We start from the raw sequence: 144179 nt of genomic DNA on the forward strand, positions 1-144179 counted from the left end.
ACGCCTGAACTGAACTAAAGGAGATCAGTTCCAGAATCTCTGCAGCGGCGCCAGATGGTCAACGAAAAACGGCACACGTGCTAGTCTCACAGAAAATGGCATACGCTGGCGATATTCGAACAGTTTCAACATGAGGCGAATCGCACATTGCTTCTATCAAGATACCTATTCAAATAACGTCCACTGAGTGTGCAGTTCTCCTCGCTGCAGTGTAACCCACATCATGTTTTTGTCATTTTATATAGAGATATTTGCTGAAGTACTAACCGCAACTTGTATTCGGCGCTCTAGTTAAGGGCAAGGCAATAAAAAAGCAATTGTGCAGAAATTTTGAGACACACTGGAGCAAACCAGTCTTTCAACACAACACGCTTATTTCAACAGACAGTTTAGTATGAGTAAAGCTGCAAGTTAAAACTAAACGAATAGTTGTATTACGTAACTTTCAGTGTACGCTCAATTATTTTACAACGAAAAAGCCCGCGTATTTTAGGGCATCCAGCTGTTATGAAAGGTACACCCCACAATTAGTCTTCAGGTCTGCTGCACGAAATTCAGTTCTAAAGCTGATCATAATGAACCATAAGACAAATACTAAATAACAAAACTGAATGCAAGAACCACAAATGCCGTGATAGAAGGATGCGAGTGTGGAGAGAGGGGACCGCGGAGATCATAGAAGTCTTGATTTCAGTTGAAGAAAGTGCACTTTTTCTCGGAGTTCATGCCAGAGCCTTCGGGGCAATTGAAGGCTTTGGCGAATGGCGCAAAGTTGGCCATCGCCTTATTGCAGTTCCCACCGTAGAGATTATCGGCGTCTGTTTTTGCGCAGCTTAACAGGCAGGCGGTGATGAAGAACGTCTTTTCTTCGGTCAGTTCCTGCAAAGACGGACCACACAACGAATAGAAAATAGATTGAGTTTTAACGTGACGACTCTGAAGATTACAAGAAAAATTTGTTTATTCATAACAACTGTATTGCATAAATCATACAAGAGGAGGTCCCATAGCACAAAGCTGTATCGAGACCTCCTGCTGTATCGGGATGTCCTGTATTTATATTGGTGGCTTAATTTTTAACGATTCATTTTTTTCTTCCTTATTTTGAGTTCCAATCAGCTTGATTATATGACGTAAAATTTTGTTCGTTGAGCAGCGCCCTGTAATCGCGGCACGGTTTGACATAGTCAAGGGCTTAGGTGGTAGCAGACCTATATAGGTGGACTCTGTAAAAAGAAAAATAAACCCCACAAACAGGCAGCCTTGCGCAGTCAAGCTGTCATCTAAAACGACTGACAAATATCACAGAAATCGGCATGTTAAATATTTTCAGATAAATAATGTTATAGGTTTATGTGTACAAATATAAAGCCAAGTCTTACTCCCTGTACAAAAGAGTAAGTCTCAATGAGAAAAATCGTTTGAGACTATCCGGAACTCGACGCGACAAATTGTTGGGGTATGGTTTCCGCTAAATAAATCCACATATTCACGGTTTCGAGGCCGAAAAATCGGCGATGCGAATCTAAGACATACTTCACACATTCATACATTAGCAATTTTGTTCTTTAGAACGTAAATGGGCGCGTTTCTCTTCGGATCGATCACATTTCACCGCAGCATATTCTCAACAGTCGGCATCAGCCTATAGCGTTCCCTTTATGCACAATCATCTGCTCTCATGTTCCTGCTCCACATTTGCTTCATTTTAAGCTACCCTCCTGACTCTCTACCAGTAACGAGTCGTTCATTTTTCAGTAACGCGCTCTGTTGGGCCCCATGTCGAAATCCTTCAACTACCAGTCACTGCTTTCCTAGTTTCTTCGTTGTTATAAATGAGTAGCTGGCATCACACCAGTCGGCGCCGTATCTCGTCGACCTCACTTCAATTCGGGGATGTTGGCGCGTTCCTCTTCAATGCGATCATATTTAAACGTAGCATATTACTCAACAGCTGGCGCCATCTTTGAGTAACCACTCCAGCGTACTTTGTCTGCGCAATCCTCCACTCTCATCTTCGTGTAAAACGTTTCCTTCATTTGACGCTTCTTTTTCTTCCTCTCCACAGGCGACGTGTCGTACCTCTTTCATTCACGCCCTCATGCCGTGCCCACTGATCCTCCCTTCTTTCGATGCAACTACCCTTAAACCTTCTACGTTCTTCAGCCTTCGTCATAACCTCCTTCTTGCAAGGTAGCCAGCGGTAATTTGGCTGCTTTCCTTTCCGTGGCATCCACCTTCTTGATGCGCAATGTTCCTTTCTCGCCATATTAATCAGCCAACCGTTGCCTTAAATATGGGACGGGTTTCAATTTCTCTGCTCTGCCACCTAGTAGACATCAATCAATGCAGATAGCGCTGCGTTCTGTGACTTTCTGCCACAGAAATACCAGTAACAAATGCTGCAACGCATAAGAATTACATGCGTTATCGTGATGAAAGCATACTCTAATAATTATCCGCACTGGAAAAGCCTGTGCAACGCTACCCTAGGCCGCTCAGGCAGAGAATGACACTGGCATGCGTGTATATGTGTACAAAATTACAGACATGGCTATGGCAGATGGACACCGATAGTTCTACGGAGAGTGTAACGTAACAAGACAGCATTACACGCCAACAGCTGTAAACATGGGCAGATAAAATGGAATGGAAGGATAAGATGATAATTTACTTATCGGGAAAAATGGAACCTTAGTCAAATTCCACTCCTATTCTGCAGAAGCGTATTGACACTGCTTACTTAAAAGGCCATTATATCTACGTCGGGCGACCCCTTGACACGCGCAACACTACGCCTAGTCCGCAGTGGGATGGATTCAGAATAGAGTGCATTTCAGCGTGATAACTGATCGCTAAAAAGCTTCGCGTTAAATGTAGTCAATCACAGGTAGACGCCTCCACTAAAGTGATTTTGTATATGCCATGAGGAATTGTCTCTCACCGGTAACGAAGTGAACGCTGAAAGGTAGTCGGTGAAAACTGCGGTGGGATTGAGGGGAAAGTTCAACACAGTTGACCCTTTAGTGCCTTTCAATTGATGAGACGCTGTTGTAAAGACATATTTCCGTCTTTCACCTTTCACATTACCCTCGTCGTACCCAGCACTGCTGGAGGAGGAGGTAAACTTTATTTAAAGAAGAGGTCGTAGGCGCGGGGTGGGTTGACGTTCCCGTCCCCGCGGTGGGCTCCTCTTCTAGGCCGGACGCCAGGTGGCCGACCGACGATGTCGTCCGGAGACCTCTTCAGCCCGCTCCGTGACTCGGAGTTGAACCTCCGGGTCGGACCTGAGCAGCGCGGCCTCCCACTGGGATTGGGTAGAGAGCTGCAGACTCTGTGATGGCTTGTCTTGATTACATGAGTATAGGATGTGTGGTGTGTCTGCCTTTTGATGTCCACAGAGAGAACAGACAGGGCTGAACTGCTCTGGAAACCATATGGAGTACATGTACGGATTAAAGAAAGTGTCCGTTTGAAGCTGCCGCCAGGTGACTTGTGTTTTACTTAGAGATCGATGTGGTTCTGGGAAGATTTTTCTTTCTTTCTTGAAGTGGGTAGTAATTTCTTTGTAGGTTGTCATCCGCTCCCTGGCCGACCTGAGCTAAGGGCAGCGCACCTCCCGGTTAACTACGAATCCTCGGGCAAATTGGTGCGCTGCCTCGTTCCCAGGATGGTCCGAATGGGCAGGGACCCAGATCAATGTGATAAGGCGGGTATGGGAGATTTTGTGTAAGATTTTGATGGCTGCGGAGTGGGCCCTTCCTTTTGCAAAATTTCGAATTGCGGTTTTAGAGTCGCTAAGGATGTATTTGGCAGTGGTGGAGGTAATGGCTAAAGCTATGGCAGCCTTTTCGGCCTCCTCCGGAAATTTTGTTTTATTGATTGTCGCCGATGCGAGGGGAGAACCTCGATGATCGACAACTGCCAGGGAGAAGGCATCTCTGTCCGCATGTTCTGCCACGTCCACGTGCGCTATGTCTTTCTGTACTGAAAATCTTTCGTGTAATTTTTGTGCTCTAGCCCTTCTTCTGTCCGTATCATATTCTGGATGCATGTTTTTAGGCAGAGGACGGACTAATAATTGCTCGCGCACATGTCTTAGAATCGGCAAAGTGTGGGCCCGGGTCCCTTCATATTGTATTCCTGCTTTTTTTAGGATGAAACGTCCCGTTTCAGTGCTTGATAATCGTTCGTATTGTGCGGTGAGGTGTGCGTCCATCATTTCCGCTAAGGTATTATGAATTCCTAACTTTAGTAGTGTTTCATTTGGGGTATTGCGAGGGAGGTTAAGCGTAATTTTATAGGACTGCCTAATTAGTGAATCCAGGTCGTCTCTTTCTCTAACTGTGAGGGTGACGTATGGTGTAGAGTAGATAACTCTGCTAAGAACGAAGGCTTCTACTAGTTTCCTGGTCTCAGCTTCTTTAACTCCTCCTCGCTTATTCGCGATTCGTCTGAGGAGGAGGGAAATTTGGTTGACGGTGTTTTTCAGTTTCTTAATTAGTGTGTCGTTTTTTTTGGTTTGACTGTATGAGCATTCCCAAGAATCTTGGTGTTTCCACTTCTTGGATGGCTGCACCTTCCGCGTAGATTTTGATCGCAGGCACTTTATTCTTTCTTTGACGCTTTGGGTGTAGAATGAGTAATTCAGATTTCTGGGGGGAACACGCGAGTCGCGCGGCTTGCGCCTCCTCTACGACTACGTCTACCGCTTGTTGTAGCGTATCTTGTATCGTGCCAATACTCCCCTTGGTGGTCCAAAGGGTGATATCGTCCGCGTACAGAGAGTGTTCTAGGTCTGGGATTCTTGCGAGTTCGTGTGCCATTTTGATTAGGGTTATATTGAATAAAAAGGGGGAGAGGACCGATCCTTGCGGAGTTCCTCTATCTTCTAAAGTGAAGGTGTCGGATTTGATAGTGCCAATTTGAATTTTAGCCGTCCTATCGGAGAGAACGTCCTTGATGTAGTTAAACGTTCTTGCGCCTACATTCAGCAGTGAAAGAGATTCTAGTATTGCTTTGTGTTTAACATTATCAAAGCTTTGGTTAAATCTAGGGCTAGGATTGCCCTGGTACTCCTTTCTTGCTCATGAGATAGGACTTCGTTTGCTAGTCTTAGCATCGTATCTTGTGTTGATAAATATGGTCTAAAGCCGACCATAGTGTTTGGATATAAATTCTCTTTTTGCATGCAGGACTGGAGTCTGTCTAGTATGACGTGCTCTATCAGTTTTCCAATGCAAGAAGTAAGCGAAATAGGTGTGAGGTTTTCAAGCGCGAGCTTTTTGCCAGGTTTTGGGATGAATTTAACGGTGGCATGTTTCCAAGACGCTGGGAGTTTTCCCTCCCTCCAACACTCGTTCGCAAAGTCCGCGAGGGCTGTGATAGAAGCGTCGTCTAGATTTCTGAGTGTCTTATTGTTAATGCCGTCCTCTCCTGGGGCGGATGTTGTACGTACCTTAAAGAGGGCTGCTCTTATTTCCGCCATTGTTATGTCAGCATCCAGGATGATGTTAGGCTCTCCGTTATAATCGGGCAGGGACTTCGTCTCACGGGTTGTGCAGAAGTATTTCTGCTGTAGTGTGTCTATAATATCTTGATCCGTGCCTGGGTCTATGTTTAAAATTTTGGTGATTTCCTTTTGAGTGGTAGCTTTGTTGGATTCCGGATCAAGGAGATGCCGCAGAAGATTCCACGTCTCCCTCGTGCCTAGATTGCCATTCACATTTTCACAGATATGGTTCCACTGCTGTCTCGCTAGTTCTGTGGTGTGGTGTTGAATTAATTTCGTGAGTGTGACAATCCTGTTTCTAAGCTTTTTGTTATATTTTTGCTTATGCCATCTTTTTTCTAGGCTCTGCCTTGCCTCCCACATGTGCGTAAGTCGGCTGTCAACCGTATTTACGCCTAAGTCATGTACTAGTTCCTTAGTGGCCTTTTCCACATCCGATAGGAGGGTCTGTGTCCAGTGTTCTAAGTCTGATTGGTTCGTTATTTTGGTCGCGGATAGTCCTAAGTTTGTCCCAGTCAGTGATTTTGTTTTTTCTGGGTTGGGGTTTGAGATTGGCAATGGTGATTTTAGACATTATGATATAATGGTCACTTCCCAGATTTTGTCTGGTGTTGCTCCAGCTTAAGTCTGGGAGATTTTTGCCCATCGTTAGGTCCGGGCACGTGTCCCTGGTCACGCGTTGCCTATCCTAGTAGGTTGCATGGGGTCCGTGTATTGGGTGAGCCTTCTTTGCTGGATAAAATCCATTAGGGCCGTTCCTTTCCTGGATATGGTTGCGTGTCCCCATTTCACGTGTTGAGGGTTGAAGTCGCCCACAATTAGGGTTGGGTTTTGGCCTGCGATTTTTAGGGTTTTGAGTATAGCGACTTTCGCTGGTCCAGCCGGTGCCCTGGGGTGGCTGTATGCGTTTAGTACGAACAGAGAAGAGGAGTTTCTTCTGCTAGGCAGAATTTCAATTAATATACAATCCAGCTCTACGTTTTCAATCTCGTGGTTAACCACGGTAAGATTTCTATGTACCAAAGTAGTGGTTAAAGGCTGTTCCTTGATGTGACATGGCAGAACCGTCCGGTACCCTGGCAGTTTTAGTCGAGACATTCTGGGTTCTTGAATCGCTATAACGTCAGGTTTTTCGGATTGCGATTGAACGTGTAACTGCTAATTTGTTTTTGTTTTTTTGTTGCGCATAGACCTGCAGTTCCACTTCCAAATTGTTACGGTTTTAGGAGTGGCCATTTTGCTGGGATAGATCGATTGGCGCCCCTTGAGCTGAAGGGGGAAGCCGGTGTAAAATTTCCTGTAAAACGGTGTCAATTACTCCGAACTTGTGATTTACATCCTGTATGTGTTGTTCGAGTCCTTGTGTTAAATTATCAACTCTTTGGGTTAGACTATCGAGTTTCTGGCTGTGCTCCTCCACTTTTTGTTCGAGTTTTGGGACTCTAGCCTCCACTGAGGTATTTCTTACATCAGCTGCTACTGCTCGTTTTTTGCGAGGTGTTTCTTCCTTGCTAACTACGCTCACTGGAGTTTCGACTGAGGCGGTCACAGTAGTTTCCATTTCTGTGACTTCGGGCAATGGGAGTGGTTTCGGAGGTGGGTCCTTAGATATGGCGGGTGCTTTTAGCTTACTATTTTCCTCCTCCAAGTGTTTGATTCGATTCGTGAGAATTTGAATGTGGTGGAGTGCCTGATCTAGTTTAGACTGTAATGTCTGCAGCTCCATCCCCTTCCCATGAGAGGCCACTCCTGCCCAGCTCACCTGTTTCGGCCCGGGGCTCTGAATCAGGCTGGTAGTGCTGACGCCTCCTCCATTGCTGCTGCTTCCGTTGCGTCCGCTGCTGCTGCTCCGTCCGCTACGGCTGCTGCTGCGTCGGCTGTCCAAGGACGAGAAGGAGCTCGAGCGGTCCTTCGTTTCGGTAGATGTTGAGTCGTCACATGTCCGTGATTTGGGTCTTGATTGGTGCTCCGACTTTTTCGTTTGGTCTCGTTGAAATCGCTTCTTGCAGCTGTTATCGCCTGTGCGGTGCCCTCCTCCGCAGATAATGCAGACCGAGTCGCAGACTTCTTCTTTCAGGTGTTGGTTGCCGCAGTACGGGCACCGTTGTTGCGGTGGCTCCGGACATACGTCTCTTCTGTGGCCGACTCTTCTGCAGTTTGTGCACGCCTCTACTTTAGGAATGAAGGGGTAAACTGGGTACAGGACTCCGAAGTAGACGATGCTATCTGGGAGTTCGTCCGCGTCGAAGTGAAGCAGGAGGGACTTTGATGTTCTTCCCATGGTGCGTGCTTGAACAATATCAGGGTTTCTTTTTTGGAATTCGGTCATCATTTCTTGGTGCGTTTCGCCATCGTAAGCCCTATAGATAATGCCCTGCAGGGCCTTGTCCGGAGGGGCGATGTACGACGTCATAACAATGTCTTTGCCTTCTATTTTGATTTGCTTGACTGCGACGTAGCGTAGTGCGTTTGCCTGCACCGGCGTCGATATGGTGATCACATTTTTTGCAGAGTTGGTTCTAAATTGGTAGTTTTCGGCCGCGGATGCGGTGATGCCGCTCGCTGTTGTGATCGATTGTCTAATAGATTTGTCGGTGTAACGCGTGATGTCTACGCCACCCGTTGGTCTGTAGATGATTTTATAGTCCTTCTCCGGGAGTCGGGGTAGCGGTTTCTTGGGGATGTAGTGGAGGGAGAGGTTTCGCCTTTGGTTTCTCGGACTGCTCATTTTTCTTCTGAGGTGTTAATGACTCAGCTTTGGGGTTCTTGGTACGGTAAGAAACAATTGTCTTCCAATCTGGTGTTTCGAATTCGGCTGGGGAAGCGTTCGTCCCAACTACGGCGTACTCCATGACTGCCGCCGTGGCGTTCGGGTAAGCAAGGGCGCCGGAGCGACGCTGTATTTAGACAGTCGGAGCTCGGTCTCCCGAGCTCCGAGTTGCGTAAATAAGGTCTTGAAAGGTGCCTTGTACACTCACGGTTCTTGTCCGTGTGTCGCAGTCGACGTATCAGGGTGTTTTCCTTGTAGCAGGTGCTCGAAACGCGGAGCCCACACGAAGCACATGCGCCTCGCCAGCACTGCTGTTGCACTTTCCTTTGTAGGATTCGTGCTTCCCGCAGTTTCCTTCTGCGCGGCCGCCGCTTAATCTACGTGGTGTTCTATTCGGTTTATGTTTTCCTGCCTCATGTGACGTATAGACCAACACCGATCTGTGACGTAAGCACGATGCAGTGGCGCTTCTGTCGCCAGGATGGGCCGAATGGGGGTGAAAATTAGTGTTAGCGCCCATAGCAATACATGGAGCTGAAAGATTTCAAAGCAGTTTTCTCATTTCACAAGGCACATGTGATGTCGTTATTTAGCACAGAGCAACCATGAACATCTTAGAACAGATCGTAAAAGTATGAAATCTCATTACCGAGGCGAATATCTTTAAAACACCGCGAAACGTATGGGGGTGCATGTTGAGAGGGCGACCCATAGAAATACATGTAAACACAACTTACCGGAACCTTTTGCTTGGTTCGGCAGCATTGAACCCTTCTCATTTTTTGGTGAAAATCTTTTACGACGCCCTGACGTCATGTTGCACGGCACACTACCATCTCTTGCAAGTAATGCCAGTGGGACGACTGGCGGGATCGTTCACAGCACGATAAACTGACCGCGCACAGTTGCAGACGACCATTCACCACCGGCGTTGTTGCTAGCAGACGCTCCGGAGCTGGAGGCGGCCGCGGTGGGTATCGCCAGCTGTGCTGTCGTCTGCTGCAATGCACGAATCTCGTTCGGTCTGTATTTTCGTATGGCGGTTTAGAACTACTTTTAAGTGTAATTCTGTCTAGGACGTATCACTGGAGGGACAGTATTATCAAGCTTATTCACCCTATGAGGCACATATCAGACTGCAATCAAAACTGCGTCATTCGCTACACTCAGCTTGCCTTTTGGCGGTGTCTGGATTCATACCACAGGTTATTCGGGGAGTTTTAAAAGTAGACTGCCTCAGTAATGACGCACCATACTTTTGTCACACACTTCCTCAATGCGCTGGTCAACGTTTACCGACCGGCCACAACTTGTGATACTGTGCGAAATGAGAAAAAGGTTCCTGTAAGTTGTGTTTACATGTATTTCTACGGGTCGCCCTCCCAACTCGCAACCCAACCTGTTTCGCGGTGTTTTAAAAATACTTAGCCTCGGCAATGAGGTTTCATATTCTGAGGATCTGTTCTAGAATGTTCATAGTTGCTTTGTACCGAATAACGACATCACAAGTGCGCCATGAAATGCGAAAACTGCTTTGGATTATTTTGATTCCATGTATTCCTATAGACGTTAACCCTATCTTTCACCCCCAGTTGGCTGCGGCGTCTCGAGCGCCCCTTTGTTTGTAAACACGGTGTTGGTCTATAGGTGTCCGGACGATTTGTTTCTGTCGTTCGGCCGCATCTCACACCGCCAGCTCCCCGAGGAGCACAGCCGAGCTTTGCAATTTTGCCGCTGACATCCTGTTGTACATATTTGCATTGACTTCACGTTGTGAACTTTTTATATATTGTGCCCATCTTTCCTTTTTTTATTCTTTTATGCGTCTAGCTAGTGTTCGTCTCTTTTTTGTGTGACTCTTTTCTAGATCATTTTGGCGGTAAATGAAGCGTAGTTTGTTGCGTGGGGGTCGCATTCCGTCTTACATGCTTGAGGACCTGTGGCGCGCTTTCGCTTGTGGATAGTAAGGCAATTCACGGGAGGAGGATGAGGGATCCGGGCATCTTGTCGTTGGCTTCTACGCGGCCGCTGCCTGGTTCCTGTGGAGCTCTTTTCTATCCCTATCTCCTGCCTCAGTAGGCGCAGAGGTATCCTAGTACCTGACTGTATTTGGGCCACAGATCCGTCCAGGCGTCCCAAACCATTTCTCATTGGTGCCTTTGGGCCGAGCGCGAACCCTCCGACACATCGCAACTGTATGCTACTGTTCCTGCAATGACTGATAAGAGTGTATTGTGTTGGTCACCCCCTCTCTAGCAAACAGGCCACCCTTTGGTCCCCGTGAAAACGATCTCAGCATGTCATAGTGTGCTTACGGCGCATATTCCTGATTACTTCCTGCGCGCCGCAGAATCTTGCTCCTCGCAACCCAGGCCGCAACTGCCGCGGCTGCCTCCTCCGCCCGGCGGCTGACGCCGTCTCCGAGCCGAGGAGCCCTTCCGGAGAATATGGCCGCTCTGCAAGCTCAGCGAGGCTACGATCCCGAGACTATTGCCTGGTCCACGGTCCCGGTTGCCCCAACCGAAGAGCTTCCGCCGGGATCAGCTCTCCGGCATGAAAATCTGTTCAAGCTCGTGGAACGCCGCTCCCAGCGACGAGCCAAGATAGCGTCCTCCGCCGCGTCAGCGAAGTCCGCTCTCTCAAATCAGCCAAATGGCGTCCAGCGCGCGGATGCGTCCCAAGGCGGTTCAGCTCATAAGCCGACACCGAAGTGGAAACCCAGACCACTTCCAAGATTCCATACGGATGACTATCAAGTCGTCCTCAAACCCAGCACACCAGTGGCCCTCCGGGATTTGTATCAATGTGGTCAGTTGGGAGATTTCAAGGCCCTACTGGGTGCGTCGGCAGCAGCTACTCTCACTCTGCTTCCTTCATGGGAACAAAATCTCGTTGTCACGGGCACCCCGGTTGCCGACGTGGCAGATCGCCTCATTGGCGAATTTCAACTTGCCTCTCCGAAAGGCTCCATTGCCATGCGGGGCCATCTTCAGCAAACCGACAAGTTTCTAAAGGTGTCATCACCGTAACGAGCTGCAAGACCACTGCGTCCCTGCAACAAAAAACTCAATGGCGAGCCGGAGAGATCGTCGACATCCGAAAGTACAGCACCTCCAACGCGGCCCAGCTCACCTTCGCCGGGAAGACTGTGCCTCGGTATGTGCATTACAACTCAAAAATTGCCCTGGTCCGGGCATACAAAAGAACAATTCCTGCATGTGTGAAGTGCGGCACAGTTGGACAACGGGCGGACACATGTCTCAACCCGAATGGTGAAAACTGAGGCCTATGTGGCCAAAAAGTGCCGGCAGTGGAGGGGGTGCTGGCTCCTCATGACTGTCAGCCGAAATGGGCAACATGTGGGGTGCCCCAACCAATTCTGAGTGTGCGAGGAAATTCCGCTCGCCCTCTACAGCCAAGCGCTCGGGGCCTCCAGCAACACGGCATTCTGACGGGAAGCCAAAACACTCCGGTGGCACAACCAAAGACATCTTAAAACGTCATACCAACATCCCAGTGAAAAAGCAGCAAGAGTCCCCTGACGGAGGTGGCGCCAAGGGGCAGACGCCTCCGTCACCACCGAATGGGGGAAAAGGCCACAAAGCCCATACTAACGAGACGGATGGCACAGCTGACGCTTGGGCCCGTGCCGTGAAAAATGACAAACAGGTGAGTGGCATGGGTGGGGTTGCCTCCTCTCCTCCCCCTCCCTCCCATTGTCACGTCGATATCGAGCTCTAAAAACAGATGGCAGCCATCCGGGCCCAAAATGAGGTGCTGCTTACCAAAATTCAAGCTTTAGAAAGCAGATTGGCTTCTAATCCTCCCTGCCCTCCTAGCCCGGAGAACATGGAGAGCGAGCCGGTGGCATCATCACCAGCCTTCGCGGCGGTCCTCGCTGAGATGGAGGCCCGCCTGACTATGAAACTGACTTCAATGATCAGTGCAGCAATGGAGCAGGTCCTGACCAAGGTCATGGAGACTGTTCCGGCTATGATTTCAAAACATGTCGGTGAAAATGCCCGCCTTCTGCGACGATAGGGACCCCTTCGGGTTGTGTCCTCTCGACTCCTCAAAACAAGCCGTCGAGTCATAGACTAGGACACCGAGGAAGCTGCCCCTCAGCCCGGGGACCGAGATCCATGCCCAGCCTTTGGGCTCTGGCTCTGAGGTAGTCGCTCCCTCCAAATTTATATTTAAACCTAATGATGGCGGGGCCCCCTAAAAGTAGGCGCTTTCCACCTTCAAGCTCGGCTTCCCTATTTACAATAACACAGAGGAACTGCAGAGGTTTCCGTGCTCGCTGTAAGCAGGCCAACTTCCGTCTTTACCTCGCGACTTTTGAATGCGTACCAGCCGTGGTAGCCCTCCAAGAGTCATGGATGGGCGCCGCACTCACAAGCTATACGACATTCCAACAAGACCGCTCGACTTGTGTTTGTGTCCACAAAAATTATACAGCTAATCTTGTCGACCTCGACCTCCAAATTGTATATTCCTACGTGATGGTTACTCTCCTCCCTCTCCGCAAGCAGGACCCACCACTTCACATTCTCAATGTATACTGTCCTCCTAAATTGCAACACATTTCTTTTCCAGACCTCTTCAGCCGAGCGCTGAGAGTCGCGGGTCGAGACCCCATCCTGATTGTAGGCGACTTTAACGCCCCCAGTCGGCTTTGGGGTTACCACCGTGAAGAAAAGCGAGGGCGCAGGTTGGCGGAGCTTTCGTCCACGCTGGGCCTCACTCTTCACACTGACCCAGTCCACCCAACCCGACTTGGTGACTCAGTAACAAGGGACACCTGTCCGGACCTCACCTTTACTTATAACATCCAACATGCAGACTTGGTCAACACCGAGGAAACCCTCGGAAGCGACCACTGCATTATCAATACCACAATCAGATCTCCTCCACTCTCTAAACCCTCAACACAAACCCGTCTCCCAGATTGGACGAAATTCAGGCAACATTTCGACAACACAACATCCATTACAGAGCAAGGGTACACCTCATGGTCCCAGCATTTGGTTTCACACCTTCGCTCCACCCAAACCCAGATTCAGCTTTCAGAGGTGGTATCGGATGTGGACAACCACCTACTCCACCTGTGGAAAGCTCGGCACTCCCTCGTCCGCCGATGGCATCGGCAGAAAAATAACAGCAACCTTAAAGCTCGAATTGCCGAGCTCACCCAGCGAGCGGCTGAGTACGCGGCCCAGCTCGCCGACTCTAACTGGGTGGATAGGTGCAACACGGCAGCGCGTCAAATGTCCAGCCGAAACACATGGTGCCTCTTTCGCGCCCTCATTGATCCAACTCAGACCCTTAGAGAAACACAAAAACATCTTCAGCGTGTAATCCACACCTTCTCTGGTAATGCTACACAACTCGTGCACAAACTCAGGGACCGATATTTGTGCAACATACAGGACACCCGTGGGCAGGCGTACTCTTATGCAGGCTCTGAGAACGCTGAGCTTGATCAGCCGTTTAAGCTCCATGACTTACGGGCAGCCCTGGGCAAAATGAAACGTGGTACTGCACCTGGCCGGGACAAAATCACTGTTAAATTACTAGCTAACCTTCCCGACTCAGCTTATACAACTTTATTGGACTACACCAATGCAATATGGCGAGGAGATACGCCACTCCCCATTGATTGGAAAACCGCTGTGGTCACATTCATACCAAAGGCTGGCAAAGCAATAAACACGGACAACCTTCGCCCCATCTCTCTTACCTCTTGTGTGGGCAAACTTATGGAGACGATGGTGCGGGACCGGTTGTCTGAGTGCCTTGAGATACAACATGTCTTCGCGGACACCATGTACGGATTTCGCCAACACAGATCCGCACAGGATGTCTTGCTTCAACTACATCGGGAAGTCCTTGACCCCCTCGAGTGCCCTCATAACGACAGGGTCGTACTCGCCTTGAATCTTAAGGGGGCTTTCGACAATGTAACGCAGGATATTATTCTCATTCATTTAAGTCAAACCAACTGTGGCCACCGTGCCTTCCAATATATCCGCCAATTCCTCACAGACCGCCACTCTTACATCCGCATGCCGGATAACGAACACGGCCCCTTCCCCCTAGCTACCAGGGGAACGCCGCAAGGCGCAGTGCTTTCTCCCTTGCTATTCAATTTGGCCATGATGCGCCTGCCGGCCCAGCTGGGTGCTGTTGAGGGCATGCAGCATGCTCTGTACGCCGACGACATCACCCTGTGGGCCACACAGGGCTCACTTGGAGACATTGAGGCCAGCCTGCAGCAGGCGGCGACTATAGTAGACCGCTATGCTAGCCGCTGCGGCCTTCAATGCTCCCCACAGAAATCGGAATTTGTGCACATCCGCCCCTCTCCCAAATGCACTACTAAAATTCAACTTACTCTTCAATCAGGTCCAATTCCAGAAACACAAGAAGTTCGAGTACTGGGACTCTTCATTCACCAACACCGCAAGCCAGAGACCACATTGGCTAAACTCCGCAAGGTGGGGGACCAGGTGGGCCGCATGGTCTGCCGGGTTTCCAATAAACGCGGGGGTTACGAAGCAAGGATGTCTTGCGGCTGGCAAACGCCTTCGTAACCAGTCGAATCCTGTATTCGACTCCATATCTCCACCTGCGGAAGCAAGGTGAGGATGCCCTCGAGGTCATTCTCCGCAAACTCATTAAGCGGGCCCTCAATATTCCGGTGAATACCTCAAACCAGCGCCTCATGGCGCTGGGAATGGTGAACACCTTCAGGGAATTGAGGGGAGCGCACCTCACAAATCAAAATACGCGTTTATCGCAGAGCAGTCGGGCCGCCGCCTTCTTGCCCGGCTCCACATCAAACATACGACACTTATGGAAAAACGGGCACGCATTCCAGCGCCGTGGAGATGCGCCCTCCGCGTACGCCCTCTTCCCGCCAAAATGGCACGCGAAGACCATGATGGCAGACGCCTGGCGGGGGCGCAAGCCCTGGCACGCCATTATGGTTCTAAACCCAGCGTTTTTTATGTGGACGCCTCTGGCCCGCACCATGGGGGGGGGGGGGGGGTGGTACACGGCCGCAGTCATCCACGAGGCGAAAACAGTCAACGGTCTTAGCTTCAGGGCCCGCAACATAACTCATGTGGAGGAGGTCGCCATAGCATTTGCTGCTTCCCACTCTCACTCGAAATATATAATTTCCGACTCGCGAGGGGCCTGTCGGTACGTCGAACAGGGCCGGACCCCTTATCTAGCCTGCCGAATACTTCAACGTAGCTCCTACATTGGTGACCCAGCTACCAGATATATTATTTGGGCTCCTGCTCAACAGTTGCTGGCTGGAACCGAGGCTGCCGACGCCGCCGCCCGCGCCCTCTCTCTCCGGGAAGTTTCCTCCTCCTCCCCCTCCGACCAGGACGCTGATCCTAATCCGGCTTATACATTCAAAGATATCGTAAATTACTACCAATCTAGCCACAGCCTTTACCCCCGCCCATGTAAAGGCCTTTCAAAGGCGGATGAGCGGCTCTTACTCCGTCTCTATACCAACACACTGCTGTGCCCGGCAGCTCTAAAACACTTCGACCCTGCTTTCTCTGGCAGCTGCCCGCACTGTGGGGTGGAGTCTTTGGACATCTACCACATGGTGTGGGCCTGCCTCCCAAATCCGGCTACCCCCCTCACCCCACCCAACCCGGGAGGACTGGGAGGTGACCCTGCTCGGCTCCACCGACCTGAAGGCCCAAAGGGCCTTAGTAGGGCGAGCCCAAGCGGCGGCAGACGCCAGGTCCCGAACTAGGGACCTCCACCTAGTGTTTGTGAGGGTTGGCCCCTTCAGGGTCAGCTCATGCATAACCTCCTGTATTTGTATCCTATATAAATGTTTTCTACCACCACCGGGAAGCGGTGACTGTTTGTGTGTGTCGCTAAAAGGTGGTGTTCAATAAAGGTCTTTTAGCGAACTTGGATAATTGTTTTACTGCAACAAATTGCTCTTCCCCCTGCAGAGCTTGAGCGCATTGCGGTGTTTCAGCGTGCTCGTGGTGACAGTTTATCGGGCCTCGGCTCGCGCGATACTCGAACCCGCGGTAGTTGGTGGCCTGCGCCCTATTAGAGATCGTTGAAAGCATGGTCTGGGAAGCCACGGTGTGTTGAGGGGTTGGAAGGCAGGCGTTGGTTGAAGGCAACGCTTCGCTGAGTATTTCTTATAATAGTTTCACATCCGAAGTGGGAAGATTTATTTTCGGCGAGAGGTGTAATCAACGGCAGACGGTGTAAGATTCGTGTTCCGTAGAGCGAAGCGGACGCTTCAATGCTCCTTTGAGAGGTAAGCCCAACGTCTGGAATTGCGCCGCTGAATGGAGCCAGGCCGGGTGCACGGTTTGATTGCGGCCTCTGTTGAAACACTTATAGTGAGCAGCGCCTTCGTGTTTTCATCGAACCAGTTCGACGTGCGAAAGTGGGGAAAGGCGCCTGCGCATGTGCCGGATGGTGAGGCACCGAATGAAGCGGAGTTAAGCAGCGTAGCGGTAGGCCTAACGTTCTCAAATTGTGCCTACACGGCAAGCTAGGCAAACACTATGAATTCCCTATGGCCACTATTGAAATGAATACGAGTACGACGGGGCCTTCGCGTCACCCTCCAACAGTTTCCGCTTGCTACTGGGAATGAAAAGCCTGCGCGAGTTTTCCACATAAGTGGAAGTCGTGAACTTAGTGCTAGCTTTTGCTTCGCTCTGACTCAACGCCGTTAAGTGCGCACCGATACAAGTTCTTGTGTTGCTTCATCGCACCCCTAAGCTAAGGAATAATTTTGCCTTGATTTGCTTGCCCTCAACGGTATGCTTCAAACCATGACTTGTGTCCGTCTGGGCGGAAGTTGTCATCCTAAGTGTTTTTGCTTGCATCTGTTTAGGCAGAAAATGTCACCGTAAGTATTATTGCGTGTTCCTTCTTAATCGCGTCGAGCAGGCAGTCAAGAGCGCTTGAGAGTGCGGCAGAAAAAAGATAATAAAGAAAAGCAGCAGGCATACTGTTTTAAGGATTCATTGCTTCGGTCATTCGTATGATCATATGCCTGCGTTCTAACGAGCATCTTTAGTGCATTCTTAGTGAAGTATCTAAGTTAAATTTAGCTCAGCCCAGCTTGCGCCCTCTGTGCTATTCTTCTTATGCGTCCGTACTGACGTTTGCTCTGGTCAGTGGAGATAGCTTTTAGACATTTTTATTCAATTAAGCAATCTGAAGTGTAATTTTCTATTTTGTTTCAGTGCATATATATAACATCTTTGTAATTCGCAACCTCGCCGGACGGCCTGACTGTGTGTGTGTGCATGCACAATCTAGAACTTATTGATTTTAAGTGATCCCTTTTTTAAGGCCGCAGTTCCCGGCAAAAAATGTTTTCTTCCGTGCGAATCAGCCAAAGAGCATTTTGTCTCGCCGGACATTTCTGAAGCGTATTCTTGTGGCTTTCAAGCAAAAACTGCCATGCACACGGTGCTGAAATATTCAATTATCTTTTTTTCACCATAGCTTTTGGCTCACTATTCCGTGTGGCAAATTATTTTTCGGGATTAGACTTCCTTGTCGTGAATGACAATCGTTATGTCGTAGTTTTCCGTGTCTAAAATCAGTACAGAAGATTTTTAGTTACTTTGCGTGTGGGTTTTGAAAGTGAATATGTTTTGACAAGAGAAAGTTCTGTACTAACATCAGAAATATCTGTAATTACGAAAGAAATGTACTCCATAACTAAAGAGTGGAGACAAGTACGACTGAAAGAACTTTAGACCTATAAAAAAAGTAACACAAAACTGCAGACAATTAGGACTCACGTCGGAAAAACCGAATATTCTATCATATTTTTACACAGTTCTGAAGTTTTTTGGATTGTGTTTTTTCAAACAAAATTGCATTTTTGCGACCCACCGTCTTCGCGCTCGTCCTTTTTCCGTGCTGACTCATTGTGTTTGGGCGTTCGGCATTGTTTATGTGCTCTGAAATACAAGTTCACAATGCCGAGCATAATATTGTTGAATGCGTTTTAGCTATCAAACTTTTGTTAAACCCTACCCAAAAAGATTATGAAGCCATCCATACATTTTTTTACCTCATTCCACTGGTACATTTTTTCATGAAACTAGTCAACCCATCCACTTTCTGGGCAGAATGCGTAGGAAAGATTCGAATGTCGGAGAATGCTGCCAGAAAATTTTCCAAAATTTCACGTTTGCGGGGGCATTCAGCATCTTGGTATTCAGTTTCTGTATTCTACATATTTTTGGCTTGCTATGAATACTTCTTGGAATCGAAGACAAATCTGTCGTTCTGTGCCCAGAAACTTCATGCTGAGCACGGACCTGTAACTATTGTGAGTGGTAGTGTTTCTTTTCCATCTTCTTTTGAAGCAGTGTTTAAATAAAAGCGCTTTTTAAGGTTACTTCCTCAGTTTCTGGTATGGTGTGTGTCTTCAGGCTTTCAGTACGAACGGTAGAGCTGTGGCGAAAGCCGTGACAACGGCAGCCATAGTCATTGCCAGGTTCGACTGAAGTTTTTAATTACAAAGAGCAAATACTGCCGCCACGCCTCTCATTTTGTTTCCACTGGACACGGTGATACGTTGCGCGTGGCTGCGACATGTGTGTATTGTGGCATCACTATATATTATTGCCGGTATTCAGAAGGATGTAAAGGCAGCAATCCGACGCGCCTTTTTTTTACGTTTTCGCCTATTTTTTCAGCCCTACTTTTTAAATGTGTAGGTACAATATGCCAAGCAAATATACCACACCTTCTAGGGCCTTTTACGCTTACAGACTGCCACCAAATGGCACAGTTCCGCCTACATTTGAGCAACACAGCGAGAACGTCAAACGTAATACTCATCGGACCGCTGCTCTCAGGACGTCACTGAGGCGAGATTCCTGCGCCGTGTCCATGCACAAAGCCGCTACCGTACACAGCGTATCCATTACTCGACAGAAACAAACCGTTGCACGCAGTGGCAGTGCGCACTCATAATTATGAAATTGAATCCAGCCTTATAGAATTGGTAAAGGCTGCCGTAAAAATATCTCATATTAATCGCAAATGAACGTTTTTTTGCCGTAACCATCCGCTCTCTATACCAACCTTAATTGCTCCGCATATCAGCTCCCGGTACATTCCATAACTGCACATTTTTTGGGAGAGTGCAAGTCTACCCCAAATGAACTGCCGCAGCCACCAGCATATGCTCCGTTTTTTGGGGGGGATGAAAATTTATCTAAGATTTTGCATTCTAAATCGAACTTCGTTTATGGAGTACGCTTGAGGACAAGCCATTTACTCCGGTTTGGATACATTCGTGTTTAGCTTGAAAGAATTATTCGAAATGCATTCTGGACATTATTTACCGTATTTGCCTGTTCTGTGGGAAGCATTGTATTGCACAGACAGAATCATGCGTCAACAATAGGACAAGAAAGCATAGATAAGCAGTAATTGGGAAGACAGTAAGGAAACCTTCGCTACGTTACCGCAAACTCGAAGGGATGCTGCTGCGTTTACAATTTCTCGACTACGATAAAACGGCTGCTTTGTATTCAATTCCTTTCAACAATAATTTTGTAATGGTACAAAAATAAGGCAGCGGAGAAGGATAATATAGTTGGAGGAACACGGTAGATTGTTCTGCTTTTCGATCACGCATTGCTTTATAAAAGAACTCAGCTGCCTTTCAAAATATACAGATACTGAAAAAAAACAAACTTAAGCTGAATATGGAGACCTGTAAGGCTTGAGCCATCAAGAGTTCTCGTGGGTAGTGTGCCAGCATATCATCTGTTTCCTACCAAAAAAAGGACTTTCTCTGCATAGCAGTGGGCCGATGACATGAAAAAGGGTGTGCACGAATTGAAAACAATGATCAATTTGTCACTATAGCATCATTCTGTTTTATGTCAACCTTCAGTGAAGTTTCTCTGCTACCGTTTAAAGAGATGCTTGAAGAATGAACACCGTAGCTAAGAAATGATGAGGTAGAGCCTCAATTGAGTAGCCTTCGAAAACTTCGTTTTTTTACTGAGAAACAAGTAACATTCATCCGCCGAATATATGTACTCACCACTTGTGCATTTAGCGCGTCTTTGCATATTAGTGCCATCTGGAAACCTGATATATTATTCGAACGTGCAAGCAGAATATTCCTTTAGGTGGCATTTCGGTGAATCCCTACTTCCATACCTCCGATAGCTGGGTGTCGTTCTCGTCGTGGTCCCGCTTGAAAGCTGCGTATGCCACCTCCATGGCAGGGACTTCAGGGAGGACGCTGGCACCGGCGGTGGGCAAACAGCCATGAACACGTGCCGTGAAGCGAGGCTTCACCGTCTCGCTGAGCCAAGATGACACGATTTTTCCTTGAGGGTCAACCTGTCAGCAAAAAGCTGCCTTTGAGTACATCAGCAGTATATAGCTGCAAACTGAAATGAAGTTTCAAAACCGGCATGTTCTCATTCCAACCTCAAGTGACTGATCTCAAGAAGAAACGAGAATTTGATCTCTTACATATTGCATGCTATAACACCCATACTTTGCTCTGATGCAAGGGTTCACTAGCACACAATGCCCAGCACGTGCATTTTACGCCTTTTTCTTGGTCCTGAGTTGCGAATAGCAGCAGGCAAAGTCTAAATGTGTGCCTCAGCATCGCTTCCATTTCCTTATCTCTGATGTACCGATTTCTCGAAACAGCCCCGTTGAAGTGGAATAGGAGTTAGGGGTCTCGACTGCTGTGTTCAATGGTACGGGTTTAAATCCCGGCAACGGCGGCCGCTTTTCAGAAGAGGGGAAACGCCAGATGCCCAAGTGCTGTGTGATGCAAGTTCACGTAAAAGAACCCCAAGTGGTAAAAATTTCCGGAGATCTCTACTGCGGCGTCTCTCGTCGCCTGAGTCGCTTGGGTCGTACAATCCCCTTAACCAAAGCAAATCAATGTCTCGTACATATATTAGCATCATCAGGAGCTGCAGCCCGGATATGCCCACTACAGGGCAACCGTGTCTCCTAGTGGCAAACTGCGATCCAGATTTTTCTCTACTGCTGGAGTCTCCTAGTGGCCTATACGGCACTCGGTCAGTAGGATGACTGCGGCTACCGCCGCTACAAGTGCGGAAAGCAGCTAAATTGTCGCCACCTCGAAGGGAACCTGCTCAGTATCTTATTTGTCACTACGATAAAAAGGCTGGTTACTCGATTCCGTGCGAAAATAATTTCGTATCAGTAATAACAAATCCGACACATCAATATTCATGCAAATGAACAAACAGCAGATTCTTCTGCTTCTTGTTTGTGCGTTTTAGCATCACATTTCGCAGTGTAGCTGTGCTTTTGTTTCTTTTTTTTTCAATAATTTAGGCAATGACAGGTATTCAAGTGAAGTCATGGGCACCGTTATGTTGTGCAGAGCGCAGCTTCTCCAGTGCAGGCCAGAGCATATAACGGTAAGCCAATTTGGTGTACCAGCAGCTTTTGGCCGGTTTCGGGCACCACTAAATGGCCGGCACTGTGGTGTAGGTGAATACCTTCTATCTGAAGCGAGAACGTGGTCTGAATGTAGCGTGTTTGATATGCGCGAGAACCTCAGCTTCGCGCTCGAGCATCAGTCCTCTTAGCATCGCTCGCGCTCCAGCGTAGGGCATTGAAAAATGCATATTTTCAGTGAACACAAAAAGTGAAGGTTAACGCACCTGCACTCTACCAGAACTGTTGCGACCAGCTAGATGGCGAACCTACAATCAATTCGTATGCGATGCTCAGTAATTTGTATTTTCTGGGAAGTTAGAAGAGGGACGTAATACAATAATGGACATACGTTGCCAATCGTCCCTAAAATAAACTATCGCAACTCGCCCAGTGAGCGCCCCCAAGTTTTTAGGTCGGCGCAAAGTAAGTTATACCCCAGTCAAAGCGTGCAAGTTAAACTGCCCTTTGGGGGAGTGCACATTGCAGCTCGTAAGACACTTTACACTATGCAGTGTTAAACGGGAAAGCGGAGTGCATTCTCATTAGCACTCGTTGGTACGGAACTGGCCACTCAAAAACCATATTTGAAAAAAAGAAATTGGAACCTCCAAGCGTCAAATTCAGAGTTCTTTTTAAAATAGTAAAACACACAAACATGCTTACAATTAGACACCGGGCCATGATTCGGAGACTCCTCACCAACAAACACCATGAACAACCCAACGTTACTAAACTTTGGTTCTAGTAACTTTGTAACAATCACCGACCCCTAACTGAAAATTACGTGGCAGTGGAGCACCACGATTAATTTGGAAGTTGCGTACACGGTTACATCATATTTTTGTTATGAGATACACCAAACGTCGCTATTATAAAACAATCCCTAAATTAAAATATGTAACAACACGTAAAAGGAACTTGTATACATATCTTATTACGTAATACATTTGTGACGAAGAAATTCCTGACGGCAAGGCTACGCAGACAACCATTAAAGTCAGTTTTGCGAAAGCACTCCGACCTGAGTGCCCACTTTGGCAAGCGCTCTTATGTTACGCCGTTTAGCAGCGGTAGAGTACACTTTTCGTAAGTGGCACTTAGAGTAAGTGCACTTTAATCTACTCGCTTGACAGGGGTATTAGCCATGCTTACAAGGACGCCACAGGTGAAGTAATTATTTGCTGATTGCTTTGAATAAAATACATATTCGACTCAGAAGCACTGAAAGGGCTTTTTGTTTTCTTAACTTACGTAGGCGTTTCAGCTTCGATGCATGCGCAAAGCTGAAACAATTAGTGTAATCAATGTTCCCACCCACACAGGTATGAACCTCTGCCGATCAGATATATTTTCTCAGTTGCATCTAAAACAACTTGCCTGTTGCAAATATCGCTCTAGTATGCGACAGCTGTATCGCGATAAACAATTATCTTAATTGGAGTACGCTGGTAATTGAGCGTTGGCAGTGTTTATCACCTTTTTCTTGGTCGCTAAGTTCTTTAGGTGGATTCACGGCCGCAGCGGGGATGGGGCGACATAGGGAAATTGGGAGGGGGAGGAAGGATGCGTACATGTACATTAATCGTCACCCTCATCACACGTTTTGGAAATTATGCCTCAAACGTGGCACTGGTTCTTTTCGAATTCATCGGGGCTGACTGAAACAACAATCAGTGGAATTCATTCTTAGCTGTTACGGATTCAGAACGCGAGCTGGGATTAATTATATAAATGGTGTCGCTACTTTACTCCAGGCTCTTTTTGTATATCGCCTAGGCCTTCTGCCTGTGATTGCTTTCAATGTCGTCAAAGCGAGCTTTTTAGATCCATTATCCGCTGTGGATCTTGCTGTTATCCCTTTCAAAGAATATACACAAGACAATTATGCCTATGGAATCCTAGTCGTGCGTGGTTGTAAACAGGCATTGCTCGAAACGTTAAGGCAGATTTTCGTTTCTGTATACATGTTTTTCGTTGGTTGGCCCTCACACGTAGTGCATTACATCATTTTCTATCTGAAATACAATTCCAAATGAGAAATGTTCTGCAGCTGAAGCTCCTTGAGCCATCACAGATATTCAAAAATGACTCTGATCAGTTCTGCACACGTTTTTAACGCATAGTACGCGAAATGCGCGAAAATCCATTTGCAAATCCAGTAGCGACGCTTCATGACAGCTAGACGTACTAGCTTGAATTTCTTAGTGTAATTAAGTAATTTGCTGTACAGACACACCACTGTTCTCAAGGGTGCCAAAGCAAATAAAAAATAGTGGGGGATACTTAAGCTCCGCCTTAAGGGGATGACGCTGTACAGTAGGCTAGCAACCTACATATCAAGCCGCGTTTTAACCAACTTGTACAAAAGCGCCTGTGCGACCTAAGGTAACGTGAAAGAAAGGGTCCGGCCAGGCTGATTTTGATATCACCCTCACATATGAAAGAAGAGGCCTTAGTTGGCACATCCTGCCAAACATAACGACAGGCAACCCTACGTCCAGTCACAGCTCAGCCATGCCAGCTGCCAGCTACGCCTGTAAGCGTCATGCACCGAATTTTCAGTAAACGGGGCCTTTAACGCTGTGGTGGTAAATGAAACACTGACAACATCTTCACTTTTACACCTGCGTGTAGTGACGTCATGCAGGCGTAAAGCAGCAAAAGAGCGGCTCTCAGCCCATTTGGCCGAGAGATTCGGCGGTGAAGTTGCGCGAGATGCAAATTTACGAGAAGCGATCTGGCCAAGAAAAACTGTTTGGATGCAGGCACCTGAAATGCATGAACGTTTGAAACAACCTGCATGTCCGCTTCGAAAAAACGATCCTTAAGAAATTGGTTGTCAGCTACTCTTTAGTGAAATAAGTCCTACAGTATGTTTTTTTTTTAAACCTGCATCGCGAAAGCTTTTACTGGCTATAATAAATGTGAATGTGCTCATGGCAAACAACAGCCATTGAAGCGAATTTGCGACAATAAATTGGCTACAAAAAATTCTTCATAAAAAAACTTTTCCTGAGAACATTATGGCTATTATGCTGCTATAGCGAACAGTCAAATGTTTCCAGAAAAGCAACTCCCGCCGTCGAAAACAGTCACATGAATTCGCGGCACATTCCGACAAACCGATGCCTGAGTCACGCAGACATTGCTGAAATCCTGTCGCCAAATATCTAATCTATTGACGATTCATGGCCACCGCATTGTCCCTAAACGTGACCAAGGGTAGAGTAAAATACTCAAAATGGATAATCAGTATCGAACTCCTTGGCTACTTTGACTATCCTGTCCATATTCGTCACGACGTAGCCCCCCCTTGTCACATAGCGTATACATCTGATTTTTGCCTATGCCCCAATCCTTCTTCAACGCTTTAAGGCTTCCCTCGTTTTTTACAACATGCTCAATTTTCTCCATGTTATGCTTCCTTATATCGGCCACTTTGCGCTTATTGATCAGCTTTGATATCTCGGTCAATTCTATCTCGTCTGTTGGATTGGAAGCCTTCATACTCTGGCATTTCTTAATCAAATCTTTCGTCTCCTTAGACAGCTTACCGGTATACTCCCTATCCTACCGCCTACTTCCAGAGTGCACTCAGTAATGAAATCTCTGAAATTATTGTTCATTGCTTCTAAGGCAATGTCGCCATCCTCGGTTAGAGCTGAATATCTATTCTGTAAGCGAGATCCTGAACTACTTTGCCCTCCCCCTCACCGCTAAAACGTTGACGGATTTCTTTCTTACTAATCTGTTGCGTTTCTTCTTCAGATTTAGGCTGATTCGGGACCTCTCTATCCTGTGGTCACTGCATCGCACTTTCCCGATTACCTTACATCTTGCAATATGGCGGGGGTTGAACACAAAATGAAGTCAATTTCATTTTTAGTCTCCCCGTTAGGACTTTTAAATGTCCATTTCCGGTTCTTCCGTTCGCTGATGAAGGTATTCATGATTCTTAAGTTATTATGCTCTGCAAATGTCAACTCCCCCCTGCTATTCCTAGAACCAGTGCCCATAGTCACCTGCCTGCTTTTTCTCTAACTTGGCATTGAGGTCACCCATCAGTACAGTATACTGCGTTTTTACTTTTTGCAGTGCCAATTCTACATCTTCGTAGAAGCTTTCAACTGCCTGGTGAGGCCTTCGCACTGCAGTGGGTATAGTCAGGCTGATAATGGATAATGAATCTGATGAATATAACCCCAAGGGAGGTGCGCGAAATACAGGCAATAGCTACTCAAACAGAAAACAGAGTATATACATGAGCGACGGGCCGAACAAATGAAGCACGATTAGTATTGCTACTAAAAAGGTCTTGACACGCTTAAATCCACTTGCTTTCATTGCTGAAACGTACGTTGACCCAACTAAAGACATAATTCGAAGACAAGACGTAGGTCGCAAGTTTTCCTGCATTGCTTGCTTCACCAACCTCGCGGCCAGTGGCACCCCCCTGCCTCTGTGCACCACATAATGGTTACATAAATCATAATCAGGCTTGTCATCCTCGGCCAAACCGATCAGGCGCATAATTTTAGTTCATTTTTACCGAATGGCTTCAGTACTGCTCAAAAGCTTATATTTTTTCTTTCTGTTAGGTACTTTCAGAACGCAAAAAAAAATATGAATTTGAAAGCTACGAAATGCCGCTTCGCGCTGCTTGCCTCCTAAGCCGCGGATGCAGCCGCACATATCAGCATTTCAGCATAGCCGTTAAATGCCGCCTCCTACACAAAATGGCAGCTCCCGCGATAAAGTGGTGTATCGGCGTACACCATCTCTGCACGCCTCCAGGCGTGCAATCCTAGGGTTGCGTTCGACGCCATTGGTGGCCCCTCCTGCATCACGCATGGGATGGCGCTCCGTAGGACCTCCCGTAGGAATAGATGTACGGAAAATCCCTAAACGAATCTCTATTATTTTGTAGTTCAAATACGAGGTTGTCTATTTGTGATGAAAAGGTAAGCATACTCTTAAAAAGGTGGCAAGTATATGTAATACCTGATTTCAAATGCGATTTATTTTTAACCAAGGCGACAGGTTCCCGCGGTAGTCACCAGGCGGGCCGAACCGGAGGGCAGCGCGACCCATAGAGATACGCATGAAAACCAAATTTAAGAACAATTTTTCTTCTTCCATCGTAGTCACGCATGCAGCGTTTCTTCACAGTTGGCATACGCTTTGAAGAACACTCTTAAAAAGTATGCAGCAACATAAGAACGAAGAAGAGAAGCGGGCCTAATACAGAAACTTGAGGAACTCCACTGCTTGCAGGATAAACGAAGGAAGTCTGTGCATTGACACTGACAAAGCAGGAGCGATCAAGGAAGTAGTTACGTAGGAGGGCTACGACTGAAACTTCGACGCCAGAGAGTAGAAGGTTTTCAAGAAGTATTGAGTGAGCAGCATCGTCGAAACCTTTCCTCATAATACAGTAAACAGTGTCAACCTGACTTCTCTGAAGGACAGCTGCAGAAACATACGTCATAAATGTCACTAGGTTGGTTAAAGTAGAGCGACCCGATATGAAGCCATGTTGATTCGGTATGATGACATGTTTGATATGGAAGGAAATTACATTTTGCAAAGGTAATTCGAACAGCTTACAGGTGCACGTAGAAGAGAAATCGGACGATAATTAGAAATTTGAGATTTGTTTCCTGACTTGAAAACAGGAATCACGCGTGCTATTTTCCAAACGCAAGGAAAGGCAGCATTTTTCAAACGATTATTGAATATAGCAGCCAGTACTGGTACAAAGATACAACTAAAGGCTTTTATTATGGCGGCTGGAATGCCATCAGGTCTAGGAGACAAAGGTGGTCTCAGACGCTTAAGATTCGCAGTTATTACCTTCTCGTCATAGAGAACGGAATTAGATGGTGCACCAGATGGGAGGCATACCGAATCGCAGTGGGAAGCTGTGTATACGGAGGAAAAATGTTGGGCAAAACTGTCGGCAACATCCCAATTTTCCGACCCCTGAGAATCAACTAAGTTGATACTGGAATACGATTTAATGGAACGCTTGCGAACGTACCGCCAGAACTGACTAGGACGATTTCTGGAACTGCTTTCTAAAGACTCAAGATAAGAGTCGTGGTCCCGCTTGTATAAGCGTTTGCAAAGAGAACGCAAGCGGCGAGACTCATCTGCCCAATTGTCAAACCCGGGGCATTTCGCTTTACGATGGGCCCGTTCCTTAAGTTTTAACGCCGTTCTCAGTTCTCTGGAAAGCCAGAAAGGAAACTTCCTACGAGTAGGAGTATGCAGAGGTATGTACTGACGCATACCATCAAGAACAATTTGAGTGAAGCGACTGACTTGTCCGTTGGCATCACCAATGTCATTTAAAAAGGACCAGTCGTCATAAGAGAAGAAATTGAAGAGACCGATATAGTCACCACGTGCATACCCGAAACGGGGCGAATTCCCCACCTAATTTTAATTAGTAGAGGGTGAGGCAGAGGCAGAAGTAGTTACAAGAAGTGAAGGGTGAAATTTGTCACATTGAGTGAGCAGTATGTCGGAACTCGAGACTCGAACACTTTCTAAATTCGATAGACAGATATCGAGAATATTACAACAGCAGTTTTCAATGAAATTGTGTTGCTGCAAAGATTTAAAGGCTACAAAATCAAGTAGCATGCTACATTTACTAAATATATCATGATTATTGTGAGAAGAACTAAATGAGTTCCAGGTGATCCCTGGAGTATAAATCGCCTAAAAGGAGAAGTTTGTGTTTGCTATGACGAGTTATAACATATTCGATTGAGAGCAGAACATCATCATAGGCTGGAGAAGGAAGACTCGGAGGAATGTAGAAAGCTGCAAGTAAAAGTTTTTCATGTCGATTTAAAGTGACCTCAAGCCACACACATTCTTCAACAGTTTTCAGATCGGAACGTCAAACACACTGCAGAGAACTGTCAATAGCAATCAGCACTATCCCTCCTCTTCATTGGGGTCCTGTTTCAGGGCAGTCGTTTCTAAAAACAGTAATTATTAGAAAAGAAATCACTGGAAGGGATATTGCTTGAGAGCCAGGTTTTTTCTAACTACAACAGTGGTGTAACAACTGGCCAAAACGCTGGAAAAGAATTCAGATCCCTTAGTCCGGAGACCTCGGGCGTTTTGATAACAGATGTCAAAATCAGGTGCCACTGCAATTTAGCTTCAGTTCGGAGGAATGCAGCATGTGTTCATGAAGCTTCCCACGAAAGTCCTTGTAAATGCAGCCCATCGGCCACATCAAAGACTCGACAAGCTTACTGTAGGATTCTTCATCAACTTCAATATGGAAGGACGAGTAGGAGTCGTACCTTGTTTTCAGTTGCCGGCAGGAAGTTGGGGTAACATTCATTAACTTTAGAAGTTTAGTAAGGTCTACCGATGTTGCTTCGGGACTGAGCTTTGAGACGAAAATAGTGTTCGGACGCTTCTTTTGATAATTGGCAACGTTAAGGATGGATGAACTCTCTTCGCCAGTGACGGCTGGAATTCGGTGCTTCTTCATCGCATTAGGTGGGTTAACCGCAGGGGGGGAGCAGAGCCAGAAGATGGACAGGCAACATCGCCGGGAGTCATCCCTCGATGAAGAGCGGTGGAGTAGTCCAGACACGGCTGCTCGTCACGGGTAGGAAACGACGAGAGGACGCTCAGGACGCTCACACTGCAGCGCGGCGCGCCGCACAAGCTCCTGGCGTAGGCTGCGAACCTCGGCACGTAGAGCCGGCACATCGGCTTGTTGTACGAAGGCCCGCAAGTTCTCCGCACGAAGGCGCTCAATCTCCTCCCGCAGCTAGGCAATCTGATCGGTCAGAAAAGAGATTCCCTCAACTGCGTTGAGAAGGAGAGCCCGTAGCGAGGCAAACTCACCGCCATGTTCGCCGGTCGCGGTTGAAGGGGGAAAACCGGTCGGGGGTCTGGACAGAAGCGGGGCGATGGGAGAAAGGAACGTAGCTGCCGGCGCACCACCGTCGCCAAGCCTAGCCCCGCCAGCCGACGACGACGATGCACACAAATTGCACACGGATGGCCAAGAGCCGGACTTCAAGAGTTGCAGCTCATCATCCGCCCAAGTGACGCACTTTGTGTGAATACGTTTCGCACAGTCGGCACAGCGTAAAAACTGCTTCTTGTCAAAGGACGGGCGAGAGCACAGCGCACATGCGTCCTTACTAGGCGCCATCTTAGAAAAACCTAGGTAAAAAATTTGGAGGACGCTTAAGCTTCGCCTTCGACAGTGGAACGCGACAGCGTTATTGCACCTCGTTCGCACCGCCAACCATTCGCTCGGTATGCTCTTGAGTCACACAAAGACATAGTTTTCATACTCAACACTTCTAAGTGCACTGCACAACTTTTTTCTATAATCAGCTCGGCACACATCGCATGGGACGCTTTCCCAGAGAAGCGCTACGGCGCAGCGATCACGTCAGAGGCGTCCGGCATCAGACGCTGCACCTAGCAATCGCGCTGTGAGCTGAAAAAGGAGCCGCGTCGCCTAAACACCACTGTTCGAGTGACGCACGCTGGATGTTGGAAGGGGAGAGAGCGAGAAAACTTATTAAACGCAAGGGTATTGGGGCGTCCTCGCACCGGTACCCGCGCGGCCCGAAGGGGAGAAGCGGGTGAGCGAAGATAGTGATTAAAGAAGGGAACGACGCTTGATTCTACAACCCGTGAGGGTGCACGGCGAAACGTCAGGGGCGAGTGGCGCGCCACGTGTCGGGGCAGCGCCTCACACTGCGAGGAGGGGTTTCTCTGTGTTTGCCGCAAGATGGCTCTGCATGTGCGCAGAGCGCAGAGGAAATGTAGCGAAAACATACTTCGCTACTCGTGTAACTGCGACTTCTGTAAGTAACATGCCCAATTACCGATATACACCGCAGTATAACGTTCTACGGCACGTTTCTAAGGCAACACCGCATTCACTAGAAGCGCTTTTGTACCGCTTTCAAGCATCGAACTCGAGGCTGAGTGCTGTAGTTTGAAGCCTTCAGCACTCAGCCAAGAGTTCGATGTTTGAAAGCGGTACAAAAGCGCTTGACGTTGCGGTTTTCTGCGTTGACTATGAGAGCATTTTGAGAACTGTGGATATTGTGAAGCGTTTCTGTGCTGCCAGCGGAAGTGCTGTCAATTGGGCTAAGTGCCTTGGATTTTGGCATGGTACTTGGCCAGAGACCCCTGGTACTTTCGCCAACATGCAATAGCTTAGTGCACCCGCGAAGTACTTAGGCACTCCGTTAGAGTTTTACCGCGACAGTGAGCCCTACTGGCGGAATCAAGTTGGGGAAATGCGTGATAGGACGGAGAGGTTGAAAGGTTGGGACTTGTCCATGTTCGCACGCAGCACTGTGTGCAATGTGTTTTTGTTAGCAAATTGTGGTATGTGTTAAGTGTTCTGCACTGCTCGCGCGCTAATGTGCAGAAGTTTCCCCGCATATTCGCTGTCTTTGTGTGGGGGTCGTTATGGGAGAGGACAAGCCGTACAAACCTCTTCCGTAGTGTTGGTAATGGAGGCCTTGGCTTGTCGCATTTATATCTGCGACAGCTAGTTAATCGTTTCTGCTTCCTTCGAGACGTGAGGGACCCTTTTTTACGCACTGTGTTACAGATCAGATTAAGCAAACTCCTACCCGATTTTGTTGTTTCTACCGAATACGTAACAGCACGTGTTGTTGGTTTTCTCAAGGAGGTCGTAGCGGCCTGTAATTTCTTAAGTGCGCGATTCTCACGCGATTATTTAGCTGTAGTAAAGCGCAAAAAGTTGTACAAGGACCTTGCAGACGTAGGTTTTCCTGTACCACTGTATCGCACCATCTACAGTGCCAATCCCGGTAGCGACGTTTTCAAGAGCGTAAAGAGAATGCATGTGGCTCCAGGCGCAAAGTCCTTTTTCTTTAGGCTCCACACCGGAACCTTAGAGGTAAAAACCTGGATTGAGGAAAAAGAACTGTACGTTAAATGGGGTGTGCATTGATTTTTATGCAGAAAGCCCGAAACTGTCGAGCACGTCTTCTTGGAGTGTTTAGGGGGCGTGTTCTTTTGGGACATACTGCAAAGAACACGGAAAAAAGACCTGCCACTAGTCCCCCGAGGAATTCGTTTCCTAGCTGTGGAAAATAATGAAGGCGTCCCTTTCGACGCAGTAATGCTGATGGGATTGCACTGTATATGGAAAGCCTGCATGGCAGCGCGACACGCCGACATTGATGCAAGGCCGGCACGCCAGTACTTCTGCGAATCCGTTGCGGCGTTCGTGGCAACCCACAAGAATGTGTACCCGGTGCCAGAAAGGGTATCGAGAATTGAGCCCCTTATGCACATGAAGTTTTCAGCCCCTTTACATCAGTCAAGGTTTGGCTGGAAGTTTTAGCCCATACCGACGCTATGTACATTCTTCTCAAGTGTTCTTTCACTTTTGTTGTGTAGCGATGTATGTCTAAGCAGGCAATAAAAAAAAAACTCGTGGCTGAGTGGTAGCGTCTCCGTCTCACACTCCGGAGACCCTGGTTCGATTCCCACCCAGCCCATCATGGAAGTTGCTTTTTATTTATGAAGTGCATGCCGGGATTTATCGCTCACTGCCAGCGCCGCCGACGACACCGGCTTTTCTGCGACACGAGCTCCTTAACGCTGTCGCGTTAAAAGTTATGTGAAACACAACTTACAAACAGGAGGACGCAAGAGACTGGCTAGTTAGTTGAGCGCATGGCCGAAATGCTGGACTGACATAGAACTCACTGGTACATTTGTTGGAGGCTGCTCCCCTTTCGCGCCTCTCACGCTGGAGCCGCACCCTCGCTTCGCCATCCGTTATTCGCGTGTTTCACGACCCATAGAGGACACCGCCACTGTGAAATGGTGTGGCGTTTCCTGACCCTAAGTGGCTGGAACGGTAGGCAAACGTCGTCTGCGGCGGAGGCTAGCCAGCCACCGAATTTTTATCTGTTGTAGGCCGTCATTGCATCCGCCACCACTTAGATGGTGGACGACGTCTGTTGTTGCGGCGTCCCTTCCCTTTCCTTCTGTCCGCAAGAGGCAGCGTACGTGGCTCAGCTACAGAGCCAGTAGCAGGCCCGTGCATTTCCTTTTCCTTTTTCTTACAGCCACAACAACACCGTGCAATATGGCGGAAAACTGGATAATCGCGGTTGCCTTACAGCTTTCATGCATGCATTCTTCAAAGGCTTTCTGGCTTGGTATCGAATGCCTGTGCGTTTCGTTGTTTTTTTTTTTAACTTGCGGTACATATCGAAGGCGATGATAATAATAATGCGCCCCGCTACATAACGAAACCGAAATTACTTGTTGAACATAAATTTGAAGCAAAAGCCGGATACACAACATATCGCCGCGTAGGTAATAGCAGTCGAGCAGTAGAAGCAGCTCACTCCAACTTTGATGTTTTATTTATTGAATATTGCATTTATATGTAGGGCTCATCTTTTATGGGCAGCGGATTTTTTTTTCACCACGTCAACCTTATTTAAGAGGGGGAAATAGCTGCTAACACACAAGCGTAGCACGCAATGTTAGTGAGCTTCAACTGACGATCGAAATTCGCAGACCCCCTCCCCTCACTGTGGGATGTGAGGTTCACCGCATCTTTGGCACATAAGTTTCAATCGACAGATTGCCATCCAAATACACAACGAAACTCAGGTTGGAGTCCGCGGCACTGATTAGAGTCCAATGTCAACCTCAGAAATCAATTTTCGTTCAAAAAGAATTTATCATTTTTGTGCGCACTTCCGGCAACCAGCTCTATGAAAGCAAGCTAATGTAAAACATTTTAAAACGCTTTATATAACTTCTAAACACACCAACATGTTGTTTTCGTGAACGCTAAAACTAATTAGGAATTCGCTGGTTAACGCTGTTTTCGCCGCGCACCCCGCGGATGTCCGATCTCCATGAAATTCGCTTTTTTATAATTGCTAACCACTCCAATATTTGAGAAAGGTGAACAAGCGCTACCATCTCGTCGAGCTTGAACCTCCTAATAAACATACGAGACATGATATTGTGAAAAAAAAAATAATGTTAATACTGCGGTGCGTGAAAAGGAGATGTTCCTTAGATGATAGTATATCTACACGCTGTGCAATGGCTTCTACGATTTACGTAAAAAAGGAACAGTCAAGCGTTTGTCATTTTCGCTAGACCTTATATCAATCTCTAAGGAAAGTTTGCTTATACACACTCTCTCTTAAAACAATCACTTTTTAAATTAAACAATTCATGTCTTTCATATTAAACGTTGCGTTTGCTTAAATAAGATTAAAATAAAAAAAGATGCATAAAGCCTCGAGGTTAATACAACTGCTCAATTCTCCCCATTCGTAAAACATGCACTCAGTCAAATTCGACGCTTCGCTAAGGATTTGCGCAATATATGAGTATTCTCACCCTATGAATTCACTCTCTTTTTCCGCATCAAGCTTTGTCTCGCTCAAGAAGTTACTCTAATGATAACCTGGCTGGTATATCAATAGGAAAATGCTTCACAAGCACTATACATAACTAGAGAACAGAACGCCGAAAGTTGTCGTCGCTCGCCGCCACTACAGTCGATCATCACGGAGACAGGGACACATTTCCCCTCGTGGCTGCGCGTAGGTCAATGAAACACGCCCAAGGCCACAAGCCAGACCGTAACCCCTGGCCCAACTGGTTCTACCACCCATTCGCATACCATCCTGTGTTCTGGTGGACTCCGCCAGTGTGACCCCAGCTTCAGTGGCGCAGATGACCAGGGCGTGAACGAGTGGCTGTCCCCATGGAAACGCGTAAACGTCTACAACAAGCGGGTTTATGCCAGCAAGCTAAGCAAGCTCTCATTTTACCTGCATGATGACTAATTTATGATTCCGAAACCACGAAACCGATCTGCAGACCCGGTCGGCCTTCAATACGAGCTTTTTGGAATGTGGTTGGGGGCCCCACAGTGCGCAAACTGCGGCTCGAACAGCGCCTCCGAATCCGCGCTCATCGCCCTGACAAAACATTCACCGCTTACATAGGGACGTCTTGGACATCTACAAGTGCGTCAACCATTCCATGCTCGAAGCTGAAAATATTAGACACATCCTGATGGGCATATCCGACGATGCCTGTCAAATGTTGCTGGCCCGAAACCCGCAAACTGCCGTCGACGTTATTCGGCTGCGCCAGAGTCACGATGTCCTCAAGAAGCCAGGGGCTGCTACTCAACGTTTTATCGTGCACGATGGGTTACTTCCGCCTCTGACAGTGTGCGATCTCAATTTGAACCGGCTTTCCTTCTTCCCGGGATCGAGGCCTTTATACGCGAGGATGTGGCTCGTCAACTATCGCTCGTCCCTTCTGCCGAAATCGCACTATCGCTCGATCCCGCACTTCAACGCACAATCCAGGAGAAAGTCGCAAAAGATTTGTCGCCAAGCTGTGGTCTTCCGCCTGGAACCTCTTCGCTAAAGTACGCCCCAGTTGGCGCCAGAAACCGCGCCCTGACACCTATGCTGCGCCGTTGCAACAACCTCCCCCCGCCCTTATCTGCCCCCTTGGCGCCTGCGTATAAATCCTTGGAGGACCTATTACAACCGCCTAATTTACTACTGTCGCTTTCCTGGCCACGTCTTCGTGTTTTGCCGCCATCGCGTGCAATCGTACCACGATCGTCCCAGCCTGTACAGCCCAACTATTTACCTCATCCGCCAGCTGTCTCCGCCGGCACCTCTTTCATCCTGACCGCTCCTCTCGCCTATCGCCGTCTCCCCACTGTTGTTCCCTGTCGCCGCCGAGCCGTCGCTTTCCTGCTCGCCCGGAGGAAAACTCAGGCAATAACTGCCTTTTCCTCGAATTTTGCAAGTCCTCCGTCTTCTACGGCCAGCGTTAGAGACGTGTTAGTCGATGGCATCGCCACACTCGCGCTTGTGAACACTTGAACTGCTGTATGTGTTACAATGCAGACCTTTGCCGTCGACATTGTAAATTTATGACACCTGTTTCGAAATGTTTCATGCCGACTGTCAGCTCATATCGCATTCAACCATTCGCGGCGTGCATAGACGGAATAGTCATACAGGACGTTTTGTACGTCGCCGATTGCCTTGTGCTATCATGCTGTTCTCACGATCTGATTCTGGGTTGCGACTTTCTCACACTTCATCAAGCGATCATTATTTATGCATGTGCCAGTACCGAATTGCCTCCGCTTACACCTGAAGCCTCGTCGCAAGTCGAATCCACGACGCTAAGATAATAGTTGCTGAAGATGCTGACATCCCTGCCTGCTGTATGGCCCGCATGCCCGTTTCCTGCGCCTGCTTTTCTGAATCGACACTTCTTTTCGCTCTCACTAATGCCGCTAATTGTCGCCGTTCCTTGCTACTTCATTTCGCCCTTCTAACCTGCCGCGGCGGCTACAGCGCACTGTACGTCTCCAACCGTTTTCCCTAACCAAACACAGCGAAGCGCTCAAAATCACAAAGGACGAGGAGGGGACAGTACAATAGCGAACTTTCAACAAATGTTTACTGCGGTTGCAGAGCGTATATATATACACTTCAGAATCACAAAAAGAAAGAAGGAAAAACATCTACACGTGCCGCCTAAGCTAAGAAATCCAGCTCAGTTTTTGATAGAGCCACCGACGGTTTGCGGACGCATTCATCCCCTGATCCTGCTATCTGCGATGCTTCCACAATCTCCCTAGTTAGGCTGGTACGATGGCGATACAAAGCAATAGTTTTGTCGAACAAAGGCTAGCTAGGTGTCTCGCTGTCACACTTTTTGCAATGCGCAGCGAACTGTCCGTCTATGGCAATATTGCCGACCTTTTTAGAGTGTTCTTGCAGCCGAACGTTCAGACATCTTCCAGTTTGGCCGATGTAGTGTCTACCACACGAAAGCGGGATCCTGTACACAACATCCTTCTGACAAGATACCAAGGGATCCCTATGTCTAATATTGCATGCTGGTTTTTGCGAGCGTGTGGGACAACTTAATCTACAGAGGCTCATCAGCTTCTTTGGTTGCCGAAAACAAAACTTTCACTCCAGATCGCTGCCCAACTTTCTTCAGATTGTGCGAAACACCATGCACGTACGGTATGACAGCTACCTTCTCTTTAACCTGTCTTTCTTTTCTATTTTCTGCTGTCTGCTCGTTACTCAGGCTCGCCTCTGATTTCCGTTTGCGATTCAGGGCCTCCGCTACAGAAGCTATCACATGCCTGGGGTAACCTGCCGCCTCCAATCGAGCCACCTGTGAGCTAAGACTCTCATCAACGGTGTGTTGGCATGACTTTCTAATAGCACTCGACACGAAGGACAGCACAATATTCATCTTGACCAGCTTAGAATGCGACGAACTATACGGTAGGGGAGACTTGTTGGCCCTTGGCTCATACACCCAACACGCGTGATCTTTAAAATACAATCGCAAATCCAAAAACCTAATGCTGTTCTGCTCGGGTAATGCGGTGGTGAATGTGAGTGGTTTAAACATGCATGAAAAGATGCTAAAATCCGCGAGACAATAGGGTCTCCGAGAGCAATAAACTCTTCCGAATGACTGCTGTCAAACGGGTCAATAAAAACAGAAGTATCCAACAAAATCAAAAAATCATCAGCATAACGAAACACTTTTACAATCTTAAGATCATCAAGGCACTCAAAAAGAGCCTTGTCACAACGAGCCAAAAATAATTCACTTAAAATCGCTGCGATACAAGAACCAATGCAAACACCCTGCTTTTGCAGGTAAATGTTTTTGTCAAAGGTAACAAAAGTAGACGTCAGGAAACAAGATAAAAACTCTAAAAAACCACTCACACTTACACCACAGTCGTTCTTTAAGTCTACCGCGCCGTACTCGTCAATTACTGCCTCGACGCAGGACAACAGACCATCGTGTGGCAATAAATAGAACAAATCTTTTATATCCACTGAAAAAGCGGTTAGAGCGTTGTTGTCGCATGACCTAAGGTGATCTATTAATACAGCAGAGTCCCTCGGGCAAACGGGTCGTCCACGTCAAGCCTTTTAAGGCTCATTTGCAAGAAGTCAGCAATGCACTTCTGCCACGTATCCGATTCGGACACGATCACGCGAAAAGTGTTTCGTTATGTTGATGATTTTTTTATTTTGTTGGATACTTTTGTTTTATTGACCCGTTTGACAGCGGTCATTTGGAAGAGTTTATTGCTCTCAGAGACCCTATTGTCTCGCGGATTTTAGCGTCTTTTCATGCATGTTTTAAACCACTCACATTCACCACCGAATTTCCCGAGGAGAACAGCATTAGGTTTTTGTATTTGCGATTGTATTTTAAAGATCACGCGTGTTGGATGTATGAGCCAAGGGCCAACAAGCCTCCCCTACCGTATAGTTTGTCGCATTCTAAGCTGGTCAAGAGGAATATCGTGCTGTCCTTCTTGTCGAGTGCTATTAAAAATCATGCCAGCACACCGTTGATGAGTGTCTTAGCTCACAGGTGGCTAGATTGGAGGCGGCAGGTTACCCCAGGCACGTGATAGTTTCTGTAGCGGAGGCCCTGAATCGCAAACGGAAATCAGAGGCGAGCCCGAGTAACGAGCAGACAGCAGAAAATAGAAAAGAAATTCATGATAGGAGGTAGCTGTCATACCGTACGTGCATGGTGTCTCGCACAATCTGAAGAAAGTTGGGCAGCGATCCGGAGTTAGTTTTGTTTTCGGCACCAAAGAAGCCGATGAGCCTCTGTAGGTTAAGTTGTCCCGCACGTTCGCAAAAACCAGCATGCAATATTAGACATAGGCATCCCTTGGTATCTTGCCAGAAGGATGTTGTGTACAAGATCCCGCTTTCGTGTGGTAGACACTACATCGGCCAAACTGGAAGGTGTCTGAACGTTCGGCTGCAAGAGCACTCTAAAAAGGTCGGCAATATTGTCATAGACGGACAGTTAGCTGCGCATTGCAAAAAGTGTGACAGCGAGACACCTTGCCAGCCTTTGTTCGACAAAACTATTGCTTGGTATCGCCACCGTACCAGCCTAACTAGGGAGATTGTGGAAGCATCGCAGATAGCACGATCAGGGGATGAGTGCGTCAGCAAACCGTCGGTGGCTCTATCAAAAACTGAGCTGGATTTCTTAGCTTAGGCGGCACGTGTAGATGTTTTTCCTTCTTTCTTTTTGTGATTTTGAAGTGTATATATATATGCTCCGCAACCGCAATAAACATTTGTTGAAAGTGGGCTATTGTCCTGTCCCCTCCTCGTCCTTTGTGCTTTTGAGCACTTCGCTGTGTTTGAAGATGAACCAACACGCCCAAACATTTTCCCTTCTGACGTTTTCCCTAACCGTCAACGCTTCTCCGTGGTAATGTATTGGCTATAGAGTCCCTTGATCACGCTATGACATATTGACGTCTCAGTTGACCCAGGCTCAATTCCATCGATTTGCCTGCTTCTGCACACAGCAAATACTCTACTTCAGCTTTCTCTCATTCTTTGAAGGAATCCTTTTAACAGACAAACGCCACCAACACGTCAACTTGCTCCTGCGTTTCTGTTCTTCATTCCACTTTCCCTAGACATCTTGTGGAACGCTGACCCTGCGGCGAAATCCAGCCTTCACAAGCTCTTGGGCCTATCCAGTTCTTCTCGTGAGGAAGAAAGATTGGTCTATCCGGTTCAATGGTAATTACCGTCGACTAAACATGGTTAAGCGCAAAGATACGCACCAATTCCACGTTTTGGTGGTACACTCAACTGCCTGCAAGGTGCCGGACTGTTTTCCTCTCTGGACCTGTGCTCGGGCTTCTGGCGGGTGCCCATGGGTACTGACGATTGACATAAAACCGCTTTTTTGACCCCTGACGGCCTATATCAATTTAACGTCGTGCCATGTGGGTTGTGGAACGCGCCGGCCGCCTGCAAGCGCATGATGGACAAAATTCTAAGCGGACTCAAGTGGCACGACTCTCTATGTTACCTGACAATGTTCTGTTTCCAGATATCGCGTTCCACGTGGACCACCTTGAGAGTGTCTTTGACAGACGCCGGCCTCAAAATAAGTTTGAAAAAGTGCTGCTTCGCGGCTCTGCAGCTTCCTATATAGGGACACATTCTTAAAGATGGCGTTCGTACAGACCCTACGAAACTCCGCGCAGTAGCCGAGTTTCCGCGCCCAGCTTCACTAAAAGAGCTCCGTAGTTTTATCCGGCTGTGCTGTTGTTTTTGTCCCTTCGTCAGCAATTTGCTTCAATCTCGCCGCTGACTGAGCTCCTTGCCGGTGACATCATTATTCTGTATTTGATGTCCGACTGTAATGAGGCTTCATCGGCGCTTCGGCACCGTCTAGTGTCGCATCCTAGTTTCCACCCTTTTGATCGCGGGGCCTCCTACAGAGCTCCATACTGATTTCAGTGATGAGGGTCTCGGCGCTGTTCTTGCTCATCGAAAGACCACTTTCATGAATACGTTATGTTTATCCCAGCCATACATTAACAAAGTCAGAACAAAATTCTGTGACAAAAAAGAGTGCTTGGTGATCATTTGGGTCATCGAGAAGTTCTGCCTTTAGCTATAGGTCATCCCTTCTCTGTCGTCACAGATCTCCTTGCACTCTGCTGCTTGTCTACCCTTAAAAACTCTCCCGGCCGTCTTGCTCGTTGGGCGCTCCGTTTGCAAGAACGACATTCACGTTACCTACCGGTCTGACCGTAAGCATTCGATGCTGATGCCCAGTTGAGGCCTTAACTCTATCCTGTGACTCTGACTCGACAGCCTTCATAACGATGACTCATCTTCGCTGGAGATCGCTGGAATGTCTAATGAACAAAGGCAGGACTCCTGGATTGCTTCCCTTCGCACTCATCTACCTATATATGCGCCCCGCCCTCGGACTCTTCGCTGGCAAGCCCTTCATTTTCCCATCTGCGACGACATGTTATACCGCCGAAATTGCCTTCCCAATGAACGGAAGTGACTCCTTGCGATTCCTCCCCACCTACGTTCGAATACACGTGCCGCATTTCAGGCCGACCCCGAGTGTGCCCACTCCGGAGTGTTGAAGATTACACCCGTTTTTGTCTCCGCTATTACTGGTGGGGTAGTACCATTTTGTCCGTTATTATATCCGTGCATGCCACGAGTGCTAACGTCGCAAACACCCTCCACGCCGATCCATCGCTCCTATGCAGCCCTTGCCCTGTCACAGCCGGTCATTCAATCGTGCGGAACGACTCAATCTTTACGGGCCACTGCCAATAATCTATCCTGTAATGGTTGGGTCATCGTGGATATCGATCGCTTTACCCGCTATGCAGAAACATCTTCCTTACATTTCGCGTCGGCGTAAGGCTTTGCGTCTTTCATCTTGATCTAGTTCTCCGCCACGGTTCGCCAAACGAGCTGCGGAGTGATCGTGGCCGCGTTTTTCTCTCCAAGACCGTCCAAGCGCTCTTTCAGCAATGCCGCATTGTTGACCGTTCTACTTCGGCCTACTACCCGCAAAACAAATGGCATGACGGAACATTTTAACCTCCCCTTGAGTGATATGGTGGCCATGTATGTCAGGTCTGACAAACTAAACGGAGACCCGATTCTCCCATTCGTCACGTGCGCTTACAATACTGCAACACCAAATACGACCGATTTCTCCCCCTTTTCCTTCTTTACGCCCGTGAACCCACCTCTACTGTGGACGCGGTCCTCACTCATCACCCCGATAGCTTCGAATGGGTCACGCAACCTAAAGCCTTCACCCATGGACAAGAATGATGGCAGCTTGCCCGAACATTCACATCTCAGAACCAGAGATCAGTCCATTCGCGCATCGACATGTCCAGATCCACCCTATACCCCACAATGCCTCGCGTGCTTTGGGTTTCTGCTACCGCCTCTCTCCCAATCTCGCTTTCAGATACCACGGTGCGTAGCATGTTATTTCCAGACATCTCCACTGAACTACATTGTAGAACTGCTTGCGTCTGCGAGGGATATGCGTCGCCGCGGGCGTGAAACAGTGCGAAACACAGCACGTTAACCGCATCGAGCCGTGTTAGGACCCGCACGTTGTGTCCACGCCATGAGTCGGCAGGATTTATCATTTGACAGCAAGAGCTACAATGGCAGCAAAGGTGCAGTTTCGCTGTGGCGGTAGCAGCGCCGTGGTCGCACCGCTCTTTGCGCCGTTGCATAGCAACCGTTGCATCGCCATCTAGCATGAAGTCAGAGGATGGCAGCGAGCATCGTCATCTGCCATAACTTCATAGAGAGAAGCCGCGCGCCGGGCCATCTGGTGCTCACAGGGAAGGAAGGGCGCAATATCTGTCCCACTTTTGTCTGTGGACACCTGACTGCGCTGTAATGGAAGGGAGTAAGGTGTGAGATAAAGCAGAAAGAGAAAGAGATGAGCCGTAGTGGTGGGTTACGGAGTAATTTAGACCACCTGGAGATCTTTACCGTGGTGCCGTTTCGAGTGGGATCAGGCCATATCGGGTCTAAAATCCGCATACACAATTCGAAAAAACACGGAGCCGAGATGAAACGCGTCAGCTCGCTCTCAAGGAGCAGTCGGGGAGCCGATGTGAGTTAAATTGGTTCACAGGAACCAATTTAACTCACATCGGCTCCCCGACTGCTCCTTGAGAGCGAGCTGACGCGTTTCATCTCGGCTCCGTGTTTTTTCGAATTGTGTATGCGGATTTTAGACCCGATATGGCCTGATCCCACTCGAAACGGCACCTGTTTGTAACAATTTTCTTTTCGCTCGCTGTTCGATTCGAAGCTTTCAAGGACCAGGTGTTTCTGACGGGATAAGCCTAATCGACGCTCTCAGGGCCCACCGCGACCACGCCTGCTCCCGGGCCACAGCCGGGCGGCGCTGCCGCCACAGCGCATCCGGAAAATGTGACCTTCAAAATTTTACACCCGGCGACCTTCACTCCGGGCCAACCACCGACTACGACCCCACAGTCAAGCCAAGTTACAAGGCGTTCCGATTATCCGCCCTTACCGGCGGGGCACGAGCAGATGGACGTTGCGCCGTACTTCGCATCCAGCCGAAACCTGACTCCGACGCCACAAACGCCACATGTTACACCGACTACAACCCCACAGTCAAGCCAAGCTCTTACCGGCGGGGCATGAGCAGATGGACGCGGCGCCGTATTTTGCATCCAGCCGAACACTGACTCCGACGCCACAAACGCCACAGGCTACAGGGAGCTTTGATTACCCGCGATTGCCGACGGTGCACGAGGAAATGGATGCCGCAGCTATGACTGTCTCAGCAAGCCCTCCTGCTCAAGTTAAGACAGCTACAGAATGCAGCATGACTTCAACGTATTGCAAGCGTCAAGTGTCCCCGCAGCGCCTGCACATAGAACGGGTGAGTCGCCCTCATTTCACTGCTCTGATCAGGCCACTTAACAAAATGCTTGGCACAAACATCCCGAAACAGGCTATTACCAACGCAATAGAGCAAAGTGCTCCGTCTCAGTATTTTTCGGATATGACCATTCTCCGCTTTGATTCTGCTGCTAACTGCATCCGCATAACTGTCAGGGACGCTGAGCATTTCAAGAAGCTGTGTACATTGACCCGTTTAATTGCGCGAACGCGGGATTCTCCAAGCGTTCGATGTGGACACGTCCCCACTGAAGCAGCCTGCGGCTGGCAGCACGCGAGGTGTGATCCGAATTAGAGAAGGCCTCACGATGGACTATATCATGGCACACCTGCGCTGCGAGACAGCTGAAATCACAGACATACGCATGCTCGGCAAGACAAATTTGCTACTTCTGACCTTCGCATCAGACACATTACTTCCTCGGCTAGTATTCGACTATGAGATTACACGAGTCCGTGAATATCGCCCGCGCCCAGTCGCATATTATACCTGTCACCGAATCGGCCATGTAGCCAAATACTGATCGTTTCCCGCCGTTTGTAGGGGTTGCGGTAAGAACCCGCACCCTGAGGACCCCGGCTACCAGCAGTTTCCTCATTGCGTAGCCTGCGGCGCTTCCACGCAGGTCACCCCGAGTACCCAGTGCCCGGCTCGAACTTATGCAAAGCATGTCGACAAATCGGCACCTAAGGAGTCGGATGATCCGAATACACATGAGGTGACATCCTCACATACTGTCTCCAAACATGTATCATATGCTGAAAAGATCTCTTCTCCAGGTTTAGCCGGGGTCATTGAGAGCCTCAGAGCAGAAATATCCTAACTACGCCGCAAAAATCAGCGTCTCCGGGAGATGATAACCAAGGACAAGATAACAGAGGACACCCGACCTCGTTCCCAGACTCCGCAACGCAGTCGCTCACAGAAAGGCAGCAAAAGCCGTTCTCCTACCCGCCGGCCGCAACCGGTCACAGCGTCTGATTCCGCCTATACCCACATCCTGGGGCTAATCCAAAAGGAACGCGTCCAAGAGGCACAGAAGTTTCGCGTCGCCCGTCCATTGTCACGCACCATTACCTTTTCGAATTCCTTTTTTCCCCGCGCAGCTGCAGACTGGAACGGCCTTCCAGGTGACAGCGCTGTAATCACCTGCTTATCAAAGTTCTTTGAAAGTGTAAAACAATATGTACAATAACTATGTTTTTATGTTTCCCACCCCTTATGTAATATCCCTTTCTGGGGCCTTTAAGGAAATAAAATTAAATAAAATGAAATGAAGGAATCTCTGCGAAAGGAAGTTAATGCAACTCTTAGTGTTGCCCTCACTTCTATGCAGAGCCATCTGCAGACTATGTTTGGGGAGTTCCAACTTACCACACTCACAGACGATAGTAAGCGCCGTAAATCTGTACGCCTTTCATGAGTACATTGGCTCATGGGATTCAATGGAACTGCAGAAGCTTCAATCAGAACGGTCCTACACTTCGTACAAATGCCTCAGCGCCATCCTCTTTTCTTACTCCTTCAAGAAACGCGCGGTCCTTGTGAAGTTCCTCGTTACTGCACTTACCAGACACCTACTATCCAACATAAAAACGGCCGTTCAGAAGGACAGGCGGCCGTCTTAATCTGGAACGATTGTCCTTCCACTCAGCTCTCGCTTCCGTCCCTTTGCTCTCCCACTCGTGAGAATGTTGCAGTAAAAATCTTCCCCCATGGCCAAAAACGTTTCGTCGTGGCATCAGCCTATTTCCGACCAGGTAACGTCATGGCAGAACCCGGTACCTGGCTCCCTGACCTTGAAAACGCAGCACACCCTTATCTTATTCTTATCGGCGCAGCACACCCTTATCTCAACGCACATTACGCAGCATGTAGCTCACCTCAGCCTACTCAACGTGGTAAACCCTTATATGACGCCCTTGATCAAACTCTACTTACCCTGTGCAACGACCCTAACGCGCCGACCCGTATCGGTCTCCATCCCTGTCAAGCGGACACTACACTGGACCTTACATTCTCATCACCGCGTCTTCTTCGGCGCTAAGTCCCTTCTAATTCTTGGGGTAGTGATCACCTGCCCATCTTGCTCACTCTCAATCGTAAATGTCTTAGCGTTTGGACAACACGTTCGTTTTTCAACTGAGACAAGTTTCGTGCTAATACTATGACCCCCTTCTCGGATATTGACTCCTTTCTGTCTGTACTCCGAGATGCCCGCACTCAATCTCTCGAATATATCCCCTGTGACGATTTCACAGTTGGCATGGATGCTCACCTGGCTAATCTTTGGCGTCGCGCGGATCACCTCACGCAACGTTTTCGGACACGCGAAAAACTTCACAAAGATCTCGTGCCTCTTCGACGACAATTCAAGCATATCCGGGCATACCAGTTTCACCTGTAAAGTGAGGCTTGGCACTCTACATGCGACCGTCTTGGACAAGTACCGGGCCTGTCACAACATTGGCGCATCTTTCGTGGCCTAAATGGCAGGGCACGCAGAGCCGCACCTCTCGCCGATCTCCTTCTCAATGGCAACCCGGCTGATGTTGAAGATGAAGTTATACGCACCTTTTTCCCACACGCCAGCCTAACGCCTCCACCAGCAGTTTCCATTTTCCCAGTTAGAAACCCTGATCCAGACCTGGATCGCCCATTCTCAAAGGGAGAACTGCAAGCATCCCTCGGAAGAGGCCGAGCTCGCGCCACACCCGGGCATGACCGAGTAGTTGGCAGGAGCTTCACAATCTCGACTCGGCAGCCCAGGACGCGCCCCACCGGGGTGGTGCAGTGGTAAGACGCCCGACTACTGTGCCGCAGTTCCCGGGTTCGAACCCGACCGCGGTGGCTGCGTTTCTATGGAGGCGAAACGAAGTGGCGTCCGTGTGCTGTGCGATGTCAGCGCACGTTAAAGATCCCCAGGTGGTCGAAATTACTCCGTAGCCCTCCACTACGGCTCCCCTTTCTCTCTTTCCACTTTCACTCCCACCTTCCTCCCTTCCCTTACGGCGCGGTACGGGTGTCCACAGAGCAAGTGTGACAGTTACTGCGCCTTTCCCTTCCTGTGAACCAATTTAATTTAGCCCAGGACGCCCTTCTCGACATTATTAATTCTTACTGGGAGACCGGAACGGTACCGGATAATCTCAAGCTTTCTCGCCGCAGGGGGCACCTGTTAAAGCAGGTGTTTGTGTGTTTTGTGCGACACCACGGACCCCGAGCACCCACGCTTAGCCGTGCGTGGCATCGTCCTGTCTGGGGAAAAGGGGATCCTGGTGGTTGAGCCGATGCCGAGTGTTTGGACCTTTAAGGCCCCTCGGCGGAGGCAACACACCACTTTGGCCCACGCTTCCCATAGACGGCACCTCCGGGCTGACCCACCCGGGGGAAATCGGCAGTCGCCTTTTCCTGTTCTCCCCTCCATCTTTCACTTTCCTGTTTTCTTTCTTAGAACTGTCCTGTCCTCTCTTACCTTCTTCATTTCTTCCTACTTCCAGGCGGCGAGGGTTAACCTTGTGTGGCTAGCTACCCTGAGTTACGCCATATTGAGTTATAGTTACGGTGTACAGCTGGCGTGGGCAGGAATTGACAATTTCTGTCCCGTCCCCTCGTTGGGCTCCATGGTGGGTGGCTGGCACTGCAGCCGAACAATACAATTTTTTATGGCATCTAAACTCCTTAACCCCGATCGCCCTCCTTCTAAAAGGGGGCGCACCGAGACCACCATGTTCTTCTCAAAGAACATAAACAACTTTCCTCGTTTCCACGTGGTCCACAGTGACCACGAGGAAATCACTGCACGACTTGTGTCCCCATTTGTTGTTTCCCGAACGTTGACTGAGGCCATTGGCCAGGGCTATAAGATAAAGAAACTTGGAAACGGTGACCTGTTACTAGAATTAATGTACAATCATCAGTATCAGAAGCTAAGTGCAGTCGAATCATTTGGAGAAATACCGGTACAGATTAGCCCGCACCGATCACTAAACACTGCCGGAGGAGTCATCTCTGATGATGACCTTAGGTACGTGAGTGAACAAGAACTTCTTGAAGGCCTGAAGGAACAAAATGTCACAGATGTTTACCGGATAAAGATCAGACGAGATAACAAAGAGATAGAAACAAAGCACATTGTACTCACCTTTGCTGCAAGCACTCTCCCAGAATCTGTCGAAGTAGGCTACACAAAGATAAAACTGAGGCCCTACATCCCTAACCCACGCCGTTGCTTCAAATGTCAGAAATATGGCCATGGCTCTCAGAGTTGCCGTGGCCAACTCACATGTGCAAAGTGTGCCTCGCACGAACACCCTACAGATAACTGTGAAGAACAGCTGCTTCTCTGCTCAAACTGCGAAGGTAACCACCCAGCTTATTCACGCTCATGCCCATACTGGAAAAAAGAAAAAGAAATAATTACATTGAAAGTCACCGAAAACATATCTTACGGAGAGGCACGAAAGCGGCTTTCTCTTCCTCAAAAGCCACACTACTCCGTTGTGACGCAGCAGGGCGCGGCATCACAGCGGTCGTCGGCACCTGCCCAGGAAGCACACAGTTCTTCCAGGGAAGCGCCACCTGCGCCCTCGGTGGAGTCGGCTAGCGCTACTCCACCACCACCCGCAAAGCTGGCTGTGCGGACCCCCAGGTCAGCCGGCCCAAAGGCCTCGACCCATGAGTCGAGGCCTAAAACTGACAATCCTGTGCTTTCAGCACAGTCGTCCACCGCATCTGAAGATGCGATGGACACAACTTCTTCACCCCAGCTGCCTAGGCGGCAAAGCTCACTGGAGCGAAAAAGAAAGGAAAAAGTCCCAATAACAGGTCCCAAGGACCTACAAACCTAAATTTAAACTTGTCCCTTAAATAACTTTTAATTATGGCGCTCCTCATTTATTGGAACTGCCGAGGACTCTTTAAAAATTTAGATGATATATATGAAATTCTTCCGGACTATCAACCAAACATACTTTGTCTGCAAGAAACCCATTTAAAACCAGCAGACTCAAATTTCCTTAAGCAATATAATGTATTCAGGAACGACAGGCAAGGCAGCTCTCACTCCTCTGGTGGCGTTGCCATTGTAACACAAAAATCAATCCCCTCTCGAAACATCTCACTCAACACAGACTTAGAGGCAGTGGCAATCAGAAGCTTAGTTTATGGCAAAATAACAACCGTATGTTCCCTGTATATTGCTCCAACTTATAAGCTAAGTAGCGAAAGTTTTGAAAAACTGATTGATCAACTTCCGGAACCTTGGTTGCTGGTCGGAGACTTTAATGCTCACCACCCATTATGGGGATGTACAAGAACGGACTCCCGAGGCGTTCTTATCGAAAAATTCTTATTGTCCTCGGGATCATGCTTACTAAACACGAAACAGCCAACTTACTACAATATAGCTTATAACTCTTACACATCCATAGATCTAGCCATTGGCTCCTCGATGTTCCTGGCAGCTACAGAGTGGACTGTCATTAACAATCTATACGGAAGTGACCATTTTCCGATGTTAATAAAATATACTGGGAACGGAAATGAAAATGCGTCGAATCCCAGAAAATTCAAAGAAAATGCAGCCAACTGGAAGATGTTCAGGGAACACTCATCATTGGCCAGTTCATTAGTTACTGACTTAGGCGTTGATGAAACTCAACGCTTAATCACGCTGCACATCATAGAGGCAGCAGAAAATTACATTCCACAGACGTCAAGTAAGCCACGAAATAAACGAAGACCCTGGTGGAATGCAGAATGTAAGACTGCTCGTGAAACTCAAAACAGGGCATGGTCGAAACTACGCCGATACCCCACAGCTGAAAACCTAATAGCCTTTAAGCGTGCAAAGGCAAATGGCAGGCGTATTTGACGCATCTCCAAGCGAGAAAGCTGGTCATCATTCCTTTCTTCAGTGAACTCCTATTCTGACGCACACAAAGTTCACAACAGGATAAGAGCACTTAAAGGATATAGCACAGTCCCAACGCCCCTTGTCAACACCAGTGGTGACTCCCTTGAACATCAAGCAGACACACTAGGGCAACACTTTGAATACATATTCAGCTCAGCACACTATACAGATTCCTTTTTGCGGCACAAGGCAAGAGAGGAGAGGAAGCACATACATGATAAAAGGCCATCCTCAGGAGGATACAATAGCCCATTCACCATGCAGGAGCTGAAGATTGCACTAGACACATGTGGTAACACAGCACCAGGTCCTGACAGGATCACATATGGAATGCTCAGGCATCTGCATGTGAACACTGTTGAAACCCTACTCTACCTGTATAATAAAGTATGGGCCACAGGACGCTTTCCTAAAGCATGGAAGGAAGCGATCATCATCCCAATATTAAAACCCGGAAAAGAACCCACACTTGCTGCTACTTATCGGCCTATCGCACTAACCAGCTGTCTATGCAAGCTTTTTGAGAAAATGGTAAATCGTCGCCTTCTCCATTTCCTTGAATACAATGGTCTTCTTTATCAAAACCAAGCTGGTTTTAGAGCTGGGCGATCAACAGCTGATCAGCTCATTGCCTTTGAGTCTTATGCAAGGGATGCTTTTGTACATAAACAACATTGTTTATCTGTCTTTCTCGATCTTGAAAAAGCATATGATACCACTTGGCGCTATGGTATCATCCGCGACCTCTTTTCTCTTGGCATCACAGGAAACATGTTGAGCACAATTCGAAGTTACTTGTCTGAACGGACCTTCAAAGTTCGTGTTGGCAATGCATATTCAAAGCAGTACATTCAAGAAAATGGTGTCCCTCAAGATGGTGTTCTCAGTTGCAGACTTTTTGTAGTCAAAATGAACTCTTTAAAAAGCGTGCTGCCAAAAACTATTTCTTGTTCTGCATATGTTGATGACGTCCAGATAAGCTTCAAATCTTGCAACTTGGCCATCTGTGAACGACACATTCAGCTAGGTGTAAACAAATTGTCCAGGTGGGCTGATGACAATGGGTTTAAATTTAACTCTGGAAAGAGTGGTTGTGTACTTTTCTCTAAGCAGCGTGGCATCAGGCCTGACCCCAACATTACACTGAATGGCCAGAGCCTTGCCTTTCAAAAAGAACATAAATTTCTTGGCGTAGTTGTTGACGAAAAACTTTCCTTCATTCCCCACATAAAACAGTTGCGACTGAAGTGTCTCAAAGCGATGAATTTGCTAAAAATTCTCTCTCACCGGTCATGGGGCACAGACCGCGACTGCCTTCTGAACCTTCTGAATAGTGTAGTTCTATCACGCATTGACTATTGCTCGATGGTTTATGGGTCAGCATCATCCTCTGCGCTACAATTGCTCGATCCCGTGCACCACCTCGGCCTTCGCCTCGCTACGGGCGCTTTCCGAACTAGCCCAATTGCTAGCCTCTATGTCGAGGCGAACCGATGGTCACTGCAACGAAGGAGACAATTTACTTCTCTAACTTATGCTACGAAGGTACTATGCCAACTGGACCATCCATGTCGTCGGCTCCTGCTTGACAAAACTGGCACAGCACTTTTCTAAAAAAAACCATCTCTAACACCACCATATCCAATCAGAGTTGCCACGCACATTGAATATCTGAATGTTTCAGTTACCAGTCTTCATACAACTTCCATAAAAGACCTAGCTGCTCCTTGGGAAATGCACGGTGTTAATTGCGACCTGTCATTTCTTGAAGTGGGCAAACATGCATCCCCTATTGCCATACAGCAGCACTTCATGTCACTTCAGGAGACGTACACTTGTGATGAATATTACACTGATGCTTCGAAGTCTGCTCAAGTCTCCTGTGCAGCACATGGACCACAGTTTTCACAGTCAAAAACCCTGAACAGACATACTAGTATATTTACCGCTGAATGCCATGGTATCCTTTTAGCTGTGAGACACATTATAGAAAATAAAGTAAAGACGTCGATCATCTACACAGACTCCCTCAGTGTTTTAACGTCCCTATTCTTTTGGAAATGGCAAAATAAGAACCCAGTACTGAACTCTCTTTATAACACCCTTATGTTTGCCCATGAACAAGAAATTAAAATTACACTGTGTTGGGTGCCAGGCCTCCGTTGTTTACCTGGTGATGAGGCAGCTGATAGGCTAGCTGCTTCAGCTGCCCTTCGAAATGACACAGACATTGATAAGATACCTTATCATGACCTCAAACCACACATAAAAAACATGATTCGACAACAACGGCAAGAGGAATGGGACGCAGCATCAGAAAATAAACTACACACAATAAAGGCAAAAATAGGCAGGTACACCACAGAAAAACAAGACAGATTTAAAGAAGTAGCCCTGTGCAGGCTGAGAATTGGCCACACATACATAACCCATACATATCTTTTAACCAACTCTCCTGCACCACACTGCTCGAGATGTGGTGATCGACTCACTATCATTCATGTTTTAATCATATGTGCACAACTGGAACCAGAAAGAAGACGTCATTTTTCCTCCTTGTTCACTCATCAAACACCTGCACACCCATCCATTTTTATTGGCGACAACCCAATGTTTCCTTTAAAACAGGTGCTGAAATTTTTATCACAAGTAGGCTTTTTACATGAAATTTCTTATCGACGTGGGTCTCAGCCCACTCCTCCTTGAGAGGACGGATGAGATCTTTTAATACATCTACTTATACATTGCGCATCCATTATATATCACAAATGAATTTTAGGCCCTATACACCATTGTTTTTAGCGATATTACAGAGCGAATACATTTTTAGGCCCTATACATCAGTTTTTTATCCCGTCATGAAAAATCACAACTATTCCATTATATAAACTTGAGTGCACTGTTAACCTTGAGTTTGGCGCTCTTTGGCCTGAGTCGCCCTTGCGCCATTAAAATCCATCATCATCATCATCATCATAATCTCAAGATTTCTCTTATTCTTCCTTTCCCTAAACCTGGCAAAAGCCTTCGACATCCTAGTAATTTGCGTCCAATCGCCCTGACTTCACATCTCTGTAAACTCATCGAGCGTCTGCTGCATACCCGAATTAGTCACAACATTGAATAGGGCAGTCCTGGATTTCATCCAGCTCAAGCCGGCTTCCGCCCTAACCACGAAACGCATGACTGCCTTTGGCGTTTGCGAAGAGTTCTGAATAGAGCTAATCGTATAGCGCTATCTGACTATCTCCTGGCTGTCGATATACGCAAAGCCTTTGACAATGTTCGCCATGAGGTTATCCTGGAGGAACTCGCCAAACGATTTCCTAGTAATCGTGTCTAAATCTGGATCCACAATATTTGACGTCTAGACCCATTCAGCTACATGGCAAAGCTTTGGGATGGGTGCCGAGAACCTATTACTTGGATAGGGGTGTACCTCAGGGCTCCATTCTCGGACCCATATCGCTCAACTTGGCCATGACACGCGTCGCCGAGAATCTGGAAATCAGCACAAGCGCAAGATTCGCTATATATGCCGATGATATTACCGTCTTGTCTGAGGCAGCAGATTACGCAGACAAATATTCTATGCAGACTGAATTTCAGGCGGCCCTTCTTTGTCTTGAAGATACACTAACCAAAATTGGCCTCGAGCTCGCACCACATAAAACAGAATTGATTAGTATCGACGGAAAGCATAAAACCAACCCAGTATGCAGATCCATCTACACATCAGAGGCAACACCATCACCTCCTCAAATGGTCAAATCCGCATTCATGGCCTGCCCATCTCAAGGTGCAACAGTCTCCAGAAATGGGTTCATCAGCTACAACGCCTTTGGCCAGCACTGCTACACACTATTCGTCGTCGGTCCAACCGGCACGATGGTGCACGGCAACATGCCTGCCGTGCGATGGCCCGAGCAGCGGCGGTCGGAAAAAGCCTCTATGGCACAACCGTCCTCCAACTGTCGAAGACTGTCTTCGCTAAGGTCGAACGCCTTCATCGCGCAACACCACGCACTATTACCGGCCTACCTAAGCACACTCCTATAGCCGAACTTGAGCGTTTGGCCGCTCTTCCACCGCTCACTACCATCGTTGCCAAGTCACAGACGCGTCATCGAATATGTCTAGAGAACACTGTCCAAGGGCGTCGCCTGCTGGCCTGGGATGTACAGCGCAACGACAAACCACCAGCCCTATATGCATCTCTTCCCCCTTGGGAGATGCCAGTAGTAACACGCCTCCACCGCCGACCTATACACCGCGATTTTGTCATTCCCCGAGAGCTCCTGGCTGCCCATCACCGACAATAGCGAATCCCTGATACGACTGACATATACTCCGACGCATCGATTAGAAGCGAGTTTGCATAAATGGGCTGGGTATGCGTTGACAACACTTCCCTTTCAGGCGCTTATGCCTGCCACCTACCTCAAGGTACCCCTCTTCATGCTGAACTCCTCGCGATTTGGGGAGCCTTGTCAGGAGTGCCTTGCACCGGAACTGCTTCAATACGTATTCTTACTGATTCCTATGAAGCTTACAAGGAAATCGCTACTCCGGGTTCACAAGATGCAACAGGTACAGCGATATAGCGTCTCCTTAAACGCCACCAACTCGCGACCAGAACTGTCGCCATTCACTGGATCCCAGGTCACTCGGACGAATCAGGGGGCAATGCGGCGGCACACGCCGCGGCTTCCTTGGCAAGTGGGATGTCCACATTTACTTCCCCGCCCCCTTGATTAATCCTTACTCGACCTCGGGCGGGCAACTCAACCCTTCTCTTGCCCTTAAGCACTATACTCGGGACCAGTCTTCGTAGCCTCCGTCAGCATCGCATGCAGGTGGCCACACCAGACCCACCTTTTACAAGAAAAACCCACCTCACCCGAAGTCAAGAAGTCTTTTTGAACACGCTCATTGCCCATTCGGCTTACACGTCACGTCTTATGGCCCGCTGGCGTCAGTATACAGAGAAAATGATTACGTGCCCCTACTGCACGACTCTAACTCGCGGCAGCATATCTCATCTACTCTGGGATTGGCCTGCCTTTACTACTGGACGCTCCGAGAACAAACCCTACCGCCTGAACTACCGGTCCCTTCTAGAAACTGATGCTAACACAAAGGTGATATTTGCGAAGTATGGCTCGCGTAGTGGCCTGATTAGAGCAATGTGATTGGAGTGATGATCTAAACAATGAACATTCTGTCTACTCCCATTTATCCCCATCCATGGCCATGAGCCTTCACATTCAATAATTCAATAAAGGACATTCAATCAATCAATCACTCACATTGCACAGCAAACGGATGTCTCTCCGTTTCGCCTCCATCGAAACGCAGCCGCCGCTAGAGGCCGAATAGCACCAGCTTAGATTGAATGAGCATAAGAAGGAGAAGAGAGCAGCGGAGACACCCGAACGGTGCGAGGAACGCCTTGCCAAATGATGCCAGACCGCCGAGCGTAATAGACGGAGTATAGCCGCCGAGATGGGCCTATGGAAGAGTTCAGTCAACGGGAAGCAACAGAGGGGGACTGGAAGGCACGTCGTTTGACTGATCAGTCCATTCGAGTTACTGAAAGCGACCTGCACATTTGAAGAAGACTTTGTGAACAATTCATTTGGGCACATGTGTAATGTGTGCGACAGACTGTGGCACCAAATGAACTTGACACCAGTGATACAATGTATGAGACAGCCTTTGGAGACTGCCGAATCGAAATTTTGTATAGAGAAAATCCATTTTTTTCACTCTCATCATCATATACCCACTGCAGGACGAAGGCCTCTCCCATATTTGTCAAATTAGCTGCATCCCCTTGACCCCTGTGAACACCTTGACCTCATCCACCCACCTAACTTTCTGCTGCTCCCTGCTACGCTTTCCTTCGATTGGAATCCAGTTCGTTGCCCTAAGCGACCATCGGCTATCCTCTCTTCGCACTACATGTTCTGCCCATGCCCGTTACTACATGATTTCCCCCAGAATATCAGTAACTTGAGTTATTTCTCTGACCCGATCTGCAGGCTTCATACCTCTTAATTTTATTCCAACCATTTTTCGTTCCGCCCCCCTCTGCGTTGTCCTCAACGTAAGTAGAACCCTCTTGGTCCCTCTTGGTTAGCCGCCATGTTTCGGCCCCATAGGTGAGTACAGGTAAGATGCAACTGTTGTATACTTCCCTCTTTAGTGATACCACCCCGCCGGGGTGGCGCAGTGGTTACGGCGCTCGACTACTGTTCCCAGGGACGCGGGATTGAATTCCGGCCTCCGCGGCAGCTTTTCGTTGCAGGCGAAGAGCAAGGCGCCCGTGTGCTGTTCGATGTCAGTGCACGTTAAAGAATCCCAGGTGGTCAAAATTTTCGGGGACCTCCACTACGGCGTCTCTCATAGCCTGAGTTGCTTTGGGAGGTTAAGCCCCACAAACCAACCATCTTTAGCGATACCGGTAAGCTGCTAGTCATAATCTGAGAGTGCTTGCCAAATGCGCTCCTTCCCAATCTTACCTTTTCATGGTCCGGATCGGCGGTTACTACCTGTCCTAAGTAGACATATTCGCCTACTACTTCCAGTGCTTTGCTACCTAACGTAAACTGCTGTTTCGTCCCGAGGGTGTTGAACAATACCTTAGTCTTCTGAATATTGATTTTCAAGCCTACCTTTCTACTTTTCCTGTCTAGGTCATCAATCATTACTTGCAGCTCTTCCCCCGAGTTACTGAGCAAGGCAACATCATCAGCAAATCGCAGATTACTGAGGTATTCTCCATCTACCGTTATTCCTAACTGCTCGCATTCCCACTCTCTGAATACTTCCTCTAAGCACTTCCCACTCTCACTCCCACCTTTCTCCCTTCTGTTACGGCGCGGTTCAGGTGTCCATGATACAAGTTGGACACATACTGAGTCTTTACTTCCTGTGAACCAATTTATGTATAGATAAAATTGAAACAGCTGCATGCTACTTCACAGATCACCGTGCAGCCTTTGTCTCTGTCAAGCAAAGTTAATAAAGAGTATACCCAACGTCTCTCATTCCTAAACATAGATTACCATAAGCTCAGCAAGGGAAACGTATACCACTCGATACGTATATCTTGGCATAGCATAACTAAGCCACTGTCAAACTGTTTCTCCGGTAATTGCAGTGTGAAGCACCAACGCACTGTGACTTGCAGAAGTTGTGGAAGAAGGCGAGCCTAGGCAAAACAAAAGTTAGAGGGTATCTTAGATGTCTCTTAAGAATGGCGAAAGCCTACCATTCCTCTTCTAACATTTGCTTCTCATCGCTTGCCTCTCATCGATGTTATTGCAGTGCTACATATAGTTATAAGCGGTTTATAGGAAAGTAAAGGGGCGGTTTATATCTTACACTTTCTCCGGCAAACTGTCGCGTGGCGTTCTTTGGCGCGCGTTGTAGTGTGGCTTTGCAGATGGAAGAATGCTAGATAAGAACACATTTCGCGGAACCTCGCGGAATATAACATATCTAGCGCACAACTCTCGCGCGCGGGATTTCGTCACATCAACCTAGAAAGACTTTCGCCTTAAAAGTTGTGCGGTGTGAGAAAGATGAACAAAGAAGAGGGCGCAAGAGACTTGCTAGTTAGTTTAGAGGTTCGGCCTGGACGCTGGACTGACATAAAACTCGCTCTTACATTAAGAGTAATAATACGTAATGTGGTCGACCTCAAGGAATAACAAGAAACTTCATTCATATGTCTGAACAGATGAGCATTTATATTAAATCACAAAATGCATTTCAACTCGCTCAATCGTTTTTTTCTGATGCAGCCTTTCAACCAGCTATACCGCGCATGTATGAAGTTTACCTGCAAGCCCTGTACGTCAAAAGCCTTCATCAACTCCTTGGCATAGTAGTATCCCAAGCCGCCGTGCAACATCGCCTTGGTGCCGTCATTGTAGTAAAGAGGCGGCGCCAGGGTTCCCAGAGAAAGCGCCAGCTGGTTCAACACGTGCTCGTACTGGACGTACGGCTCCGTGATGCTATTGCGGATACGCAACTCTTCCAAGCCAGCGTCTGAGCCAAGACGAGCTCGTGACAAGCGCCTGGTTTCGATCCAGTGATGCGCGAATGACGGCGCTTTCTCGGGGAAGTTAGCGTACGCCTTTTCGAGCATCTCCGCCTTGAGAAACTCCTGGGCTGGCCACAGCACCCTACGCATATTCCTTAGCTTCTCGGCAGCGACATGCTGAGTCTGATTGTCCAGCCACAATGCAGCGAGACTCTTCTCCGTGGCCATCTGCTAAGAGTCGGAGTATATAGAGAGTATGGTTCCATAGTATGCACACAACAGGTGAAACAGTCGTTTACAAGAGCGCCTTAGGTAACCAGTGTGCTGTCGGCATCAAAGGCGTAGTTAGGCCTAAAATGAGTGCATTATCATTCATGCATCCTCAGAGCACACCGGGAAACTTTTGTAGCTACAGCTCTTAATCGCACTAAACGGGCGTATGATATGTAAGGCAATATGTTGGTTTGATTTCTTTTGTTGGGATTAACTTCCCGAAGCTCCTGAGGCTATGAGAGACGCCGTATTGAAGGACTCCGGAAATTTAGACCACCTGGGGTTTTTTAACGTGCACTGACATCGCACAGAACACGGGCGCCTTGCTTTTCGCCTCCATCAAAAAGTGGCCGTCGAGGCCGGGATTCGATCCCGCGTCTTTGGGCACAGTAGTCGAGCGCCGGCGCCACCAGGGCGGGGTGTAAGGCAATATGTGAGGAGGGTTGATGGAGAATATCTCAGAAATCTACGCCTCGGTGATGACACCGTCTGCTAAGTAACTCAGAGAAACAGTTGCGACTAGGGAATTCAGGGAATTCAGGAACAGCACTTTAAAAGAGGTAGCGAACGGCTAGACGTGGTAGGCGAATATGGCTATATATAACAGGCAGTAACCGCAGATCCGAACCATGAAAGAGAAGTTACCAAAGGAATAAGATTGGACCGGAGTACATTTGGAAGGTACAGGCCCATTATGACTATCAGCTAACCCGTATTACTCAAGAGTAAAGTATGTAACAGTTAAATCTTAACGGTACTCATCTATGAGGCTAAGATGCGGAGGCTAACAAAAAAAGGTTTTATTTAAGTTAAGAACAACGCCGAGAATTATGGTACGAAAAATGAAACGTGTAACGTTAAGAGATCGGAAGGGTGCAGGCTTAGTAACAGAAATGACTCAATTTAATGATATTCCAGTCGTAATCAAGAGGAAAATATTGGGCAATGGTAGGACATGTAGTGCCAATAGAGAATAATCGATGGTCGACTAAAGTAACCATTTGGATTTCAATCGAAGGAGAGCGTCAGGGGGTGGCAGAAAATTCGTGAGTAGATGAGCAAAAAGTTCGAAGGTGTTAAGTGTGTGCAGATTGCACTGGACCTGGTTAATTGTAGGAAAATGTGTGAGACCTTCGCTTTGCAGTGGCTATAGTCCGGTGATAATGATGTAAGAATTGGCTGGTAGGGACGCTCCCCCTTACAATTCACGTCAATCGAGTTTTTATTTGTGCATAGGAAACGTGTTATCTTCGCACTGCGTAAAGGCAATGTACAGTCTTTGTAAAAAGTGTAGAGCCCGACGGGTCTGCTTCTGAGCCCCTTTGTGCGGCTTGTAAAGCATTTCTGATGTTCCTAATCCCATGATGATAAGATTTTTTGTCCTTTCTTCTCCAGTGGGAACGGCCTCCGCTAAATCAGCGCCACTATACGGCTCAAAAGCAGACCCCCCGGGCTCTATACTTATGACAAAGGCTGTACCTACGTAGTTCTGCTAAACTCTGTGAAAGTTCCGTCGAGTTATGGCTACGCCTTCTTGAAAACTTCGAGTAGTATCGACAATTTGTCTACTTGACCACTCTGTGCTTCTGGTTGGTATCAGTCGTCTAAACAAACTCAAGATCATGCAACAGGAGCGAATATGTTTACTTTTTCAGACTAGGCAGCTAAGCTGGAGCTGTCTCATTTTTATTGTGGAGAGAAGGGCCACTGCATATACACATCTACATCGACGAATCGGAAGACACCCTTGTTGAATCGTTATAAAAATAATAGTTCACAGTCATCATCATCATCATCATCATCAGTTTAAAAATACCCAGTGCAAGGCGAAGGTCTCTCCCATATTTCTCCAATTAACCCGGTTCTCTGCTAGCGGCATTCACTTGACCCCTGTGGGCTTCTTAACCTCATCCGCCCACCTAATTTTCTGCCACCCCCTGTTCACTTTTCCTTCCCTTGGAGTCCGATTTGTTGCCCTAAGCGACCATCGGTTATCCTCTCTTAGCACTACATGTCCTGCCCATGCCCATTTCTTCTTGAGTTCCACTAGAATGTCAGTAACTGTAGCAATTTCTCTCACCCACTCTGTACACTTCCTAACCTTTAATGTTACCCCTACCATTTTTCGCTCCACATCCCTCTGCGTTCTCCTCAACTTAAATAGAACCCTCTTGGTTAGCCTCCACGTTTCAGCCCCTTAGGTGAGTACAGGTAAGATGCCACTGTTGTATACTTTCCTCTTGAGCGACAACGGCAAGCTGCTAGTCATAATCTGCCAGTGCTTGTCAAATGCGCTCCATCCCAACTTATTATTCTTGTTATTTCCTTTTCATGGTGTGGATCTGCGGTTACTACCTGTCCTAAGAAGACATATTCGCCTACTACTTCGAGTGCTTCGCTACCTAACGTAAACTGCTGTGCCTTCCCAAGGCTGTTGAACATTACCTTAGTCTTCTGCATATTGATTTTCAAGCCTTTCTTTCTACTTTTCCTTTCTAGGTCAGCAATCATTATTTGTAGTTCATCTCCTGACTGACTTAGCAAGACAATGTCATCAGCAATTCGCAGATTACTGAGGTATTCTCCATCTACCCTTATCTCTAACTGCTCCCATTCTAAGTGTCTGAATACTGCATCTAAGCAAGCAGGCGTTAGCAGTACATTCTGAATATTTTTCCAGAGATTGATTATCAGGCTAATGGCTGTGGAGACTGCAGCCATAAAATTAGGAGACGCCTGCTTCTGGGAAAGAGAGCCTGGCCAGCCTTGACCGCCTAGTAAAGAGCAGAAACATTACACTGCCAACCAAGTTCCGTATAACTCATGCTATGGGCTTTCCAGTTGTGATGTATCGATGGGAGGGTTGGACTGTGAAGAAGGCTGACCGCCGAAGAATTGACGCGTTTGAATTGTGGTGCTGGCGAAGACTCTTGAGAGTTCCTTGGACGGCCAGATGATCAAATCAGTCGATATTAACCATAAACCCTAACTGCTCATTGGAGGTTCAAATTCTAAAGTTAAAACTCAGCTACTTCGGTCATCTGATGAGAAGAGAGGAGTCGCTGGAGAAAGATTTGATTTTGGGAAAGGTTGCAGGTCGCCGGAGAAGGGGTAGGCATCGAACGCAATGGTTAGATGGCATCCTCCAGGCGCTGCAGATGAAGTTATGTGATGTTAGGAAGATAGTGAGAGACCGGAAAGCCTGCTGTGATATGGTCCATAGGGTCACGAAGAGTCGGACATGACTGAACGACTGAAATGAACTGAACTGTCCTCGAAAACCTAGAATTGTTCATTTTTCACTAAATATTAGTGGAAATATTGCCATTCGTGTGCAGTTATCCTTATAAATACCTTGCAATAATTAGCGATCAGCTGGACTATGGAAAGCAACGTATGTAACTCATTTGTTCACCTACACTCATTTGTTCAGCTACCCAAGCGCGTTCCTGATAAACATTATCTCGGGCACTAAGACGGTTACTTGATAAGAGCATCATGCAATTCCTCCTCGGCTGCCTCTAGCGCTACTCAATTAACCTTGGCGTTCACAGACCACGTCAGAACGTGGTTACTTCCCATTAGTCAATATCTGTACCACTTACCCCTGGTGCCCTTTAGAACAGTTCGCATACCTCAAGAACACCAGTGAGCTGATTCTCGATGCGGCGGTGTTCTTCTTCCGGAAACAGTGCTACTGCCGCGGCGGAGGCCACCAGGAGGGTGTAACTGAACTCGACCTGGCGGGAGCAGAAGGGCAGCCGCTCTTGTTTCGCTAGCGCGTTGCTTCCGTGGAAGATGAGCAGGCCAGCGCTTGGGATGGCTACAGGTGCGTACGCGAACAGGAACAGCCAAGCGAGGTGGTGGAGCACGGCGCGGTTGCCTGTAGTGCTGAAAATCACGCGCAGACTGTCCCACAGAGCCACGTCGCTGAAAAGCACCAAGTCCTGCATGGTGAACGGCTGGTCGGTTCCTAGCGTGGTGTTAAATACGTACTCAACGTACGTCGCACTAGAGGCCGACCAGAGGCCGACAAATTCTCTTAGTGAATACACCGCGGGAACAGGGGGCTTTCGCGAGGACGCGCGGACCAAGTGGGCGAATGCGTATTGGAGGGTCTTGTAGGCTTCTTCTATTCCTTTAGGAGAGGGCAAACGAGTCGTGTAATTAGCAAAAAGTTTGAAAACGTTGGTGTAAACTTTTTGAAAGTTTATCTTTGGTATTTGTTTAAAGAGATCCTTCCAATACAGCATCCGGTCGCTGTGAGTAAAGAGAACACGGCACTTCTGACCATTGTTCTCGGCTGCTGGGAGGAGCTTCAGCGAGAACCAGAGGTACACTTGCCAGTTGAACGCAAGGTCGAATAGCACATTGAGAGGCCGCCGTTTAGGTTCTTGGTTCTCGGGCCACAAAAGGCCATGCTCATGCATAAAGCCGTTGAGGACGTCGACTTGAGAGCCCGTTTGCGTCATGCAGCTATCCAACATGGCTGCCGCTTTTCTTGCCACAGGCAACTGGGCGCCGCTCTTGTGCAGCGTATCGGGCAGCTTGCTGAGCCACACCACGACCATCTCCTCGAGAGCCGAGCTTGATAGCTCAGAGAGGTCATCGCGGGGCATCCAGCGGCCGCAGACGTACGCAGCGAAGTCGTGGCATGGGTCCACGCTCCTGTCCAGCTGGCTTTCAATGAGGTCCCTGCCATAACCGCCATAGACATATTAGCTATTATATCAAGGAGCTTACAGAAATTTTCAGAAAAACATTCATATTCACAGAGCGAGTCAATGTGAGAGACATTCAACGTCACTTGAAGCGCGACACTGTGCATTGAACGGTGTGAATATTACGATAAAAGCGGTGTATTTTGGTCACTCATCGTTTAAGACTTATTTCTACGTTTGCATTTATGGGGCTTAACGTAACAAAGAGACTGTGACAATGAATAAAGGCACAGGGGCTTTAGGGAGTATTATTAGTGCACTGTCATGGCATTATATAGGAGCGCCATGCATAATATAGGAATTAAACCCCCCTCTTGAGGTCGGGTTGGTGGAAAACCTTGATAACAGCTCTCATTCGGTAACACGACGTTGCGAGGAAACGCTCAGACAAAAAGAAAGACGTGCAATCTTACCGCTATTTCAAGCAGAACAGAGCGAGCACGATTAAAAACTCGGGGTGAAACCTATAAATGAGAATTATGGCTGCATCTTTCAAATTAATAGAAGGCACGCAATTTAGATTGGTTACCGATGTGCATTGCCGACAGCCTACCAGCGACGAGCACTGCGGCACCTACAAGCTGCTAACCATTAAACACAACAAACAGTAATAATTAAGTCGCTCGTTCTGACCGAACTGCAAGTATATATATACATGTACGATGGACGACGACATTTAACTACTGACCCTATAATTTAGTCCAACATATCTTAATGGCCAATGCATGCAGTAGCAGGTAAACGCAATAACACATTCGTTACTGTGCCGCTGTGATTGTGCCCAAGGAATAGGCGCAAGCGTTTCACGCCGCGGGGCTGTCATATAATATTTTTGCGCCTCAAAACGCAACATTATGGTGGATTATTGCACCACGTTTATGTTTCCCATTCGACCCATTTCACTCGACTCCGAAACTTTTAAAATAAACCAAGGTTTTAAAACTATCTTGCATGATGTGTTTTGGGGGAACTGAATGGGACTGCACAAGATGCAGATCGCACACTAAGAGAACTATCCTTGTGAAAGCGTGTCTTATCTTTGTGCCAAGGCGGTTTTGATTTGTGTCTTAGATTTGTGCCATCGCTCCTCGGATTGCACGTGGTGGCCGGAAACGGACAGACTTGCGACTGCGGGAGCTTCCGAAAGCGTCAAATAGATGAGTTCTTTCTTCTGTTAACTTTATTAGTTTTCAGCTAGTTAGGTTAGGGCAGCTTAAGGAATATGCACCTACATATACTTATGATGACCAGGCAGTTGAAAGCTTCTACGAAGATACAGAATCGGCAATGCGAAAAGTAAAGACGCAGTATACTGTACTAATGGTCGACTTCAATGCCAAGGTAGGGAAAAAGCAGGCAGGAGACAAGGCAATAGGTGACTATGGCATTGGTTCTAGGAAGAGCAGGGGGGAGTTACTAGTTGAGTTTGCAGAGCGCAATAACTTACGAATTATGAATACCTTCTTCAGCAAACGGAAGAACCGTAAATGGACATGGAAAAGTCCGAACGGGGAGACTAAAAATGAAATCGACTTCATAATGTGTTCAACCGCCGCCATTACGCAAGATGTAGAGGTAATCGGGAAAGTGCGATGCAGTGACCACAGGATGATGAGGTCCCGAATTAGCCTAAATCTGAAGAAGGGACGCAACATATTAGTAAGAAAGAAACCCATCAACGAATTAGCGGTGAGGGGGAGGGCAGTAGAGTTCAGGATCCCGCTACAGAATAGGTATTCAGCTCTAACCGAGGATGGCGACATTACCCTAGAAGCAAGAAACAATTTCAGAGATATCATTACTGAGTGCGCGGTAGAAGTAAGCGGTAGGACAGTTAGAGAGGATACCGGTAAGCTGTCTAAGGAGACGAAAGATTTGATTAAGAAACGCCAGAGAATGAAAGCTTCCAATCCAACAGACCGGATCGAATTGGCCGAGATATCAAAGCTAATCAATAAGCGCAAGGTGGCCGATATAAGGAAGTATAACATGGAGAAAATTGAGCATGCTGGAAAGAACGGGGCAAGCCTAAAAGCGGTAAAGAAGAAATTGGGCATAGGCAAAGACCAGATGTATGCGATAAGGGACAAGGCGGGCAACGTCATCAAGAATATGGATAAGATAGTCAAAGTAGCCGAGGAGTTCTATACAAATCGATACAGTAGCCAAAGTTGTCAGGACCGTAATGAGATTGGCGGTAGGGAAAACATTCAGACGTTCCACCAGTGACGAAAGACGAGGTCAAGAAAGCATTAGAAACTATGAAAAAGGGGAAATCAGCGGGAGAGGATCAGATAACTACGGATTTCCTGATGGACGGGGGGGATATCGTGTTAGAAAAACTGGCCACCTTGTATACGCAGTGCCTGGTGTCATCGACGGTACCGGAACCATGGAGGAATGCAAACATTATATTCATTCATAAGAAAGGGGACTCTAAAAAACTTAAAAATTACAGACCAATCAGCTTACTGTCTGTTACGTATAAGGTGTTTACTAAGGTAATCGCTAATAGAATCAGGACAATCTTAGACATCAATCAAGCAAAGGATCAAGCAGGGTTTCGGAAACGACACTCTACTATCGATCATATCCATACCATCAATCAGGTGATAGAAAAACGCTCGGAATATAACCAGCCCTTATACATAGAATTCATTGGTTACGAAAAAGCATTTGACTCAGTTGAAACCTGGGCGGTGATGCAGGCATTGCGAAATCGGGGGGTAGACGAGCCGCACGTGAAAGTGCTGTAAGATATATACAGTGCCTGCACAGCAACCATAGTTCTGCATAAAGAAAGTAACAAAATTTCCATAAAGAAAGGTGTTAGGCAAGGAGACACACTCTCCCCAGTACTATTCACAGCTTGCTTAGAGGAAGTATTCAGAGACTTGGAATGGGAGCAGTTAGGAACAAGGGTAGATGGAGAATACCTCAGTAAGCTGCGATTTGCTGATGACATTGCCTTGCTAAGCAACTCGTGAGATGAACTACAAATAATGATTGATGACCTAGACAGGAAAAGTAGAAAGGTAGGCTTGAAAATCAGTATGCAGAAGACTAAGGTAATGTTCAACAGCCTCGGGAAGGAACAGCAGTTTACATTAGGTAGCGAAATACTGGAAGTAGTAGGCGAATATGTCTACTTAGGACAGGTAGTAACCGCAGATCCGGACCATGAAAAGGAAATAACAAGAAGAATAAGATTGGGATGAAGCGCATTTCGCAAGCACTCGCAGATTATGACTAGCAGCTTACCGGTATCGCTCAAGAGGAAAGTATACAACAGTTGCATCTTGACTGTACTCACCTATGGCGCTGAAACGTGCAGGCTAACCAAGAGAGTTCTACTTAAGTTGAGGACAACCCAGAGGGCTATGGAACGAAAAATGGTAGGGGTAACATTAAGAGATAGGAAGCGTGCAGAGTGGGTCAGACAAATAACTTAAGTTACCGACATTCTAGTGGAAATTAAGAAGAAGAAATGGACCTGGGCAGGACATCTAGTGCGAAGAGAGGATAACCAATGGTCGCTTAGGGTAACAAACTGGATTCCAAGGGAAGGAAAGCGTAGCAGGGGGCGGCAGAAATTTAGGTGGGCGGATGTGATTAAGAAGTTCGCAGGGGTCAAGTGGATGCAGCTAGCACAGAACCGGGTCAGTGAACTTTGTTTATCAAGAGCTGCCACCTGTCGCGAATGTCATTCGTGCTACCCTGGCACTGTGAAAAGGAACTGTGCATGTAGATCGTGTTCTTGTGTACAGAAAGTAGCGGCCTTTTGTAATTGTTCGGTTTGGCTGGGCAAAAAAGCCCAGCAATCTTCTTATGGTAGGGCGTGTAAGGCCGCGGTGGCCCTTTCGTTTTGGCGCGTGCGCCACAGAAAACGGCGGTGGAATGTTCTACAAGCTCCGAGAACGTGACGCGGCCGATTACGTAATCTCGGCCACTGCGCTGCGCCTCCTCGCCCTCGTCGTCATGCGCAGATGCACGCGTGCATTCCCCCGCATGGTCCCGGCCCTCCTCCTCGCTTCAAGCGTGAGGGCCGCGCGTGCTGACCATGTTCGAGTAAATTCAAGACATCTCCAAAGGGCCGATGGGGGGAGGCATAGCTTTGGCAACGCCAAGCTGTTTTCCGTTCCTCCTCCGTGCCTAGAAGCTTCTGCGCTGATTATTTAAGAGCGCGCCGCGCAGCCATCGACGGTTCTGGTTCTGGTTCTGAGTTTGGTTTGATTCCCGCTCGGAGAAGACAGCGTAGCAGGCAGGCCCCGACTGAGAAGTCGTAAAAATAGTGATGCGCTCAGTTTGCAGTTAGTCTTTCGTCCAGTCTCTTTCGTAAAGTGCGATGTCTCACTGCCTCGTGTGAATAAGTTTTCTGTACCCTCTGCTTCGTGTTCTTGTTATATAAAGTTAATTTTCGTTTTGTTACTGCAAGTTCGTCTTCCTACGTCTCATTGTGTGTTTGTGTGTGAACTACACGTCGCCTGATGAATCGAGGAGCACCTTGAAGAGGTGCGGAAGATTTGAAGAGATAAGAAGAACCTGACGTTCACTGGCCCCGTCTCAGCCGTTAGGCTCTGTCTATTACGCTCGGCAGACTTGGCAAGCCATTCCTCTTTCTGTGGGTGTCCCCGCTGCTCTCAACGCCTTCTTCCTCTCATTTTCAATGTGCTGCTGCTATGCGCCGCTTTTTACTCTCTACCGGCGTCTGCGTTTCGATGGAGGTAAAACGGAGCAATGTGAGTTGTTGTGGCTGTAGGAAGAAGGAGAAAAAGTGCAAGGGCCTGCTAGTGGCTCTGTAGCTGAGCCACCTCCGCTGCCTCGTGCAGACAGAAGAGAAAATAAAGAAAGAAAAGGAAGAGGCAGCGAAAGACGCGCGCCGCAACAACAGCCGTTGTCCACCACCGAAGCGGTGGTGGGTGCAATGACGGCCTACAGCAGATAAAAATTCGGTAGCAGGCAAGCACCCACAGCAAGCGGCGGTGACCTACCTGTCCCAGCCCCATCAGGGAAGTGCCTGCCAGGTGATGTCAGTGCACGTAAAGGTCTCTGGGTGGTTTAAATTACTCCGTAGCCCCCACTACGGCTCCTCTTTCTCTTTTTCCACTTTCTCCCCCAACTTCGTTTCCTGCCATTACAACGAGGGTCAGGTGTCTACAGAGCGTGACAGATACTGTGACTTTCCTTTCCTATGAAACTGTTTATTATTATTATTATTATTATTATTATTATTATTATCATCATCATCATTATTATTGTGATCTGCATCTTGGCATCGCCGCTTAGCAGGGCGTTCTGCTGTTTGTGTTCACGTTGTCCTAACTCTTATTATTGCTGCTTTGCTTTTATTATTGCTCAGTTTGCAGTTAGTCTTTCGTCCAGTCTCTTTCTTAAAGTGTGATGTCTCACTGCCTCGTGAGAATAGGTTTTCTGTACCCTGTGCTTCGTGTTCTTGTTATATAAAGTCAATTTTCGTTTTGTTACTGCAAGTTCATCGTCCTACGTCCCATTGTGTGTTTGTGTGTGAACTACACGTCGCCTGTCGAATCGAGGAGCACCTTGGAGAGGTGCACCCCTCTTCTCAAAGACGACACGAGTGGTCACCTACTTATACAACTATATGACGTCACAACACCTGTGGCGCTCCTCGTAGAGAGACCGGGAGTGAGGCCGCCGCTTCATGTGCGCCGCAGCGCCGCCGCCCCTCGCCAACGGCTCTAGTTGGCCGCCCAGCTCTTCGGCGTGACGTCACAACAACTGTGGCGCTCCTCGTGGAGTTAGGCCGCCGCTTCATGTGCACCGCCGCCCTTCGCGAACGGCTCAAGTTGGTCACCAGCTCTTCGGCATGACGTCACAGCTGTGGCGCTCCTCGTGGAGAGACCGGGAGTTAGGCCGCCGCTTCATGTGCACAGCCGCCCCTCGCGGACGGCTCAAGTTGGTCGCCCAGCTCTTCGGCGTGACGTCACACGGGGTTACGCAAAAGGTCATTGCATGTGCACCGCCGCGCTATGTGAAAGGCTGAAAAGAGATCTTGGTATTGCTTTCGCAATAAACATTGGCCGACACACCTGGGAGGCAACAATTACGGACATTTCAGTGAGGGCCACGTGGCTGGACAGGTACCGGCATGGACAGCGAAGGCAAAGTAGTTCACGCGGGGACGGAACAACATACCTATTCAGAAGTGGCTTCTAAGAAGTCGGGAAATAAGAAAACAGTAAGGAACAATGAAATTGCCAGAGAGAAGGACACAGATAACCCGAAGCAGGAGCCAACAGTGTAGAGGCAGAGAGAGAATGCCCGGGTGCTTACCGCCGAGATTCCAACATGAGCATTTGGAGAAGAGTTATCATGGGACGTGAAAAGGGTGATACGCGAGTATTAGTCCGAACCTACCTACGGAGGACAATGAACGCAGTGCTGCAAGGGAACATGAATAGGCAGTCGATACATATCGCAGGGCCTAATATGGTGATAGTAGCAGCGAGCTGAACGATGGCCTCAATAGTGACGCTGCTGGAGGGGTGGAAAGTTTAGCTCAGGGAATTGACGATAACAGGGCTATAGCACGGCAAGCGCAGATTATTATGTACACAGTACCGGAGGTGCTAGGAACGAACAGAAAGCATAAAAAGGACGCGGTGACAGTTATCATCACATAAAAATGTTATGCCTTGAGAATTGCTTCGAAGTGATTGAAGTAAACAGGTAAGTGGTGGTGGTGGTAGTGGTTATTTATATTATATACAAATGGAACGAAAAGATGTTTGCCAGCTCCGGTATCTGCTACCTGATATCTGAAGCACCTGAACTGGGGCGGCGGACACTCATCTCAGGGATATGGAAGATCCACTATTTACTGAAGGCTACGCCTGAGAAGGGTGCAACAGAAAGAGTACAGAGAAAAAGGGGGGGGGGGGGGTGACTAGGTATGTTGATGCACCAAGGAACAAATTGGCAAAGAGAAAAATTATCTTTCAAAGAACATGTCTGGGTATTAGGAGCAATTGCCGGCATAATTATACGGCTTGGGTTAGTTTATTTAGGTATATGAGACCAATGCAGGCGAGAAAATATGGAACTCGATAATTGTCTCAGTGATGTCATGAGCCAGTTTGAAGCTGGGGCAGATATCATTGTACAGGGGGCATGAACGCCCAAAAGGACGATGTGGATCGATACACGGATTGTAATGGGAAGCTAATGCTAGATTTCTGCGAGCGACACAACCTAGTTACTGCAAATATAGAAACAAAATGTGAGGGACAAATCATGTGGGAAACCTTGAGGAGGCAGACGACCACTGACAGCTGCCTATGTCCCAGGGAATTTCTAACAAGCTCGCAAGGATGGAAATTGACAAAAAAAGGAAGTGTAGTCTTGGAAGAGATCATAAACGTATCAGTCTGCAGATAGGGTCCTTGGTGAAAAGAGAAAAGGTACTTAAACAAAAAGTAAACGCAAAATAAACGACGATCAAATATCGCGATTAGGAGCAGGCATAGAGGAAGCAATAGCGAAACACCCCATTGAAGATTGGGAATCTGATCATGTATGTACAACTACTTATAAAGAGGTTAGGGCAGCAAACCGCTGGAATGGAAAGAAGAAGTCACGGGGTTGATGGAATAAGGAAATCAGGGAAGCCATTGAACGACGGGCAGCTGTAAGGGAACACCGAGAGGCAAAGGAAGCACAGGTATCTCATGAGAAAATAGACCAAAAGTGGGAATCCTATCGACCAAAGAAATTGGATTTACAAGCCCTGGACCAAAATAAAATAAAGCAGTCCAGCGATTGCTGGGTGGTTAAAATCTACGATGCGACTAAAGGCAGACTAAGAAAAATCTGGAACCATATAAGCTGGCTAGTTTAAAAGAATCAAAGAAAGCAGGGACGGGCTTAATACGACGAGGGAAATTGTTTAAAGGGAGACAACGCTGTGGACTACATTACATCAGTAATAGCCGAGTCATTTAGCAGCGACGATATGGTAATCTCCGCATATTAGGGAGCAACACCATATAGCCGGATATAAAGGAGCTTAGAACTGACCAAGATGAACTGAAAAAAGGTGCAAAAATATTTCAAAAAGCACACATACAGGAATAGATAAAATTAAGAGCAAGCTGATTAATGAACTTGGTCTAAAAAGTAAGAAAGCGTTAAAAGAGTTGGAAACAGTCATAACGAGTAAGCAAATTCCAGACAGCAGGCAGCAGGGCAAAATGAATCTCATTTATAAAATGAAAGGAGATAGGATGCATATAAAATCTCACAGGCCGATTTCCATAACATCTGTTATATACAGCTTACCATGCAGGAGGTGGAATTAAAAATGCAATCATGGGTATATGTAGGAAGTTACTCGGAGAACTTCTTAACGGGTTAACAAATGGTAGACGCTTAGATGCTAGCCTGTTCATGCTTACGCAATGCTTAGAAATAGCTAGATCGCAAAACAGACCAGAGTATGTAGCCTTTCTGGACATACACGAGGCGTACAACAACGTAAGCAGGGAACTCCTGTGGAAAATCTAAGAGACGAAGGTATCGGTCATGAGATAATAGGAATTTCTGCAGAAAATATGCCGGAATAACAAAGTATTTAAAAGAGTGCATTGTTGGGCGAGTCGCTCAGACATATCTTCAAGGTGTACTAAGCACACGCAAAACAAGGACGAGAAAGGTACGCAACAAGCGCGGACTCGCGACTGAAATTCATATGGAAGGAAACACATCTTATATGCCTTCAAACGTCATGTCTGATCCCATGCGCAGTTCAGAAATCTGCCTTTTTTTCATAAAGGTTGATTGAACGGTCGCTTACACAATCACACCCACGCTTAAAGTGAAAAACGCCTCGGCAAGTTCACGTGCAACCTGGTCTCTGCTTCCCTTTAAAATTTTTGTTTTCTTCAGCAAAGGTAGACATGGCTTGTCACGTGTAGCTCCCGGACAAGCGCCGCAGTGCAAGGCTAAATTCGACCCTGTTTTAGTCCTCATAGAAGCTGGTGTTTCCTTAAGCGGTCATTTAAACACTTTCTCCTCTGGCCGATGTACGCCCTTCCACACGTTAGGGGAACCTCGTAGAAAACGTCCGTCTGACAACTAACATGTGGGTTGGCATGACGCTTCACGCAGTCTTGCGTACTTTTCTCTTTGGACGCTATAAGCGGGCATAACGAGCCTAATTGCACGGCGCAGAAAGCACCATCGGCATGTCGTATCCTTTTGCCACATTCTGCATGTTGTGGGAAACCTGTGGAGGTAGGGCAGCACCGCAGGCCTTCTTTTCTCTGACCTGCCACCTTCCTGGCACGGTCTGGCTTTCAGCTTCCGTAGGAGTTTCTCTGCCACAGTGCCAATGACAGAAATCGGGAACCCAGCTTTCACCAACCTATTGGTCTGATTACTAAGACTCGCATCTACCGGATGCACGCAGGACTTATCCCAAGGCGCCTTGCATACAATAAGAAGCGATGGCTTGTTTCACAGTCTTCGAATGTGCTGATCCAAACGGTAACAGGCGTTTCTGGGCTCGTGGTGAGTACATCCAACATACATGATCTGGCGTTAAAGTCAGGTTAATATCTAAAAACTAATATGTCATTCTCCGGAAGTTTTTGGGTAAAGGTTAGACCTTTCCCGTGTCGTCTAAAAAAGGATAAAATCTCTTTCACAGTCACAGTGCGGGGTACAATAGGCTGATGTTCAACAAAAAACAAATAGTAATCAACATATCTAAAAACCTTCAGAATTACTTCGTCGTCAAAAAGGCGCTCCAGATCACAGTCAATGACAGATAAAAAGATGTTAGCTAGTTCTGGTGCTACACTAGAGCCAATGCAAATGCCTTTACGCTGAACAAAATACTGGCTGTTAAAGGATACAAAGGGTTGGGTTAAGATGAAATTCAATCACAGACAAAATTGCTCAGCGACAAACCGCACGTGTTTTGAAAGGCAATCACACCCGTATTTTCAATACAAGACCTGACGGCACAAATCAGCGCATCGTGGGAAATAGAAAACAACAGATTTTCTACGTCAATCGAAAACGCCAACCCTAAAGATGACCCTAAAGATGATCCATTTTGTTACTCTAAGCGACCGATGGTCGATTAGGTGAACAAACTGGATTCCAAGCAAAGGAAAGCGTAGCAGGGGGCGGCAGAACGTTAGGTGGGCGGTGAGGTTAGAAATTCGCGGGGGTCAAGTGGATGCAGCTAGCACAGAACCTGGTTAAGTGGAGAAATATGGGAGAGGCCTTCGCCCTGCAGTGGGTATAATTAGGCTGATTATGATTATGAAAGATGACGCCCCCTGCAGGTACGCAACAATATCTCCCGAGTTCCTCGTCGAGTAAGGGCCTTAAACAACCAAGGACTTTAAACTGCTTTGAATAAACCTGCTAACTTCACGTTGCCGGGTGTTTCTTTTACTAACTATGCACCTGAAGCGCTTGTCCACTTTGTTTACGAGGTCCCCCTAACGTGTGGAAGGGCGTACATCTGCCAGAGGGGCAGGTGTTTAAATGACCGCTTAAGGGAACACCAGCTTTCTATGAGGACTAAGACCGGGTCGAATTTAGCCTTGCACTGCTGCGCTTGTCCGGGAGCTACACGTGACAAGCCATTCCTACCTTTGCTGAAGAAAACAAAACTTTTTAAGGGAAGCAGAGACCAGGTCGCACGAGACCTTGCCGAGGCGTTTTTCATTGGTAAGCGTGGGTATGATTGTGTAAGCGATCGTTCAATCAACCTTTATGAAAAAGAAGGCATATTTCTGAACTGCGCATGGGATTGGACATGACGCTTAAAGGCATATAAGATGTGCTTCCTTCCATATGAATTTCAGTCACGAGTCTGCGCTTGTAATATACCCTTCTCGTCGTTGTTTTGTGTGTGCTCAGTATACCTTGAAGAACAAAGTAGCAATTACATCGGAAAGAATAAGACGTACGGACGCTTTCAAGGTATGCAAAGGATTAAGACAAGGCTGTCCTCCATCACCGCTGCTGTTTATGACAAATATGGCAAATATGGAACGGAGCCTACAAGAAAGTAACCAAGATTATAACCTCGAGAGCCGAGCTTGATAGCTCAGAGAGGTCATTGCGGGGCGTCCAGCGGCCGCAGACGTACGCAGCGAAGTCGTGGCATGGGTCCACGCTCCTGTCCAGCTGGCTTTCAATGAGGTCCCTGCCATAACCGCCATAGACATATTAGCTATTATATCAAGGAGCTTACAGAAATTTTCAGAAAAACATTCATATTCACAGAGCGAGTCAATGTGAGAGACATTCAACGTCACTTGAAGCGCGACACTGTGCATTGAACGGTGTAAATATTACGATAAAAGCGGTGTATTTTGGTCACTCATCGTTTAAGACTTATTTCTACGTTTGCATTTATGGGGCTTAACGTAGCAAAGAGACTCTGACAATGAATAAAGCCACAGGGGCTTTAGGGAGTATTATTAGTGCACTGTCATGGCATTATATAGGAGCGCCATGCATAATATAGGAATTAAACTCCCCTCTTGAGGTCGGGTTGGTGGAAAACCTTGATAACAGCTCTCATTCGGTAACACGACGTTGCGAGGAAACGCTCAGACAAAAAGAAAGACGTGCAATCTTACCGCTATTTCAAGCAGAACAGAGCGAGCACGATTAAAAACTCGGGGTCAAACCTATACATGAGAATTATGGCTGCATCTTTCAAATTAATAGAAGGCACACAATTTAGACTGGTTACCGATGTGCATTGCCGACAGCCTACCAGCGACGAGCACTGCGGCACTTACAAGCTGCTAACCATTAAACACAACAAACAGTAATAATTAAGTCGCTCGTTCTGACCGAACTGCAAGTATATATATACATGTACGATGGACGACGACATTTAACTACTGACCCTATAATTTAGTCCAACATATCTTAATGGCCAATGCATGCAGTAGCAGGTAAACGCAATAACACATTCGTTACTGTGCCGCTGTGATTGTGCCCAAGGAATAGGCGCAAGCGTTTCACGCCGCGGGGCTGTCATATATTATTTTTGCGCCTCAAAACGCAACATTATGGTGGATTATTGCACCACGTTTATGTTTCCCATTCGACCCATTTCACTCGACTCCGGAACTTTTAAAATAAACCAAGGTTTTAAAACTATCTTGCATGATGTGTTTTGGGGGAACTGAATGGGACTGCACAAGATGCAGATCGCACACTAAGAGAACTATCCTTGTGAAAGCGTGTCTTATCTTTGTGCCAAGGCGGTTTTGATTTGTGTCTTAGATTTGTGCCATCGCTCCTCGGATTGCACGTGGTGGCCGGAAACGGACAGACTTGCGACTGCGGGAGCTTCCGAAAGCGTCAAATAGATGAGTTCTTTCTTCTGTTAACTTTATTAGTTTTCAGCTAGTTAGGTTAGGGCAGCTTAAGGAATATGCACCTACATGTACTTATGATGACCAGGCAGTTGAAAGCTTCTACGAAGATGCAGAATCGGCAATGCGAAAAGTAAAGACGCAGTATACTGTACTAATGGTCGACTTCGATGCCAAGGTAGGGAAAAAGCAGGCAGGAGACAAGGCAATAGGTGACTATGGCATTGCTTCTAGGAAGAGCAGGGGGGAGTTACTAGTTGAGTTTGCAGAGCGCAATAACTTACGAATTATGAATACCTTCTTCAGCAAACGGAAGAACCGGAAATGGACATGGAAAAGTTCGAACGGGGAGACTAAAAATGAAATCGACTTCATAATGTGTTCAACCGCCGCCATTACGCAAGATGTAGAGGTAATCGGGAAAGTGCGATGCCGTGACCACAGGATGATGAGGTCCCGAATTAGCCTAAATCTGAAGAAGGGACGCAACATATTAGTAAGAAAGAAACCCATCAACGAATTAGCGGTGAGGGGGAGGGCAGAAGAGTTCAGGATCCCGCTACAGAATAGGCATTCAGCTCTAACCGAGGATGGCGACATTACCCTAGAAGCAAGAAACAATTTCAGAGATATCATTACTGAGTGCGCGGTAGAAGTAAGCTGTAGGACAGTTAGAGAGGATACCGGTAAGCTGTCTAAGGAGACGAAAGATTTGATTAAGAAACGCCAGAGAATGAAAGCTTCCAATCCAACAGACCGGATCGAATTGGCCGAGATATCAAAGCTAATCAATAAGCGCAAGGTGGCCGATATAAGGAAGTATAACATGGAGAAAATTGAGCATGCTGGAAAGAACGGGGCAAGCCTAAAAGCGGTAAAGAAGAAATTGGGCATAGGCAAAGACCAGATGTATGCGATAAGGGACAAGGCGGGCAACGTCATCAAGAATATGGATAAGATAGTCAAAGTAGCCGAGGAGTTCTATACAAATCTATACAGCAGCCAAAGTTGTCAGGACCGTAATGAGATTGGCGGTAGGGAAAACATTCAGACGTTCCACCAGTGACGAAAGACGAGGTCAAGAAAGCATTAGAAACTATGAAAAAGGGGAAATCAGCGGGAGAGGATCAGATAACTACGGATTTCCTGATGGACGGGGGGGATATCGTGTTAGAAAAACTGGCCACCTTGAATACGCAGTGTCTGGTGTCATCGACGGTACCGGAACCATGGAGGAATGCAAACATTATATTCATTCATAAGAAAGGGGACTCTAAGGACCTTAAAAATTACAGACCAATCAGCTTACTGTCTGTTACGTATAAGGTGTTTACTAAGGTAATCGCTAATAGAATCAGGACAATCTTAGACATCAATCAAGCAAACGATCAAGCAGGGTTTCGGAAACGATGCTCTACTATCGATCATATCCATACCATCAATCAGGTGATAGAAAAACGCTCGGAATATAACCAGCCCTTATACATAGAATTCATTGGTTACGAAAAAGCATTTGACTCAGTTGAAACCTGGGCGGTGATGCAGGCATTGCGAAATCGGGGGGTAGACGAGCCGCACGTGAAAGTGCTGTAAGATATATACAGTGCCTGCACAGCAACCATAGTTCTGCATAAAGAAAGTAACAAATTTTCCACAAAGAAAGGTGTTAGGCAAGGAGACACACTCTCCCCAGTACTATTCACAGCTTGCTTAGAGGAAGTATTCAGAGACTTGGAATGGGAGCAGTTAGGAACAAGGGTAGATGGAGAATACCTCAGTAAGCTGCGATTTGCTGATTACATTGCCTTGCTAAGCAACTCGTGAGATGAACTACAAATAATGATTGATGACCTAGACAGGAAAAGTAGAAAGGTAGGCTTGAAAATCAGTATGCAGAAGACTAAGGTAATGTTCAACAGCCTCGGGAAGGAACAGCAGTTTACATTAGGTAGCGAAATACTGGAAGTAGTAGGCGAATATGTCTACTTAGGACAGGTAGTAACCGCAGATCCGGACCATGAAAAGGAAATAAAGGGAAGAATAAGATTGGGATGAAGCGCATTTCGCAAGCACTCGCAGATTATGACTAGCAGCTTACCGGTATCGCTCAAGAGGAAAGTATACAACAGTTGCATCTTGACTGTACTCACCTATGGCGCTGAAACGTGCAGGCTAACCAAGAGAGTTCTACTTAAGTTGAGGACAACCCAGAGGGCTATGGAACGAAAAATGGTAGGGGTAACATTAAGAGATAGGAAGCGTGCAGAGTGGGTCAGACAAATGACTTAAGTTACCGACATTCTAGTGGAAATTAAAAAGAAGAAATGGACCTGGGCAGGACATCTAGCGCGAAGAGAGGATAACCAATGGTCGCTTAGGGTAACAAACTGGATTCCAAGGGAAGGAAAGCGTAGCAGGGGGCGGCAGAAATTTAGGTGGGCGGATGTGATTAAGAAGTTCGCAGGGGTCAAGTGGATGCAGCTAGCACAGAACCGGGTCAGTGAACTTTGTTTATCAAGAGCTGCCACCTGTCGCGAATGTCATTCGTGCTACCCTGGGACTGTGAAAAGGAACTGTGCATGTAGATCGTGTTCTTGTGTACAGAAAGTAGCGGCCTTTTGTAATTGTTCGGTTTGGCTGGGCAAAAAAGCCCAGCAATCTTCTTATGGTGGGGCGTGTAAGGCCGCGGTGGCCCTTTCGTTAATGTTTTGGCGCGTGCGCCGCAGAAAACGGCGATGGAATGTTCTACAAGCTCCGAGAACGTGACGCGGCCGATTACGTAATCTCGGCCACTGCGCTGCGCCTCCTCGCCCTCGTCGTCGTGCGCAGATACACGCGTGCATTCCCCCGCATGGTCCCGGCCCTCCTCCTCGCTTCAAGCGTGAGGGCCGCGCGTGCTGACCATGTTCGAGTAAATTCAAGACATCTCCAAAGGGCCGATGGGGGGAGGCATAGCTTTGGCAACGCCAAGCTGTTTTCCGTTCCTCCTCCGTGCCTAGAAGCTTCTGCGCTGATTATTTAAGAGCGCGCCGCGCAGCCATCGACAGTTCTGGTTCTGGTTCTGAGTTTGGTTTGATTCCCGCTCGGAGAAGACAGCGTAGCAGGCAGGCCCCGACTGAGAAGTCGTAAAAATAGTGATGCGCTCAGTTTGCAGTTAGTCTTTCGTCCAGTCTCTTTCGTAAAGTGCGATGTCTCACTGCCTCGTGTGAATAAGTTTTCTGTACCCTCTGCTTCGTGTTCTTGTTATATAAAGTTAATTTTCGTTTTGTTACTGCAAGTTCGTCTTCCTACGTCTCATTGTGTGTTTGTGTGTGAACTACACGTCGCCTGATGAATCGAGGAGCACCTTGAAGAGGTGCGGAAGATTTGAAGAGATAAGAAGAACCTGACGTTCACTGGCCCCGTCTCAGCCGTTAGGCTCTGTCTATTACGCTCGGCAGACTTGGCAAGCCATTCCTCTTTCTGTGGGTGTCCCCGCTGCTCTCAACGCCTTCTTCCTCTCATTTTCAATGTGCTGCTGCTATGCGCCGCTTTTTACTCTCTACCGGCGTCTGCGTTTCGATGGAGGTAAAACGGAGCAATGTGAGTTGTTGTGGCTGTAGGAAGAAGGAGAAAAAGTGCAAGGGCCTGCTAGTGGCTCTGTAGCTGAGCCACCTCCGCTGCCTCGTGCAGACAGAAGAGAAAATAAAGAAAGAAAAGGAAGAGGCAGCGAAAGACGCGCGCCGCAACAACAGCCGTTGTCCACCACCGAAGCGGTGGTGGGTGCAATGACGGCCTACAGCAGATAAAAATTCGGTAGCAGGCAAGCACCCACAGCAAGCGGCGGTGACCTACCTGTCCCAGCCCCATCAGGGAAGTGCCTGCCAGGTGATGTCAGTGCACGTAAAGGTCTCTGGGTGGTTTAAATTACTCCGTAGCCCCCACTACGGCTCCTCTTTCTCTTTTTCCACTTTCTCCCCCAACTTCGTTTCCTGCCATTACAACGAGGGTCAGGTGTCTACAGAGCGTGACAGATACTGTGACTTTCCTTTCCTATGAAACTGTTTATTATTATTATTATTATTATTATTATTATTATTATTATTATTATTATTATTATTATTATTATCATCATCATCATTATTATTGTGATCTGCATCTTGGCATCGCCGCTTAGCAGGGCGTTCTGCTGTTTGTGATCACGTTGTCCTAACTCTTATTATTGCTGCTTTGCTTTTATTATTGCTCAGTTTGCAGTTAGTCTTTCGTCCAGTCTCTTTCTTAAAGTGTGATGTCTCACTGCCTCGTGAGAATAGGTTTTCTGTACCCTGTGCTTCGTGTTCTTGTTATATAAAGTCAATTTTCGTTTTGTTACTGCAAGTTCATCGTCCTACGTCCCATTGTGTGTTTGTGTGTGAACTACACGTCGCCTGTCGAATCGAGGAGCACCTTGGAGAGGTGCACCCCTCTTCTCAAAGACGACACGAGTGGTCACCTACTTATACAACTATATGACGTCACAACACCTGTGGCGCTCCTCGTAGAGAGACCGGGAGTGAGGCCGCCGCTTCATGTGCGCCGCAGCGCCGCCGCCCCTCGCCAACGGCTCTAGTTGGCCGCCCAGCTCTTCGGCGTGACGTCACAACAACTGTGGCGCTCCTCGTGGAGTTAGGCCGCCGCTTCATGTGCACCGCCGCCCTTCGCGAACGGCTCAAGTTGGTCACCAGCTCTTCGGCATGACGTCACAGCTGTGGCGCTCCTCGTGGAGAGACCGGGAGTTAGGCCGCCGCTTCATGTGCACAGCCGCCCCTCGCGGACGGCTCAAGTTGGTCGCCCAGCTCTTCGGCGTGACGTCACACGGGGTTACGCAAAAGGTCATTGCATGTGCACCGCCGCGCTATGTGAAAGGCTGAAAAGAGATCTTGGTATTGCTTTCGCAATAAACATTGGCCGACACACCTGGGAGGCAACAATTACGGACATTTCAGTGAGGGCCACGTGGCTGGACAGGTACCGGCATGGACAGCGAAGGCAAAGTAGTTCACGCGGGGACGGAACAACATACCTATTCAGAAGTGGCTTCTAAGAAGTCGGGAAATAAGAAAACAGTAAGGAACAATGAAATTGCCAGAGAGAAGGACACAGATAACCCGAAGCAGGAGCCAACAGTGTAGAGGCAGAGAGAGAATGCCCGGGTGCTTACCGCCGAGATTCCAACATGAGCATTTGGAGAAGAGTTATCATGGGACGTGAAAAGGGTGATACGCGAGTATTAGTCCGAACCTACCTACGGAGGACAATGAACGCAGTGCTGCAAGGGAACATGAATAGGCAGTCGATACATATCGCAGGGCCTAATATGGTGATAGTAGCAGCGAGCTGAACGATGGCCTCAATAGTGACGCTGCTGGAGGGGTGGAAAGTTTAGCTCAGGGAATTGACGATAACAGGGCTATAGCACGGCAAGCGCAGATTATTATGTACACAGTACCGGAGGTGCTAGGAACGAACAGAAAGCATAAAAAGGACGCGGTGACAGTTATCATCACATAAAAATGTTATGCCTTGAGAATTGCTTCGAAGTGATTGAAGTAAACAGGTAAGTGGTGGTGGTGGTAGTGGTTATTTATATTATATACAAATGGAACGAAAAGATGTTTGCCAGCTCCGGTATCTGCTACCTGATATCTGAAGCACCTGAACTGGGGCGGCGGACACTCATCTCAGGGATATGGAAGATCCACTATTTACTGAAGGCTACGCCTGAGAAGGGTGCAACAGAAAGAGTACAGAGAAAAAGGGGGGGGGGGGGGGGGTGACTAGGTATGTTGATGCACCAAGGAACAAATTGGCAAAGAGAAAAATTATCTTTCAAAGAACATGTCTGGGTATTAGGAGCAATTGCCGGCATAATTATACGGCTTGGGTTAGTTTATTTAGGTATATGAGACCAATGCAGGCGAGAAAATATGGAACTCGATAATTGTCTCAGTGATGTCATGAGCCAGTTTGAAGCTGGGGCAGATATCATTGTACAGGGGGCATGAACGCCCAAAAGGACGATGTGGATCGATACACGGATTGTAATGGGAAGCTAATGCTAGATTTCTGCGAGCGACACAACCTAGTTACTGCAAATATAGAAACAAAATGTGAGGGACAAATCATGTGGGAAACCTTGAGGAGGCAGACGACCACTGACAGCTGCCTATGTCCCAGGGAATTTCTAACAAGCTCGCAAGGATGGAAATTGACAAAAAAAGGAAGTGTAGTCTTGGAAGAGATCATAAACGTATCAGTCTGCAGATAGGGTCCTTGGTGAAAAGAGAAAAGGTACTTAAACAAAAAGTAAACGCAAAATAAACGACGATCAAATATCGCGATTAGGAGCAGGCATAGAGGAAGCAATAGCGAAACACCCCATTGAAGATTGGGAATCTGATCATGTATGTACAACTACTTATAAAGAGGTTAGGGCAGCAAACCGCTGGAATGGAAAGAAGAAGTCACGGGGTTGATGGAATAAGGAAATCAGGGAAGCCATTGAACGACGGGCAGCTGTAAGGGAACACCGAGAGGCAAAGGAAGCACAGGTATCTCATGAGAAAATAGACCAAAAGTGGGAATCCTATCGACCAAAGAAATTGGATTTACAAGCCCTGGACCAAAATAAAATAAAGCAGTCCAGCGATTGCTGGGTGGTTAAAATCGACGATGCGACTAAAGGCAGACTAAGAAAAATCTGGAACCATATAAGCTGGCTAGTTTAAAAGAATCAAAGAAAGCAGGGACGGGCTTAATACGACGAGGGAAATTGTTTAAAGGGAGACAACGCTGTGGACTACATTACATCAGTAATAGCCGAGTCATTTAGCAGCGACGATATGGTAATCTCCGCATATTAGGGAGCAACACCATATAGCCGGATATAAAGGAGCTTAGAACTGACCAAGATGAACTGAAAAAAGGTGCAAAAATATTTCAAAAAGCACACATACAGGAATAGATAAAATTAAGAGCAAGCTGATTAATGAACTTGGTCTAAAAAGTAAGAAAGCGTTAAAAGAGTTGGAAACAGTCATAACGAGTAAGCAAATTCCAGACAGCAGGCAGCAGGGCAAAATGAATCTCATTTATAAAATGAAAGGAGATAGGATGCATATAAAATCTCACAGGCCGATTTCCATAACATCTGTTATATACAGCTTACCATGCAGGAGGTGGAATTAAAAATGCAATCATGGGTATATGTAGGAAGTTACTCGGAGAACTTCTTAACGGGTTAACAAATGGTAGACGCTTAGATGCTAGCCTGTTCATGCTTACGCAATGCTTAGAAATAGCTAGATCGCAAAACAGACCAGAGTATGTAGCCTTTCTGGACATACACGAGGCGTACAACAACGTAAGCAGGGAACTCCTGTGGAAAATCTAAGAGACGAAGGTATCGGTCATGAGATAATAGGAATTTCTGCAGAAAATATGCCGGAATAACAAAGTATTTAAAAGAGTGCATTGTTGGGCGAGTCGCTCAGACATATCTTCAAGGTGTACTAAGCACACGCAAAACAAGGACGAGAAAGGTACGCAACAAGCGCGGACTCGCGACTGAAATTCATATGGAAGGAAACACATCTTATATGCCTTCAAACGTCATGTCTGATCCCATGCGCAGTTCAGAAATCTGCCTTTTTTTCATAAAGGTTGATTGAACGGTCGCTTACACAATCACACCCACGCTTAAAGTGAAAAACGCCTCGGCAAGTTCACGTGCAACCTGGTCTCTGCTTCCCTTTAAAATTTTTGTTTTCTTCAGCAAAGGTAGACATGGCTTGTCACGTGTAGCTCCCGGACAAGCGCCGCAGTGCAAGGCTAAATTCGACCCTGTTTTAGTCCTCATAGAAGCTGGTGTTTCCTTAAGCGGTCATTTAAACACTTTCTCCTCTGGCCGATGTACGCCCTTCCACACGTTAGGGGAACCTCGTAGAAAACGTCCGTCTGACAACTAACATGTGGGTTGGCATGACGCTTCACGCAGTCTTGCGTACTTTTCTCTTTGGACGCTATAAGCGGGCATAACGAGCCTAATTGCACGGCGCAGAAAGCACCATCGGCATGTCGTATCCTTTTGCCACATTCTGCATGTTGTGGGAAACCTGTGGAGGTAGGGCAGCACCGCAGGCCTTCTTTTCTCTGACCTGCCACCTTCCTGGCACGGTCTGGCTTTCAGCTTCCGTAGGAGTTTCTCTGCCACAGTGCCAATGACAGAAATCGGGAACCCAGCTTTCACCAACCTATTGGTCTGATTACTAAGACTCGCATCTACCGGATGCACGCAGGACTTATCCCAAGGCGCCTTGCATACAATAAGAAGCGATGGCTTGTTTCACAGTCTTCGAATGTGCTGATCCAAACGGTAACAGGCGTTTCTGGGCTCGTGGTGAGTACATCCAACATACATGATCTGGCGTTAAAGTCAGGTTAATATCTAAAAACTAATATGTCATTCTCCGGAAGTTTTTGGGTAAAGGTTAGACCTTTCCCGTGTCGTCTAAAAAAGGATAAAATCTCTTTCACAGTCACAGTGCGGGGTACAATAGGCTGATGTTCAACAAAAAACAAATAGTAATCAACATATCTAAAAACCTTCAGAATTACTTCGTCGTCAAAAAGGCGCTCCAGATCACAGTCAATGACAGATAAAAAGATGTTAGCTAGTTCTGGTGCTACACTAGAGCCAATGCAAATGCCTTTACGCTGAACAAAATACTGGCTGTTAAAGGATACAAAGGGTTGGGTTAAGATGAAATTCAATCACAGACAAAATTGCTCAGCGACAAACCGCACGTGTTTTGAAAGGCAATCACACCCGTATTTTCAATACAAGACCTGACGGCACAAATCAGCGCATCGTGGGAAATAGAAAACAACAGATTTTCTACGTCAATCGAAAACGCCAACCCTAAAGATGACCCTAAAGATGATCCATTTTGTTACTCTAAGCGACCGATGGTCGCTTAGGTGAACAAACTGGATTCCAAGCAAAGGAAAGCGTAGCAGGGGGCGGCAGAACGTTAGGTGGGCGGTGAGGTTAGAAATTCGCGGGGGTCAAGTGGATGCAGCTAGCACAGAACCTGGTTAAGTGGAGAAATATCGGAGAGGCCTTCGCCCTGCAGTGGGTATAATTAGGCTGATTATGATTATGAAAGATGACGCCCCCTGCAGGTACGCAACAATATCTCCCGAGTTCCTCGTCGAGTAAGGGCCTTAAACAACCAAGGACTTTAAACTGCTTTGAATAAACCTGCTAACTTCACGTTGCCGGGTGTTTCTTTCACTAACTATGCACCTGAAGCGCTTGTCCACTTTGTTTACGAGGTCCCCCTAACGTGTGGAAGGGCGTACATCTGCCAGAGGGGCAGGTGTTTAAATGACCGCTTAAGGGAACACCAGCTTTCTATGAGGACTAAGACCGGGTCGAATTTACCTTTGCACTGCTGCGCTTGTCCGGGAGCTACACGTGACAAGCCATGCCTACCTTTGCTGAAGAAAACAAAACTTTTTAAGGGAAGCAGAGACCAGGTCGCACGTGACCTTGCCGAGGCGTTTTTCATTGGTAAGCGTGGGTATGATTGTGTAAGCGATCGTTCAATCAACCTTTATGAAAAAGAAGGCATATTTCTGAACTGCGCATGGGATTGGACATGACGCTTAAAGGCATATAAGATGTGTTTCCTTCCATATGAATTTCAGTCACGAGTCTGCGCTTGTAATATACCCTTCTCGTCGTTGTTTTGTGTGTGCTCAGTATACCTTGAAGAACAAAGTAGCAATTACATCGGAAAGAATAAGACGTACGGACGCTTTCAAGGTATGCAAAGGATTAAGACAAGGCTGTCCTCCATCACCGCTGCTGTTTATGACAAATATGGCAAATATGGAACGGAGCATACAAGAAAGTAACCAAGATTATAACCAGAAGTATAGGAGCGCCTCCCCGGTTTAATGTATGCAGACGATATTGTTATGTTAGCAGATAGCCAGGAAGACTTGCAAACTCTAGGTAAGTATTGCAGAGGCGAAGATGAGGCTGTAAGCTCGTTTTAGCGCTGTTAACACGATTGCGAAGATTTTAACAGTTCAACTGATCAAGGTCTTAAGCTACAAGGCCATGAAATGCCCACAGTGGCAGAATATAACTTTCTCGGGGTATGGATAAACTAAGGATTGACATACATTGAAAAACATGAGCGAAAAAAATCTAGAAAATCGACACAAAGAATGGCATTATGTGTTGATCGACCAAGTACTGCAAATTCGGTTCGGAGTGTGCGGCCGGCGATTACGAGGTTCACAGAACAATATATATTATATATATATATATATATATATATATATATATATATATATATATATATATATATATATATATATATATATATATATATATACAGCTGCCAGCTGTTTTGAGGTCCCATCGCAAAACAGTGAAGGTGATGGTCCACCCGCAACACCAGATTTCCCAACCATTGAGGAAGCAGAGCATCTGATCAACCAAGGACGGACATCTGGGTTGAAATGCCGCCGCGCCACGCATAACCTACCACCAAGTGGTTCAGGCTACACTACACTCACGAAGACGCCCCTTCGCCAAGCTCTGCTGCCAACTCCAAGATCACCACATTTCACTGCGCCTCCAGCCGCCGCCAAACCATCCAGAACAACAGGAAACCCCACACCGAATAACCCCACCTGCCCATCATCAAACCGCCCGTCCCTACTACCGACGCCTGCTGTGCAAGGCGGTACATCCCCGGTCTCCACTTCGACGAGGCCCCGATCCCGGATGGATCCACTCTCAGCTGCAACACTTGGATCCCAGCAAGCTTCATCCACCATGCAGGACATCGGAAATCACGTCAGCACGTCCACTCCAAGAGACCCAACGGGACACCAAGAGCCTCCTTCCAATGAAAACGACCGCCCAGAGAGCGCCGCTACACCGAAACAAAGGTATGACCTCAGGCGACGCTGCGGCTCAGCGCAGCGAATTAAGCGGGACTGACGGGCTGACCGAGCTCGCCCGCCTACTGCTCCCTCCTCAGATGATGCCAAGCACTCCAAGCATTTCTTAAAAGCAAGAAAAATTTTAGACAAACGAATCAGGCACCAGCTCCATGTAAAAGCCCTTAAAATTTATCTCCAGTCGAATATGGTACCGAAGGGCCTTTCTGTAGATTTAATTCCGTCAATGAACAACCTTTAGAATGCCCATAAATTGGCTTAGAGCCAAGAACTCCACAATGCATCACTTAACCTTCTGAAAATAACCATAAATCACTGCGAGGAGACGTTGGCATCGCTGAGTCGGGAGGAGGGGCGGGTTCGTCACAACATTATACTATCAACAACTGAGGGCAACGAGCTTGAGGTCTTCCAGTGCAGGAGAGCTACAGAAATTTGGACTAAGAAGTGTAAAAAATTTCGAAGAGATAACGTCCCTTATATAAACCTTGAGCATGGCGCAATACCACAACCTGTTAATTTTTTTAAATCAGTCTAATCATACAGCAAACGATTCAAGAACCCACTTAAACACTTCTAACCAAACACCGGACAGACCACACTTTCAGCATAACATTCTTAACTTCTCAACCGCAGCACTTACCCCGGAAGAAACAGCACTCCTATCCCGTGGACTGAAATTCTGCCCAAATATGGGACGATATGACGAATACAAATTACTTAAGGATCTAGACAATTTTTCACGAACCCTAAGACTACAGGAATATTTTTTCGAAAAACCTAACAGTAATTCTGCCTCACTTCCCCGGTCTCAGGAACAGTGGACCCCTAGATCTGGGAGGGAAAAACATCTGGATTTGTACATAAAAGCTGTACAGCGGGACATCCTTCGCGCTTTCGAGACCTACAGGCCCGGACCCTCTAACATTTCAAAAAAAGAACGTAACGCCTTAACATCCCTTAGGCAGCGAACGGAAATCGTCATCAAACCTGCCGATAAAGGAGGTGGTATAGTAATTTTAAACAAAGACGATTACATTAACGAGGGATATCGCCAACTCAACAACTCAAATTTCTATGAATTACTCCCATCAGATCCCACTGCCGAACACCAGGAAATTATAACAAAAACTCTAAAGCAACTCACCGAGAAAGGGGAAATACTACCACGAGTAAGAAAGGCACTAGAGGTAATAGATCCGTCCCCAGGGCGTTTCTACATGCTCCCGAAAGTGCACAAAGAAAATCATCCCGGTCGACCAATCGTATCCGGCATTGGCACCCTCACAGAACCAATATCTAACTACATCGATTCCCTCATCAAACATATCCCTCCCAAACATACATCTTACATACGCGACATTAATCACTTCCTGAAAGAGTTATCTAAATTTACTGTCCCCAAAGAAGCCCTTTTAGTGACCCTTGACGTGGTGTCCCTTTACACGAACATTCCGCACGAGGACGGGATCCAAGCTCTGATCACATCATATGAAAAACACAAAGCCCCAAACTCCCCTAGCCCAACCGCCATCGCATCACTCGCTAATCTGGTTCTAAAACTCAATTCCTTCGAATTCAACAACTCGTATTACCTACAAATCAGTGGTACAGCCATGGGAACGAAAATGGCGCCAAACTATGCTAACATATTCATGGATCACATTGAATCTGACTTCCTACGCTCGTACCCAAGAAAACCAGCTTTTTATAAACGCTTCCTAGACGATATATTTATCATATGGACAGAAAACGAGCATGAACTCATCCAATTCATTACCTCATTTAACAGCATACATCCCAACATCTCATTCACACATACCTACTCCTCCACTCAAATTAACTTCCTGGACGTATTAATTCAATTTGAAGACGGGGCACTAATCACCAATGTCTACAGAAAACCCACGGACAGACAACAATACCTTCATTTTAAAAGCTGCCACCCGCGCCACTGCAAAACATTAATTCCAAGCTCTCAGGCAATAAGATTCAAACGAATCTGCTCACGCTCAAAAGATTTCGAGGAAAATTCCAACCGTATGCGGGAGGTTCTGAAACACCAGCACTATCCGCCAACTATTATTGATGATGCCATCCAAAAGGCGGGATTAATTGATCGCAATGAAACATTTGGGGAAGACCGGCCGGCAGCACAAAATGAACACCGCTCAAACCTGGTCTTAACTTTCGCAAACAACCTTCCGAACATCAACAAAATACTAAAAAAATCACTTTAACATCATCGAACAAAGTGATCGCCTCTCCAAAATTTTTTCTGTGGTTCCGCGGGTTACACACAGACGACCAAAAAATTTACAAAATTATGTAGTACACTCTACTATCGATAAAGCAGATATTGTGGGTTGTATGCCGTGCGGAAAAAATAGGTGTCAAGTTTGCAAACACATGCAAATAACGACCACGGCAAAGAGGACACACTCTGATTTTAAACACTCCATCCGCGGAAATTTGAATTGTGACTCCAGGAACGTGGTATATATGCTCGAGTGTGGCGAGTGTCAAATGCAATACATAGGGCAGACCGAGAACCCCTTCCGAATTCGTTTCAACAATCATCGCGCACACACCAAATCTCTCCCCCACCTTCCCCTGTCCAAACACCTGCCACAGGAAAGTCACAAATTCGACAAACTTAAAGTTTTCCTGCTCCAGAGCGGCTTCCATAGCAACCGCGAACGGGAACAGCGAGAATCGTACTTTATATTTAAATTTAATGCCCTGCATGCTGGCATTAATGAGAGCCCTGGTATTCTCTCTCCACTTCAAATTTCAGTTACCCCTTAAATTCCTTTCTCAAACACACCCAAAATGGCCAATTCAAGCTTACTGCAGGTGGCCCAAAGGAATGTCAGCCTCCCCCACCATGCACACAATGAAGGTCACACAATTCCTGCTTTTGTCGCCTGGGGTCATACCTATTACTGTGCTTCCTTCCATGTGCCGTTTTTTTTTTTTTCCCACCTGCACTTTCTTCCACTCCCCGCCTGCACCTGCTTTTTACCCCACCCATCACTACAATGCCATTGTACTCTGCGCACCTGTCTCTCTTTCCACTCTTTGCATATAAAACCTACTCCCGTTGCTTGCATTCACACTCCAGATGAAGGCCAGCTTCTGGTCGAAACGTCGAGTCTAATAAAATGTTTCTTTAAATGAAGCGTACCCTTCGCTATATATATATATATATATATATATATATATATATATATATATATATATATATATATATATGTATAGATATAAGAAGCCAACAGTCGGCGAGACCAAGGAAAGCATTAGGGATTGTACTTTGTCTTCTTTTTTAATTTTTACTTCGATAATCACATAAATTAGTAATGTAATCTGTTCAGGGGAAGAATAAATAAACACAAAGTAGAAGAAAAACCAACGTGCTGATGGTGGGGTCCGAACGCACGACATTCGAATATCGCGTCCGGTGCTCTTTCAACTGAGCTACATCGGCCGCGGTCCCCCCTGCTACTTTCTTGAGTATTAATGTTGTCTGTATACGAACCTTGAGAGTGTTCACCAGCGTAACCCTCAAGCAAAGCGGCGGTCGTGGAACGTCCTGTGTTACCGCCTGCGTCACGTATAACGTGATCAAGAGCGAGGGCGAAAGCTGTGCTAGAACCCTCTTACGCTACCTATGGCTTCAAGACAGCCAGAACCGAGACCCCCGTAAGCTACAAGCAGATAAATGAAGGGGAAACGAGGGTGCTCGTTATAATACCTGAAGGAAAGAAGCCAACAGTGGGCGAGACCAAGGAAAGCATTAGGGTTTGTACTTTGTCTTATTTTTTTTTTTTAATTTTTACTTCGATGATCACTTCCTAATCTTCCTTCCTAATCACTTCCTAATGTTTCCTTCAGGTATTATAACGAACACCCTGATTTCCCCTTCATTTATCTGGTTGTAGCTTACGGGGGTCTCGGTTCTGGCAGTCTTGAAGCCATAGGTAGCGTAAGAGGGTTCTAGCACAGCTTTCGCCCTCGCTCTTGATCACGTTCTACGTGACGCTGGCGGTAACACAGGACGTTCCACGTCCGCCGCTTTGGTTGAGGGTGGCGCGGGTGAACACTCTCAAGGTTCGTATACAGACAACATTAATACCCAAGAAAGTAGCAGGGGGACAGCGGCCGATGTAGCTCAGTTGGAAGAGCACCGGGCGCGATATTCGGAGGTCGTGGGTTCGGATCCCACCATCGGCACGTTGTTTTTTCTTCTACTTTGTGTTTAATTATTCTTCCCCTGAACAGATTACATTACAAATTTATGTGATTATCGAATCAAAAATTAAAAAAAAAGACAAAGTACAATCCCTAATGCTTTCCTTGGTCTCGCCGACTGTTGGCTTCTTTCCTTCAGGTATTATAACGAGCACCCTCATTTCCCCTTCCTTTATCTGCATATATATATATATATATATATATATATATATATATATATATATATATATATATACATATATATATATATATATATATATATATATATATATATATATATATATATATATATATATATATATATATATATATATATATATATATATATATTTGTTTGCCGGCGCTTTTCTTTCTCCCTATCGCTCACCTCTTTGATTTCCTCTACCGCTTCCTCGCTATCTCTTTATTTCCGCCGCCCCAGTTCAGGTGCTTCAGATAGCAGATACCGGTGCTGGCAAACATCTTTTCCTTTCTTTTGTATATAAATAAAAATAACCACTACCATACCTCAAGGAGCAGTGCCGTACTTTTTGAATCTAGATCAGCGTGCCGTAGGTCATGCAGCCACAAAAAGTAATTCGACCAAGAAAATGACACATCTGCACTATGTGGTAAATCCATAGTAACATATTATACTCGAGTGGGATGTTATCCATACGGATGTCGATGCAGGCGCAGTCACTCTTCCTGAAGCTCTGGGGTTTAGAGATACCAGTAGTCAAGTGAATGAATCGGCGGCGGAAGCTAGCAAAAAACGAATAAATGATTGGTGGCTTAGAAGCAGAAAAATGGACGTAGTGTTAGTAATGCAAGAATACAAATTCAATAAATAGTATGATGGTATAATTAACCAATCTAAAGCTATATTCAAGGATAGGGAGAAAACGAGCATGATAGCAACTGCTACCACCCTGTTTCAAAGGGTACGCTGCTATGTTCCATCAATCCATCCTTCGACGAGATTTGCTTTCAAGGGTAATGAGAACGTGACTCGTCTGTGTTAAGCGGCATGGTTACCCCCAACATTAGCGTTAGGAAACCTTGTTATTTTTCAGTCTGGTGCAGCAGAGCACTTGTCGGATGGGTGATCATTTGAGAACCCGTTAGAAATGGTTTAATCGCCGCTCCAACTGTGTGAGCCGGTTCCAATATTCTGCCACAAAGGGAATGGTGTCAAAACTTTAGCGTACAAATTAAGAAATCGATTGTCTACTAGCTTAGCTTCAATCAAAACATGCAGCGAAGCAGTGTAACAAGGTATTGAGGGACCTGATGTCAATTTCGGATAATCATCCTCTGCGCCGTGGTGACATCTAGGAGCGCAGATATTGCGTGCATTGTTTTTGTGGGTAGGAAATAAAGCCCCTTGGGTGGATTAGAATTGGTAGAGAATGCTGGGAATGCGGATGTCATCCAATGGCAAAATTGCTTATATGTTTGAGTTCTGAACTCTAGGTCGGAATTTTAGAAGGACGTAACCACTGGAACATTTGGTTATTTTTCTTCTTAGACCCGCGCCACTGGTGCTTCACCTGTGGTAGGCGCAAGACTCGGTCAGGCAATGAGCCTGAGCTCGGCGGCCTCGTTTTGGGAGCAGGGAAAGGGTGATGCCCAGGAAAGCCCCGCCCACCACCGCGATGCAGAGCACTTGTCCCTTGAGTGGCCATTTCCCTTTGGAGCGAGCGCTCAGCCCGGGTGTAGTCGACAGCTGCAAAAGTCAGAACGCATCATCAGACGCCAGAGGTGTGCACTGGACACCACGTTTAGGCTGGAGGCCTTCGAACGATCAATTCAATCAGTCAACCAATCTTTATTATTGCATAAGCATTACGTGGATCTGTTTTGAATGTTGTGTCAGTTGTAGTTTGTCAGCAGCATTACGTTCCAATGAAACGAGTTATAAGACAACGAACGACTGCACCAGATAGAGATCTAATTAGTTAATTGATAAGAGCCAATTAAGTCAATCAGGCATCAAAATAGCCCAGGGGGTATAATCGACATCTTAGAGGAATCACATTGTACCCAACTTCAGTGGGGTCTTACGCCAGTCTGAAGTCATAAACCGGAAGCCTCTTTTTCCGCGTCTCTTCTAAAAAGAATTGTTAAGCATTCCCCCAGTGCGGGTGCTGAAGTAATCTGAAACGTTGTTATTGTGTATAGGGCAACAATGTCGTCTTTGTGCGGCAGAACAAATAAGAATAAAAAGGCACACTCACTTTTGAACACACAGATAGACTACAAAGAGCAGAAACAAATAATGCTAGAAATGAAATTTAGATCACATGAGCCCTGGAATGAATGAAATCAATGAATAATATGTCTTGCTGAGCACACTACAGATCATGATAAAGAGAGAAAAGGGCGAAAAACAGTCGTAGCCTATATTAATACAGCAGACTCCAAATATCAAAAACTTTTCAATGCGAAACAAATGTACCTCACTTCCAAGCGGGAAACTTCAAATATTAAATATTTGAATATCATGTTTTAAAGTTTAAACATCAATGAGAAACACAGAAACAACTTTAAGAATACTGATAATAATAAAAATAATAAGAATGATATTAATAATTGGTTCACAAGAAACGAAAGGTGCAGTATCTGCCACACGTTCTGTGAACTCCAAAAGCGCGACTTAATACAAGATAGGAATGCGGGAGTGAAAGTGGAAAGAGAGAAAGAGTTGCAGTAGTGGAGTAATAATAATTGATTGTTAGGAATTGAATAGTACGGTATCTGTTGCACTTATTTTTGTGAACCACTGAACAGCACGGTAAAGGACGGGAGGAAGGTGGGAGTGTAGGTTAAAAGAGAAAGAGGTGCCGTAGTGGAGCGCTTCAGAGTAATTGCGACCATATGGGGATATTTAATGTGCACGGACATCACACAGAACACGGATGCCTCTACCTTTCACCTCCACCGAAACGCAGCTTCAGGCGGCCGGGATCAAACCCGGATACTCCAGAACAGTGGACGGCCATCTTAACCACTGGGCCACCCACTACCATCCCTCCTTCCACACTCCTGCTTGTAAGCTTTGCCCAGAACACTGCCTCTTAAATCCACATCCTCTCCCTCTGCCCGGCGGACCCTCTCTCGCGGGACCTAGAGCAACTCAGGACCTGGGAGGACTGAAAGACACTGCTGCGTTCAGAGCACCCGGCCGTCAAAAGAGGAAAACAGGTGAGCGGCTCGGGTAGGGTTGCCTCCTCCTCCCACCCCCTTCTCCTCACGCTCGCTCGGCGGCCGATGCCGAGCTTCATAACCCGGTAGCTTCTCTCCGTGTCCAAAACGAGATGCTACTTGCCAAAATTGAAGCCCTTGAAACTAAAACTGCTCCTCCCCCACAACCTGCCCCCAAGCAGAAGCCATGGAGAGCGATGCGGCGGCGCCGGTGACCTCGGACTCCTCCGTGGCCATTCTTGAGGTCCGCCTTAACGCCAAATTCGAAACCCTTATCGGGACGGCAATGGAGCGTATCACTGCCAAAGTCATGGAGGCCCTTCCTACCATGATCGCTCAACATGTCGCGAATCTCCCCCGCACGTCTCGCCGGGCCGCTCCTCTCAAAAAAGTATCCAGCCGGCCCTCAAAATTATCGCGTCGAGAAATTGACATCGAAAATGAGGAAGATAGCTGCCCCCTCCCAGGAGCTCAATTTCAGCCCCGGGTTAATGGCTCCGGGGCCTTTACCTTCCCTCCTCTAACCCCAAAACCTGAAGATGGCGAGACAACCTCGGTATAGGCGTTCCCCCTTATCTAAACTGGCCTCCCCCATCACTTTAACTCAATGGAACTGCCGAGGACTGCGGCCTCGCCCTAAGCGGGCCGACCTTCGGCCTTTCCTCTCAACTTTCGAGCATGTGCCTGCTGTGGTGGCTCTTCAGGAGCCAGGAAGAGGCGCCACCCTAACAAACTATACGACGTTTCAGCAGGACCCCTCGTCTTGTCTATGCATTTATAAAAATTACACAGCAAATATGGTCGACTTGAACCTCCAACTTGGCTATTCCCATGTAATGGTGATTCTCCTCCCCTTCCGCAAGCAGGACCCACCACTGCACATTCTAAATGTCTACTGCCCACCCAAATTGCCGAATGTATCATTCTCGGACCTTTTCAGCCATGCGCTGAAAGCTGCGGGTCGGGACCCCCTCTTGATTGTGGGCGATTTTAACGCCCCCTTTCGAGTCTGGGGGTACCGCCGTGAAGAGAAACGGGGACGCAAGTTTGCGGAGCTTGCATCTACGATGGGCCTCACTGTTCACACAGACCCCGTCCACCCAACACGTATAGGTAACTCCGTGACTCGGGATACGTGTCCGGATTTAACCTTTACCCGGAACATTCAGTATGCTGACTGGGTCAACGCTGAGGAAAACCTCGGTAGCGACCACTGTATACTAAACATTGCAATTTGGACCAGACCATTAGCAAAACCCACAACACAGGCTCGACTCCCAGACTGGTCCAAATTTCGGGAAAATTAAACTCAACTACATATATATTCGAGCAAGGCTACCAGTCATGGTCCGAACAATTGGTTTTTAGCCTTCGCTCCACCGAAACCAAAATTCAGCTTTACGAGGCGGTATAAGACGTAGATAACCACCTCCTCCACCTCTGGGAAGCGCGGCATTGCCTTGTCCTCCGGTGGCGCCGACAAAAGCATAACCGTTAACTTAAAGGTCCCCTGAAAGGGGTCACAAAGAAGGGTAACCAACGCCATAACACTTTTTGAAATAACAGCGCGAAGGACGAGGACGAAGATAGGACACATAACACTCATAGTTATTGAACCACCCATCATTCTCCCGCAAACATTTTCGATCTAACTTCTGCAACACCCGAGATATCGGCGATTAAAAATGACCCTTCCAATTTTCCCTCTCAACTCGTACGCCGAAGGGAGCCATAAAAAAAAACAAAGGATACAAGCAAGTTCAAAGTTCCGCCCAGACATACGTCACTTCGACGAACTTCCAGTTGCCGCGCGCTCGCTCGCTGGTGTACTCGTGCCAACCCGTCCTCGCTCGCACACGCCTGAGGAGTTCGCCAGTTCGCGCAGCGACGGTTAGTGTAACCGCGAACCCGTGGTTATCCTATGTTACACGGCGGACCGAACCATGGTTGCACCACTAACCGCGGTTACCGCAAACCGAGCTTGACGACCTCGGTTTGCGTCGTTAACTGAGGTTATGATGGCGTCTGTTGACGGAAGCTACTCGTCGGCGCCCGAGTGCGCGAAACGTACGAGCGGGTCTGCTTCACAAAGTTATTCATTTGCCCATTGTATCACATTTAAAGATTGACGTATAGATTATGGTGCCGCCCGACGTCTTCGATTACGGCCGACAGCGCAGCGACGGCGTACAGAAGCCTTGTCTTGCCTACAGTATCGTTTGAACGGCTTGTTGCTGAGCAGATCTGCTCAGCAACAAGCCGTTGCTGCTCAGCAACAAGCTAAGGCCGCGTATTTTTTGACGTTCGAACGTCAAAAAATACGCGGCCTTAGCTATGAAAGTACACGAGTTTGCAACGCTTGCAGCACGGGATGCCGCGAGCAGGCTGAGGTACCTACGTTACACACCGCGGGGGTGGAACGTGCTAGCGCGGCGAACGACGGCGCCGTGTGTAACCGTCCGTAGTCGTCGCTAGGCTTAAATTGTTTCGCTTCGAAGCCGCGGCGGTCGACGCTTTGGAACATGATCAACACTGTCGTAAATCGTCTACTTATGAAACTGCCTTATAGTGATTCCTATCCTGCCATAGCAAAATAATTACAGTATTAACTCTGCCAACGCATTAATCGCAGATCTAGTACGAGCAGATCGGATCAGCCGAAATGCACCAGCGGCAGCTGGCTTGAGCAGAAACTAGCTTGTATCACGGCTGTCGCTCTTACCAGCAATTTGCTGCTGGTCAGCGATCCTCACGAGGGCTTCATACATGATATTCGGCTCAGTATTCCAGACGCCAACAAATTTAGCACGCTTTATTTCGGACATCGGTGCTAACGACCCGCCGTGTCGTTCGCGAACGGTATGCGGGAGGAGGGGCCACAGCGGCGGTGTTTACGGCGGTCGAGGAGGTGCTGCCATCGTGTGGTGCTTGACCGTGCTGTTGACGCCTCGTCGGACGACACTCCGATACTCCTGAAACCACGTTATATAAATAAGATATTTGTAAATGCAGCTTCGTTCTGCCGATCCCTGCGTCGCTTCGGTTGTTGCACTTAATGGGCAATGGCCACCTAACCGATAAGGGCGGCGAGCTGTAACAGCCCGCACAGAGTTCGAGCAGCGCACAAGCAGACGACTTTCGCAGCTACCGGAAGTGTGTTCGTGACGTCATGGTTGCAGTGACCGCAGCGAATGGCAGCTTCTAGCAAGCCTTGCCAGTCAACCGAACCGTGACGTCACGGGATTGGGAAATAGTTCCATGCGACACCGCCAAGCGACATTTCCTCTGCCCGCGAATTTCAAAAAACGCTGTTTTTAAAAATTAATAATAAATCGCTGGCTTTGTTCCAAGGAGTTATACTTTGCGTTAATGCTCAAAAGGATGTGTTCTACACACTGAACACATTTATCAGTGGCTTCTTGGGGGCCGTTTCAGTGGACATTTAAGGCTCGAATTTCAGAGCTCACCCAGCAGGCGGCCGAGTATGCGGCCCAGCTCGCAGACGCCAACTGGGTGGATAGTTGCAACACGGCGGCGCGGGAGATGTCTAGCAGGAACACCTGGCGGCTCTTCCGCGCTCTTATCGACCCAACGCAGACACACACAAAAACTCAGAAACGTCTACAACGTGCCATACACAGCTTTCAGGGCAACACAACTCAGCTAGCGCACAAGTTGCTTTACCAATACTTGTGCACTACCCAGGACCCCCGCGGACCGGCGCACTCTTATGCAGGTTCGGAGAACGCTGAGCTGGATCAGCCGTTTCAGCTCCACGATCTGCGGTCGGCCCTGGCGAAAATGAGACGTGGCACAGCCCCGGGTCGGGACAAAATTACAGTCAAATTACTAGCTAACTTTCCCGACCCGGCCTACCAGTCCTTATTGGGTTACATCAATTCAATTTGGCTTGGGGACGCGCCACTCCCCATCGATTGGAAGACTGCTCTGGTCACTTTCATTCCAAAAGCTGGCAAGGCTATCAACACGGACAACCTTCGCCCCATCTCTCTAACCTCGTGTGCGTGACAGGTTGTCCGAGTTCATGGAAAATCAACACATCTTCGCAGACTCCATGTTCGGATTTCGCCCGTACAGGTCCGCACAGGATGTTTTGCTACAACTTAATCGGGACGTTCTTGCCCCTGTCGAATGCCCTCAAAACCACAAGGTCATACTCGCCTTAGACTTGAAAGGAGCATTTGACAACGTTACTCATGAGGTAATACTCACTCATCTTTCACAAACCGGTTGCGGACACAAAGCATTCAGATACATTCGGCAATTTTTGACAGATCGCCAATCCTACATTAAAATCCAGGACACCGAACATGGCCCGTTCCAACTTGGAACCAGAGGAACACCGCAGGGTGCAGTGCTGTCTCCTCTCTTATTCAATCTGGCTATGATGCACCTGCTGGCCCAGTTGGGTGCTGTCGCTGGTGTGCAGCATGCGCTGTATGCCGATGGCATCACCCTGTGGGCCACGCAAGGTTCTCTTGAAGATATTGAGACCAACCTGCAGCAAGCGGCAACCATAGTGGACCTTTATGCTCGCCGCTGCGGCTTTCAATGCTCCCATAAAAATCTGAATTTGTACACATACACCCCTCACCAATGTGTACGGCCAAAAGTGAGCTTTCTTTAGAGACGGGATCAATTCCTGAACGAACAGAAGTCCTGGTACTGGGGCTCTTCACTCATCGACATAGACGGTCGGACACTACCTTGGCGAAACTCCGTAATGTGGGGGACCAGGCGGGCCGCATGGTCCGCCGGGTTTCTAACAAACGGGGGGGGGGGAGGGGGTTGCGGTGCAAAGACGCCTTGCGGCTGACGCATGCATTTGTGACCAGTCGAATCTTGTATTCGACTGCTTACCTCCACCTTCGGAAACAAGACGAGGATGCACTCGAAGTCGTCCTGCGCAAAATTTTTAAGAGAGCCCTCGATCTCCCCGTGAGCACCTCCAACCAGCGCCTACTGGCCTGGGCATGGTGAATACGTTCCGGGAGATCCGAGAGGCTCACCAACCAATACACACGTCTTTCTAAGACACTGTCAGGTCGCCGCCTCCTTGCCCGGCTACACGTCCAACATACCACCCTTATGGAAGATCGTGTACGCCTCCCTTTCGAGTGGAGATGCGCCCTCCACGTACGCCCTCTTCCTAAAAACATTATCTCCGATTCGCGAGGGGCTTGTCGGAACGTCGAACAAGGCTGGGCACCATACTAAGCCTACCCACTACTTCAAAACTGCACCTATACCGGGGACCCCGCTTACCGGAAAATAGTATGGGCTCCTGCTCATATGGGTCTCGAAGGGAATGAGGCAGCGGACGCCGCCGCCCGCGCGCTCTCTTTCCGGGCTTCCCATGTCGACCCCCTAGATAAGGATCTCGAATTCGAACCCGCGTATTCTTTTAAAGACATTGTTCTTTATTATCAATCTTGTCATAGCCTTTACCCTCGGCCGAGTAAAGGTCTACCTAAGATGGAGGAGTGGCTTCTACTCCGTCTGTATACCAACACTCTGCTGTGCCCGGCAGCACTAAAACATTTTAATCCCTCCTTCACGGGCCGTTGTCCGCACTGTGCGGAGAAGTCTTCGTACATCTACCACATGGTGTGCTTGCCCATCCAAACCAGCTATTCCTCCTCACCCCAACCCCACTCGGGAGGACTGGGAGGCGACCCTGCTCGGCTGCTATGACCTGCAGGCCCAAAAGGCCTTGGTCGAGTGCGCCCGGGCAGCGGCCGACACCACTGGGGTCCCGTACTAGGGACCCCACCCAGTATCTGTAAGGGCTGATAGTCAAAGATCTGGCCCATGCATACATCCACTCCTTTTAAATCAATAAACGTTTGTCACCACCACCGTGCAGACCATCGTCACTGGCCGGGCTGCCAGTGTTATGACCCTGAGGGACATAAACACTTGAATTTTAGTGGGGTCGTGCGGAGACCCAGTGGCCTGCGCACCCCGATTTCCTACGTGTAATAACGGTTTTCTCTCTTTCGCATTTTTTGTTCTGATATAAAAAAGGTAATCATATTTATTATTCCTAAAATTTATTTTTTCTTTTATGCTTTTTTAGTTCATTACATTTTCTTATGCTAGCGTCCCTTTATAGTACCAAGTACCTTAGAAATTTACTGATAGATAATCGTCCTTTACCCGGTTTAAGTACTGCCTTGCTGGAGAAAGCGAGTGAGTTTTAAATTTCCTGAGAGCGTTTGCGAATACAGACAATTGTAGCCAGACATGCCCTCCTCTAAACAAGGAGCATTTAGAAACGTGACAGTGTTGCAAATAGGCTTCGCACGGTGCCAGGAAAGACCTTGACTTTATTGAACAAGTACTTAACAGTGTGAAACCGCTCTGCAGTATAAGCGCTCCGCAATGCCCTTCCTATTGTAATCACAACTTTATATACTCCACACTTTAAACAAACAAGAATTTTGTTATGTACACTCACGACAGCAACTCGGCTTCTCATCCTGAGAAGTCAACAACTGGAAACAACTGGGCATGGACGTCTTCCATCTGCAGGGAAAGACTTACCTGCTTATTGTCGATTATTTTTCTAAGTATGCAGGGATCCGGTAGATGAAGACCACTACAGCAAGTTCGCTGATACAGGTACTGAAGAAAACATTTGCCAGGATTGGCATTCCAACGACATTCGTATCTGATCGGGGACCACCCTTCGACAGCGACGAGCTCAGAAATTTCTTCCGTGATTGGGACGTAACACCAGCCGTCTTCTCCCTTGTACGCCTGTAGCGATCGTCAAGCGGAAAGACCAATACAGGCCATCAAGGCAATGATAACTGAAGCAACCGAGAAAGGGAAGGACGTAGCAGTAGTGCTCCTCAAGTACCGCTCCACACTAATACCAGGAGCAAAATCACTGGCTGAGCTTCTGATTGTTGAAAGCTTCACACATTCCTACCAACACTACCAAGTGCCTTGAAGCCAGGTTTTTCAATTGAGGCTCACCAGAATATTCTGCAAGAACGGCAGAAACAATAACACAAGCATGCTGACCTGCCTACAAGAAACCTTCCCCCGCTTGTTCCTGGAAAACCCACACGGCTCCGAAATTGCCGCAACTGGACAAAAGGCACCGCGGTAAGCTTGGGTCCAGAGCCTAGAAGGTACACCATGAAACCAGACACCGGAGGCATCTTTGTAATAAATGGAATCCACCTGCGACCTCGAACGGTGGTACATCCTACTGTCCAAACTACGCCGGAAGACTACGAGGTAATCGATTCAAGCAGTCCTCAACAGAACCCACCATATCCGGTCCTTCCCCCCAAACCACTTCAAGTACCTCCACGCCCACCTCATACTACTCGATCAGGAAGAAGGATCAAGCCTCCTGCGCGTTCTGCAAACACAATCAGTGACTTCAGATAACCTTCAGATATGTGCAACCTTCTCAATCTTCATTAAGGGCGTATTATGTATACGCAAAACGGCGATTCGGCTTCTCATCCTGTCGCGCCTACGTAACCTACGTAGCAGCAAACCAAGCTCAATCCGGAATAAACCTCAGTTCCTTTTATACTCAGGACTGAGCTGGTCCGACAATAACCAAACAATAGAAATTTCTTATGAGCTTTTCTTGAGTATCCATGCCTGCGATACCGCATTATTTGAACTACGTTTTGGATTATGTCAAACATGAACTAATTTATAAAACTGCGTTTTTTGGCACAGCTATCACAAGATAAAGATGACAAACACCTTAAAATAAAATCATTCAGGCAAATCTTTTATTAGAAGTAAAGTTAAGAAAACGAATAATTATTTCAGCTCCCACGCAAATGGAGGGACAAGAATGCTACACAGCATCTTCCAGATGTTTCAGGCGGAAGTGAACATCTGATTTGGTGTCCAACCACATCCGTAAACACCGCCCGGGGAAGACGCCTTTGTAAGAGATAATTTTAATCAGAAGTCTTATAAACCGCGTCTAATTCAATATGGACGTAACATGGAAGCAAACTGGTGGAATAATTATTGTGACACGCTAAGGCGAATTGAACGTAAATAAAGGGGGACAAGCTCCGCAGTTAAGGGTTTGGTGCGATAGCAAGGTCTCACAGCGTACGTGTTTCTCTTGAAGGGAAAGTTATACCACAAAGCTCTGACCCGCTAATCTAACTGCAGGCCATCGAGCGTGCAACCCAGAAATGCTCCTTCAACCTAGCGCGGAAGCTCCTACCTGCCTGACTTTCTATGTGAATAAACGTTTATCCTCATCCTCCTTCTCAAGCAGTAGTATATGGACGGTTTTCCCTTTATTGCCAACTTGAACCAACTTGGTCCAAAACAGATACTGCGCCTTTACTTTCTTATAGCCCAATGTACAATATTAAAGAACAAGATATGAAATATGATCTTGACTTTGTTAGGTGTAAGTGTCCAATTCAATGACCTCCACTCAAAAGTATAAGGCTCCTTGTTATTCCTGAAAACATAATTGAAACCTCCACCATTCTGGTGGAGGTGCGGGGTAAATGCAGCACAGCCCCTCAAAACCCGCTACTCTGAGTTCGCCCCCAAGTCTCAGCCGCCGCCCCTTCGACGAGGAGGCCGAGATACGTGCCAGCCGGCGACTTCAAGGACTTTCTCCTGAATTTGGTCTGTTGCCGAACTCCGGCTCACCACAACTTACAATGGCCCGGAGTACCACGACCCAATGTCAACAGACGGACTCGTTTCTCGCACCGTCCGTGGTGTACCTACCGATGGCTCCTCGAGCGGCTGCCACGTTCCATGGCGATGCCTCCGAAGATGTGGAGGATTGGCTGGAGCAGTACGAACGTGTGGCCCGCCACAATGGCTGGAATGCCGAAAACTGTCTTCAGAATTTGTATTTCTGCCTGGACAGTACGGCTCGGCACTGGTTCGAAAACCACGAGGCCTCCCTTACATCCTGGGACACATGTAAGGAAGAGCTGCGACGGACGTTCGCCAATCAGTATCGGCGACAGCGAGCAGAAGACCTTCTGCAAACACGAGTACAACGACCCGACGAAACTGTAACGAGTTTTGTTCAAGACGTCCTACGACTTAGCTCCCGTGCCGACCCCCGTGCCACCGAGGAAAAAAAGGTGCGTGCACTCATGCGGGGCGTCAAGAGTGACATTTTCGGCGGGCTTATTCGTGATCCGCCGACTACAGTGGCACAATTTGTAAATGAGGCGACGAACATCGAGCGAGCCTTGGTTACGCGAGCGGACCATTATCGTCGCCTTGCTGGAGGTCCCAGCGTTTCGAACCTTTCAGCTGCTCGTTTCCCTGTTGGTTCCTTCGACACCGCAAGCCTACGCGAGATCATCCGCGAAGTTGTACGCGAGGAAATACGGCAGCTGCTTCCACCTGCTGATGGTACGGCATCCTGCACCCTCACGGATGCGGTCCGCGAAGAAGTACAGCGTGCCCTTTATCCACAGTGCTCCGTTGCTTCTTCACCTACTCAGCCCCCTACTCAGCCCATTGAGACTTACGCGTCCGTTGCTAGTCGCCCGCCGCCGCAGCAGCCACCACCGCCGCCTGCTCGTCGACAGTACTTGCCTGCACAACCCCGTACCCCTGTGTACGATCTTCGTCCGCAGCAGCAATGGATGAGCAAGGCTGACGTGTGGAGGACAACCGACCAACGCCCACTATGCTTCCACTGCGGAGAAGCAGGCCACGTCTACCGTCGCTGCCCTTACCGCGAGCTTGGTCTTCGCGGTTTCCAGCGGAATGCTCCCCGCCCGGAGTTCGGCGAGCAACCCCGCGACATCGCGGATTATCTGCGCCGTTCACCACCACCCGACCGGTCTTCACGTCGCGACCTTCGCTCGACACCGTCCCGCCGATACGATTCTCCCCTTCGCAGCAATCGACGGCAAAGCCTGTCCCCTCATCGGGAAAACTAAGCCCGGCGACGTCTGGAGGTGACGTTGCCGAACCCGTTCCTGTTAAAGAGCCTCCACGTTTTTCGCCCCGCTCCCCCACGCGACCCGACGATCAACCCGACGACCTTCCCGACGAACTTCGCGCCGAACTTCTCGCCGAACTTCCCGCCGAGCTTTCCGACGAGCTTTCTGACGAACTTCACGACGAACTCCCCGACGGAGCTTCCGACGACCGTCGCGCCAGAGTGTACAATAACCTCGATGTTGTGATCGACGGATACGACGTGACGGCACTCGTTGACACTGGTGCAGACTATTCTGTTATGAGTGGGGAGCTATGCCGCCGACTTCACAAGGTAACGACGCAGTGGGATGGCCCCGACATCAGAACCGCTGGAGGCCACCTCGTGAGACCAATCGGCAGATGCACTGCTCGTATTGAGATTAACGGTCTCAGGTGCCCGGTTACCTTTGTTGTACTATCGAAATGTTCCAGAGACATTATTCTCGGAATGGATTTTTTGAGTGATTGCAGCGCTGTAATCGACTTTACCGACCGCCGCCTCACGCTTCGTCAACCTCGATATACCTCGGCGCAAACAAAGCCCCAAGTTTGCACGGCACGCGTCTTGGCGGAGCACGTAACCGTACCGCCCCAGTCTAGCGTATTTCTCCCTGTCACGTCCGACCACGTTGCTTCTGGCGAAGTTCTGCTGGAAGGAAGTGCTCAGCTGCTTCTTGAACGGGGTCTTGGTGTTGCTCGAGGTATCGCGCAGCTGGATACTGGCTGCGTACACGTCCTAGTCACCAACTTTTGTGGCACTCCACAGCGCCTTACGAAAGGCACGGCTCTCGGTACCATGGAGAGCATTACCGCCCCTATTCAAGTTGTTGCCCTGTCCGAAGGTGCTTTCTCCTCCTCTTCGCAGCAGAACGATGCACCATTGGGTGTAAGCATTGCACCTAATCTCTCTGTGAGCGAGAGGGCCAAATTGATAGCGCTGCTTGCAGAATTCCAAGACTGCTTCTCTACGTCATCCGGAGTTCGCCAGACGACCATTGCCAAACACAGAATAATTACCGATGACGCTGCTCACCCTGTTCGTCAGTCGCCTTACCGAGTTTCTTTCAAAGAACGTGAAGTTATTCAGAACCAAGTGCAAGAAATGCTGGCCGACGATATAATCCAACCCTCGCACAGCCCATGGGCAGCTCCAGTGGTACTAGTAAAGAAAAAGGATGGCACTCTTCGATTCTGTGTTGACTATCGCCGTCTCAACAACGTCACCAAGAAGGATGTTTATCCCCTTCCTCGCATTGATGACGCACTTGATCATCTACGACATGCCCGTTACTTTTCATCCATAGATCTGAAAAGTGGTTACTGGCAAATCGAAGTGGATGAGCGCGACCGAGAGAAGACTGCTTTTATCACCCCGGATGGTCTATATGAGTTTAAAGTGATGCCGTTCGGCCTCTGTACCGCCCCAGCAACCTTTCAGCGCGTTATGGACACCGTCTTGGCCGGACTGAAGTGGCAAACTTGTCTGGTCTACCTTGACGATGTTGTAATATTCTCAAGCACGTTCTCCGATCATCTTCTTCGCCTGAGAGCAGTACTACAAGCTATAAGAAGCGCAGGCCTCACTCTGAAGCCAACAAAGTGCAAGTTTGCCTACGATGAATTAAAATTCCTTGGCCACGTCGTCAGTAGCGCGGGTGTTCGTCCAGATCCCGATAAAACAGCCGCCGTCGCCTCCTTTCCTACACCATCGGACAAGAACGCCGTACGGAGGTTTCTGGGCCTCTGTGCTTACTATAGGCGCTTTGTTCCCAATTTTTCTCATGTCGCTGCACCGCTTACTCACCTCACGAAAGAGAACGTCGCCTTCCAGTGGTCGGATGAACAGCAGCGTGCATTCGACCGCCTTAAACAAAGCTTACAGACCTCCCCTGTACTCGGGCATTTTGACCAGGACGCCGAGACTGAAGTTCATACAGACGCCAGCAACAAGGGCCTCGGAGCCGTGCTCATTCAAAAACAGAACGGGACCGAGCGTGTAATCGCTTACGCAAGTCGAACATTATCGAAGGCGGAGACTAACTACTCGACCACTGAAAAAGAATGCCTCGCGGTAGTTTGGGCGATTAATAAGTTCAGACCCTACTTGTACGGACGCCCATTTCAGGTGGTTACCGACCATCACTCTCTGTGTTGGCTCAGCACTCTGAGAGACCCTTCAGGGCGACTTGCACGGTGGGCACTTCGGTTGCAAGAATTCGATGCTACAATAGTTTATAAGTCCGGTCGCAGGCACACAGATGCTGACTGCCTCTCCAGAGCGCCTATAGAATCAGTATCTGACGGTCAAGACGACGAGTATGAAGATGCTTTTATAGGTACCATAAGCACGGTCGATATGGCAGCGCGGCAGCGACACGACACTGAACTCCGTGAAGTAATCGCCCATCTGGAAGGTCAAGAAGGCACCATTCCACGCGTCTTCTTGCGCGTTCTGCCCGCATTACGTCTTCGCAACAATGTGCTATACAAAAAGAGCTTTGCAGCGAGTGCGAGGTCTTGGCTACTGGTTATTCCGGCTGACCTGCGTAATGAAATTATGGACGCCTGTCATGACGACCCAACTTCCGGGCATTTGGGATACAGCCGAACACTCGCACGAATTCGTTCCAAGTATTACTGGCCTCAACTTGCTAAGACTGTTCGTCACTATACCAGGACCTGCCGCGAATGTCAAAGACGTAAGACTCCGCCCGTACAACCCGCAGGACATCTTCACCCCATTCCGCCGCCTATGACTCCGTTCCAGCAGGTAGGCATGGACCTGCTCGGACCTTTTCCTACGTCCAACTCGGGACACCGCTGGATTGCTGTTGCTACGGATTACCTCACACGGTATGCCGAATCGCGAGCTTTACCTTCTGCAACAGCGGCTGATGTAGCGAAGTTTTTCGTCGAGTCCATCGTCCTCCGTCACGGTGCTCCCGAAGTCTTGATCACAGATCGCGGTGCCGCGTTCGTGTCCCAGCTAATGGCAGAGATCTTGCGTTTAAGCAACACGCACCACCGCAAAACTACCGCATACCACCCCCAAACGAATGGGCTCACAGAGCGCCTTAATAAGACTATAGCCGACATGATATCTATGTATGTGGACGTCGAGCACCGTACATGGGACGATATTCTTCCCTACGTAACTTTCGCTTATAACACCGCAACTCAGGAAACAACCGGGTTTTCGCCGTTCCGCCTGGTTCATGGCCGAGAGGTGATTACCATGCTTGACGCCATGCTTCCCCATGAGCCGGAGGCCTACTCCTACGACGATGTCCAACTGGTAACCCAGCACGCAGAAGAAGCCCGACAGTTGGCACGACTACGCATCCAAGACCGCCAGCACGTCGATGCACGCAGGTACAACCTCCGGCATCGTGAAGTTAATTTTGCACCTGGTGATAAAGTGTGGGTGTGGACTCCCGTTCGCCGTCGCGGTCTCAGCGAGAAGCTGCTAAAACGTTACTTTGGCCCATACGAGGTCGTTCGCCGTATAAGCGACGTGAATTACGAGGTGATTCCGATTGTTCCGAGCACATCTCGTCGGCCCCCTCATCCTGAAGTGGTGCATGTGGTTCGCCTCAAAACTTACTGTGAACGCTAGAACCACGTATTCTGACTCTGAGCTCTGCTCGATTTAACGTTTCAGTAACGCTGGAGCGCGCATCGGGACGATGCGCCTTTCAGGGGGAGGAGTAGTGTAACCCGCGCTAACCGTGTCAGTTCTGGAGGGAGAAGAAGACGAGGTTCTGCGGAGTGCGCGTGGTTCTGGGACGCCGCTGCTTTTGCCTGGTGAAGCGCCTGCTCTCTGCCTCCTGTGCCTCAACCCCGTCCTTTGACCCTGTCCTTCTGGACTGCCGTCCGGGTAGCGATAGAACCCGTGACATTATATATTATGAAAAAAAAATTTGGTGGACGCTTAAGCTTCGCCTTCAAGAGTGGAACGCGATAGCGTTATTGCACCTCGTCGAGAAAACTTATTAAACGCAAGGGTATTGGGGCATCCTCACACCGGTACCCGCGCGCCCGAAGGGGAGAAGCGGGAGAGCGAAGGTAGTGATCTAAAGAAAGGAAAGACGCTTAATTCTACAACCCGTGAGGGTGCACGGCGAAACGTCAGGGGGCGAGTGGCGCGCCACGTGTCGGGGCAGCGCCGCACATTGCGAGGAGGGGTTCTTCTGTGTTTGCCGCAAGATGGCTCTGCATGTGCGCAGAGCGCAGAAGAAATGTAGCGGAAACGTACTTCGCTACTCGCGTAACTGCGACTTCTATAAGTAACATGCTCATAATCATCGATATACACCGCAGTATAACGCAACACCGCATTCACTAGAAGCGCTTTTGTACCGCTTCCAAGCATCGATTTTCGCCCGTGCGACTGTATGCAATACCTTTTTGGTGGCAAGAATAATGTATTTACTTCAAGTATTGTATTGTGCTCGAAGCAATATACAAAGGTTCCATCGTGTATTTGCGGTCAAGGCATTCTCTTTTTATCAAGGCATTCTGTTTTTACCGTTCGAGATACACCGGGGCTGTGAAGCACGCAGCTGTAGAGATAGGTCTGCGGATTAATGAAGAGCACCTGGAGGTCTTTAACATGCACCGAAATCTCGACACACGGACATTTTAGGTATTCGCTCTCAAAGCAAAAGCGGTTCCTCGGCTGGAATCGAGCCCACATCCTTTATCTCAGCAGCAGGTATTTGGTTAGCCTTAAGAACTTGAACAATCGGCAGGTTTCACCCAGATGCACTCGCAACCATATGGCATGGATCTCGCAATGCGGGCGCGGAGCTCACCTTAGCCTTAACGGCATGATCAGTGAGGCAAGCAGAAAAACGATAAGAGGCCAATGATTGAAGAACAGTGCAAGTCTGACATTTCAAAAGGAAAAGAATTCTTGACAGTGCACTTGCTCGTTTCAAACCTATGATAACGTGAATTTATTCGGTGCCGTGATGCCTCTAAATAATAATGGTGATCCTGGTGAAAACTTTTATTGTCCGGAAAAGGTGACACCGGAGTTCTGGTACCGCTCGCAGGCGTCCAGGGAGCTTGATTTCATCCTAAGGGGCAGGGGTTAGTAGCCGAAGCGGTGCACCGCTTCGGTTGCCAGACGGACAATGTTGGCCTGCGTCGCCCGGTCTTCGCTATAAAGCGCGAGGCAGCGCAGCGCGGAGCGATCGGACGCGTGGCGTACTGGCTCCGTCGATGTTCGGCTGGAACCGCAGAAATCTGGATCTGACTACTGCGAAACTTGGCATTTGCATCCGTAAAGGCAGCGCGATCCTGGAGACACCGATCATATCCAGGTACGCTCAATTTCCGGCCATTTAGAGCAAATCTGCGCATAACCACGTAGCGGATGAGCTAAGCCTAACGGCTGCGGCTCCCCCGCAGCTGGTTGCGGAGACGCCCGCTGGCCACCCAATCAACATGGCTCAGTACGAACAACGCGGCTACGACCCCACGACTCTGTCGTGGTCGTCTGTCCCTATAAGCCAGCCAGAGGACGGCCAATCCACCATTTCGGCGGAACAAGCTGCCCTTTTTCAAGTCGTCGAGAACCGGCGACTTCGCCGGCAAAACGCACGAGGAGCGGCCAAGTCAAAGACTCCTCTGAACAATGCAGACACGGGAGACGCTCGCGCTCCGTCTTCGAAAACTCAACAAAATTCATCCCCACTCTCCAAGTGGACGCCGAAACCAACCGTCAGGATGAATTCTGACGACTACGTGATCGTGATCAAGCCAAGTACTACGGTCGACCTCAAGACAGCGTTTCAACAGGGGGAGCTCGGCACTGCCATTTCTCAATACATTGGTAGGCAGCACATGAACGCCATCACCATTTCTTCCAATTGGGAACAAAACATCATCGTCTGTGGCACGCAGAACACTGAGATAGTTCACAAGCTGCTCACGGACTTCAAAGTTAACACCAGCAAAGGACCGCTTCCGCTTCACGGACACCTCAAGCTCACCGGTGATGTGTGTCGCGGAGTGATTACTGTGCACAACCTAGAAACCAGTGACTCTTTGAAACATAGTGTGCAGTGGCGTGGTGGAGAACTCGTCCATGTGCGCAAGCTGGGGAACTCCAACGTAGCTGTGCTCACTTTCGCGGGACGTAACGTTCCGCGGCACGTACACTACAACGCAGAACTGACTCCCGTAAGTGGTTACAAGAAGACAGTGCCAGCGTGCTATCGTTGTGGCACCCTGGGCCACCGGGCGGACAATTGTCCCACTCCAGTGAATGAAAGATGCGGACTTTGTGGCCAAAACGTGGGGGCTGGTACTGAGGGGATGGCCCCCCACGAATGCAATCCAGTGTGTATAATCTGCGGGGGACCGCACCTCACCAGCTCCCGCGAATGCACGGGGAAATTCATCAGGCCTCAACAGCCAAGGCCCAAGACATCGGGCCCCCCGCCAAACAGAAACGCCAACAGGAGACGCAAAACCGCGGCGGAACGCCACCAAATAGCAAGACAGCGGGATCAACTTGATCAACGCCACCACCCGGAGACGCGGAGTTCCCAGCTCTAAAGCCTCCTCCTGGCGGCGCCGCCTGCAAACAATCCAAGGTAGGCAGCTGGGCAAGGGTCGCCTCCTCTTCTTCTTCCCCTCCCCCCCCCTCACCAGCACCGCCGAGACGCAGGAACTTAAACGCGAGCTCGCCCTTTTGCGAGCTCAAAACAAAAAACTAGCCGGTGAGCTTAACTCGCTGAAAAATAAAATCACTACGCAACCCTCTTCTAGCGACGAGGAAGAAAACATAACAGACAGGGAGATTCCTAATAATATGGAGAGTCGCTTCGGAACCCTGGCGACTCGGGTCACCGCGATTGAAACGCAGTTGGCTGATCTTGCCAAAATTATCCGACACAATCGCGCGTCAGCTGGACAATGTCATCACACAGGTGACACAAGCTGTAACTCACATTATCCAAAAATGTATACAGGAAAATCCTCGCGTTCTTAAACGCATGGGTGCAATGAGGGACGTTAACCGACCTTCAAAATTTAACAGAGTCATTCCCGATGAGTCTGACCTTTCTGAAGACTCCTGCATGTCTGCGCCGGGCACTAGCGGACTAAGAGGTCTTAACAACGTAATCCCGCCCTCCGTATCCGAACATGGCCCCCAGCCCTAAGTCAAGAGCCAGAACAACTCAGCCGCTTACACTAACGCAGTGGAATTGCAGAGGTCTCAAGAACAGCAAGAAGCGGAATGAACTCCGCCTCTACCTTGAGACCTCTGAATTCCTCGTTGCCGCGGTTGCCCTTCAGGAACCCGGCGCAGGCGTCAAGCTCACAAACTACACTACATTTCAACACAACCCGCAGACATGTATATCTGTTCACAAGCAATATACTGCACAGGAAGTCACACTCCCCACAACACCACCGTTCGCGTACACGATGGTGTCAGTACTGCCCCTAAGGCGGTCTGACCCACCTGTACACATTCTAAACATTTATTGTCCCCCGAAACCTAAAAATGTTACGTTAAGCGAAATTTTCACGCAAGCTATGCAGGTAGCGGGAAAGGACCCACTTTTGATTGTCGGTGATTTTAATACTCACAGCAGGCTCTGGGGGTATCCCCGGGAGAACACACGTGGGAAGAAGCTTGCGGAACTTCTCTCTACACTCGGACTCACCCTCCACACCGACCCCACCAACCCAACACGTGTAGGAAATTCGATTCAACGCGACACTTGCCCGGACCTCACATTTACACGCAACATACGCCATGCCGACTGGCTAAACACGGAGGAAACTCTTGGTAGTGATCACTGTATAATCTACACAACCATCTACACGCGTCCACTGAAACGCCCACAAACACAAGCTTGTGTCCCGAACTGGACAAAATTCCGCACCTCTCTGTCTATCGTAGACCCCCTCCAGTCGGGATATGACACCTGGTACAAATCACTCACGTCTGCACTGAAATAACGCGAAAGGCAGATACAGCTCACGGAAACGCAAACGGACGTAGACAACCACCTCCTACATCTTTGGGAGGCCCGCCCCAGCCTCACCAAAAGATGGAAAAAACTGAAACATAACAAACGCCTCAAAAAACGCATCCTCGAACTCACACATCAAGCCGCGGAATATGCTGCTCAGCTAGCCGACACTAACTGGGTAGACAGGTGCAACACGGCTGCGCGCCAGATGTCTGGTCGTAATACGTGGCGCCTATTCCGCGCGCTCATCGATCCAACACAAACACGCACGGAAACCCAACGCCACTTACATAAAGTCATGCACAACTTTACAAGAACGACAACACAGCTAGCGCACACACTCAGGGATCGATACCTGTGCACCACCAAGGACCCCCGGGCGGTCGCCTACTCGTATGCAGGCAAAGAGAACACGGAGCTGGACACTCCGTTCCAGCTCCACGACCTCCGGGCGGCCTTGAGCAAGATGAAACGCGGCACTGCACCCGGGCGCGACAAGGTTACGGTCAAGCTTTTGGCCAACCTTTCCGATGAAGCATATGTTGTGCTTCTAAGATACATCAGTAGTATTTGGGATGGAGACACTCCTCTCCCTCTCGATTGGAAGTCGGCTCTAGTCACCTTTATCCCGAAAACCGACAAACCTATTGATGTGGAGAACCTTCGCCCCATCTCTCTCACGTTTTGTGTCGGCAAGCTGATGGAGACAATGGTGCGCGACAGACTCTCCGAATTTCTTGAAACAGAGCACATTTTCGCGGACACCATGTTCGGTTTTCGCCCTCAAAAATCAGCACAGGATATACTCCTTCAGCTCCACCACGACATATTAGATCCTGTCGAATGCCCCCATAATGACAAGGTGGTCCTGGCCTTGGACCTTAAAGGCGCATTTGACAATGTGAAGCACGAAGTAATCCTCGATCACCTCAGTCACACCAACTGTGGTAACAAAACTTTCAATTACATAAAACAATTTCTTACAGACCGCCAAGCCTACATACGCATACAAGATGCGGAACACGGGCCATACACCATCGGCTCGAGGGGAACACCTCAAGGCGCTGTCTTGTCTCCCCTCCTCTTCAATTTAGCCATGCTTCATCTTCCCTCCAAATTGGCTTCTCTTCCCGGGATACATCACGCACTTTACGCGGATGATATCACAATCTGGGCCACGCAAGGTAACCTAGGCCACATGGAGTCCTACCTGCAGGCAGCGGCGACCGTAGTCGACGACTACGCGACCTACTGCGGACTTCAGTGCGCCCCAGCTAAATCTGAATTGGTGCACGTACGTCCATCCCCTCGAGACACAACTCAGCTTCGCATCAGTCTCCCCTCAGGACCGATCCGGGAGGCCAAAGGGATCCGCGTCCTTGGCCTCTCCATACACCATCAACGCAGAGTTGACACCACTCTGGCCAAACTTCGCATGGTGGGAGACCAGGTGGGCCGTATGGTCCGCCGGGTCTCCAACAAGCGGGGCGGATTACGAAGCAAGGATGCACTGCGGCTTGCCCATGCTTTTGTAACGAGCAGAATCCTCTACTCGACACCCTACTTGTACCTGCGTAAACACGATGAGGATCAATTGGAGGCCATCCACCGGAAAGTCATCAAGCGGGCTCTCGACCTTCCAGTCAGCACGTCCAACCAGAGACTTCTGGCTCTGGGCGTGGTGAACACGTTCCGGGAGCTACGAGAAGCCCACTTACTAAGCCAATACACGCGTCTTACACAGACCACGTCCGGTCGCCGCCTCTTGGACCGGCTACACATCAAACACGATTACCACATTGAGGAAAGGGTGAGAGTGCCAGAACTCTGGAGACGCGCCCTCCAGGTCCTACCCCTTCCCCGCAACATGTCCAAAGAAGACCATAACGGTCGTCGCCAGGCGCGCTCGGAAGCGTTGGAGCGATACTACGGTCACCAGCAACACGTGTATTATGTGGATGTTGCCGGCCCTTACCATGGGGGGTGGTATACGGCTGCAGTCGTACACAACACAAACACGGTTAACGGGCTAACTTTCAAAGCCTACAGCACAACTCACGCGGAGGAGATTGCTATCGCTCTGGCTCTCAGTATTCCCAATTCGAAACACGTAATCACCGACTCGCGAGGGGCCTGTCGGAATTATAGGCTGGGATGGGCTCCCCCGCTTACCCGGCGTATATTGCAATCTAGCTGCCGACACATAAACCCAACTCCTCATAATCTCATTTGGGCACCCGGTCACCAGGGACTCAGGGGAAACGAACAGGCCGATCAGGCCGCCCGCGCACTCTCTCCCCGGGCTATCTCCTTGTCCTTGGAAGCCTACTCCCAATCAGACAATCTGGCCCTTACATTCAAAGACATCACCGATTACTGCAAGGAGGAGCACAGGCGCTACCCGGCCCCTTGTAAGGGACTGGATCGCGCTGACGAGCGCCTCCTCATCAAAATTTTTACCAATACAGTACTGTGCCCGGCGGTGCTTAAACATTTCAACCCGTCCTTTGATGGTGCGTGCCAGTACTGTGGGAAGGTGGCTGACACCTTTCACATGGTCTGGGCGTGCCAGTCAAACCCATCCATTCCCCCCAACCCCAATCCAACTATAGAGGACTGGGAGGCGGCCCTGCTCGGCTGTCAAGAACTCAAGGCTCAAAAGGCCTTGGTTCAACGGACGCGGGCGGCGTTGCTTGCCAATGGGGCCCCGGAATAGGGGCTCCACCTAGTATTGTGAGGGGGAGACCGATACGTCGCAAACCCAAACACCTCTGTAATCATTTAATTGTTATTTATAAATGTTTTAACCACCACTATAAAGCGCGGTCTCCCATGCTTCTGGGTCCTTGAATAAATTGCAGCCCGGGGAGTGGCTGCACTCCCAGAGGATATGTTTTAGAGTTCCGATATAGTTACAGAATTTGCAGAATTTTGTCCTCCGGATTTCCAGTTTATCTTCGTCTGGAAGACATGTTTTTCTTGCCTTGCAGGACGTTGGCTCTGTGGACGTGAGGGACCTATATGGGGGGTGGATATTTCCGCCGTCCTAACTTGTAGTGCTCGATGACTTCGCGTCAGGTGTCGAGCGTCTCAACCTTAAAGTTAGGTGATTGAAGCCGGCATCCCCCCCCCCCCCCCCCATCCGAATAATGAGCGCTCGGGCTAGGGCGTTGATAATAATAATAATAATAATAATTGGTTCACAGGAAAGGAAAGGCGCAGTATCTGTCACACTTGTAGCTGCTGCTTCGTTTTCTGGTATGTTGGTGTGAGCGGGGGCCCAGGTTAGGGTGAACCCTTTGTCTATGTTGCTTTTTGATAATATGTTCAACGCGTAGTATGATATTTTGCCTTTGCAGAAATTCCTTACTGCAGATTGGCTGTCACTCATGACCTTCGCGTCCGTACTAACGCACGCCAGGGCGAACGCAGCTTCTTCTGCTGCCGTGGCGCCTACTCCGCTTGTATATATCTTGCCTTGCTCTATTCGGGACCCATCGATTACCACGGAGACGGAGTTCCCGTTGTCGTCAAAAGCGGCTTCTGTGTAGGCAACCGTCTCGGGTGGCATTCTGCTTAGTTTTGTTACCGAGTGTTCGGCTCCGTGCTGGCGTCTTTCCTGATCGTGTTGTGGTTGCATGTTCTTGGGTATCAGTGAGATAGTGAGGGCTTTCCTAATTTTGGACTAAATGTGAAACATCTGGTGTTTAGTGCCTCTATTCCCTTGTAGTCCTACCCAGCTTAGAATCTGCTGTCCTGTCTCAGGTAGATTTAGACGTTCGACTTGCGCCGTTCTCGTTGCTTACGCTAACTCCTTTCATGTGCTATGCACACCCATTCCCTCTAGTGCCTCGGTTGAGGTCGAGATTGGGAGTCCCAGTGCTCGTTTCGTGCATATCCTCATTATAGCGTCTAACTTCTTTTTGTCTGCTTTTTGATGTTGAGGAATGGGGTTGAGTAGCAGATCCGACTCAAAATGAAGGCTTGGACTAGCTTCAACTTGTTCTCCTTTAGCCCTCTACATCTGGCCGAGATTTTTCTAATGATGCCTAACACTTGGTTTGCATGCGCGTCTAGCTTGCCTATAGTCGTGGAGTTGTTTCCTGTTTTGCTTATGAGCATGCCCAAAATTCGGATCTCATCTACTTGCTCAATTCCTTTCTTATTCAATTCTATCGAGATTCTGGGACGAGATGTGTGTGTGTGTGTGTGTGTGTGTGTGTGTGTGTGTGTGTGTGTGTGTGTGTGTGTGTGTGTGTGTGTGTGTGTGTGTGTGTGTGTGTGTGTGTGTGTGTGTGTGTGTGTGTGTGTGTGTGTGTGTGTGTGTGTGTGTGTGTGTGTGTGTGTGTGTGTGTGTGTGTGTGTGTGTGTGTGTGTGTGTGTGTGTGTGTGTGTGTGTGTGTGTGTGTGTGTGTGTGTGTGTGTGTGTGTGTGTGTGTGTGTGTGTGTGTGTGTGTGTGTGTGTGTGTGTGTGTGTGTGTGTGTGTGTGTGTGTGTGTGTGTGTGTGTGTGTGTGTGTGTGTGTGTGTGTGTGTGTGTGTGTGTGTGTGTGTGTGTGTGTGTGTGTGTGTGTGTGTGTGTGTGTGTGTGTGTGTGTGTGTGTGTGTGTGTGTGTGTGTGTGTGTGTGTGTGTGTGTGTGTGTGTGTGTGTGTGTGTGTGTGTGTGTGTGTGTGTGTGTGTGTGTGTGAAAAACTTTATTTGGAGGAAGCTTGAGGTAGCAGGGGCAACCTTACAGAAACACTTGGTGGGCTTCTCATTACAGAAGCCCATTGGCGACCGCTGCGGCTCGGGGTTGGTGGACCAGGGCCTTCTGGCTTGCCAGTCCTCCCGGGTGGGGTTGGGTTTGGTGGCGAGGTGCGGGGTTGACTGGCATGCCCACACCATGTGGAAGATGTCGGAAGATATCTCCGCACAGTGCGGGCATTTTCCTGTACAGCCAGGATCAAAGTGTTTTAAAACTGCCGGGCAGCGTTTTGGTGTAAAGGCGGAGGAGTGTGGGAGGAGATGGGAGGAGATAGTTTTTCACTTGAAGGGAAAGGTGCAGATGTGTCAAACTAGTATCTGTGGACACCTGTATCGCACTGTGGATTCTTTGCTTGGAGATTGACACGGACGCTTAGTATTCGCATCAGATCCTCCCATTTTCGACCATGGGAGCGGAATTCTTGACTGTTCATGTTTCGAATAGCCGCAATCGACACATGAAGGTGCTAAGCACCTGTCCACCCTCTCTTCGGGTCCGTTTTCGCGATCTTTCGGAGAAACTGAGATTTCCCTGAGAGCCGGCCACCGCCACGTTAGGCCTACGACTAACCCCTCACTCCCCCGACTTCACGGCCCACTAATAGCGGCATGGTGTGCACTGAAGATGGGATTACTGATACTCCACCGAGATAGGACCGGGCCATGGAGGCTCGATGTATGGCTCACCCCGACTTCCTCTCTGCCCTGCAAGCCACGTTCGACTCCTCAGACCCCAGCCGGCAAAGCCAAACCGATGCAGCCTACGCAAGGCATGTGATCTTCAACCGTTCAAAAGCGTCCGCCACCGTTACCCAAGCTCCCGACACGAGACCTTAAAATCGTGTTCCGCCCCGGTGAAGGCCTCGACCTAGTACACAACGGGGGCTATATACTGTCTTTAGTCACCAGCGCGCTGCAGCTACCGATAGACGCTGTGCGAACACAGGACGCCATTCGAATCAACCAAAGGCACGATTCATTTACAATCAGTGCGCCAGCCGAAGACTGTGCCCGCAAATATGTACAACTAGAATCTATCAAGATAATCAACCAAGTCTACCTAATGAAAACATATATCAATCCCCCGGACAACGCCATTCGCGGCATCATTTAAAATGCTATCTAAAACCAGACACCTGAAGTAATTTTTACAGAGCTAAAAACGTTCAACGAAAGCCCCTTCTATTTCATAACCGATGCCCGCTAACTCTGGACACACCAAATCAATTGTGGTCTCCTTAATAAATACCAAATCGGTACCTAAGCATCTGCGCTTCTATGGAGCGGTCTACCACTTCCATCCATTCCTCGCCAAAGCAGAAGCCTAGTCGACCAGTCTCCTTTGTGAAGCCGGTTCTGAGCTGGGGGGGAGGGGGACGGAGAGAGACCGCGATCTCCCGAGCCTTTGTCCGTAAGGTCCCATTTGGCCGGTGGTTCAAATTCTGGGCATCTGAACATATGTTCGAATCCAGCTCTCGGGGCCTCGCAGGGGGAATGTTCGGATTCATGAGTAGAGGGAGAGAACAGTGAAAGCAGTGCTCGGGAGAGAAAGGTGCGGACTTGAAGGTGTCGCCATGTTATTTGTTGTGGCTTAGTTAAGGAGGGGTGTGGGGGAGGGTAGTGAAGCCTTTCAGACAGGTAGTGTGGTGTACGGTTGTTGTACGTAATCAGCCGATCTCTGGCGCTGCCCAGGTCCTCGGTATCTGTTGCTCGGTCGACGTATGCTCGAGTATCAGAATGGGCCTCTTTGTTACCGGGGTTGCCTGAATGGGCTGGTACCCAGACAAGTTCTGTTGGTCGGGATGTTTGAACGTTGGTTTGGTTTGGTTTGTGGGGTTTAACGTCCCAAAGCAACTCAGGCTAATAGAGACGCCGTAGTTTAGGACTCCGGAAATTGTGACCACCTGGGGTTCTTTAACGTGCAGTGACATCGCACAGTACACGGGCGCCTTGATTTCCACCGCCATCGAAAGGCTGCTTCTGAGGCCGGAATTCGATCCCGCGTCTTTGAGAACAGTAGTCGAGCGCCGTAACCACCGTTAAGATTTTGTGAGAGGCAGAATGGTAGCTGGCCTCGGGCGAAATTTTGCATACCAGTTTTAGAATAACTGATTATAAGGGTGGTAGTGGAAGAGGTTATCGCGATAGCTGTAGCGGATTCTTCCGCTCCTACGGATGTACGGGCAATGATAGAGGCTGATGTGATGTCTTCGAAGCGGCTGGATACCGCGCATATCGCATACGCTGAGCGGTGTGGATAATCTGCGGCTTCCGCATAAACCATGTCGGGTTAGTTCGCATGTGCCGGTGTAGGGCGCGTGCTGTCGGTTTCCGTCTGGCCTGGTTATGAAGGGGCCGCATTTTTTTAGGAAGTGGGTCGACAGTGAGGTGATCGCGGACTGTCTTAGGAAGTGCATTAGTTTCTACTCGAGGGGCACTTAACGGCCTAAGTTGGAGATAGGAAAGAATGTGGCCACCAGATGGCGTAGTGGAGAGCCGTCCTAGTGCGGTGATGCGGTGGGCTTCCACCAGCTCGCTGAGGGTGCTGTGAACTGTCATTCCTAAGAGTCGATAGGTTGGGGTGTGTTTAAGTAATCCAAGGGCTGCCTTATAAGCCTGTCTGATGAGAGCAACCACTTTGTCTGTCTGTGTTTTTGTTAGATATAAGTACGGAAGCGAGTAAAGAATGCGGCTTATAATAAATGCCTGTTCTAAGCATCTAAGGTTTTGCTCGTGCATTTCACGGTGCTTGTTGGCTATACGTTTGATGGTTTTGTTTTGACGGGTTTAACGTCCCAAAGCAACTCAGCCTATGAGAGACGCCGTAGTGAATGACTCCGGAAATTTCGACCACCTGGGGTTCTTTAAAGTACACTGACATCGCACAGCACACGGGCGCCTTGCTTTTTGCCTCCATCGAAAAGCGGCTTAGGCGGGTGATCTGATGTGTTGTGTTAGTGAGTCTGGAGAGTATATTCATGTTAAGGTCTTTGTCTTGTATCAACATACCTAGTATTCAAAGTTTGTGAATTTTGGTATTGGCTGACCATGGATGGTGATGAGCATAGGGGGTGGTAGTGCTTCCACGGGCTTGGGTGGAGTATCAGGATCTCGGATTTAGTGGAACAGGCAATGCCTATTGAAGCTCCGCATTTCGACACCATGCCCGCCCCACCCTGAAGAGTTTCTTCCATGCTACGTATACTCTTAGTGGTGGTCTGCAGGGTAATATCATCTACACATAGAGAATTGGAGAGGTTTGGGATCTGTGAGAGCTTTTTAGCCATGGGAAAGTATATGTTAAATAAAAAAGGAAAATGACTGATCCCTGCGGGAGCCTCTATTACCGAGGCTAAAATTGGGGGATTTTAGGGGGTCGAACCAAATTTCTGCACTGCGATCCTGCAAAAATGCTGAAATGTAAGCATGTGTTCAGTTTCCCACATGCAGACTGGATAATGCATCCAATATAGAGGAGTGATAGACATTGTCATAGGCCTTTTGCAAGTCTAGAGCCAGCAATGCTCTTGTGCGTTTGCAGTGTCGGGGATCGAGAATATCTTCGCATATCTGTAGCATGACATCTTGGGTTCATAGGTGACTGCGGAAACCCAGCATTGTGTGAGGAAGAAGGTCGCGGGTTTGCATGTGTGTACGTAGCCGATTTAAGACATGTTCAAAAAGTTTACCAAGACATGAAGTTAGCGAAATAAACCTAAAGTCTGATAGAGTGAGCGGTCTGCCGGATTTAGGAATAAAGGTAACCTGAGCTTGTGTCCACTCTGAGGGAAGCGTTCTCTCTTGCCAGCGTTTGCTAAAAAGTTCTGTTATTAGGTTTCATCAAGGTTTGCAAGGTTCTAAGTTCTGTTCGCGACCTGATTGGCTCCTGGAGCAGAAGTAGTGCATAGTTGGCGCATGACTGCTCTGACTTCATACTTTATGATGTCTTCGTCTAGCCCAAGGTTATGGGTTACAAGGTACTTGGGTAAGAATGTCTTTGGTGTGGTTGTGAGGTATGTATCTTTAAAGGATTGAATAATTTTTTCGTTGTCCATGTCTATGCCATGAATAAGACGTGTCACATTTTTCTGTTGTACATTCTTGGCGTGATCGGGTTCAAGAAGGCATCGTAGCAACCGCCACGTGTCCTTAAGTCATAGGTTTCCAGCAAGGCGGTGGCACACTTGACTACATTGGTAGTTACTATAGGCTGTGTCGCGTGCGTCTCTGTTTCTCTTAAGAGAGCGGAGATGCTAGCTTCAGGGTTGTATTGTGCGTGTTTCTTTTTAAACCATCGCTTCTGTAAGCTCGAATGGGCTTCCCACATCTGGAGTAAGCGGCTGTCAATCACCTCCGAATTTTTTATACACGCCATTTGTGATGTGGCCAAGTTCACGTCCTTGTTGATATTAGCCAGTCATTTTTGTAATGTGGTCTATTTGCATCGGGGCCGAGGTACGAAGAAAGCGATCCCAGCTGGTGATTTTGAGTTTCCGCTTTACACGGGTGGTTAAGGAGGCTAGTGAAAAAGAGGTCTGTATGGTGATCGCTACGAAGAGAGGTTTGCATGTTTATCCAATAGCACTGTGTGATTTTTTCGTGACTGAGATCGGGGCTGGTGTTGCTCTATACACTGTTACCTATGCGCGTGCACTGTTATGTATCATTGGCAAGGGTTATGCTCTCATTTTGGAGAAGTGTCCAGAGCCGGGCGCCTTCAGTCAAGGTAATTTTGTATCCCCATGTGATATGGCGGGCATTAAAGTCTCCTGCAACTATCAACGCTTGGTTAGCGCTGATGTGAAAGGCTTTTTTATGGCCGCCATTAGAGGAGCAGTTTTACCTTTCGGGAGGCTGTAGATATTCATTGTGCATCATGAGGAAGGCCGGTCTGGGCGAGCCTTCAGCTGGAGTGAAGATTGCAGAAAAACGTATCAACAACCTTAGATATGCGGATGATAGCGTTTTAATGGCAGAAAGTGAAGTGGAACTCAAGAGGCGGCTGATGCGCATACAAGAAGAGATTAAGAAGTTTGGGTTTAAACTGAACATTAAAAAGACAAAGATTATGGCATCTTGCCCTGTTAAGTCCTGGAGCATCAAGGGGCAAAAAGTGGAAGCTGTGACAGATTTTCTCTTCTTCGGCTCCAAGATTACCCCGGAAGGAGACTGCAGGCATGAAATTAGGAGACGCCTGCTTCTCGGAAAGAGAGCCATGGCTAGCTTTGACCGCCTGGTAAAGAGCAGAGACATTAGATTGCCAACCAAGATCCGTATAACTCGTGCTATGGTCTTTCCAGTTATTATGTATGGATGTGAGCGCTGGACTGTGAAGAATTCTGACCGCCGAAGAATAGACGCGTTTGAATTGTGGTGCTGGCGGAGACTCTTGAGAGTTCCTCGGACTGCCAGAAGATCACATCAGTCGATATTGTCGGCCATAAACCCGGACTGCTCATTGGAGGGCCAAATTCTGAAGTTAAAGCTAAGCTACTTTGGTCGTCTGATGAGAAGAGAGGAGTTGTTGGAGAAAGATTTGATGTCGGGAAACGTTGAGGGTTACCGGAAAAGGGATAGGCAGCGAACGCAGTGGTTAGATGGTATCCTCGAGGCGCCGCAGATGAAGTTATGTGATGTTAGGAAGATAGTGAGAGACCGGAAAGCGTGGCGTGTCCATAGGGTCACGAAGAGTCGGACAAGACTGAACGACTGAACTGAACTGAGATACTCAGAAAATAGACTCGTTTCTTTCCGCTCTTTGGGAAGCAGCTCTATCAAATGGAAGTCGATATCTGCAACATCCATGGTATGATCAGTTGCTGTTTAGTTGCGGTGAACCAGTGCCGCCACTCTGTACTGAGGAGAGTTTGTTGGTGTATGAGAAGTGTAATTGAGCTGTTGTACAGGGGAGTTTGTTTCCTGCAATGGCAATTACCATCTGTGGTTCATCGGCCGGAAGGGATTGAATGTACAGCTGCAGATTACTACACTTGGAACGAAAGCCTCTGCAGTTCAACTGCTACACCTCAATGTCCTGTAGACGTCCTGACATCTTGGGGCTAGGATGCGGGTGGGATCATTTGACATACTTTGGTAAAGAGTAGCTTTTCTAGAGCAGTTTGAATCTGAATCTGTTGCTGCTGCATCTGCTGCCCGAACACCGCTAACCGCTCGTTTACTTCAGCTGCCCATCCGTTCGTGCTGGCGGTCATAAATTCAAATTTTCCGCAAGCTCCTCTTCGAGTAAAGCTATGGAGGCGACCAGATCAGGCTTTTGGGAGTCGACGCCTGTAGGAATGTCTTGTTGAGAGTGCCTTCCGTTTGGCGGGTGTATGAGTTTTAGCAGCAGATGCTGTGTTATTGCATGTGAGAGGAGGAGGTGGAAGTAGGGTCAGACGACCTGGGAGGGGAGTGGAAGAACTTTCCCTTCCCTTTGCGGGGGAGAGCTTGTGAATTATCATTTGCATTTGCAGAGTGAGCTTTGCAATATGGTCATTCTGTTGCTGAATCTGCTTGCCCTGAGTTTCTCGCTTTTCTTTTAAGTTGCTTATTCTCCTGTAAAAAGGAGGAAGATCATGGGCCCCAGCTCACTTTATTTTTCGGCGGAAGTTGGTCGGTCAGGGTTGGAAAGGATGGCGAGCAGTTCCTGGCGTTTGTCGAAGCGGCGGACGCAGCGAACCTTGAGCGGACGCAGTTAGTGGAACTCGTCCGGTGCTTGCTTCGCAATTGCCGAGTTGTTTGCTCGGCGTCTCCGCCAGCTGTCGAGGGTGTGTCTCTTGTTGCCTGGTCTGCTGAATCGCTCCGAGAATTCACGGGAGCACGTAAAATTGGGGCCGTCGAGTAGAATACACTGGGGTGGACACATTGAAGTGTCGGTCGGTACATGGGTATGTCCACAACGCTTGCACAAGTCCGTTTTGGGTGCCGTGCACACATCGCTGCGATGTCCCGCACGACGGCAGTTGAAGCAGCTGGCTGAAGCGGTCGCCTTCCGGCCACTACACGGGATCAGGAGCTGGAAGGGTGGCTATTCCTGGCCCTACGGGGCTGGGACAATAGTCAACACCGATTGCGGCGGGTGCTAGCCAGCCACCAATTTTTATTTGATGTAGGCCGCCATTGCACCCGCCATCGCTTTGGTGGTGGACGACGGCTGTTGCGGCGCGCGTTTTTCTTCCGTGTTGTTTTTATTTCTCATCTACGTTTTCTCTTCTGTCTGGACGAGGCAGCGGAGGTGGCTCAGCTACAGAGCCCGTAGCAGGCCCGTGCATTTTATTTTCCTTCTTCCAACAGCAACAACAACAACAGCCATTGTAACAAGTATTTCGCGGCTCCATCAAATAAAGTTTTCACCACCACCTGATGGTGGTGGTGGTCAAAGCATTTATTTTATTACAGAGAGGTATATACACTAGGTGGCACGCCTAGACAGGCATTCCAATTTCGTTTGCCGCAGCCCGGGCGCGCTGCGTTAAGAGCTTTTGGGCCTCTAGGGTGCAGCAACCGGACAGGGTCGCTTCCCAGTTCTTTCGGGTGGGTTGGTGATAGGGGGCAAAGATGGGTTTTCCTGGCAAGCTCACACCATGTGGTAGGTGTCAAACACCTCCTCACAGTGCGTGCACAGGCCGTCAAATTGTGGATAAAAATGTTTACAGTAGCCGGGCACAACATTGTATTTGTGAGCAGGCGCAGGAGCACCCGCAAGTTAGCCTTCCCCGGCCCTCTTCTCGGGGTGGGAAGAGTTTGGTGCGTGGATCTGTAATATTCATATATTTCTTTAAATTTGTAAGCTGGGCTGAAATCAAAATCCTGGTTCGCGTCAAGTCCCGTGGGAAATGCCCAGAGAGAGCGCGCGCGGGCGGCCTCATTCCCTTGGAGACCTTGGTGACCTGGAGACCAAATGAGAGATCGGTACGCGGGATCCGAATCTCTACTACAATTTTGGTAGATGCGGTAAGCTAGGGGTGCAGCGCACCTTTGATGGACGTTCCGACAAGCTCCTCGCGAGTCGGTTATTATGAATTTGGAGAAGGAATCAGAGGCTGCGAGGGCGACGGCAACCTCTTCTGCGTGTGTTGGTGACTGGGCCTTGAACGTAAGGCCACCTACTGTTTTGCCCTTGTGGATGACTGCGGCTGTTTACCAACCCCTAGGGTTCAAGCCGGAGACGTCCACATAGAAAACTCCTGGTTTGGTTCCATAATGACGGTCCAAGGCTTCCGCCCGCGCCAGGCGCCGGCCATTATGGTCCTCTTTGGACATGTTGGCGGGAAGAGGCCCCACATGAAGGGCACATCTCCATTTTTTGGGAATGCGACATCTCTCCTTTGTGAGTTGGGTGTGTTAGATGGGAAGTCGGGCAAGACGGCGACCCGACTTTGTCTTTGTCAGACGCGTGTACTGATTGGTGAGCTGGCCCTCCCTCCTTGAAAGTATTCACAACACCCAGCGCCATGAGACGGTTGATAGAGGTGGAGACCGGGAGGTCCAGTGCTCGTTTCATGATTTTACGGAAGATGACTTCCAGAGTATCCCCTTCTTGTTTTCGCAGGTGGAGGTAGGGAGCCGAATGCAAGATTCGACTAGTCACGATTGCGTTCACCAGCCGCAAGGCGTCCTTGCATCGTAACCCACCGCGCCTGTTGGAACAACGACGGACCATGCGGCCCACCTGTTCCGCCACCTGCCGGAGCTTGGCGAGTATTGTGTCGCATCGTGGCTGGTTGTGTATAAAGAGTCCAAGAAGTCTGTATTCCTTACATTCTTGAATGAAATCCATCTCTCCTTTGCAAGGAGAATGGATTTGAGTCGAGCATGAGCGCGAGGGGCGTAGATGCACGAATTCAGATTTATGCGGTGAGCATTGGAGACCACAGCCACGGGCATAGCGGTCCACTATGCTAGCAGCCGTTTGGGGGCTGTCCTTGCGTGACCCAAAGGGTGATGTCATCGGCGTACAGCGCGTGCTGCACACCTTCGACCGCACCCAACAGAGCAGGTAACCGCGGCATCGCAACGATCAATTGCAGAGGGGACAACATTTCGCCTTGCGGAGTGCCCTTCGTGCCAAGCAAAAAAAGGTTCGTGTTTTTGATCCTGTATTTGGATATAAGACAGTCTGTTTGTGAGAAATTGCTTGATGTAGTTTATTCATTTATTTATTGCAGAAATACTGCCAGCCTTCACAGAAGGCCTTAGGCAGGAGTGGGATTACATACATTGTTAAAGAATAAAACACACAGCAGAAAAGAAAAACCAGCTTAACAAGAGGAAAACCTAAGAATTAAAAAATCATCATCCCGGCGTCGACCTGCCACAAAAAAAATGTATTAAAAGACACGCATCAACACGCTGTTCCTACAGTGAGTGACCACGAGAACAAAAAAGTAAAAAAAAAGACATTAAAAGCAGACATATGAAACCACATGCGCAAGGAAATGGTAAGAGCAATACAGGAGCGAAATACTTGACCCCAGATAAACAACAGCAAACCATAAGTACGAGAAACACCGACAGTAATAAAAAAGCAATACACGTGAATATATCAAGAACAATTTTTCAATTTCGATAGCAAAGACACGACGGTCGGGCATTCTGCAATATCAACAGGAAGTGTGTTCCACTCGCTGACTGTTCTACGGAAGAAAGAATTTTTAAACACGTTGGTTTTGCAGCTGTATTCTTTCAATTTTTTAGAATGATTTGCACGCGTATTGCGCTGGATAACAGGTTCGATATATAGCTTCTGGTTTATTCCTAGCTAAGAATGGTAGAGAAGATGCATGTAATTCAGTCGTTCATGAAAGCGACGTAACTGCAGAGGATCTAAATGAGCTTTTTGCACTAGAACAGTTGCTGTACGAACTATAAACAAACATTGTTCTTTTCTGGATGTTTTCGAGTTTGTTAATATTCATCTTAGTATAAGGATCCCATACTGCTGAAGCGCATTCAAGTAGTGGCCTGAAAAATGTAAGCTAGACGTTTTATTTCTTGAGTAGACTGGCGTAGGGTTCTCCGAGTGTAACCAAGTTTTTGCATCACTTTTGTTTTCAATGTAACACGCATGTTCATTCCATCTGAGATCAGAGGTTAGAATTACATCTAAATATTTACAACTTTTAACAGATGCTAGGAGGAGACTATTAATGGAGTATGGAAAGGTTAGGGCCTTCCTTTTACGAGTGATTGTCATTGCTACTGTTTTCTTCTTATTTATTTTCATTTGCCATGTTGTGTACCAGTTTTCTATGTTAGCTAGCGATAAATTTAGCTTAGACTGGTCCTTTGGATGTTTAATTTCATTGTAAATAATGCAGTCATCTGCGAAAAGTTTTATTTTCACGGACACATTGCTGATTATATCGTCAATAAATACTAAAAGGAAAAGAGGCCCCTGAACAGACCCCTGCGGAACGCCCGACCGGACCGGCCCATAACTGGAACACGCACCTTCAATCAACACGCCATGACGAAAGATAAGCCGCTATCCAGGAAAGCAATGTGTCATTTCTAATTATTGGTTGCAGTTTTAATAACAGGTTTTGGTGGGAAACACAAACGCTTTCTCATATTCTAAAAAGATGATATCTTTTTGGCTCTGTCTATAATAGCTGCCGAAAAATCATGTACTGCCTCAAGTAGGTGTGTGACCGTTGATACCCCACTGCGGAAACCGTGCTGCTGAGGATCTATGTAATCGTGTTTTTCACAATACCAGAGGATGTTGCGCAGTCGTACTGGTCAGAGCATTTTGGAAAAACTGGGGTATGAGCCGCAAGCATGCTCCAGACGTACAGAAAAAGTACCTAGACAGGTTAGGGACAAATTAAAAATACGTCCGCTCCCCAAAATCATGCACCCCGTTTACCATGAGAGCCGGAGGAGTGACAGAGCAACAGCGCTGCAAGCCCGTTTTGAGGGAAGACAGGACGTCATATATACAGATGCCGCACAATGCGCGAACGGTAGGGGACGTGTTTCAGTAGCAACTAGAGATGACGGGGGTTCGGTAGTTTGCTGCATCACCCGAAATTCGACCACAACGGAGGCGGAAGAGGTGGCCATCGCGCTATCTCTAACACAACAACAGGTCAAAATTATAGTTACAGACTGGAAATCAGCGATTAGAAAGTTTGACGCGGGCCGCATTTCGGCCATAGCAGCAAGTGTTGGCCAGTGGTCCACCACCGGCAGAGCAGGTCGCGCTCATTTAGACACCGGCGCACCAGGGATTGAGGGGGAACGAGAAAGCGTACGTACTGGCCCGAGGATTAGCTATATTCCGAGATCCCAGTGACGACTTATGCGCAACTCCGTACCCCTTGCGCGATGAGGAGCCCCTGCAGTTTGACGATGACCTTAGCACCTACCAAGATATCCTAAATCATTACAAATTAGGCAGATCAGTACTACCAAAAGCGTGTAAGCAACTCACCAAAAGCGAGGAGGTTATGGGGCGTAAGCTACAGACCTGAGTATTACCGAACCCACAGCTTTACAGCAAGTGGCAGCCGGAACTTTTTAGCCCAAGGTGCAAACGTTGCGATGGCATAGCGGACATGATCCATATGATATGGACGTGTCCTAGATTTGGAGAACCTGACAGAACAGATGAGTCCTGGGAGTCACTACTTCTCAAGCAGGACGAAAAAGGGCAACGAGAAGTCATCCGTCTTGCTCTGGCCGCTGCTCAGATCTAAGGCATCCAGGTCGACGGCTGAGGGGGAGGACATGGTTGGGACAGAGCTTCGCCTCGGATCCTCACCAACCTTTTGACGGGTGCAATAAATGTTATTTCTCTCTCTCTCAAGATAAGTGGTTATGCGTTTAAAGATGATATGTTTCATAATTTTTCATAAGAAAGTAGTGCCAGTACTAGGAGGCCTATAAAATACCCCTATAATTAGATTAAGCTCCTCCAAGCAGATTTTAATGACGACGGACTCACTACCAGATATGTCAGGCAGCCTAATGGTGTGCATTGTATCTCTTAATATTATGGCAACTCCGCTGCCTCTAAACCTTCTATCATTTCGATAGATTCGGTAGCCGGGTTGTGTCGCTTCGAAGTCGCTTATTTTTAGCGTGTAACCAAGTTTTGGTTATGATCAATGCATCAGGTTTGTGCGCTAATAAAATACTCACAATATCTTCCGACTTATTAAGTATACTCCGTGCATTGGGGTTCAGACATTGAAAAGGTTCCTGAGCACTTGTATCGATTCATTGCTGCCCTTCCGACGCATGTTTGCTTGGCTGAGAGCGTTTCCCTGCGGGTACCCTATTTTTTGTTGTGTCGTCCCATGCAAAGAACTCGTTATCAACCTTAATTTTGTCATAGACTAACTTGACCTTCCTTCCCGATTTTCTAATTTCGGACTTGCTCTCCCACAGTTTCTTCCTTTTTGCCTGGTTGCCACTGAAAAGTCTTCAGAAACTGAAGTAGCCGTATCTTTCCGTTTATAGCAGTTCTGCAGTACGCTTATTTTTTCGCGATGGTCGATAAGCTTTAGAATTATAGGACGCGGTCATTCTTGCGGTTTGCGGCCAATACGGTGTATTCTTTCTGTGGACGACACGGCTATGCCTAATTTGTCTTTGAACACACCATCAACTACTTTTGGGCAAGTTCCTGGGGCGTTTCATCGGGTTCTTCAGTAATGCCATAAGCGAGAGTATTATTCCATCGGGAGCGATCTTCCAAATCAGTGAGCTTGTTTTGAAAGTTGCGAACGCTTCTTTCAATATCAGAGACCCTAGCACTGACTTCTGTTATCGCTTTTGAGGTTGAAAGTGTTGTACCACAGTGCGTTTGACTCAAGTGCGTGTGTAAGACCTCGTGTGGTAGATTGTCGAACGCTCCTTTGAGGTCCAGGGCGAGAACGATTTTGTCGTTTCTTGCGCATGTGATGGGGCTCAGTATTTCGCAGTCGAGTTGTAGCAGGACATCCTGTGCGGATCGGTGTGGGCGAAATCCAACCATGGTGTCCGCGAAAGTGTTTTGTTGTTCAAGGTACTCAGACAGCCGATCCCGCACCATCGCCTCCATCAATTTGTCCACACACGAGCTGCGAGAGGTGGGTCGGAGGTTGTCCGTGTCGACTGGTTTCCCGGCTTTGGGAATAAAGTTGACGAGAGCCGTCTTCCATTCAATAGGAAGAGGGATTTCCCCCGTCCAGATCGCATTGATATGGTTAAAGAAGGCGTGTCAGGAAGGTTCGCCAGAAGTTTGGCGGTGAGCTTGTCCCTGCCTGGGGCAGTGCCCATCTTCATTTTGGCCAGACTGGCCCGCAGATTGTGCAGCCGAAATTGGTTATCCAACTCTGAATTTTTCCTGCCTGCATAGGAATAGGCCGATCCGCCGGGGTCCTGAATTGTGCACAGGTAGCGATCGCGTAGCGCAACTGCCAGCTGTATTGTGTTTCCTCAGGATCAGTGTATGGCTTTGTGTAGGCATTTTTGCGTTTCCGTGCGTGTCTGTGTTGAATTGATGAAGGCTCGCAAGAGCCGCCACGTGTTGCGGCTCGCTCCACCCAGTTGGAGTCAGCGAGATGGATAGGCCGGCACACATGCCGGCACAGCTCGCTTATATTCTCGGACGGGGGTAAGTTCCCCTTGTAGTGGATGTATCACGGGATCACTTTTCCCACAAATGTCATAAGCACAATGGTTGATTTTCCGAGCCGGCGGATGCTGGCGATGTGGCCGCCTGGCCAGAGAATTTGGGCAGTGAGCGTCGCGCTTGTTTCATCGTCGGCAATGCTACCGATGATACTTGGCGCTGTAAGAGAAGGAAGGAAGGTGGAATTGAAAGTGGACGGATAGAAAGGGGAGCCGTAGGGGAGGGCTGTGGAATAATTTCGACCACATGGGGATTTTTACTTGCGCTGACATCGCAGCTGACGGGGCTTGGACAGGTAGGCCACCGTCGCTTGCGGCGGGGGCTAGCCTGTCACAGAATTTTTCTCTGATGTACGCCGTCATTATACCCGCCACCGTTTCGGTGGTGGACGACGGCCGTTGTTGCGGCGCGCGTCTTTCTCTCCCTCTTCCTTGTCTTCCTTCTCAATTTTCTCTTGGAGGGTGCAAATGACGGCCTACAACAAATAAAAATTCGGGGGCTGGCTGGCCCCCGGGGCAAGCGGCGGTGACCAACCTGTCACAGCCCCATCGTTAAAGTTCCCGAGGTGGTCGAAATTACTCCATAGCCCTCCACTACGGCTCCTGTTTCTCCCTTTCCACTTTAGCTCCCTCCTTCCTCCGTTCCCTAACGGCGCGGTTCAGGTGTCTACAGAATCAAGTGTGGCAGATACTGCGCCTTTCCCTTCCTGTGAACCAATTTTTATTATTATATTCCCTCAACATGGCGGTTCCTATATTCCTCTGTAAGTTGTAGCAGGTTTGCATAAGTTGCTCACAGGAAAAATATTTTTTCACTTCTATGTGCTTTAAATGTTTATACACCAATACTCAGTCTAAGCAAAAATGGGCTTCCCGTTCTGAAAATTTAGACAGTTTGTATCCAATTTGGCCCGATGTTTACTTTTAAATTATTTGAACCTATTGATCAGTTACACATTCTAACTTTTAATCAGCTATACTCATCATAAGGTTTTCATTATGTGCATTTTGACACCTTTGATTTTCATATTTCAAGTTTTTCCCTTTCAGTTGCACCTCAACCGTGTTTAGAGGCCACTTAAGCATTCGTGGACGAGCTACCCACTGGAAGGGGCATGAAGAAAAACCTTGCCTTCGGGAGATATCAAACTCTGGCTGCTGCAATACGAGCCATACGGTGAGACTCAATCAAAATCGCCGCGTTGCATACAAATGTGCGCGAAAGCATGCTCAAGAAAAGGATCAACTTATGGCTAGGAGTCCCAATTAGGGCGGCTGTGCTTCGGTACATTCAGATGATTATGTCAGAAAGAGGGTTCACTGGCTGGTCTAAAGATTTCATTTCCAAGATCAAGTGTGTTGCAGACAGCATTGTAAAGATAACCCCTTCTATTGACGGGGTTCGCAAAAACGTGAACATAGGAATCAAGTCCCACAAACTGTGTGCTGCAAACGTAAAGAGCAACTTGAAACTTCAGCCGCCACGCGACACGCCAATTAGTGTATTCACAAAACAAATGCACGGGTGGATGCGAAGTACATGGATATAGCATCACTAGGCCTTGGTTCAGATCCCATCAGCGCCATTTTCTTGTTTTGTACAAAGCTGTATTCAATTACCTTTCGATTACTAGTTGATCACATTATCATATTGTTACGCGATTGACTTATAAGGAGGGTGTTAGATGCGCTGGTCGTTAGCACACCCAGCGTGAAACAAGCCAGCTTCCCCCTTTTCTTCAGCTTCTTCTGCAACACCTCATCTTCCTCCAATACAGAACCGCGGAACGTGCGTGACGCTGCCCCCTTCGCAGACGAAGCCCGCCGGGTGAGTCAAGGTTCGTCATGCTGGTAGCAGTGCTTCATACGGGCCACGAGGACTACTTGAGTCTTCCGAGAACGACGACCATAGGTGGTCAGGCGAGAGACTGCAAGTTGAGTACGCTGATGCGTTCCAGCACAACGAAAGGATCAGTATACTAGTTGCTGCTGCTGTTGTGGCTGTAGGAAGAAGGAAAAGGAAATGGACGGACCTGCTACTGGCTCTGTAGCTGAGCCATCTCCGCTGCCTCGTTCAGAGAGAAGAAAAAACAGAGAAGAAAGAAAAGAAAGAGGGAAAGAAAGACGCGCGCCGCAACAACAGCCGTAGCCCCCCCCCCCCCCCCCCCGAAGCGGTGGCGGGTGTAATGACGGCCTACAACAGATAAGCATTCGGTGGCAGGCTGGCGCCCACCGCAAGCGGCGGTAGCCTACCTGTCCAAGCCCCATCAGGGAAGATAGTATACTGGTGCAACAGTTTCTCGGACAGGCCGCGCTTACGCAACGGCGTCCAAAGCCACACCAAATCACTATGGTCATAATTAACATTTTGGTGACTTGTCGTAGCTTTCCTTGTAGTGTTCTTGGGAGGCTAAGTGCGAAGTCTAGAGAGTGGGCGAGCATCTTCAGCCAAAGGGAGAGTATGTGGTAATGAAGTATTAGCTGGGAGCGAGAAAGGTAAAAATGTGTCCTGAGTAGTTCGTGGATGTCGAGCGTAAAAAAAAAGGACTGTAGCCTGTCGTTTCGTGCGTAGCGGTGGTAAATTGGTATGTTATAAACTGAAGGACTTCATCTCATTTTTTGTGGCGGGAGTCGACATGCATTGCGAGTATATTACTAAGCGTACAATTGCTGCGTCCGGTAAGGTTATTTGTTTGTGGGTAGTAAGGAGTTCAATGGCGAAAATGGCATGAGCAGAGACGAAGATGTTCTACAACTTATGCCATAAACTGTCTCCCCCGGTCACTCATTACCACACGTGGAGGCCCATGTAGAAGAATAATGGACCGTAGGAAGAAGGCCGAGACATCAGAAGCAGTGACTGACGGTATGGCCGCAGTTTCACAGTACCGCGTAAGGTAGTCTACGCACACGATGATCCAGCGGTTCCCGTTAGTGGAACGGGGAAACAGTCCTAGAAGGTCAACAGTCCTGTTCAAATGGAGTTGGTGGCGGCGTTATAGGCTGTAGATGACCTGGCGGAGAGCAGGTTGGGTGTTTGAATCGCTGGCACTGGAGGCAGCTGGCCGCATAATGTTGAGTAATTTGACTCATCTTCGGCCAATAAAAACGTTCCTTAGTCCAGCCATGGGATCGTCGTGCATTACCCGAAGAACCTGACACCGAAGACGTGTAGTAACTGCCAGATGAAGCCGCGCACCCACTGACGAGTAGTTCTTCCTGTTTAGTAGAGCGTCACGAATGCAGAATGAGGTCGCAGGGTTCGGGGAACTGGCGGCATCAAAAAATATCGCCAGTTTGCTGTCTTTCCGCTGTGCAATCTTGAAGTCATCAACATCGGGGAAGCTTGTAGAGGTAGCCGCTATATATTTATTCAAGATCTTACTCTCGCAATCAGTACTTTCAAGAGGCAACCGGGACAGGCGGTCAGCAACACCGTGCTGACGACCACTCTTAAAAAGACAGTAAAATTGATTTCTTGAAGGCGCAAAGCCCACCGCGCAAGACGTGCACAGGGGTCACGGAGGTTTACAAGCCAACATAAGGAATGATGGTTCATCACAATTTTAAATGCACATCCATAAAGATATGACCGAAACCGTTGCACACCGAAAACAACAGCTAAGCATACCTGTTCTGTTACTGTGTAATTGCGCTCAGCCTTGCTTAAAGAACGGCTTGCATATGCAACGACATGTTCATTGCCATTGTGGCGCTGCATGAGGACTGCACCAACTTCGACTGTGGTGGCGTTAGTGTGATGTTCGGTTGCAGCTGATGGGCAGAAGTGGCGTAGTACAGGTCTTGATGTCAACATAAATTTTAACTGATGAAAGGCGTAGTCACAATCAGTAGTCCACTTGAAATACACATCTTTTTGCAAAAGGTAAGTAAGTGGATATGCTAGGTGAGCAAACTTCGGAGGAAAACGCCGGAAATTCGCAGCGAGATCAACCTAGAGGTGGCGCCAGCGTCACTCCAGTAGTGTGGATAGAAGCCGGCGGCGCTCGCAGAAACGCACGCTGCGTTGGTCTGCTTCCGAGTTTACGGCGGGTTTGCTGGCGATGAAAACGTGCCTTCTGCAGTATTTCTGCAATATTGCAGAAAAAACTCCAAGGATTTCGCCAATGCAGCAGAAGAAGAGCGGATTTTAGGAAACCAAAGCACGCAACCCCCAGTCTTCAAGATTTACTTTGCACGTTTCTTGCGCTATACTGTGCTCAAGCGCCTAATGCTTGGGCCTGCCTAATGACAGCTTTGGTTTTCTTATCGACTTTTAAACAGTTTGCGCGTGTCTCATGCGAGTGAGACCGGCGAATTTAGTGTCAAGCCACGCAGATACAAGGTTCGTGCTCTGACCTGCAGTAATTTAGATTGTATCGAGAAAGCCTGGTTCAATATATAGTACTTGACTAGAGGATTAAGCAGGTTAAAGTAGAATTGGCAGCGCACTGCATGGCGAGTTGCTTTAGACTAAGTGCACATCAACTCTGGCCCAGACAACCATGCACATGTATTCCCAAAAAACGAGATAACGCCGACACTACATAGGAAACCTCGCCGCGCGTGTACAACACTGAGTGGATTGAATTTGCCGAGATGCTTTTTGCGGCCACTGCAATTGAATGTGATAGTGTAATAATGCATGCGCCACTAACTGTAAATAATTTCCTGAAACCGAGGAAAGTATAAAGGATTTCTGATGTGCGTGATGTTACTATGTAGCGGTATATTAGTCGTGTAATTATTTTGTTTTACAATGCGAATAAATTTCACAGTGTGAGAGAACGTTTACACACCTAACAGAATTTACAATGATCAGCGATTAATTTTCAGTAACGTTAAAGTGCCAGCTGCGAATTACTTGCTGCGAAGACATCGTTATAAACTGCGCATGGGTTCTGTCATGTTCTGGGAAGCAATTTTACAGGCTGAAAATTTTTTTAGCACTAATTATTTAGCAGTGACTAAATCTTATGCGAAGAAAAATAAAACGGTTGCTTCCAAAACAGATGCCGGATATAAAACTATTCCGAAAGGAATGGAGGTCATCCTATCATGCGACTATAAAAAATGTATTTCTTCCCGAACTAACACTGATATTTAAGCCCGCATGAAGCTGTTTTACGCCCCTTGTCAGAAATGACGGGTTTTGTCGGAAGACAGCACTTACACGAAGAGGGATTATAATGATTATAATAGGCTACCAGTAAAGTATATTGATCTTGGTGTATTATGTACTATTTAGGGTGACAATTAGGTGCAGGGGATATGTTTCCCAAACATTCGAGCATTTCTATAAAGAAAAATGTGCTCCCTAAAACTTTTACGGATGCACAGAAGACTTCAACAACAAAAAAAAAAAGAAAAGAAATGCATATATGACCCGGGTTTAACGCATGAAAGTGGCATCAGCTATGACAAACGATTGCAGAGGCTGGTTTTGGTGTCGTTTCTTTTTTATTATTAACACCACATTTACCACGTGGGATTATTTATTGTGCAGTCAAATCCCGCAGCAGAGGACGCCTTTCGAAACGGTTGTGATTGAATCCCCCGTTCTGAAAATCAGCAGTTGAGCGCCCTTACCATTGAGACACCGCGACAGAGGTTTAAAAGCAAAAAAAACAAAAACAAAAATACTCACACAACTCTATCGTGCATACAGACGGCACAGTAGGCATAGAGTGGTTTTGTTCAAACTGCATTCTGCTATATGAAGCAGTCTGCGGTGGCATATGTTTTAGTAGCTGCGGTATTCCAAACAGAAACGGGAATATGCAATTTCTGAGCGTTTGCATTAACTTTTATTGACGGCAACGACCTGTTTTGCTTTGACACGGCGGTAACGACAGTACTACTTCGTTTGAGACATTGCATGTCAAAGGATCTCAAGCGCCGAAGGCCGCAATGGATGATGTCCTTATCCAAGCATGACATGCTCGATACGGACAAGTATATATTTTTTAATGAAGCGTAGGGTTATACACAGTTTATATCTATTTTGCAAGAGGCATATAGGTAAGCGAAAGCTGACAGGAACTGCGAAACAAACAAAAACACTCCTGTACACGCCGCATGCGCGCGCGTAAATCCCTGCGGGCTGGCACGCGACGCGAAAACGCATCCACACTGAGTAGGTTTCGCCGCTGAGCCGCACGGTGGCGACACTGCTCGATCTCGAGGCCAATAGCAGCAAAGCCCCAAAAAATGTCTCAGCTGTTTTAACGATTTTGGTGGTTTAAAACAAGTGGCAGCTTCAATTGTTTCGGATCAGGCCTGACCCCTTCCTTGTCTACGAGATGTCCAAGTACTGCTGTCTGGCGTTCTCCAAAACCGCATTTCTTGGAATTGATTACCAGACCAGCTTTGTCAATAAACTCCAAGACAACCTCCAATCGACTGTTGAGTTCACGAAAGGCAGTTCTGAATATTACTACATCGTCGAAATAGCACATATAAATGTTCCACTTCAGTCAGCGCAAAACTGTACCCATGAATCTTTCAAAGATGGCTGGAGCGTTGCAAAATCCAAACGGCATCTCATTAAATTCATATAGTCCTTCTGGGGTGATGAACGCTGTCTTTTCTTTGCCTTTCGGGTGCATGGGAATTTGCCAATAGCATGATCGCAGATCAATTGAGGAAAAATAGGAGGCAGAATGCAAACAATCAATAGCGTCATCAATACGTGGCAGAGGATACACGTCCTTCTTAGTAACAGTAGTCAGTCTTCGATAATGAACACAAAATCCCCGTGTGCCATCTTTCTTTTTGACTAATATTACTGGGGCAGCCCACGCACTAGAGGATTCTTGAATGATGCCCTAATGCAGCATATCACGAACTTGTTCTTCGATTGTCTGACGCTCTGATGGGAATAAACGATAAGGCTTCAGACGGATTGGATCATCAATCCCAGTATTGCTTTTGTGCTAAGTACGGGAAATGGGATTCCGTGGTTGCCAGTCTCGGGAGAAATTGAAAGCCGCAGCATGTTTCGACAGAACTTCCACTAAACTGTAACGGTCACTTGTTGGCAGGGGTTTGTTAGCAATCGCAAGAAATTGTCTTATCTACTTCTGAACATGCGGTAGGCTGGGAATTGTCTGTGCTGAGCACTGCCACTGATTCCACAGCGTCGTCGTCAAAGTTGGCAAGTTCTAGATATCATTACTGAGTGCGCGGTAGAAGTAGGCGGTAGGATCGTTAGAGAGGATACCGGTAAGTTGTCTAAGGAGACGAAATATTTGATTAAGAAACGCCAGAGTATGAAAGCTTCCAATCCAACAGACCAGATCGAATTGGCCGAGATATCAAAGCTAATCAATAAGCGCAAGGTGGCCGATATAAGGAAGTATAACATGGAGAAAATTGAGCATGCTGTAAAGAACGGGGGAAGCCTTAAAGCAATAAAGAAGAAATTTGGCATAGGCAAAAACGAGATGTATGCGATAAGGGACAAGGCGGACAACGTCATCACTAATATGGAAAAGATAGTCAAAGTAGCCGAGGAGTTCTACACAGATCTCTACAGTAGCCAAAGTAGTCAGGACCGTAATGAGATTGGCGATAGGGAAAAACAGTCAGACGTTCCACCAGTGACGAAGGACGAGGTCAAGAAAGCACTAGAAACTATGAAAAGGGGGAAATCAGCTGGAGAGGATCAGATAACTACAGATTTGCTGAAGGACGGGGGAGATATTGTGCTAGAATAACTGGCCATCCTGTATACGCAGTGCCTGGCGTCATCGACGGTACCGGAACCATGGAAGAATACAAACATTATCCTCATTCACAAGAAAGGGGACTCTAAGGACCTTAAAAATTACAGACCAATCAGCTTACTGTGTGTTACGTATAAGGTATTTACTAAGGTAATCGCTAATAGAATCGGGACAACCTTAGACTGCAATCAAGCAAAGTATCAAGCAGGGTTTCGGAAACAGTACTCTACTATCGATCATATCCATACCATCAATCAGGTGATAGAAAAATGCTTGGAATATAACCAGACCTTATACATAGCATTCATTGATTACGAAAAAGCATTTGACTCAGTTGAAACCTCGGCGGTGATGCAGGCATTGCGAAATCAGGGGGTAGACGAGCCGTACGTGAAAGTGCTAGAAGATATATATAGTGGCTGCTCAGCAACCATAGTTCTGCATAAAGAAAGTAACAAAATTCCCATAAAGAAAGGTGTTAGGCAAGGAGACACAATCTCCCCAGTACTATTCACACCTTGATTAGAGGAAGTATTCAGAGACTTGGAGTGGGAGCAGTTAGGGATTAGGATAGATGGAGAATACCTCAGTAGTCTGCGATTTGCTGATGACATTGCCTTGCTAAGCAACTCGGGGGATGAACTGCAAATAATGATTGATGACCTAGACAGGAAAAGTAGAAAGGTAGGCTTGAAAATCAATATGCAGAAGACTTAGGTAATGTTCAACAGCCTCGGGAAGGAACAGCAGTTTACATTAGGAAGCGAAATACTGGAAGTAGTAGGCGAATATGTCTACTTAGGACAGGTAGTAACGGCAGATCCGGACCATGAAAAGGAAATAACAAGAAGAATAAGATTGGGATGGAGCGCATTTGGCAAGCACTCGCAGATTATGACTAGCAGCTTACCGGTATCGCTCAAGAGGAAAGTATACAACAGTTGCATCTTGCCTGTACTCACCTGTGGGGCTGAAACGTGGAGGCTAACCAAAAGAGTTCTACTTAAGTTGAGGACAACCCAGAGGGCTATGGAACGAAAAATGGTAGGGGTAACATTAAGAGATAGAAAGCGTGCAGAGTGGGTCAGAGAAATTACTCAAGTTACCGACATTCTAGTAGAAATTAAGAAGAAATGGACATGGGCAGGACATGTAGTTCGAAGAGAGGATAACCGATGGTCGCTGAGGGTAACAAACTGGATTCCAAGGGAAGGAAAGCGTAGCAGGGGGCGGCAGAACGTTAGGTGGGCGGATGAGGTTAAGAAGTTCGCGGGGGTCGTGGATGCAGCTAGCACAGAACCGGGTTAAGTGGAGAAATATGGGAGAGGCCTTCGCCCTGCAGTGGGTATAATCAGGCTGATGATGATGATGATGATAATAGATAAGGTTACACCTGCGTCCACCAATGCCATAGCACGTACGCACACCTTTCACAAAAACTTCAATTCTGTTCTTTAACATTGAAACGGGCAGAGGCATAGGTAAGCTAGAATCATTTGCGACCTCACCTTCACCAGCCGCACTGACTAGTTTCCCGGATGTGGCGACCATCGTCGGGGAGAAGGTGAGCGTCGTAAGCGCCGAGATGGTGGTGTCAGGCTGCGTTCAGAGGCCGGCGATTCATTTCGTTTCAGCGCCGTTTTGTTCTCTTGTCGGCTAGGTGTTCCGTGGTACTCATTCGACCAGGTGTTCCTTTATATGGATCAGCATTGTCGGCGGGAAACCTTGTAGGGGAGTCCACCCACTGTCGGCGATACTGCTGGTATGAACGGCAGTTGCGGCAAAAACGCGAAATGGGGCCCATCATTCCACTGGTATTGGGCCACATTTTGGCTGCTGACATTCAGGCGATGAGTAAGGCTCATCGTGGCTTCGGTCGAACGCTTCATGGTCTGAATGTCGACGAGGAGCACGGGCGTGCTGGCTTGTAGGCGTTGATGCTTGGAGGTTGGATGTTAGGCCCATGAGCAGCTGAGCATCGGATGTCCCAAGGAGATGTATCAGAGGCAGAATAACAGGCAGAAGGTGAACAATCGTCTGCCGAAGAGATTCCACTGTAGACGGGTCTGCTGTGACCCCCAATATCGTGATGCCTCCGAAGCTCTTTGCGGACAATCTGCCGAATAGTATCTGCCATGTTCGTCGTTTCAGGCACATTCGCACTGACGACAGTTGACATTCGGCAACCTACCAAACTTTGGGATGATGCGGCGTCGCTTCAAACCTTCAAACGTGCGGCAGTGTCGGGTAACATCAGCGGTGGTATTGAAATTATCTTTGCAGATGAGAAAACTGCATACGTCTACCACTATTCCTTTGAGGAGGCGACCCACTTTGCCTTCCTCAGTCATCCGAGCATCAACTATTCTGCACAGCTTGGACTTTTATGTAAGTTGTGCAGGTGTCCCCCGATACTTGCACTCCCTGAGCCAGAGTCTGTTCGGCGCTCTTTTTTCGAGCATCGGCATTACCAAATCCCGCTGTCATTTCTTCTATGAAGTGATCCGAGGTGATAAGGGATGCTTCAGGATAACAAACTATGTTAGCGCCGTTTCTTCAAGAAAGAATACTACGTTCGCCAACTTGGTCTTCGCATCCCAGTAGTTGTATTTGCTCACCCGATTGTAGTGGGCGAGCCAGTCATCTACGTCTTCCCTGTGCTTGCCATAGAAGTGGCGGGGTTCCCGATAGAGCTGTGTGGTGGTCGGTTGAGCTGCTCGCATTGGCTGCGTTGGAACATCTGCTTGCGCCATCACTGTCAGTAGAGGGGATAGCCCAGCTATACTTCTGCGTCGACGGGGTAGGCGAGGTTCCGTGGTGATCGATATCCGCAAACACCACCACAGTTGTTACGTGGTTTATTTACATGGCAGGTGTTAGATGAGCTGGTCGTTAGCACACCCAGAGCGAACGAAGCCAGCTTCCTCCTCCGCTTCAGCGTCTCCTTCAACATTTCATCTTCCTCCAATACAGGACCGCGGAACGCGATGACACTATCACTTTGATCAAAGTGATACAAAATATTCTACGATACAAAGCGATCAATGCGTTTCATCCCTTGTTATCGGTCGTTGTATTGTCAGGCATTTTTCAAAGCGCATGGGGTGAGGGGGTGAAGGGTGGCTGTTCCTGGCCCTACGGGGCTGGAACGGTAGCTCAACGCCGCTTGCGGCGGGGGCTAGCCAGCCACCGAATTTTTATCTGTTGTAGACCGTTATTTCACCTGCCGCCGCTTAGTTGGTAGACGACGCGTAATTCCGTCTCCTCAACGGTAGGGTCCCGCAACTTCTTTCTCCTCACTGGTTACCTCTGAACGGGTTAAACGGCGATTGTTATCGAGAGATGTCTCTGAACGCAACCTAAAGGTGGCATACGCTCACTGAAAGCAGGAAATGATTACAGTGAAGGTAACTGAATAGTGTTACCATTGTTATGCAGTCACCTCGCAGTTGTATTCACGGCTGGTACTTTGCGGCTATTAAGAAATAAAAACATTATGTAATGCAACCTAAAGGGGAACAGCCCTCCGAAAATGTAACGGCTGTTGCGGCGCGCGTCTTTCTCTTCATTTTCTTTTTCTTTCTTCTTTACTTCATTTTTAGGTCCGCACGAGGCAGTGGAGGTTTCTCAGCTACAGAGCCAGTAGCAGGCCCGTGCATTTTCTTTTACTTCTTCCTACAGCCACAACTTTCCCACTTTTCATCTAAATAGCTGTTTGCTTGATTTTGGGTAGCTGGTGTTTTTCGTCTCCCATTTTTTCTAGAAACCTACGCTCCTTTCTCGCAGCTTTCAAGCTAGTGTTCTTACACCGACGAACGCCAGACGAGCGCCTTCCCCAACTAGCCATGTCGGACACGTGATAAACGTATTCAGCTGTTGTCTCCATGTCAAAGCAGGGGCGCAACGACGACACCTTCCAACCGTTCTCGTGAAGGCCGGTCTCCTGACGGGCGCTTGCCCCAAGGCATCTGCCGCCAGTTATGAAGGCAAAGCGCACCAATTAGCGCGCGCGATCGCCTCCGACTGGAGCTGCTCTCGTCGAATTCGGAAAAGAAGGGGCGCTGTGTGATATCGGCGAGGTTCTGACAAAGAAGAACCCCTACAGTAGTATCAGCCCTAAATATTCTCGTCTTATCGCAGTTATGAAGTTCAAAGTGCCTCAAAAATGTTTGTCCTTCCCACGTACGTGTTGATTATATCTACAATGACGCTTAGGTGACCGTCGTATGGAAGCCAGTAGGCAACTATTCTTGCATGCTGTCATTCTGCCAAAATATTGACTACTAGGCATCTCATCCTTTAAAAATGTAATAGGTCTCTAGCGTGTGATGTGTGATGCAAGCGAACACATACCTGTGATGTCTAAGAAAACTCACTGACAAAGGCAATATTGCTGCCCACTGCATGTTCCTAACTGTAGGCTATGGAAATCAACTAAGGATTAAGGACATTATTACTATCGCGAATATGTGTATTGCTTTCTTTACAAAGCTCACTTCAAAGCGTCCGATTGTGTTCGAAGGCGTTCGTCAAGAAAGATCAGCAAGACAGGAATTGCTTTCGGTGCACAATATTCAGCCTTGGCCAAACGTTTTGATGCCATTTACGGACGATTTGGAAAGAAAACGCTCCTTCTTCCACACGTAAATGAACTGAACGCAATCGGTCATTGCATTTTTAACCTGACTCCCCAACACAATAAGTACCAGCTCACCGACGCAGGCATCTCTCTTGAGGCAGCATCTACCAGCAGTTCGTTGAGGGCCTTCATAGGGTCCTGTCCGGTTCTTGGATCACTGGCCTGAGGCGACTGCGCGCGAGAAGACGGCGAACACGCAGCGCTGGTTGTACGGTTCTTCTGAGTTGGTGCTAAGGGAGGGCAATCAGTCACACCACTGCTCCCGTCTTTCTGGGCCGCGTCCTTGGCGTCCGCCACCTGCGGGGAAAAAAACACGTGGCGGGCAATTGTGTCACATGTGGTTTTCATTATGAGGACGTCAAGGTTTTCATAAACGTTCGTGTCTTAAAGTACTGAAGACCATTCTACTGCGCGTGGCTTACGGCATTTAAATAACTTGAGGGCAGCATTTGTATGATGATATGTGTCTAGCCTGAAAGGTATTGAACTACCTGTAAATTTAAAGTGTTTATGAAATAAAAAACCCGAAATACAAGGAGAAAAATGCTTCAAGGAAGCGTGTTTTTTTTTTCATGTTTTCCTACATCTCCGGCGACTAAGCAAGGAAATTAATTCAACAGTGAAACCTCTTTTAGGTGAAAGTCTCATAATTCGTTCTGCTAATGCAGTCATATGCCTTTCAGGAAACGACATTACGCTCTCGTAATCGTTTCATAGCTACGCATCTGTCTGTATATTGCCGATGCCGCTGTGTAGATGAAAATTTTGCTCCACTTCAAGAAAGTAATTACCAATGTGCCTATTGAGCACAGCTAAAATCTGAGTGAGCTCCAATGTTAATATTAAAAATTGTAGCGTATCTAGAAAATTGTGGCGAGTAGCAAAAACCTTCAAGGCCGTGCAGAACTTGATTTGTCCTTAACCATAACAATTACTGTAAAGTATTTAAGGAGTCTTCTGAATATGAGCATCTGTCAAGATGATGAAATAAATAAAAATAGTTGAAATGCAGTCTTACCGGGGACTCTACAGTGATAGGCGATTCCAGCGCATCGCTTGAAGGCGAGTGTTCAGGCAACTTCTCTGACTTGACCTGATGAGGCGTCGGCAAAGCTGTTCCCGCCATGGGTGATGCCGCGAAAGAAGCCGCTTGCTTAGACGCTGGGGAGAGTCTCTGCTTTCCAGTAGGTGTCCTTTGCGTCTTCCTGGCAGCATGCTGAATGCCTCGCTGCGGCCGGTGTCATGGCGCATTCGACTTTCGCCCTTGCCCAGGCTGAGGCGTCGACGGTGAAATCGGAGTAGCCGTGCTGGTTGGAACCACAGAAGAGACGCCCACGTCCCGTCTTGGGTCCGCAGCGATGCGAGAAGAGCTCCGCTCAGGCGAGGGTGGCGAAAGCGGAGTGTCCTGGCAGAACGCCGGAGCCGCGTTAGAGCCACCCTGGTCGCGTCCCTCGTTCACCGTTAAGCAAGAAAAGCTGTGCTGGAGGGCAGGCCGTGTTGTGGACGGAGCTACAGAGGAGGCGCTCGAGACCGCGATGCGAGAAGAGGTGCGCTTGTCGGGAGGCCGAGGAGCAGAGAAAGAAAGAGGAGACCCTTGGCGAGCCAAAACCGTGGCAGAGGCACCCGCGTCATGTTCTGCGTCCACAGCGACGCAGGGAGACGTCCGCTGGACACTTTTCGGAGTATTGGCTTCCGACATGGAAAAAAACTTCAATCGAGAACGAGGACCCTGCAGATGTCTAACAGTACGAGGCGGAGCTGGCTTCTTCTTCTGCGCGGGTTCCTCGCGGATACCTGGCGATGCTGAAGGAGTGAAGAAGAACGTAGCTAGAACGTTACTAGAAGAAGGCGATGAAAAAGCAGACAACTATTCAGGTTTGCACGCCTTTTACGGTTGTTGTTGTTGTTGTTGTTGTCCAAATAACTTATGGCACATACCCACAGAGGGGGATCGGCCAAGAATTGGGTAGCAAAGAATTTTTTTTTAATATACTTGCATAAAAAGAAATATATATATATATATATATTAATAATAATTTGAGGGGTAGAGGAAACGAAACAAAATGGGAAATAAGTGAAATATAATATGAAAAGTGGTAACACTCACGGGAGATTGACACTATATTTGTAGGACAAGTGATGTTTAAATATTTAGCAAGGAAAACGATTTGAGTGCAGTAAAAAATTTTGCATGGCGGTAAAAATAGACCTGTGACTGTGCCCAAGGATGGTGGCGCCAAATGATAACAATGTCGGGCTGCTTAAACTAAGGCCAAGCTGTTGCAATGGCCTTTCCATCAACTGTTTTCTCAGCGTAGTAAAGCGGCGGCAAAACAATAAAAAGTGATCTAATGTTTCTTGTTCACCGCAAAATGCGCAGACGGGAGACATTGCCAAACCAGACCTGTGAAGATAGAAATTTAAAGGTGGGATGCGGCATCGCAGCCTTGTTAGTGAAATCTCAAGTTGCCGTGAATGACATAATTTTCTATTCCAAGA

At 48.0% G+C, this 144179-nt stretch overlaps 1 protein-coding gene across 1 annotated transcript; it reads right to left on the reverse strand.

Annotated features, from left to right (window-relative positions):
- Positions 1-289: 289 nt before the first annotated feature.
- On the reverse strand, positions 290-57364 carry LOC146177408 (neprilysin-4-like). Its single transcript, XM_084581549.1, has 3 exons — positions 56933-57364; positions 20496-20681; positions 290-879 (listed from the first exon to the last, which is right to left on the reverse strand). Exons 1-3 carry the CDS (start codon positions 57362-57364, stop codon positions 691-693), a joined length of 807 nt encoding a protein of 268 aa, XP_084437675.1. The 3' UTR covers positions 290-690.
- Between the last annotated feature and the right edge of the window lie 86815 nt (positions 57365-144179).

Source organism: Amblyomma maculatum, chromosome 10 (assembly GCF_055883805.1).
Source record: "Amblyomma maculatum isolate TAMU_Amacu chromosome 10, ASM5588380v1, whole genome shotgun sequence".
Lineage (NCBI taxonomy): Eukaryota > Metazoa > Arthropoda > Arachnida > Ixodida > Ixodidae > Amblyomma > Amblyomma maculatum.

What these genes read in the sequence shown, in the direction of transcription:
- LOC146177408 (XM_084581549.1), bottom strand. Translation starts at nt 57,364, where the DNA reads ATGGCCACGGAGAAGAGTCTCGCTGCATTGTGGCTGGACAATCAGACT. An exon ending in TTGACGTACAGGGCTTGCAG is followed by an intron (nt 20,682 to 56,932) that starts GTAAACTTCATA and finishes TTTTGCTGACAG; the next exon opens with GTTGACCCTCAAGGAAAAAT. An exon ending in ACGACACCCAGCTATCGGAG is followed by an intron (nt 880 to 20,495) that starts GTATGGAAGTAG and finishes CCGTCTTTGCAG; the next exon opens with GAACTGACCGAAGAAAAGAC.